We start from the raw sequence: 111,817 nt of genomic DNA, 5'->3' as shown, positions 1-111,817 counted from the left end.
AAGTGAAGGATGTTCTGGGCTGGGAAGCGCCGCGTACCCGGAGGCAACTTCAAAGCTTCTTGGGGTTTGCGAACTTCTACAGACAGTTTATCCCGAACTTCGCCCAAATCGCCCTTCCTCTAACAGACTTGCTAAAAACCAAGGGCACTGGAAAACCCCCCAAGCCCAGCATGACACTTGCATGGACTGCAGAATGCCAGGGGGCATTTGAGGAGCTAAAACGGTGGTTCACAGCGGAGCCGATCCTGCGCCATCCCGACCCAGATCGGCGGTTTATCATCCAAGTAGATGCGTCAGACGTGGCAACGGGGACGGTCCTGCTCCAGCCCAGTCCGGAGGGGGCCATCCACCCATGCGCCTACGCCTCCCGCAAATTCACAGAGACAGAGAGAAGGTGGATGGTGTGGGAGAAAGAGGCGTACGCCGTCAAGTGGGCGCTAGCCACGTGGAGGCATCTATTGGAGGGGGCAGCTGAACCATTCGAGGTGTGGACGGACCACAAGAACCTCGAGGCCCTGAAGGCCCTGCGTAAGCTATCCCCCAAACAGGCGCGGTGGTCCCAATACTTCGGGAGGTTCAGGTTCACCCTAAAACACATCCCCGGGAAGCGTAACTTCCTAGCAGACGGGTTGTCTCGCATGCCCCAGCACGCCAGCCTACGAGAGGAGATCGTGGACTCCATCATCCCTGCCAGCAGGCTGGCTGCAAAGGCGGTGACCCGGAGCCAGACCAAGGGGGAGCGATGGGACGTGGCGCCTGAGGTAAAGCAAGGGTTCGCGGAGGCGGCGGAGCGGGACGCTTGGCTCAAGCAAAACCGAGAAGCGCTAACCAACCAAGAGGGTTTGTGGTGGCACGAAGGGAAGTTGTACGTGCCCGAGGGGTGCCGGCGGGAGGTCATGGAAAGAGCCCACGACAGCCGGAAAGTGGGGCATTACGGCTTCGTGAAGACGCTCCACTTAATTCGGCGGCAGTTCTGGTGGCCAACGCTCCGGAAGGACGTGGAGGCATACTCGGGGGGTTGCCCGGTGTGCGCGACGGCGAAAGGGGCCAAAGGCAAGCCTAGGGGGTTACTCCAGTTGATAGTGGAGCCCGACAGCCCATGGCAAGAGATCGCCATGGACTTCATAGTAGAGCTCCCGGAGAGTAAGGGGAAGACCGCCATTTGGGTGGTTACGGACTTATTCTCCAAACAAGCGCACTTTGTAGCGTGCCGGCGAGTCCCCACGGCAGAGAGGTTGGCGAGGCTGTTCGTGCAACATATTTACCGGCTGCACGGCACGCCCTGACGGGTCGTCAGCGATCGGGGTGGCAACTTCATCGCGCAGTTCTGGAGGGAGTTCCTGAAGCGGGTGGGGACGAAGCAAGCCCTTTCCTCCGCGGCGCATCCGCAGACGGACAGAGCCACGGAACGCCTGAACGGGGGGCTCGAACAGTACCTGCGCTGCTACGTGGGGCACCAACAGGACGATTGGGTGGAGCTACCGCCATTCGCGGAAGTAGCATACAATAACACCGTCCACAAGAGTACCGGCTTTTCTCCATTCAAAGTAGCCACCGGGAGAGACTTCGTCCCCATGCCGGAGTTGCCTCAGCCGGAATCCCAAATCAACTCCCTGGACGCCTGGTTCGCCCAAATCGACGCCACCCGGCGAGCGGCGCACGCGGCATTGCAAAGAGCCAAAGCCGATTACAAAAAACACACGGACTGCAAGAGACTCCCCGAGGGGCAGTGGAAAGTGGGGGACCAGGTGTATTTGTCAACCAAAAACCTAAAGACGCACCAGACATCGAAAAAACTCAGCCCGAGGTTTGTGGGGCCATTCCCCATTGCAGAGGTCATCAATCCAGTAACCGTCAGGCTGACGCTCCCGAAAAGCCTCGGGAAGATCCACCCGGTGTTCCATTGCAGGTTCGGTCAGCACGGGGCTTCGGGGAAGCTCGCAGCCAGACCACGCGAACTCCACCGGCAGTAGCTAGCGAGGAAAAGAGGAACTGAAAGCGCCGCTAATTAATAGGCCACCTGCGCCCAGCCAAACAGGAAAACCGCAGTGGAAGCTTTAACTATATACTGATAACGGCGCGAGCCAACAATGAACGGGGCCGCAGGCAGCGAAACAAGATCGCCGCGCAGCACAGAACCCTCGGGCTTGCACGTAACGGGGAGGGACCAACCCAAGCCGGAGGGGACTGCCAATCAAGGACAATGGACCCTGACCGAACCTGCCATCATGGACAATCAAGAGGGATTATTGGGGGGCCGATAATCCGCAGCGGTAACGCGATCGTGGGGCAGAAAAAAGCGCGGGAAGGGGGGAATATAACGAGTGATGCAATTGTACCAAGCCAGTCCTGGCTTTGCTTGTGACTGCTACGTTACGCATGAGTAAACCTCTTTTGTGAACCACACGTGTCACGGGAGTTTCTCTGTCGAACGGGGCAAACCTTACAACTTACATAGGCTAAAACCCAGGAATTCCTATCCTAGTATAGGCCACCTTATATTACATTAGGGAAGTATGATCTGATTCATCCACAGTATGTTTGTTCTATAAATAGTAATAGCGAAGAAGCTTTTGGAAAAATTAAAAGAAGACTGTTAGATGTGATACGATTTTTTTCTTCTCATCCTCTTAAAAATGGATTTTTTCTTTCCCTTCCTTTTTTAAGGGGATGCTCATTTTCCCCAAGTCAGATGGAGTTTTCCAGTAGGTCAGACTTACGCTGTACATGGCACAGAATGGAATCTGAAGTCACAGACCGAAATGTATTGTTTTACCTTACAAAGGACAGTTCAGGTTCTGAGTATCTCACAAACCTGCCTGAAAATAGAAAATAGAAAATAAATAACAGTATGATTAAGCACAGCTGTAACATTTCTTTGGCACAGTTGCTGTGCAGGAAAACCAAGTAAACCATCCTCCACTCTTGTGTGTGTTCCCAGACTATATTACTCAGATGATCACTTCCTCATTTGCCAATGTATGTAAGATCAGACTTCAGGCTGCTTATAAATAGAACCTGTCCTAGTTGCAGGGGTGTAAATTTCCCAGATATGATTTGTGATGGAAAATCATATCCGCTGTTAAATTCTAGAGACAGTGTGCAACTCGAAACTACTGGATTTCAGAGTACAAGTTCTTCCTTTTATTGTCTCCTACTGGGCAGTATTCCGTATTAAGTCCAGAGACAAAAGAGAATTGCTTCTGCGTTGTCCCTGCTGGAGACAGTAGGAATAGAGGCCCAGGCTCTCTCTGTGCTCTGGTTGTTTAACCTCCTCATGTGACTGCGGATCTGTGGAACCCAACATCAGTTTTTCTGAATTTTTCGGTGGCTGAAGATCCAGGCCTTTGGAGTCCTGATAAGGTCATGGAGGAGTTTGGGACAATCTACAGAAAGCAACATTTCTGTGGGCCAAGGGACATGCAAGCCTTTCTTGGCTCTGCTACCAATCTCTCTGTCTCTCTCCCATCCATCTGCATATGCGTGCACACACTCATTTTAGACACACAGCTGATATACAGGTGTTCAAGCTAGACGTATAGCACAACAATTATTGCATTTGTCCAATGTGCTGCCCACAGTCTCAGTTTAGTACTGAATGATGTTATGTCAGCTGTTCCAGAGGTGAGAAACTGAATTGGAGCGGTAGAATGCTTTTACAACTGCTCTGCAGAAAATGTTGAATGACAGCTTTTACTCTTCCTATGGACGGCATCTCGGCGCAAAATTATCCTGATGGCATTTTGTGTAACACAATGATCAATGCACCATCAGCTCTTGTGCCTGCTTGTTTCCACTTTAAGGATATCCACAGGTTGCTGGCAAGTACTTTTCCCGGGAAAGAGGGATAACAGAAGCTAGAGCCCTAAAACTGCAAGTGGAGAAGTCCCGATTGGTCTTTCTGAGTGTACTGCTCACAAAAATGTAGGATCTGTCAAGTGCTTTTCGAAACTTGCAGTCATCACAAATCCAAGCAAGCAAAGCTTCTCCAGACCTCTCTTAATAATTTGCAAAATGTTGGAAATCAGTACCGCATCTTGATGAACATGAAACTGAGCAAACTCCAGGAGGCAGTGAAGGACAGGAAGGCCTGGTGTGATATAGTTCATGGGGTCACAAAGAGTCAGACACAACTTAACAACTGAACAACAAAAACCACATCTTGTGTGGTAGTGCTGTGACAGTGGCCCATGTGGAGCTACATCTGAAGAATTTCAAGACCGATGTTTGCCACTGGCTAAAGATTTTTCATGATGATCTTTGTGAGGATCAAACTCAACATCTGCAGTAGAACCGTTCAGAGTAAATGTGTCATTTACAACACTGGGGATAGCAACATCTCAGATACAGCACAGTTTTGCAGGCCTGAATGAAGTAGTTTCTAAAGTAGTTTTATGCCTTGAAGCCATCAAGCCTGATGTCAGCAACTATTAGGAGTTGCTGCAGCTGGAGAACATCTGGTCAAGAAGTATGATAGTGGAGCACTTCCAGTGGGGGACTAATGGCAGCTTGACCGATTCCTTTGCTTGGGAATCGACGCCACAGCTGTGGGGGCTGCGGCAGGATTCCTGTAGCCCGAAGAATTCTCTGGATGTAAAGGAGAATCCATGAAATCAACCCAGATGTTCTCTGGACAGCTGTTTCTTGTGAGGAGACCCAGAAGCAGAAGACTTTGTGATCAACTTGCAGTGAACAGCTGGGGGATGGGGCTTTTCCATCCTGTTCGGGGCTGTGGAGTAACCAAAATTTAGGACACTAAAATTGACCTCCTCACTTCTAAAACACATTTTAAATGGTTTATTACTCTTTCAGATGAAGAGAGGCTTTTTTCGGCAATAGGTAAGTGTATCTTCTTGGTGCTTTTCATATTTTCAACGCTTACTTAAAAAAAAAAACCGATTTGGACTTTGAGTTCTATATATTGAGCAAAGAATGGAAGGGCTGAATTACTTGGTATTTTTATGAAAAAAGTGATTTTTTTTTTTTGGACTTTAAAAAGTTAATTTTGTTTAATCTGTACTTGTGAGGTTGGAGCTTGAGATTGCTGGTTAAAGATTTCTGTGGGAAAGCTGCTTTTTAAAATTTTGCTGCGATGCTGATTGGAGGAGCTTTGTAAACAAAAGTCCTCTGAGACCTTGCTTTTTACCCATTTTTTTTCCCTCTGTGCAAGACTTGTTATGGCTGCAGTTCAGCAAAGGGAATTTAAAGAGACACAAGTTTACTGTAAGATCTCACTACTAGAATTCTACAAGTGATAGAAACTAAATTTGAAGCCTTTGAGAAAAAAATAGATTTGATAGTGATATTGATTTGCAAACAAAATTGGATATTGAAAATAGGAATATTGACAATGTTATATGGTGTGAAGTAAAGTAGTCTTCAGAACAGGAAACTGGAATAAGAGATCTGGATTTGGATGGAGGGCTGGATGATTTAGCTTATCTTAAGCCTGGAGATAATGAGTTTTTTATAAAGCCCAAATTTACAACAGAATTTTTTTTTTTTTTTAAATATCCAGACCATAAAGCAGAAGAGTCTTTTGGAGATTTTTCTTTTTTTTGGATGCACAGGAAGGACTTATTAAACCTTTGAAGATGTCTTTGATAGTTAAAAAGGACAAAGTGACAAGAAATTACTACTTGAGATTTCACTTGAAGAAAGGATTAAATGTCAAGCTCCCTGAAAAGAAGAAAAAGGAATTTAAAGTAGGCTTATGGGACCAAGATTAAAATGTACACATTTTGGGATTTTTGCTTGTAACTGAAAGAAATGAAATTTTGACTTTGAGATTTGATATTTAGAATTGTTTTTGCTATAGAAATATTGTGTTTTATTGATATTACTAGAGGAAGAAGTTAATGTATTATCTCACTTATAACTGTACCGAAGAAAGTTGGAAGTTGTTCTTTTCTTCTTTTCTGTTTCTTTTTCCTCACCCCCTTTTTTTCTTTCCTTCCTCACATTTCTTTATCTATTTTTCTTTTCTACTTTTCTTTGATGTCTTTGTGTATTTTATTCTTGTTTGAAACTTAATAAAATTTTTATTAAAAAAAAAGGATGATAGTTATTCATCAGACACACTTCCTGGGCAAATGACAAAAATGACAAAGGAGCAAAAATTCTTATGATAGAAAATCAGCTTTGTCATCATACTTTACTGCAGTCATGAGCATTGCATGCCTACTTTTTTTTTTTTTTTACCATAGTTGTGATCATGGCAGCTACAGAGAAATCATGCTCTAAAACGTAAACGTTAAAAAAACCCGAAACTACCAGCGATGGAACATGCTATAGGAGCACCTAAATGGCCTCGACCGTGCATGAGCATGCCTCAGAAGTGGACATTCCAAAAGTAATCAGTATATCTTGAGATGAAAAGGCACAGAGAAGTACTCCCATGGCCCCACCTCTGAAAGATCAAAAGGATGATGTTGCTGGGCCCCTGACAGGGACTTGGCTGGGCATCTAGAACACACTTGCTTTCAGGCTGCAGAGTTCGTAGGAGCAGCAGAGAGAAGAAGAGGGAGAAAAGAGGGCTACTTCTTTGTGCCATCACCTATTGCTACTGCTGTTACTGCTCTTTTAATTTTTAGCATTTTGGTTTGGTTTGTTGACTTGATATGTTGCTCATAATTGTTGCATGCTCTTGGTCTCAGTCTTCATTGAAAAATACAAAAAACAACTGGCCTGGTATACTTAGGGTGTTTTTTTGCACTCCGTGCCTGCTCTTGATTCTCAGGCCATATGGTATGAGGGGTCCATTCCTTTCTAGTTACCACCTTAGTTTGACCAGAATAGGAGGCGCCATCATTTCTCATGAGCTGGATGTTCTACGTCTGCTGATGCAGTCTAGAATTGTAGTTGCATTTTAGACACTATACCGTAAGACTGATTCATATGTAATATGCTTAGGATCTTCTAACACTCTAGATCATTTTTCACATATATTACTATCAATTAAGACATCATAGGTATTTGCAATACCAGTCTGTCCTCTCATTTGGACATGGTCTGAACCAACATCTCAAGTTTCCATGATGGCAGTGTGGCATTCAAGGTGTCCTGATGGAAAGCTTCTTTCTGATGGCTGATGGGCTCTTATACCTCTTACTGCATTTGGGTGGTTGGGGTAGTTTACCTGGGACTATGTATAAAGAGTTGGGTAATTCATTCCCTGCAGGCCACCTGTAGCTCCTGGAGTCACCTAAGGACATGCCACTGAAATTCAGGAGCAGACAACATGCTGATTTGGGATGAGAAATGAATGGAAATAGAGTCACTAAACAGGCTTATAATTCCTATGAATGAGAAACACCCCTGAATAAATGGAAGAATAATAAAAATAAAATAAATAAAATAATATGATTTTCCCCATCCTCCTGTGGTACCAGGGTTTTCACTATCACACGCCCTGCAGCAATCAGCCAACAAAACAAAACAAAAACCCTCCACTGGTTAAATAGAAAAAAGTTGCCCATTCCTGCTGCATAGAGATATATGATCTTACAGTACTGATATTAAGCTAGTTAATGCTTTCAGTAGTCTGAAGAAAGTCTGTAGTGAAATGTGTTGGCTATTTTCAGATTTAGTCAGTGCTATTTTGAGACCGTTCCATTCCGTATACAAACCATACCTCGGATTTCACAGCAGAAAAGCCAGTCTTAATCAAAGAAAACGCTCTAGTAGAGTAACCAAGTATTCTCTTAAGAACACATGACATCATAATTGCGTAGAAACATTCCAAGCCTGATAATTTCCTCTGAACCTCTTGAAGCACTGAGGTGACCTGTCTAGTCAAGGCTGTCCCTAATAAATTAATCCTTCCTCACCAGTGAGGAAGAGGAGGATGACAGAGGAAAGAGAGTGGATAAAAAGAATTCAGGAAGAAAATGCACATCTCAAAAATCAAATTAGGGTTCTCAGGGAAAACTATGAATTACGCACATTATTGGATCAACAATGTGAGAACAACAGTCAGGCCCAGTTTTCAGCACCTCAGATTTCTCCTTCATATCCTGATACTGGTTCACTGGTAAAAACAGGTAAGGAGTATGCTAGGTTAGCTTGTTAAAAGCTTTGTTATGTAAACATATTGTAAATGTGTTTCATCATGTATTCAAATTTATACACACAATTCAGTAGGGCCTTAGTGAATTCATGTATGGGAAGAAGATTCTTTGTCCAAACTTATGTCAATATAGTTTCTAATAGAAACTATATATTGACATAAGTTTGCCCAAAGAATCTTCTTCCCATACATGAATTCACTAAGGTCCTACTGAATTGTGTGTATAAATTTGAATAGAAACTATATTGGACCCAACTAGGAAAGGCTGCACATGATTAAAATGGAAGGAGGACCGATTTCCTGATTTGCTCATTTATAAATGTGCACACATGCACATGCATATATCTATCTATCTATCTATCTATCTATCTATCTATCTATCTATCTATCTATCTATCTATCTATCTATCTATCTATCTATCTATCTTCAGGAGCTTTACAGTTTTGTATTCCTATGAGCTTTTACCTGCATCCCTGCATCCCTATCACAGTATTCCCCTTCAGGGTAGACAATCATTATGCAAAGCACCAAAATGAAAGGAAAAATTGTATGTCAAAGAAATTAAAGGCAGGAAATAAGAAAAAGGAAGGCAATATAGAGAAATTGTATTTATACTTCCCATATCTCTCTATACCTTTCTAATCTTGCAAATCATCCTTACTTCCACCAGATTCATAGATCGTTTCATACACTGCCTTTCTTTCTTTAGATTTTTCATCTCTCTCTTTTTGAGGACCTCATCAACTCCATCCAACCACAACTTTTTTGGTTTTCCCTTCCTCTCAAACCATTCATTCTTCCTTCATATTTTCCAAGTCAGTCCTCATTAATTCTCTCTAAATGGCCAAGCTATCTCAATAAACATGTTTAATACTCGTCCCTCACTTTTGTATTCAATCCACATTGATTTAGCATCGATTCATTTCTATGGTTGATGAACACAGACACCACCCATCATGTCATAGATCAATTGAGGCTTTCACATAGAACTTTTTGATAATATTGAGAAGGTATAGACCAGCCTTCATCCATGCCACATGAAGCATTTTCTGTGAACAATAACATTTTCTATCATAAACTCATAAAGTTGAAATGTACCTTAGAGTCCAGCCCCTGTTCATCATAGGATCTACTATGAAGCATAACTGACAAATGGCCATCCAGCTTCTGTTTGAAGGTCTCCAGTGATGAAAAACTCACCATTTTGTGGGACAGCCTGTTCCAAAAGTGAGATCTCATACAGTCTGGAAGTCTGACTGGTCAATAAGGACACCTGAATCCCTTTTACATGTACTACTGCCAAACCAGTTCATCTAATCTTATACTGGTGCCTTTCCTTTTATTCCCAGATGCGTTGCATTTCTTCCTGTTAAATTCCATATTACTCATTTCAACACACTGTTCAAGTCAATCTAGATCTGTTTGAATCGTCTCTCTTTCTTCCAAAGTCTTAGCCACCCTGCCCAATTTTGTGTCATCCACAAACTTGATAACTTTTTCTTTTGCCCTTAGTCTCTGACAGAAGCCCATCAAGCTCTTGTAGAAGCCTGATTCAACCCATATGTTACTGTTTTATTAAGGAATATCATCACGCACTCTTGTCACAGGCTTTGCTAAGGTCCAAGTACACTATGTTAATGGCATTGTCCTGCTAGTAATTCTAACAAAGGAGATAAGATTAGTCTGGCATAATTTGCCTATATCCAACCCATTGCCACTTTTGTTAATTGTAGCCTGGTTATCTAACTGCTCAACACGCATATTGCTAGACCTTGTTGAGTATAGACTTCACAATGACAGGCCTATAGTTTCTCAGATCCTCCTCCTTCCCATTCTTGAAGATGAGAATACATTTGTTCTCCTCCAATCTTCTGGGACTTCACCAGGCCAGGAATTCTTAAAGATTACTTAGAATTGGTTCTGTGATCACCTTTGCTTGTTTCTTCAGTACCTCTGTGAAAGGTAGTTGTTCCTGCTCTTTGGTATTCTTTTCACTTTTTTGTCTGTTCTGGAGAGCTTCAGCTGTTCTGTTCAGGACTTCCCTGATGCATTTCAGTAGACCAATTATCTCCTCAAATCCCTTCAGGCCTCCCACTTGACCACTCTTGCCAAACTCCTATTTGCTCTTCTGGTTTGTTTGCTCAGAGGGCTTAGGCCAAAATATCTTATTTTGAACAGTTAATAAACCAAGGATATATTCAGCAATTTCTCTCTCTCTCTCTCTCTCTCTCCTCTCTCTCTCTCTCTCTCTCCCTCTTTGCCTTTCCTTTCCATTCTACACAAAAATGTTAAAGTCCCAGACAAAATGACAACAGCAGCAACAACAATAATACTAATAATAATAATTGACTGTAGTCATGTCCTTGTTTCAATGTGGTGTTAAGTTGGGATACAAAACTGATGTTCAATACCAAAAAGAATTGGATGAAGACCTATTGATGTTCAAGAAACTATGTTTGGACTGTGAAGACAAAATGGTTTCTGCATACTTTCTGGGAGGATAGTTTGAAGCATTCCAATCAGTATTGACAGACCTGTTATCTCAGTCATTTTTCCAAGGACAAGATCCATAAACTGATACCACACTAGATGTGTTCACTGATAAAGTTTTCTAGAAATATCATGAGCTCTGATGATGTTATAAAATATCTGCCAAATCATGTCACAGTGTCTAGATGTGTACATGACATACATGATGGAAATGTAACTATTTTTATTGTTTGTTTTTGTTTGCAGCTCAATCTATCAGAAAAGATTATAATTATTCTCCCCATATCATTTCCAAGGAGACCGCAAAGTCATGTCCCAGTACCCAGGCACAGATTAAACTATTCCATACTGATCCTGTTGCTGTTCAATCTAGAAGTGGAGAAAAGAAATCCACACACATCTCAAATATATCATGTCCTATTGTGGTTGGAAAACAGCTTGAGGAACCCACAGACGTATCAATGTTAAGGAAATCTTGGCTTAAGGATGGTCCTTTCCCTGGTGGTGATAAGGTTCAAGCATTTCCATTTAGCATTGGTGAGAAATTATATTTGATGTCAATTCTCTATGTTTATGCCTTTATGTATATGTCTACAGAGATAATAGGGTAGAGTTTGTTCTAGAAGCATTTGAATGTTTTGCACTTTCAATCCATGAGAACAAACATTTACTATTAATAATTATCATGAGTAACTAAGTTATGTGTGGACAAATCTAAGTGACAGCTAGACAGCTCTTTATTTTAATTGCTCCTTTTCAGATCTTCAGTACCCAATTTTGAAGTGAAGTAACCAGGAATGTTAATATATTCCAATTATGGTTGCACCATAGAGCTGTGTAAGGAAATTAACACACTAAAAGTGTGATTTTCAGTTCCTTATCTAAAGCTCCTAAGCGTGGAATTGACCCTTACAGCAGATGGACACACCAAGTTGCTGTTTTCATCAAGGTATCTGTTATAACACCAAGGTATCTTTCCAGACCAACCTCTGCCAGTCAAGACACAACAGAATACTGTATATGTTTAGTTAGGAGCTTTGCCTCCATGAATCTTACTTTAAACTAGAGCCACATCTATAATGTTTTTTCCTTCACTTTCGAAGTAGCCTTTTGAAGGTCTTCTCTATCATTTCTAGCCAACATGGCCATTTAATTGCTCATTAATGGGCTATCTATTTTAGTAAACAAATACATTAAAAGCAATTTAGCAACTTTGTTTTAGGAACCTAACTATTTGCATCCCTTTATTATGAAAACTATCCATTCATTCATACACTCATCTTTTTAAAAATCATGTTAAGTTTGCACAAGAGGTTGGAATGCTTGCATCACCACCCAAATCTTTTGTCATAACCCCACAAGTTTTAGGCAGTCAACACTCCAAATATTTTTTTTTAAAAACCTCAACAAAAATGAAAAAACCTGCAAGACAGTTCATTGCTGTCAAATGAAAAAACACAAAGAAATCTATTTCATTTAAGACATCTTGTGAAGAAGCTGAAGAAATCACAGCCATGGTGATTTGTCCATTAGATTGATTGATTGATTATGTCCCACCAAGTTGTTTTTGACTCCTAGCGACCTTATAGATAGATTTTCTCCATCAAGTTTTCTCTATGATATTACCTCCATTAGATTGGGAGGTATTGTGGTGCATGAAACTGCACACTGCACTAACCACCACCACCAACAAGGTGGGCTATTTCTCTCTCTCTCTTTCTCTCTCTTTCTTTCTCTATCTCTGTAGAACATTGCATTGTGGTTCAAAGAGGCAAGCAGGACACAGCCTTCTATCAAATTCCAGCCACTTTCGTCCTAGCTATTCACACAGGATGGGAAGAACTGTGGGAGGAAAACACTCATTTGGGTGGATGTGTTCAGTCAAAGAGGAGTCTCTATAAGCCACTTGCTGTTCTATTGTCCTGTAGCATAACCTGGTGCTAAATCTGCTTAACTGCAGCTCATTACAAAGCAGGAAGACTCCTGAATTCAAAAGAGATGCTCAGTTGCTCACCATCATGGCCTGAAGAATCACGTACCTTAAAGACACACAGAGAAGATGCCCAAGCACAGATCGCATTTTCGGATGATGTAAACATCCACAAAGGGGGGATTTCTGAGAGGCAGCCCTACTGTTTTGGAGGTAGCGCTCAGGACTTCAGCCTAGACAAAACACAGCCTGAATCGCAAAAGATGCCTCGGAAGAAGAGAGTCTGGTTCTCAGATTTGCCTGCCACAGACAAGTTAAGGAAGTTCCATACATTCTACCTGAATGGTAATAATGTGAGACTTTGTGGCTGCTTCATGTTGCAGATGTTGTGAGGTGAAACCCCCGCCCCCAAATCTTCTGTGATGAGGCACCTCTTAAAAGAGGAGTCTTGATCCCTTCTCACAGTCCCTGGACCCTGTGAAAAAACTGAGTGCAATTTATCCTTTCCTATAAAAAGATGACTTAGATATATAAAGTTTTTAGAATTTTCAAAATCTGTGTGTGGTATGTGTGTGTTTGTGTGAAGAGAAAGAAAGGTTTGAGAAGAATTCAAATATGTATAAATACTTTTAGTATTCATTAGAGATATTTATTTATTTATTAAACTAATGTATATAACAACCCATTTCCCAAAAGGAACTCTGGGTGGTGAACAAACTAAGAACCCAATACAGTAAAAGCAACTATTTAAAACAATAAACTACACTGAGGCCCCAATAAAAACTCACATCTATTCCCCAACTACCCCATGCCAGATATAAAGTTATTTTTGTTGCTTTTAAAAATGTATTATATATAACTTAGCTACATATAAAATGCCCCATCCAGAAGTAAATAGGAAATCACACAGCTTTACTCAACACTTTTATTTATATTGTCCTTAATACAATATACAAAAGATCCCTCCTATCTTTAGTATATTGCAATGTTACTATGGTACCCTCAAGCACATTTCATTTCCGTAAAACAAAAACAAAATCTGAAAAAGGGTGATTAAAACCCTTTTAGACTAGACTATCCTGCAGAGCTCTTGTGCAATGCTCCTCTCCCTACCATTTTTATTGGTATACAGGTAGTCCTCAACTTACGACCATTTGTTTAACGACCATTTGAAGTTACAATGGCACTGAAAAAAGTTACTTATGACTGGTCCTTGCACTTACAACTGTCACAGTATCCCTGTGGTCATGTGATCATGATTTCGGTGCTTGGCAATTGTCGTGCATTTATGACCTGCTTTGCAACCTTCCCAGTTGGCTTTGAACAAGCAAAGTCAATGGGGAAGCCAGCAGGGAAGGTCGCAAGTCATAGTCACATGATGTCTCGCTTAACTACTGTGGCAAAAAAGGTTGTAAAATTGGTCGCAGTCATGTGATGCCTCATTTAATGACCGTACCACTAAACAATGAATTTTCCGGTCCCTATTGTGGTCGTAAGTCAAGGACTACTGTATCAGTTTACAAGGACTACCTGTATCAGGTTACCTCGCAGAGCCACCCTAACATAGTCTCTCAGACCATCCTGCTTTTTGCAATATTCATATAACAATGCTGCATTTTATCTGCATGCTTTGGTGGGGTATTTAAAAACAAAAAGCAAACATATTGTTTAAAGAATACTATCCAATTCTGAAATTTTGCAGTCTCCTGCCTCTTTTCTCTTCTTACTGCATAGTCATAGCCATCTCATTTCTATTTAATTTTTTTTCTATTTTTTAAAAAAAGTTTTGTTTTAAAAAAACAGAATTAATTATATTTGCAGACATTCATTGTCTCTTTTATTGGGAATCATTCTTCAAAATTACAAATAAGTGCAGGGAATTTAATGTGTGATCAAGAGTTTTAATTTGGGGATGGTCCCTAAAATATTCCACTGTAGGTAGACCTGCCAGTTAGTTGACTTAATTCCCCTCTCTCCCCTCTTCCCATCCTAGTATTTACAATCAAACATCAATAAATAAATAAATTGTTACATAAATGTAAATAGATGGCAAATATACCACCTGTTTTCTGCAGCTCTAAGAAATGCTGAATTCTTTGCAAGCTCCTGGTAGTCCCAATTTTATTTGGGTCACATCAAAGAGAACTTCCCCTTCTGGAAAGGGCAATGCTATGATGGCGAAGCAGTAATTTTTTGTCTGGTATCAGTTGTATTTTATACCCAAGCAAGCAAGATCTGGCCATGATTATTTCTCTGGATATGGTGAAAGCTTTTGATGCAATAAACTGGGTGGCAGGATTATTATGTGTTTTGATCAAATATGGCCTTTTTTTTTGCATTTTGCATAATTGGGTAAATATATATTTATTCATTTATTCATTTATTCATTTATTCCTACGTCTGTCATAATTGATTATAAACAATGTATTATCTTCCTTATGTTGAGATACATGTCAAAAAAAGTATCTAATCTCCTTTCTTCTTAAATATAATTTCAGAGCTGCTTCCTTGTACCATTAATAATATAATATTAATGAGAGCCAGTTTGGTGTAGTGGTGAAGGTGCTGGGCTGGAAACCAGGAGACTGTGAGTTCTAGTCCCACCTTAGGCATGATAGCCGGCTGGAAGACTTTGGGCCAGTCACTCTCTCTCACACAGTTGTTGTTGTGGGGAAAATAGGAGGAGGAAGGCGTATTAGGTATGTACGCTGCCTTGAGTTCACAAAAAATAAAGACAGGATAAATCAAATGAATGAATGAATGAATAAATAAAAAGTATTACATTCAGTGAGATTAAATATAAAATAGTTTTGCATGAAGATAATAGATCAGAAATTATCATTCCAGTTTTTTTTGTTGAATACAAATTTGAGTTTTATTCAGCTATATAAACCGAAGTAAATCAATTCTGATGTCATTGGGCTCTAGTAAGACTACTGAGGTGCTCAGGGCTTGTGGTTTAAGTGATTTCCACCCCACCCCCCCTTCAGTATTAAGATGTGATGACGAGTGAAAGGGTTTTTTTTAATCTAAGCGACTGAGGAAGAATGTCCATTATAGACAGGCTTAATTTCATAGAACTGTTTTGGCCTCTCCTAGCTAATATCAAGTCTATCTCCATTTTTTTACTTCCTCTAGATTTAGAAATTGCTCAAAACAACAAGAAAAATGGACGCATCGTGGGAGAGATTGCCTTCCAGTTAGACAGGCGTATCCTTGCACATGTGTTCCCTGGAATAACACGGCTCTATGGATTCACAGTATCCAATATCCCTGAGAAAATAAAGCAAGTAAGTGATTCTATCCCAATACTTAGAGATAAATGGACTCTTTTGTCAAGATTGTAGGCCAGGGTTTCTCAACCTTGGCCACTTTAAGATGCGTGGACTTCAACTCCCAGAATTCTGGGAAGGCTGGCTAGGGAATTCTGGCAATTGAAGTCTACACATCTTAAAGTGGCCAAGGTTGAGAAACACTGTTACAAACCCTTAATAAGACTCAGAGATTCAACTTTTGTGCCAGCTGGCAGCATTACTAGGCAGAGAAAGGCAGCCTCTTTGAGTTGCAGCTTCTGGGAAGTGACCACAAGGTATCAAAGAAGAGAACTCTGGCCATAAGGAATGTAGCCCTCCTTGTGTTCCTTAGGAAAGCACAGTTTAAACGGTGAGAGAGAACACATTTTTTTCAGTACAGGATTTAAAAAATTGGAATGATAATTTCTTGCCAACAGAATTATCACAAAAATCCACAGAATTATTTTTGTTACATTCCAAACTTGATACATTCAAAGTTCTTCATAAACTGATAAATTCCAGGTTTTCATTTTATAGGTCACATTAACACCATCAAACTTTATTTCTCTTCTAAGCCAGACAATTTTCCAAACTGTTGTATGCACCTGCAGATTTAGGCAAAAAGCATTCATAATTACCAATAAGAGCTAAAATATCTTGTACGTATTGTGGCAACTGGCATTTTAGCCAGTTTCATTCTCAAAATATCCCTTGATTGTCTAATAAAACAGGTCAATGGTCTCAAAGTAAAGTTAAATATGTGCAGAGTTAAAAGCCATCCTTGATTAGTTCCAGAGGACATCTTAATAAGAAATAATTGCATATGTTACAACTCTAGCTGAGGGATTTAGATACCACATTTTAACTCATTTGCTAAAAAAGGGAGGGAATCTAATTTTCATTGAAATATGTTCTAAAAATGTAACCTGCCTCATATCAAAACCTTTTTCTACTTCCATGGAAGCCACCACTGCCAACTCAATGTGAGTTTCTAAAATAATAGTTAACAGTGTGATATTCAATTCAATTCTTCACATTTTTATTTTGGTAGCTGACCAGCATGAAATATTTGCATAAAAGGAACAGGGTTTTTTTTCCTTCAAATTTGGTAATTAGAGAAATAGAAAGTATTTCTTTATACTGATTTTTTTTTTTTTACAAATATACCAAATGATACACAGTAAATATACAGAAGGCTCATAATTCATTGCTGTTACATTAGATCTTTGAGGTCCAGCTACGACTCTGTATCTGAATCTTCTCAGCCTTGTTTCTTCCAAGGTGCAGTGTGTTTTTATGAATACAAACTCATTCATATACATATACATAGTAACTGTAATGATGTTTCGGTAGAGGACTCTCTGTGGTGTGTGTGTGTGCAGGGATATGGACAGGATGATCATTTTTGCATTCAAAAGATAATTTTTCCAGGACTATCAAAACTGAAGGTTTGGATCAGGCGTGCCTGAGAAAACTTACAGTAATAGTACAAACATCCACAGAATTGCAAGGCTTCAGAAGTTGTATCAGGAGATTATCCAGCCCAAATTGACAATATTAACAGTACTAGAAGGTCCACTTCACAAATAAAATAAATAAATAAATCTGTGCAAATTGTTCATTTTTTTCTTTTCTGGTCCTATTAATGCTATACAAAATTCAGGATGATTTACACTCCATAAAATATTAACCATAAGTTTATATCTGACCATACTTAGGTCTCCATGAAATCTTTAGATGGTTCTCTAGACGAGAAAAAGTATCGAGCCATGACCCAGCGTTACCGTGACCTGATTGCCCGCTTGGAGAAAATGGGCTACTGCACAGAAGTCCATCCAGTATTTAGTGAATTTCTCATCAACACCTATGGCATCCTGAAGCAAAGGCCTGACCTGGGCTCCAGCCCCATGAACAACAGTCCTAATGATCTCAGGAAGATGGTGATAGACATTGTCCCAGCTAAGTTCCTCGGAGATACCTTACTGCTCTTGAACTGTTTGTGTGAACTTTCTAAAGAAGACAATAAGGCCCTTTTTGCCTGGTAGTGCCTCTGCAACTCTTGATTCCCCATTTTTAATAGAAAGAGCACCTAAGCACAGCATATATGTAATAAAGAATAGCTGCTAAAAGAGGGTGTGGGATAATATGTGTATGATTTTTTTAATCAAGCTGTTGCTGTCAAAATCACTGGTTCATGCTGTGTCTAATTCAATTTGGTTCTAATAAGGTGTGTATTTCATGACATTTTTGAAAAACTGCTATTGTATTGATATGTTTCAGTTGGTAACTGGTGTATCAGCTATATTTTGGTGGGAGATAACTTTTAGCATCAATAAAATAAAGTAGAAGTGGTTGTTGCAACAGTTCACACATTCCCAAGTAAACGCTGCATTATTTCTGCATGAGGAAGGAGGTGCCTGTCAGATTATAATTTTTATTTTGCTTGGTCCACAAAGGTACAGCTGCAGGTGTGATATGACTTGCTTTAGGGCTTGAATGCTCTTCAAGAAACACACATCTTTCTCACGCCTATTTTGGGACATTTTGCTTCAGTGGGAATAACATGTATATACTGTAGCTTCCTTTGGATTGAAACAGCATTGCATGTATAATATCACCAGTTTCCTGCATCAGTGTTTCAAAACATTTCCAGTACTTCCAAACTCTTGGATTCTGGAATCCTGTCACAGTACTGCTTAGTATGATAAATGTGCATTCATATGTCTGTCTGAAAGTAATGGAGCCTCCTAACTGATATTATGATGACCAAGGGAGGGGTCAACTTTTTCCCTAGGTTGTAGTTCCAATAAGAAGTCTTTGCATTTTTTCGCAATGAACACAACTGCAACTTGAAAAGCTGTTGCAAAGCTTCATTTAGCGGTGTGGTTGATGGTTATTAGCATTCTGCTTTATGCCCGTAACTGATGATCGGGCACCCTGTTGGCCCTGTATGTCACTAAAGGAATGGGGTATCTATGGCTCCCCCGATGCTGTTAAACTAGATTTCCCCACTAGCCCCAGCCAGCAGGGCAAATGATAGGCAATGGTGGAAGCCGTAGTTCAGCAACCCCTCAAAAACCATGGGTTCTCTAGGCCTTTCATCAAATTTATCTTCAAAAATGCTAGGCAGTTCCCAGGATCATCAGTCTTGTTTTCTTTTTCTTTCTTCAAAGAGTTCTTCTCTCTCCTTATATACTGTTTAGGTGCCATTTGTCTATTTAGTGAAGCATGTCTTCTGTCCCATTTTGGAAAGGATGCATTACTGTTGAGTTTAATAAACTGTTTGTAGTCAAATGATACTGAAATGCTAACACATCTTTTCTCCTTTATAGGGTTGGTTTGGTAAGGGAGACCCAGGTTCAAGGCTATGCTCAGCCACGGAAACTCATTAGGTGACTTTTGGCCACTCCCTCTCTCTCAGCCCATTTTACCTCCCAGGGTTGTTGTGGAGGGAGTATTATGGACACCACCTTGAGGTCTGAGAGGACAGGCAGGATGTAAATGTAACAAATAAATAAGAAAGTGAGTTGAGTGTGTTCAGGGGAGCAAAATCTCACTTTGGTAAAGACAAGTGCAGCATTTCTTTGGAACACTAAAAGAAAGAATTATTATGGGAAATACCTAGTAGGCAAAGCTTAGCTCCAAGCAAACTACATCCTTCCAGGCAGAGAGTCAGAGAACAAGTGAATGTCAGAAGATGTAGGAATCTGCAGGGAGCAAGTGACAAAGTGTATGTTGGGATATAAACTCTGCCCCTTGCATTGTTGTGTGCAATATCATGATACAAAAGGGTAGAGCTTTCTCCTGTCCTGATGTCACAATTCTTATTTTGATACATTGGCATCATCCTGGTGAAGAATGGAGGCCTGTGAAAGGGAGGCAGGAAGTATCCTGCGATTAGCAATCTCACAAAGAGCAGGCAGAGAGAGGGATAAAGATCTGTGACCCTGTTTCATATGTTGCATATTTTTCTAAAGCAGGTTGCTAATATTTCTACTGTTACTTGTTTGACTTGTGTTTTTTCTCTTTTGTTGCTGTTTTTAATTTACAAGTGTGTTATTGTGTGCACTGTCTAGAGTTGCTAAGGTAACAGAGGCAACCTATAAGTTGATTAAATAAATAAACAAATGAAGAGGGCAGACAGAAGAAATCCCTGCTTCTTTATTTACAATTTGAAGCACCTTGCGGTCAGGAAATTGTGAGGTGCTAAAGAGTCAGTGCAACTGAGTCACATTTTCAATAAAAACACAGGAAGATTCTAAATGGATGGAAGACTGTCATTTTTAAAGCACGTTCTCATAGGTATCTTGAGAGAGGCTGAATTAAACGAGGCCTAATCGGACAATGCTGTAGGGCAACGCCTCTCAGATTAGTACAACTTTCCTGTTAATCAGTGCATGGAAGAAAACCCTTCTGGCTTTTAAGAGGAAGAGATATATTTTAGCATAACTTTTGTGGGATAGAGCTCATTTTGTCAATCAGAGCAATGAAGAATTCTATTTCATCTCCATTCAGTTCTTCACAGAGCAGTATGAACGCATATTTGGAGCAATACTCTACTTTTAAATGCAGCTGCAGCTGCTGAACCCCAACACTGATGAACAGGGCCAGAGCTAAGTTTTAGAAAAAGAGAGAAAGGTTAGTCCAAAGTGCCAGCAAACGTCTTTGTAGCTGGTGTGCCTAGGGTAGTTAATGAGAAACCATGAGGATTGAGAAATGCCATCAGATGCAAGCCATAAAGACTCTGATTCTACCTTACTTTCACTTTAAAGCAAAAGAGCAGAAGGAAAAAAATACCCAGGATTCTCACAAGCCTAAGACAAGGACAAGCTTCCAACTAGAATAATGTCAAAATTAGTGGAGTGTGTTCCCAATTTTTCAGAAGGAAACAATAAAAAGGTACGTTGTACATTATTTTCTTTCTAAGGAGACCTATAGTATGGCTGTATAAAGTACTGGACAATTATGAAACCCACTTTTTCTAAGTGAGTTTTACAATCCTGAGCTATAGAGACTAAGAAAGATGACCTTAACAGAGATATGCAGGAGTTGTCACCTAGGCATTTTTAAAGTCCAAAACAACCAGGTAACATTTGGAAGTGACTCAGGCAGACGTCTCCCTAATTCATTGAACTCTAAGAAGGAGGAGGAGGCACAGCATAATCAGACTTGCAAGATTTTGTTATCTCGGTCAATCTCAATAAAGTGTAGTTCTGGTCTTCCTATGGAGTTGATTTCCTGGCCTGGTTCATCTAGTGGAACTGACATAAACATACCTATCATCTCTATATGATCAAATAAGTTTGGAAATGTTTTACAAGTCACTGAAAAGAAGTCTTTCTATATTTATGGACCTTGATATCTATGCAGTAAGATTTTAAATTAGCATGCACTAATAAAAATTACATATACCATCAGTGAGGGCTAAATTGCTGGTAACTAACTAGAAAACAGATTTTGGGAGGTGTGATGAACAACTCAGCACAGGGCACACTTCATCTCCCTACAAAATAGCTATGAAAAAGATCACAAGGAGAACTTTTTAATTTTTATGTGACATAAGCATTTATTTATACATTTTTCACTTAAAAAATAAAAAACTAACATTCACTTTAAAACTATCCATGGGAGATAGGTTATGATGATACCAGAACTAGGCAATCAGTGCTGTGCACAAGAACAGTTTCATTCAATAGATTAGGAATTGTTCATCTATCTTTATTTACAACTGTGAATTTGATTCATTCACCCTTGAAGTGAGTCTTAATCAAAGGATTCTGCAGTAATAGTTTGAAGTGATAGGGGAAAGTTCATTCTTTAGTTTTTCAAGGTAAAATGAATTAAGACTAATCATAAGAGCATGGAAGTCTAGTTCCCAGTTAAGCCAAGTGATTGGAGTTTACTGATATATATCAAGTGCTTCTTTTCCAAGCTCTCTAACTGGTTCTTTTCTGTCACAGGTGATAGATGAGATTGGCAAGGCCATCTCTCAGACAAAGGGCTGCCTCCTCCTGGATGTGGATGCGGGCCCTTCCACTAATCGGACAGTTTACACCTTTGTTGGAAGTCCTGAGGATGTTGTTGTGGGTGCGCTGAATGCAGCTAAAACTGCTTTTCAGCTCATTGACATGGCAAAACATAAAGGTAATCAGAGAAGAGGAAACACATCGTTTGTGAGAGCCAATATGGGAGTGAAAAGGTCTGGTATTTAGGGCTGCAGCCTGGTGTTTTGTGATGCAACAACTCTGACCATCCCTCTAGATCAGTGTTTCTCAACCTCAACAACTTTAAGATGTGTGGACTTCAACTCCCAGCATTCCCCAGCCAGCGCTGCTGGCTGGGGAATGCTGGGAGTTGAAGTCCACACATCTTAAAGTTGTTGAGGTTGAGAAACACTGCTCTAGATGGTTCAGTATGAAAGCCCTCTGAGCCCTCATCTTTTAGATGATGCAGTGTGGGGACCAGAGATGGGACTTTTGGAACCTAAGCCTAAATCACCGCTCAGCCAGGGATCTTGGATAGCCTTGATTAATCTCATGAAACTGTTGTAAAGATAAAGTGCAACAATACACAGACTACTGCCTGGAGGCTTTGTAATAAGATAAATATAAGGTCATCCAAGCAGTTTCCATATTCTTTATATAATGTGAGTCTTTATATTTTTGGGAAGATTGTAATGTGCCACCCTTACAAATATTGACCAAAAGATGGATTGAAGGGGGGAAGGCATGGGACTGATCACCTTTGTTTGGCATGTGAATGCGATGGACATCAAAACAGAAATGCAGAAATTCATATCATCTCCAGTTTGGCCAAAAGTCTTGTCTCAGAAGAGGACTTCTGACTTCATCACATTTCACATTTCAGAAGAAAGATACGTATGCTTTGCTTCCTACTGTTATTTTTAGGCATGGTCCTGAATTTGTGGCATGCCACTTGTTGCCTGGAACTAACGATTCTGAAAGCAAATATACTGAGATTAATCAGTTACTTTCTCCAGACCTGACAGTGACCCTGACTGTTAGCTTAGTCCTCTAGTATAGTTTATTCAATATATTCCAACATGTGAAAACAAAACATACTCTACATTTTATCTTTTCCTTGATTACTTATTTATTATTCCTGACCCCCCTTTCTGATTTTATTGCACATTTTAACACCATACTTTCATAAATAGGTGAACACCCCCGGATGGGAGCTCTGGATGTTTGTCCATTCATCCCAGTGAAGAATGTTACTATGAAAGAGTGTGTTTATTCTGCTAATCTCTTTGGAAAATGTTTAGCAGATGAATTGCATGTGCCTGGTGAGTTTGACATGGAAAAATAAGGAAGCTGGATCTGAAAGACTGCAGTGACTAATCAATTTCAGTTTAAAATTCTCTTGGGCCATTCACAGAAAGGAGCCTTTGTTCTAGTCCCAAGGAAGGTCTGTGCTCTTTTATTGCTGTGATGAGGTTCTGAACAGAGTGTCAAACCTTATGAAGGTTTTCTTGTTCCTATATGAGCAACAGTTAATAAGGTTATTTCCTGTGTGCTCAGTTTGATTCTGAAGCCATAATGTTGCCACTATTCCAGTGCTGGAGAAGAACAAGTGTGAGGCCAGGAGATGCCACTAGAGGTCTCCTATTGCATCCATCATATGTAAGCACTGGACAATCAGCCAAGGAAGGGCATTCCAATTCATGGCTTTTTCTATTTCAGTCAACCAGTTCCATTTCAGTGAAGTAATCCTGTTTTTCCCCAGGTAAAATTATTTCAATTTTCAATCCCTAAATCTTCTCCAAACAAGAACAATGACAGGAACTAGGAGGAGGAGCCCCAACTTTTGTTCGTTTTGCTGTACCTTCTAGGTTATGATATGGGTTGTGGATAGAAGTCCAGGGCAAGCAAATGGCAGTTATAAGAACGATAAAGAAGAAATGGGGCTCCTGGAGGAAGGGAAGTCCCTCAACATCTCATCCATGGGACCATCAAAGCCGGAAGCTAACATGGATTATGCAGCATAGGATTATACCGCTACTAGACCTCCTGTCCATCCTTTTGATGTGCCATCAATTTTTCTGTAAGCTGGGTTCTTTAGATTTCAAGATGGCAACTCTTGGTGAATCTCGCCTTTATTTGCAGTATACCTATATGGTGAAGCAGCCCTGAAGGAGAGCAGAAGAGCTTTGCCTGCTATCCGAGCAGGAGAATATGAAGCCCTGCCTGAAAAAGTAAGATAACAATACTATTTGTAACATTAGCTTTGAGAACAAGAATCTCTGCTCAGGGATTAGGGTTCTTAGATGTTTTCAGAAAGGAAGCACAGATTTTGGTTTGGGTGTTTTCTGGCTAGTCTAAGAAAAATGAAGCTGCCACAGCTGCATCTTCAAACTGCTATTGACCATTTTATCAGTAACTAAGCCCTGGTAAGTTCTTCTAGGTGGTTGAGGGAAGATACCCTTTTTTTTTTACACATGAATCTTTCCTGTAGTCTTCTTATGGATATTGTACTCATGTATGCGTTTTATGTATATTTCTCTATGCATAGTCTTCTGTGAAGATTCTATAAGTCATATTTGATTTGACTTATTTCTTTTTCAATAATAATATATATTCACTGTTAAAACAAATTCGAACCCAGTAAACGTATATGAAAAAAACATGCAAAATCTATGAATGTTTTTTAAAGATTACAGCTCAAATTTATCACTTACGTACATAAGTGATAAAGGTACATAGCTAGATCTTATTCTGAAATACTTCATTTCAAGAGTTTGGAATATTAGCTTTGTATATATTTAATTTTGTCTGAGTTCTGTTGTGGTCTAATAAAATTAGTTACTTCTATAAGCAAAGCTCATTCCTATATTTTCCTTTGCCAAATCCATATGTTTAAGTATCTCCATTGCTTTGCACTGCCATGAGATATTTATTTTACCTTTTGTTTGCAAAATTAATGTAAGCTCCACTCCCAACTTCTTTTAAATAGCACATGAGATTCATAGATAACAAGTAGATTGCCATCAGTTGAATATTATACAACATATCATTACAGAATAAGTAGAAAATCTGCTTTAAGTATTTGATACCAATCCTGCTCCTATAATAAAGCCTTTACATTTCTTTTTAATAGAACTATATCAATATTCCCAAATACCTCTGTAACTAACTGAATATTTCAGCCTATAAACGAACTCCAGCTTTTAAAGAATTATTGCAAATATCAGTTGTGTGGTCTTCATCTCTGAATCCATCTGAAATGCAGAAGTCATAATAACAATTATTCCAAATGACTTCGTAAATGACAGAAGTTGAGAATCATGATGGTTTCCTCTTCATTGTCCATGCCAAGTTCAACAGACTATTGAAAGTATACTAAAGTCTTTTAAATATATTTCTGATGGAGAATGGAAGCATAGCAACCCTAGAACACATTCTGTCTAGCCTGCTAACATCCAGGACTTGATACAATATATTGTCATCATCCCATAGAATAACGATTTTCTGATATTTTGAAATGATTTCAGTGTCACATTATTTCCACAGGATGATATTGTTTAGCAAATTTTTAAATGTGGCACAGACAGCATGTTCATATTATTAGAGTAAAAGCACTCTTCTTTCTCTCTCTTCAAGCTAAAAGAGGCAGAATGGACTCCTGATTTTGGCCCTGCAACCTTCATTCCAAGATGGGGAGCAACTGTAACAGGAGCACGAAAATTCCTCATAGCATACAACATCAACTTGCTATGCACAAAGGAACTGGCACACCGGATAGCACTTAATATTCGAGAGCAGGGCCGCAGTAAGGACCAGGTACTCCAGGGAACATTTGGCTTGTGGATCTTCCCTAACTTGCACCCCAATAAATTCTCCAAACCAAGGCTAAACAGACATCAGACTTATGAGCCCTGTCCTTTTTTAAAGAACATTAGACCAACAAATTGGAATCTAGTACAAAAGGCAGGACTTGTCCTTCCCTATGTGTGTGCTTTTCAAAGAGTCTGCTCTGTTTCTTACTTACAGCCTGGGCGGTTGAAACAGGTGCAAGGCATGGGATGGTATTTGGATGAGGAAAACATTGCTCAAGTCTCTACAAATCTGTTGGACTTTGAAACTACTCCTCTTCACGTGGTCTATGAAGAAGTCTGCAAGGATGCCAAGGTAGGTGGCACAAGGGTGCTCAACTACATGAACCTGGGCTTGGGGTGAAGTGGAGCAAAATGTGCTGGGCTTCGGAGGTCCTGTCTGAAATTCCCCCTGAAGCCTTTTAATTCATTTCTACATAGCTGTCAACCCTTCAAGGTAGCCCAGACCAGGAAACCAAAATCATAAATACTAATACTACCTTTATTGTGAGGTTACAGTAACAGAATTTGGCTAGTCTGAAAGCGCTTTCCCTCAGATTTCGTTTAACAGACCGTTGTCTAAGCTGTGGCTCTTCCTCCTGTCTCTCAAGGTTATTCTCACAGCCCATTACAATAGCTGTTCTCCATTTTTACCACTGTAGTAGAATTAAATGCAGGGCAGGATGTGAAGAGAAGGACAGCAACTGCTTTATCCAAGGCCCGGGTGGGGAGTGCCTCACTTCACCTAAGCAGGATCCCTTGGCATCTCCTGCTCCGCAGGTAACCTGTCAGATTCCTGTGCATTCAGGTCAGTGTTCCCTGCCTATCATTTCTATAAAATGGAAGAATCATGAACCAGAATAAAAAGACCTGTGTGATTAAACAAAATAGAGAGTAACGTATAAAACGTAAGTGATACTTATAGTTATGGCCTCTGGGCATCATGTACAGTATATGAGCTTCCCCTGAACTCCATCAAAGGGCGAAATAGCTGGGAACGTGGCCTATTTTATTCTGATGCATGTGGACTCTTCAAGAAACTTTCACCTTTATAGACTTTTAAAACAAATTGGGCTATGTTTCACTGCTTTACAGATTCAGCCCAAGTTGTAGCTATTTCTTGCCGAGTTCATTTAATCTTAGAATGTCTTTTATCACTTAGAAAGGAAAGGCATTTCCTTGATCTCTCTGAAAATTATTGGGCTGCAAAAACCTGCTTTTAACTACCATTTACCACTCCCCATCTAGAAGGTCTGGGCTGGACTCTGTCATCGTGAATACCACCATTGTATCCCCAGTATTCCACAACATTTATCTCACTCCTCTAACACAGATTACCATGTTATTTGTTTTCTGGTACTTTTCATGACAGCATTTCCAAGGATTGAAAAGTTTAGCATGTAGCAGCCAAGCAAGAATTTTCTTACTTAATGTCCTTTAATATGTCAAGAAAAGTTTTTTATCTTGGTTTAACAAGTAAGACCTCATTGCTAGAAATCCACATGCTTGACTTTATCTCTTATTATCTGTGATATGGCAAAACAAGTGAGAGACACACACTATAAATGTAGGCCTGTACTGGTATGTCAGTCTTGTGTCTAAGTCATACATATACATCACACCAGTCTTTTTCTAAGGAGCGTTGTGCAATGGTAACAAAGAAGTAAGAAACTGTAACCCCCGCCCCCCATTAAAGGCATGGAAAAAAAAAAAAAGGAAATTTACCTAAATCTGTTTTAATCTTTCAGGTGCCATGGGCCCATATAAATCTGCTGCCAATCATGGCTTTATTTAATTGAAGCTTTCACATAACACTTTCTAGTAAGACAGAGGTGGTATAAGCTAGGCTACTGATATTAGTTATACATAGACCTCATGCAGCATTTACTGAATAGTAAAATCATAATGCCAGACAATTCTGACACCTTTTGTCTGATATGGCCCTAGTGCAACCATAGATTAATTTTACTTCAATCATACAGAGTCATTGGGAGTCAGACGGCATACCCATGATGGTGATGATGATGATGATGCTACTCTATGCAAACTAGGATCTCTAATCTAGAGACCACCTTCCATGGTAGCATAGTTGCCTGTGTCTAACTCTCTTGGAGGTACATGCTGCACACTGACTGGCACATACACTGCTTGCCTATGTAAATCAATGTTAGTATAGGTCCCAGAGACAAAGAGATTGGGGGATACCATCTCTGAAATTATATTATCAAGCAGCTCATTTGGGACATATGATTCCATGTATATACAGAGCAAAACAATGAGTTCAGATTGAAGACATACAAGAGTTAGATACATGAGTCAAATGTTCTTTTTTCCAAAGGTTCTTATAAAAGTAAGCAATGTAAAGAACATATTTACTAAAGCTGTCTCAGATTTGGAGGAAGAGAAGCCCAGAATTGATAAAGGGCATCTTCCCATTGATCCCCTTCATAGTGCATCCTGATTTTTATGATACATCTGGGACAATTCTATTCAAGCTATGGAGACAATGCAGATTATATAGAATAAGAAATTTTTATAACAACAATTTGTTATGCAGCAAGGAAGAGATAGAATCTAAAGTAGGCCATCAGGTATCCTGGTTAACATGGCTTCAGCTTAAATATTTTTTGAATGATAAAGTAACCAGGGAAACAGAAATTCATCCTTTGGCTAATTTTGAGAAATTAATAACTAATTATCACTCATAACCAAAAGGAATGATTTCCAGAATACACAAGATTCCATTGGAGATAGAGATAGGCAATCCTCCTACTGCATTGCAGGAGGTGTAGGATATAGATCTGGATAAAGATGAACCAGTGAAAGATTAGGAATGGCAGAATCTGTAGAAATCTATTTGCCTCCATGCAAAAATTGTAGCTGAAGGTAATACATAGATGGCATTTAACCACAGTACGAATAATGTGTATATATAGCAATTATTCAATGAAATGTTAGAAGGGATATAAACGGAAGGGTACATTTGTTTATATGTGGCATACCTGTGAAAAAATTGTGTCATTCTGGCAGAAAAACTTCCAGGAATAAGATCGATAATTAAACAAAAAGTAGAATATGTTCCTGAGTTGGGGTTATTATGTATATTTGAGGAGTTAATACAAAGCTGATTAATAAATAAGTTATTATATTCTAAGTTTTAGCTGCCAAACCTATAATAAGTCAACAACGGAAACTTTTAGACAATAGTTGAAAAATGGCATTCAAAGGTATGGTCTATAGCTATGGTTGAAAACAATCACAGATAAAGTTTAAGTACATGGAGGGCTGAATCACAATTCTGTTGAATGCCTATATAGCCATATGTGGTAGTCATGAAATATTCCAAATGTTGTGAACTAGTCATGTTACTGGAATAATGAACACAGCAGCTAAAGAAGTGAGAAACAGCTCTGGGCAGATCTGCTAGGAGGGGTGTGCTGAGGTGGCTGCACCATCTTACTTTCTGGGTCGTACTGCAGGGTTTTCCTGGTCCTGATCTACTGCTTCAGTCTCTGTGGAAATGGTTCCGGTGGGCTTCTTGGGCTGTAGGCTGACTAGCTCTCAAATGGCCGTTTTTGCTTCTAGGATCTCAATCTGCCAGTGGTAGGATCTCAGCTAGTGGGTCTGATTCCTAAAAAGGCTGTGTTGGATGCAGCAGAGTTTTATATCAAGAAAGAAAATATCTTCATCCTTGAAGAGGAGCATAAAATTAGATTGGTAAGTTTTTGATATCCATTTATATCTTGGTTTTATATAGCAGAAGAATAAGAGAAACTCAAGTGTCCTATAAAATGTATTAATATGGTTAATTAAATTCTGATTATTTTTCCAAAAATAACTCAAATCGCAGATAGAGGTTTTGCTTTCGTTCCTCATGATGACAGAGATACTTTTTAAGCCCTTAGTTTGAAGATAGTCTACATTCCTTTGTTATTACCTACCAACCAAAGCCTTTGTAATAACACACCTTTTTAGAGAATGGGATCACACAATGTGCTAAATCATAATGTGGGCTTTAGCCTATTGTCTTGTGTAACCAATAGAAACGAATACGTGTAGCTCAGGGTTGAACTGTGGAGTCCTTGGGGTTCTCTGAGCTTGGTTCTTTTCTTGCAAACGTTTCATTACCCGGCCAGGTAACATCTTCAGTGCTAAAATGGGATGGGGTTTGCTCTCTGTTTATATACTGTGGCCTGCCTTGCCAGTGCTGGTGGTGGTGGGGGTGGGGGTTTTGTTTTGCTCCTCTGGTAGTTCCTCGATTAGCATATGTTTGCTGCTAGATTGTGTGCCTGGTGGAAACCTTTGCTTATCTGGGTGATGATTGCTGGTGAGGCGATCTTCTGATCTTTTGTCTCTTTTGAATAGTATGTAGATGCTGTTTATCTCTATGTGTCTGTTGATTGCTGCCTTGTCTGAATACCAGGCTTCCAAGAATTCTCTTGGATTTTTGGATTTAGCTTGGTCTAAAATGCTGACAGTTTCCCAGTTAAAACTATGGTTGAATTTGTCCATGTGTTGTGAGATTAAGGAGTTTTCCTCATGTCTTCTGACTGCTAGCTGGTGCTCATGGATGCGCTCTGCTAGTCTTCTGCCTGTTGTTACACACGCTGCTCCCAGGTTCGGCTTATGGTCACGCACTCACACACTCACAGCCTGTTGAGGCACGCGGATCTTGTCAGCCCCCTTTGCCTTCTACCTGGGTTTTCCAGATAGGTGCGGCTGGAGCAGACAGACACACAGCCCCGGTCAACAGCCGGGAAATAATTGGGGATACACACAAATCACTTCCAACCGAACACTGAGGCATAAAAGGTTCTTTGTAATACACGGAGACCCAGTGAATTTAAAGTAACAGCAAAACTTTACTGGTTGCAAGGTACATTTGCTCTTTCTCCTACACACACACACACACACTCTTCCACACTTACCCACGTCCTTCCCAACTAGGCTGCCAGGCACTAGCTAGAGGGACGGAAGCCGCCAAGTCTGGATCCAAAGGTGACTCAGATGACTCAGCTCAGACTACTCAGACGACTCAGAGTGGGCGGGCTTTGGGACTCCTTTTATCCCCAAAAGTCCTTGCTTTGTTGATTCACAAGTCTGGCAGTTGTTGATGGGATTGGGGTTTCCATATGCTCAGGCCCAACTTTTTTTCTGGTTTAGGTCCTTTGTTTTTTTCCTTAAGACTTGCTTCCTTCTTATCTACCTCCCCGAAGGGATCCCATAGATAAGTTTCCTGGCTTTTGTCCTCTCTGCTTACGTGCCTGCTTCATCTTTAGGTTATGGCAGCTTCAGCCTAGTCTCACACTGTCTGTCCTACGTAGTGTTTGTTACAGTCCTTACACTGTATGTTGTAGATGACTCCTGTTTTTTCTTCTTGTGCTACTGGGTCTTTTGGTTTACTTAAGATATTTTGGAGTGATTTTGTTGGTTTGTGTGCTACAGAGATGCCATGTGGTTGTAATAATCTGTTGGTGGTTTCTGAGACATTTCTGATGTATGGCAGCTATCAAAAGATCACACTCTATTCAAAAGAGACAAAAGACCAGAAGATCGCCTCACCAGCAATCATCACCCAGATAAGCAAAGGTTACCACCAGGCACACAATCAAGCAGCAAACATATGCTAATCGAGGAACTATCAGAGGAGCAAAACAAAACCCCCACCCCCACCAGCACTGGCAAGGCAGGCCACAGTATATAAATATAGAGCAAACCCCATCCCATTTTAGCACTGAAGATGTTACCTAGCTGGGTAATGAAACGTTTGCAAGAAAAGAACCAAGCTCAGAGAACCCCAAGGACTCTACTGTCTTGTGTAAATCTAGCCAACTGTGGCTTATCCAGTAAATCATTATTTGTGGCTTAGTGTCTTGAGTGAACCACATCACTGTTCTAGAATATCACCTTTTGAAATTTTCTGCATAAGAATTTAAACCTGCTAAAGCACATTTTTGTAGTAAGACTACAAGATCCATGTGTGCTTTCCATGACCCTGTTCCCAGAATGCTATACCCAGATACTTGAAGCTCCTCACCTGCTCAACCTCCTGCCCATCTATAATTCAGGTCAATTTCTTAGGTTTTTGGCAAAGAGGATTATTTTCTTTTTCTGAAAACTGATTACTAGATGGTTTTCTCTGAAAAGCTGCATCAAGCTTATCTGAGACCAGGTGGAGATCTTCACTGTAACAAGAGCAGAACTGGGATGTTCAAAGTAGTTATTTTTGGAGGGTAGAAATTTGGGCCATTGAGTTTCTTTCCAACCGAATTCTTATAATTTGAACAGGGGATGTAAACTGTTTGACTCTCTTGAGTATAAAGGTTTGATTTGAGACTAAGTGATGTGAATTACATCTTAGTCTAATTCTAATGCAGTTTTTGAATGAGCTGAAGAAGACATCAAACAATTTCAGTGTCCCTGAGTATTTCCCACAGTCTAATGCTGATTTAAAATCAGCAAAGGGTACATACAAGGTAGATTTAGATTAGCTGGTTTATTTCTTAGTCAAATTATGAGGAAGAACTAAAATATGATCTGTGGTGGAGAGCCCAGATCTGAAACTTGTCTGTTCCTGGCCTCAAATACCTTTCTTTCCTACGGATCCATTCTGAGAATTTCCTTTCTAGACACTGAGCATAAAGCTTGCTAACTATGCTTAAGTGGGCAATAGTTATCAGGGTCAATACATTGTGAGCTTACAAGTATGGGCTGCTTGCTTGTCACATGGTTTCATGAAGAAATAGAACAGTTTGTGCTGGATTGATTCAGAAGAATAAAATCTGTAGTTACAGACCTGCAACATCCAGGCTACCGTTCCAGTATCTGTCCTGATGGTGCCTTGGTCAGTATAATTTGAATTGAAAAATAAGGATCAGAAGACCATCACCTGTTTCAAATGTCAATTTCTGTTTAATGAAATAATCATCTATGAATTTGCATTTTTGAATCTCAGGTAATTAACCGATTGGGCTTGGATTCTTTGTCTCCATTCAGTCCTAAGGAGCGCATAATTGAGTATGGATATTTTCATTTTCTCCTAGTTGGCTCTATGGTGATAGTATATGTCTAAGGACTTCGGCTGGGGGGGTGGTTGTCTATGGATTTGTCATATAATGAAGTCCCTAGCATGCCTTTTATCCATCTGCATTGGTTGTAGCAGCAAGGGAAGTCTTGACTTATGGGGCCAGAGTGCAATTTGGAAAAATAAACATTGGCTGCTATTCTTAACTTTTTCAGAAAGTGGGCAATTTCCAGAAAGTGTATTTTATATATCAGACATAGATTAAAAGATGCAAATTATTTCATTTCCAGTTTATAATTATGCAAATATGTGTTGCACATATTTAAGATTTAATTAAGTATTATTTAATTCATGTGATGCGATGGTCCCAAGGGGCCTGCTTTTGCTTGAGAAACTCACAGCCATATTCTAAAATGAGCCAGAACAATTTACAGCACAGAGGTCTCTACTTATTGGAGAGGGAACATTCTCCTGGTCTTGAATAACATGTCAACTTTGGATCATTACATGGTCCAAAGCAGCTGTATTCCTATACCTGGCAAAGAGATGTTTGGGCACACTCCTTTCTTGACTTTACTTTGTTCTAGTCAGCAGCATTTTGTAGTTCATGGAAGTGATTTTTTTAAATGCTTTTTGCTTTTGGAAGGGATATGGTGGAGGATGACAGAGAAAAAGGCAGCCTGGTGTCTTTGTCTCTTCACACCTTTGTGCAGAAGGTTGGTGCAAGATCAGCTGCTCCTGGAGGAGGATCAGTATCAGCAGCAATATCGTCTTTGGTGTGTAGTTACTTCAACACTCCATTTTAAAGCTACTGCCCTAAAAAGTCCTTAAAGCTATGTTTCCTTATCTTGTTTGAAGAACCTCACATTAATGAGAAAATACAAATATTTGATTTCCCAATGTAACCTAAACCAAAAACCAGGATATCTTAGGAAAAGATCCTTTCTTCTTTCTCACATTCCTCCATTGTGGGGATAGTTCTCTTGGCCTCTGAACTGGGTGGAGAGACAAGGGGCTTCACATCTCCAAGAATAAGTGTGAACAGAAGGTGCTTCAGGAAGATTATTGCATAGCTGCAGTAATCAGACATTCTGTGAAAGGGAGCTGAAGGATAGGAAAATGGAAAGGAAGAGAGGAAGGAGCATCTGTCATCATCCAGTGTGTCTACTGCTGCTGAAGTGTTTCTCCTGAGCAGTTAGCTGGATGCAGTTTCAAACAGTGGTTCCACCCAGGGCTTTCTCCATAACAGGGTTATAATGCTGAGCTCCACTGGCAAGATCCAAGTTTACTAAACATGGAAGTTTGGAAATAAATTGCTCTCAGCCTATATTGAGTGCAAGCTTTTCCTGTATTTGATAATCCCTGAAATTACTCTGTATTTTTTGTTGAGTGTAGCTAAAAGGTTCTGCGTGCCAAATGACATTGAAATTGGCACTCTGAGGAATTTTTTCTGCAGGTGATTTTACTCATTTGCTTAAAACATATGTATGTTGTCATTTCATTTCATTCAGCTTGGATATGAAACTAATAAAAGAATGTAATAAAAATAATAAAAGACAATGAGTGAAATGGTCACAACAGAGGGAAGAGCCATAGCTACGCAAACACCAGAAATTAATTTATTTTTGTTGTCTAGCCATCTATTTCCATGTAATAGATATGTACAGGTAGTCCTTGTTTAGTGACCACAATTGGGACCAGCAACTCAGTCATTAAGCAAAGCAGTCGTTAAGTGAAACTGCAACTGTGCTTATGATCTTTCTTTAGCTTTCCTTTGCTTTACAGACCTGCAAAGGTGGTAAATGCGAGGATTGGTTGCAAAGTTACTTTTTCATCACCATTGTAACTGGGAATGGTTGTTAAATGAGGCAGTTGCTAAATGAGGACAACCTGTAGTTCAAAATAATATGGATATCCAAAAATATTAAATGTCTCCAAATCAAATTATTACGTGCAATTACTTCTTCCCAGAATATCACTACATCACAATTTTAGAACATCACTAAAATATGTTTTCATGAAGTGTTATTCTCCAACAGTACATTATTTCCTTTTTTATACAAAACCATGGGGTTCAGTGAGTCCAAAATATACTTTTTTTGGTTGAATAAGCTGTAATCTAAAATCTATTGAAATGTATCAAATCGTGCCAATTCCAATTCCAGTTATAAAACAATGGCAAGAAATTTGTATGGAGTGGAAAAAACCTAGAGTCAAAAATTTTACAAGGCTCAAAAGACAGAGGTGGCCTTGCTGTTCCAAACTTCAAACTGTATTACAGAGCAAGCTGTTTGACAGCAGAATGTCAGTATTGGAAGGAGCCGGCCTAGCTCCATAGATACCTGTGGTACAGGGACACAAAAGAGGACAAAAACCTAAAATGACGCATTATAAGACAAAGCTTGATTAAAAAAAATGGAACTCCACAAGGAAGACAACTACAGTAAGGAAATTTCAATTACACGTGCAGACAAGGCCAGAACATACCATTTCTGATGTACAAATTTCAGGAAGAATAAAAACTGATCTCAAAAATGAGGGAGATAAGAAAAATGACAAAATTTGAAATGTTTATAGAGAATCAAGAATACCTATTAGGCCATATATATATAAACTTCTATTTAGTTATGATATGGAGACAGAACAAATAAAACACATATGATAAATTGGATGCAAAACTTCAAAGAAACTGTCCCAGTTTAACAGTGGGAAGAACTGTGGAATGAGTCTATAAAAGTTACCCCAACCAGTGATTTGAGAGAAAGCTGGTACAGATAGTCCTTGACTTATGACCACGATTGGGACTGGAACTTCTGCCACTAAGCAATGCAGTCATTAAGTGAGTAGCGCCTGATTTTATGACCTTTTTTGCCATGGTCATTAAATGAAGCATCATGGTTGTTAAGCAAATCACACATTCGTTAAGTGAATCCAGCTTCCCCCATTGACTATGCTTATTGGAAGCCCCCTGGAAAGGTTGCAAATGATGATCACATGACCCTGGGACGCCACAACTGTCGTAAATACATGCTGGTTGCCAAGTGCCTGAATTCTGATCACGTGACTGTAGGGATGCTGCAATGGTCTAAGTGTGAGGACCAGTCGTAAGTCACTTTTTTTGGTGCTGTTATAATTTCAAATGGTCATTAAATGAATGGTCGTAAGTCAAAGACTATCTGTGTAAAATGTTTTACAGATGATATACAACTCTGTCAATAATGGCCAAATACCTGACCATTAGTGACAGACAAATCATATGGTAATCAATGCTGGAAATGCCACAAGACAGAAGGAACATTCTGCCATATGTGGTGGACATGCAAAAAACTTGCAAAAGTATTGGAAAGACATACACAGCACCATTCAGAGAATATTAGAAATCAAATTTGAAATGAAACCACATTTTTTAAGTTAAGTATAATTCCAGAACATATCAATAAAAAGTATCATGATTTATTAAGATACATGCTTCATAAAGCAAGAATGGCTTCCATATAAGTTTCTCTCTCTCTCCGTCTCTGTGTCTCTCCCTCCCTCCTTCAAGCACTTTTCCTCCTTCAGGGTCCTACCAGATGTTTCACCATTTCCCCAGTATTTTGATGTAAGCATATTAATATAACATAAAAGGTTGAGTCCTTGGCTCCTGGTGGTCAAATTTTCCTAAAATTAGGAAAGCGTAGGCATCTTGCCTTTCCTCCTCCTGTGTGGCAAAGGTGTTTCAGATCATGACATGTCTCCTTCTAGGGAGCAGCGCTTGGCTGCATGGCGGGATTGATGACATACGGAAAGCGTCAGTTTGAGGAGCTGGACCCCGTTATGAGGCAGCTCATACCTCCATTTCATCAGGCCATGAATGAGCTAATTGCCGTAGTGGACAAGGACTCCTTGGCTTTCAGCAGCTACATGGTGAGTGAAGGGTGCATACTTTTGGCAAATGTACATTTCTGTGCATCTGGTATCTTTGAACAGGAAAAATGTGAGATGGAGTTGGGGAGGTTTTTGCTTTTTGTTTGAGGAAGCCTGTATTTCTGGGAGAAGGGTAGAATGCATATGAAGATAGGTAAGGTGAAGATAAGTTCCGGGAATCTATCCTATAGCCTCCCTGCCCCCCATGGCTATCCAATGTCCCATAGAATAATAGCCTAAATACATGTTTGTCTTCTCTACAGGATGCTATGAAACTTCCTAAGCAGACCCCTGAGGAGAAAGAGAGGTATGCCACAAGAAATTGCTGGGCCTTTTGTACTCATGAAACTACTCAATTTTATACCAATTTTATATCAAGCTTCCTCAAAGAGTTCCAAGATGTATATTTTGATGAGATTCCAGGGTTTCTTGTTAAAGGTTCTTAGTGCATCTCATAAATCATAGCTGATTCGTGAACAAGTGAATCTGAGTTCATCTCATAAATCCAGCCCTTTGTAAGGCTGTTTAAAAAACCTGTTTAAGGTGCAGTAGGGCAGGAAGTGCAACATTTGGCTGGTGAGCTGCCTGCAATAACCAAGCGTGCTGGCTTCCCTTTGTAGATGTCAATAGAAATGGGCTTCATTCCCTGGGATTGGTGAGAAGAAGCAGGAAGCCTTGAGCTTCCTCCTTCCTGCCAGTGATTCTAGTCCAGGCTGCTGATTTAGGAAATGATGCCAGTAAGCCAATGTTTCTCAACCTTAGCAACTTTAAGATATGTAGACTTCAACTCCCAGAATTCCCCAGCCAGCATGGGAGTTGAAGTCCACATATCTTATAGTTCCCAAGGTTGAGAAACACCGTAGTAAACAAATGATTATCTTGGAGTGGAAGAAGCTCCATGCAGTGCCCAGTACTGAATATACAGTAGTAACCAACTAGACAACCAGTGACACATTGGGTCATTGTCTCAGAGTATTTCCTTACCTAAACAGCGAAACAGAATGATCAATGGCTAAAAAGAATTGGGAGCCTGAGCGACTTGCAACTTGCTGCTGGCTTCCCCATTGACTTTGCTAGTGAGAAGCTGGCAGAAGTCTCCCTCCCTCCCTCTTCCTCCCTCCCTCCCTTTCTCCCTCCCTATCACTTCCTCCCTCCCTCCCTCCCTCCCTCCCTTTTTCTTCCTTCCTTCTTCCCTCCCTGCCTCTTCCTTTTTAAATGAAGCTGGAGGAACGTCTATGGGTGCACTCGCAATGGGCTGGGAGGGGGAAGAAGATGAAGTCATCCATACTTGCATCGAGGAAGTGGTGGGTGGCCTGTCCTGGCAGCAGCGAAGCAGAAAATGTGGATCTGCCCAGTTATAACTTGGGAGCAGGAGGAGAGGTGTCGGTAGAGCTGAGACAGTGACTGAACGTCTGTGGCTGATACAGTGAGCCTGGGCCAGCTCTAGTACCTGAGTTACTACACTACACTGGCTTTCCTCGGAGGGTGGGCATTCTCTTTCTGTCTTCGTATTGAATACATATGCATATTTACTTTTAAAAAAGGAGTAAAAGAACATGGCAAAATTAGTCTGATAGTTCTTAATTTGTTTTTATGGCAAGATAGATGCTCTTCGAGCTGAATCTTTTGGGCTTTCCTGGGTTGGAATTGTCCGGCCAGATTGATTGCATTGTTTTCTTTGCTTATTCCCTGTCTGCAGGCGTACAGCAGCCATGCAGCTAGGCCTGAAAAATGCTGTTGATGTCCCTTTCTCCTTGGCAGAAAAAGTCAACTCTTTATGGCTTTTTTTGAAAGAAATGGCACAGCATGGAAACATAGCCTGCAAATCAGATATCCAGGTATTTATGATGCCCAGTCTGAGGACAGAACTGATCTTCAGTTGTGTAACTAATTATTTTGTTGAGCTGAACTCTTGCAGCAACTTAGACTCAGTTGACTGCATGGGGCTGGTAGGTTCCATCTCTTCTCCTGTTTCTGATTTTAGGTGGCAGCTAAAGCCTTAGAAGCAGGTGTGTTTGGGGCCTATTTCAATGTCATCACCAACCTGAAAGATATCACAGATGAAGGCTTTACCCAACAGGTAGGAATTGTTCGCATTTGCACAGTTCAGTACTAATTTGTACTGTATTCTTTAAAAAGGCTGAAATAGCTTTGCAGCTGTGTTAAGACTGGCAGTTTTTTCAAAACTAGGGCTTTAACTACGTTATATTTTGTAATACTCTTGACTGTTAGTCACCTGAAATGCCACATAGACAGGACACGTACTGAAATAGGAAATATATGAAAAATGTTGCCTAGTTAAGTGCATCCAAAGTCTCCCTCAAAAGATGCTTGAACCCGTTGCAAGGATTCCTCACCAGTCCTCTTTCTTGTGCCTCTTGTTCGTGCCTGGTAATATTTGAATGGTTCTGGGTGGTGTGAGTTGGACTGGAAGGCCGGTGGGTCCTTTGTCAGACTCTGGTCTTTTACCCTTTTCTCCAAGGCAAGGGAGAGTTGACTGCAGATGTTTCCCAGGTGACTTAGCAAATGGAGTTCTTTCAGTCAAGGGTTTCAGCCACAGTTTCACAGATAAGGAACTTCTAAGAGAAAATATATGATACAGTTTTTGGACAGAAGCCCCCAGGTCTGGGAATCACATTGCCCCCTCTCTCAGGCTTAGTTTGAAATCATGCCCTGGAGCTCATTTTTAGCTACGCCTTACTTAGTTCAGGTATGGCAAAACTAAGGCTGCGGGGGCGGGGGGGGGGAGTGGGAGTGAATACTTCACCACAATGACTCAAGAGACTCACTAATCTTCTCTCACTCATGAGGAAGACCTCACTTCCCTTAGGGCTACTTATCAGGGATTTGCCAGTTTTAGCTGGTCTTTTGAGTCAAGGTGAAACATTTTAAAAGGCAAACCTCCCACCTCACCCTTTGGTATTCTGTCATGCCCCCTCCCTTAGCCTCCCCTATTTTTCTGTGCCTGTCTGAGCAGAGGAGTTTGTTATACTTGCTTTTTTGATTCAGGCTAATGGGCTATTCTTGAGATCTACTTGCTTTTAGTGTTTAAGTTACATTTTGTGCAAGATGGTGGCTGTGGCAGCTGACCTACATTCCATTCTGAGATCTGATCTTCCTTTGTTTACTTTGCTGTACTTATGTATTAGTATATTTATGCTACCCTTTTTGCGAAATTTCATCCTACAGTATTGCACAGTATGAAAACAATCCAGGAAAAAATCCTTTCCATACTGTGTCTGAAACTGAGTTGCAGTGTCCTCAGAAGGTCTGTCCTGCAAATTTTAATATCTAGAAAAATTTAATATCTGGAAAAGTATCTGTTCTTTGATAGCTAACCCCCTCAGCTTTGAGTACCTGAAATTAAAAATAACTTCCAGCCAATGGGGACAGTTCAACAGTGAGGTGCCACAGGCTTGAAAGCATGCACTGGTTAGCAAATGAGCTACCATATTTTGCACCAGAGGCTTGGCAAGTGTAGCTCGTTATAGAGTGCATAACTATGTTCTAGACATAACATAAATAGACTGGAAACACCTTATAGGCTTTTTTCATGAAACAGAAAAAAATGAATTTATGATTTATCTTTTTGATGATTAGAAAAAATAGATAAGAGAAAAAAGAGCTTTTCTTTTTGCAACCATAGAGAAAGAGGTAATTTTGCAACTATACTTATATTTGCTGCACAGAAAATTGGAACCTACTTCTTTCTATTTCTTTTCATCTTTTCTTTTTGCACTTTAGTCTTTCTCTTTTTTCTCTCTTCTTTTCTTTCCTTTCTTTCCTTTATATTGGTTCTTGTTAGTTTTTATCTACTTTTTAAAACTTTCAATAAAATATGTAAACAAATAAGCAGAACATAAACAGAACATGGATAGTTGTTGCCAAATCAAACTTGTTTAGTGAAGATAGCAGCTGACACACTAAATGTAATTGTGCAAATGCACTCATTGCCATTTGAAAATCCACAGTGTGGGGTCATCTGCTGAAAATTATATTTCATCACTTTCTTCTGTTATCCATTGCTTACACGATGTTGCAAGTGATGTGAAGCATTTGGAAATCCTTATCCCCAAAGAAACAATAAACATGAATACCTGTCATATGGGGTGCTTTTATATGGTGCTCTCTTGAGGTCCCTCTGAGTTCTCCAAGACTCAGTGAGTCAACCCTCTTGCTTTTAAAGGCACAGGTAATTCAAAGATGGGTATCGGTGGTGTAGTCCATGCATAGAAGATGTAATGCTGTGACAAGTAACTCCCGGTGCACTGATGCTATTCTTTCCTTGGACATTACAAAACTGATTGATTGATTTGTGTCATCAAGTCAATATTCACTGTTAGCGACCACATAGATAGATTTTCTCCATGATGATCTGTCCCTAACCTGCTCTTTCAGCTCTTCCAACACTCATTGCTACTATAACTGAGTCCATCCACCTTGCTGCTGGTCATTCTCTTCTTCTCTTTCCTTCCACCTTTCCCAGCATTAGAGCCTTCTCCAGAGAGTTACATCTTTGCATAATGTATCTGAAATAGGATAATTTGAGCCTGACTTTACAAATATCACTCTTTCATTTGTAGTTCAGGACTAAAATAAGTAATTTTAACTCTGTCTCTCCCCCCCCCATCTTTTTTGCAGATGCACAGGAAAGTTTCCTACTTCTTGGAGGAGGCCCAAAAAAATTCAGCATTTATCCTAGAGCAGCTGGAGAAGCGAGCAGTATGAAATATTTTACGTACAACTGATTGGTTAGGCATATAAAATTCCCATTTCTAATAGTGTTAAGCTGCATTCAGACAGACGTGACCCTTTTGAGAAGATGAAAGAACTTTAGCTTATCTTCTATCTTATACATGCAAGAATTTTGTTCCAAATCTGTTTTACTATGCTGTATCCCTGGTACCAAAAAATGTTTCTGCTGTGGCTACAAGGGATCTCTTTTTGTTGCCCACTACATGTTTTCCCATCTTAATCATCATGATAGAAGTATGAAACAAGTTTTTAGTGACTCACCAATGTTCAAAATAGTCTTCTGTAGAAAACTTTAAATCTACCACAAAAAATGAGCTATAGCTTAGTCAGTTTCAGCCATTATACCACAATTGTTAAATTAAGCAAACTTACTTGCGGGAAAGTACTGACACCTCCAGCACAATCCTCTGGTAGATTATTTGAATGGTACCTTGAATGGAATTTTGTAAAGTGGAAATAAATCATTGTCATCAATAAACACTAGCTATGAGGGTTTTTTTCTGTGCCCTAATATACGCTTAGCTATATAGTATTGGAATATACTGTATTTAGTCTCATCCTGATTAAATGATCTCTTCACAATGCTTTTGCTTTCAAAGGTGTATTATTTGGTAGTGCTACAAAGGACTGCTTGTGTAGCAATATTTCAGTTAACTAATGTTACCTGAGATTCTTTGGAGCCCTTTGCTTTCCGAAAGTGGGAACTGACAGTCCAAGCCTCTGTACTTAGACAAAACAAGCTCCTTGCTCTTCCATGGAAAACCTGCGGGAAGAGACTCTTCATCAGCCAGCATGGGACATCCATCTCCAGTGGGAGAGACCAGGAGGGCGTGGGCTGCTTCTGAGGGCATTGGAGGACAGCGCCTCCTCTGCCACCATGGCATGGAGATGAGCATGCATGGTTCTTGTTTTTCGTCTTAGGCAGCAAAATATTTTGGGCCTGCTCTGGAGAGGCAGCTTCAGCTGTCTCTCTTCATCTCCCATAGCAACTGTTTTTATTTCTTTTCCGTCTTGATACAGAAATTAATGTACACTGCATTTATCAAGCACTTGTGATCAAACCTTTTTTTTTTCTTTGTTACCCAGTTCTTGTTAATGAGTAACCCTTTGTACAAGGCTCAATTATTTATTCTCCTGAATAAATAAATTGGCATGCTGTACCACCTGAATAATCCAACAATGAATAATATCCATATCATTGATTGCTGAGTCTTTATCCTACTTACTAAAGTCAGTGTATTTATCTTAAAGGTTTGAATGGTGCAATCATTCCCTCTGGCCTGCATGGTATTGTGGTGGAAGCTAAAACCAATTCCGGCCTGAAGATACTATACTTTGATTTCTGTTCCAGATTCTACACCAAGGGAACGTTATACAAGAACAGGCAAAATGTGCAACTGGAGTACAATTCAACAGATCTCCTATGAGCTGAAAATTCTGGGGAAGTCCTTGCATTTCACTGAATGGAATCTTAGCTTGGCCTCTGTGAATGGGAGGGCTTGCCAACAGAGACTCTCGCCAACAGAAGTGGCGAGGCAATTTTCCCCAGTGTCTCCTTTCCCCTGCAGGACTCCCTCCGAGCTATGGTTATTCTTTTACAGGACAGAGTAAGCAGTAGTAGTGTGATGAGAGAATGTATAGCTGCAAAGAAAATACTTTCTCCATCTGCAGCTTTCATAGCCTCCAGATTATGCCTCCAGTTGCTCTTCTCTTCATCGGATTCCATATATGTGTTTGCCTTTTAACCTGAATTTTTCAGGAGAGATTGGGAGAAAATCTGGAATGCAGAAGCTTTAGTCGGATTTTAAAAATACTCATTGGCATGTGTTGATACTATTATAGGCATTGTATGCTTTTTAAATATTTTTTACTAAATTAGTGAAACAAAATTTTGATTTAGTGAAACAAAAGCAAGTTTATCAATTGGAAAAATACATTTTCCTTAGCAGAAACAAACAAATTCTGCCATCTCAAGAAAGATTCTCATCAAAATTTGGAATTGGTGCATCCACTTGAGCACCCCTGTCAAGCAGACAAGAGTGGCTGACCACACAACTTAGTGATGTAATTACTTGCCTGAATTTTCCCTTCCAGTAGACAGAAAATATAGCTCACCTTGGAACAATGATTTTCCTTTATTGCCACTCCTCAGTTTGGTTTGTATTATCACTGTGTACCTGATTTCCAATACAATCAGGTGATCTTGTGCTTGGGTGTGGATATGCAGTCTTCCCTTTAAAAGAATGTATGCAAACTGGAAATCATGGAAGGAAAAATGCTAAGTCAATAAAAAGGGTTTAAATTACTGGTGGATTAGTCTGCCCACAGTTACACTGGCTGGACCTGCTCTCTGATTGGCAGGAAAATTTGTAAGTGTACAGGGTGAGTTATATAATTGGAAATTTAGTAAGAAAAAAAGGCAAGCCGTAAACCCGACGTGCTACGGAGAAGTCTTGAATCTAGGTAAGTTTCAGCTTCATGAACAACTTTGTGCTTATGGAAGACAGAGGTAAACTGAAGCAAGGAATTGGGGCAAAAATGCTATACTAAAAGACTGAATATATCTGTATTTGTGACTGTATTAGAAAATATGACTTTACAGACTAAGTAAACTGGAGGATGAAGGTTCACTGTGCAATCTGATTCTCCATCTGCCCTGTGGGACAGATCTTGCCAGTTTTGCTGGCTTTCAATACCCCCCTGCTTAGAAGAAATCTGATAGCGATAGCTATATTTCTTATCCAGCTTATGATGGATGATATGGAAATACTCCTGGGGTGGTCTACAAATATTGTCAAAGAAAGAAATCCTAAAAACATAGATGTGGATTCAAGCAATGGCTTAGTTCTTTTGAGCACCAATAATTTCTGGGACATAGATTGCAACTCGCTTATGTGAAAATATGCACTTGACTCTAATCCCTGAAGGGGAACTTAGGAACATAATTCTCTGGGGGGTCCATGTACTGCTGTTCCTTTTGGATTCAAAACAGCTGTAGTTGAGTGAGGGGGCTCACTGGTGGATGATACAGAGTTTATAACATATTGCTCCTATTTAAAAAAACAACAGCAACAAAACAAAAACAGGACTAGACTTTCCCTAATTCTGTCTAATGCTGTTCTTTGGGCTAGTTTATATGTGACATTTAGCCCACATGTATGTGAAATATGGAACATGTGAGCCTAGTCAGGGGAGTTTAGCGACAGTTGTTGTGAATAATTAAGGAAGGTCTGAAATAGAAATTTTAATGAGAACCTCTCTACCATCATTTTGAATGTATACCTTTAAATTCCAAACTCTACAGCCAAATAAAGTAATACTCTATTGTTAAAAAAAAGCATTATATTAATTTAATAATTATTCCTTTGTTCAAAGGAATTCTGGCTCACTGAAACTCAGTATAACATGTTACCAGGGTTAGGTAGCTAACAGTAATAGCAATTAAGTAAAATCTTTATAAAAATTATGCCTAAAGTGCCTTGCCAATTCCTCCTCCTCCTCCCCCTCCTCTTTGTTGTTATTATTATTATTAATTACATACATGTGCCACCCAACTCCCAGCAACTCTATGTGGTTTACGCAGAAATGACAAAAGTGAATGGGATCATATTAAAAAAGGGGCTTCATATTCCAAAGGCTTGGGTGAAGAGCCAGGTCTTCAAGGGCCTTCAGAACATCAGCAAGGTGGGGGCCATCCAGATCTCAGAGGGAAACTTCATTCCAGAAGGCAGGCATTTCCGGGGTCCCAAGAAATGACATTGTTTAACTGAAGGAACCTGGAGTGTGCCGGCTTTGCAGATCAGACCGGCCAGGGAGATATCACAGGAGACAGGTGGTCCCTCAAGTTACTAGGCCCTATGCCATTTAGATTTGCGCTGACTTGAATCAGTGAAACTTGATATTGTGTAGAATTAACCATATCGTTTGCTTTTAATTCTGCACATACATTGAGTGAAAGCTGTACCAAAGTCTCTTACAAGAGTTATGCATAAATGCACTCTGAATGAATGAAATATATGCACACACATTCCCCTCACACATCATGTCTGTGTAGTTGGTTGAAGTGGTGAGAGCAAAGACAAGAGGCACTGTAGGCAATTATTTTAAGCCTGGAAGTCCTGCAGGAAGAGGAGGCACTTGGAATGCTGTGGGGAATGTGGGGATGACATTTCTAACTAGCAGTATCACTTGATTGCAGGTTGGGCCTTTTTCTCCTCTTCTGACATGTGGAATCCAAATGCAGGTAATACTTGGAAAGCTCTTGCTCCAGGGAAAAGAAATCATGTTTAAATCAATCTGTACATTTAGCAAAAAACAGAACAAAACAAAATGAAAAAAACCCAAACCCTCAAAGTCTGCATGAAACCTGATCAACAATTTTGTGTGCATTTCTCCCAATAGGGATATTTTTGTATGCCCTTTTCATGGTGTGCAGTTTTTGCTAGTGACTTTTCTTTCCTATATTCCAGTGTTTCTTAAAGTGTGGTCCTAGGGCCCCTGGGGGCCCCCCAAGCCCCTCTAAGAAGTCCTCAAAATCAAAATTATTTGCCAGCCTATTTTGAAAAATAATACAATTAAAATCTCATCAAACAATCATGAGAACCAGCAGAGGCAGCAAATGCATCAAGTTTAACTTTTAATACAGTAAATATCGATAAATATAACCCATACAACAAAAACTCTGTTGGAGTTCTCCATAATTTTTAAAAGTGGGAAGGAGTCCTGAAAGAAAAAAGAGTTTAAGAAACTCTGCTATATTCCATTATATTCTCCATTTTTATGCACGCTTCTCCCAAGGCCAGTTCTGTGGTCACTTTGGAGGTTTTTCACTCCAAACTTTAGAATATGAGAATTCAACATGCAAATTAATGCATGCAGTTGTACATGAACTCACACTATTTTGAAGAGAAGGAGAGGCTCCCTGTTCCCATTCCTGGTTTCTGTGCCCTCATTTGTAAGCGAAAGCTTATCTTTTTAACTCTTCCTCTATATGTTGTCTTACGTGTACTTTAGTTTTATTACTCAAGTATTATATTGTTTTATAAAACTTGACATTCTTCAAGATCTAGTTTTCCAGTAAAATAATTTTTATTTCTGCATCTAGGAACTATAGTTGGTTAAAGGCCTTATTTTCACAAAAGCTTTAGAGAGTACTGAACATAAAGATATTCTGAAGGGTGGGTCAAGGTTTCCTGATTGAAGAGATAATCTGCTTCTGTAGCTAATGTGTTTAAACTGGGTGGAACCCCTTTTAGAGGAGGTCAATAGCTAAACAAGGGCCCAGTATCTATATGTTTATGTTGCTGGCAGGAATGCCAGATGGGATGCCACCATCACAGCCTTTTCCTTCTGCTTCTGGACCACAAGTGGGACTTGGTCCTGGACCACAAGTGGGACTTGGTCCTGGACCACAAGTGGGACTTGCTCCTGGACCACAAATGGGTCCTGCTCCTGGACCACAAATGGGATCAGGAATGCCACTGTGTCCAGGTCCTGGTTACCCTGGCCAGCTTCCTCCTCTGTGTGGATTTCCCGGGCCAGTGGGGGGCCCTCTGGACAGACCACATCATCATGGACATCATCATGGATCTCAGCCACCATCTGGTCCATTTGGAATGCTCCCTGGCGGGCCTGGATGGCATCCTCCTGCACCACCGCCAGGTTGCCATCTTCCTGGGAGTCATCATGGACATCACAAAAAGCATAAGCATCATAAGCATGGCCATGCCCATCATGGCCACAAGGTAATTTGGTTATGTACTTTTCTGCATTTATTACAGTATTGTATATAATGTTCACAATGGAAACCATAGGAACAAACAAGTAGAAATGCAATTGTTAACAATACAGAAGTTAAATAAAGAAGGAAAAATACATGTGAAACATCAACATTTGTAATAGGCTTTAATCATTTTTCTTTCAGCATAGTGGCAGTTCCAGCAGCAGCTCAGATTCAGACTGAAGACCTCCCTCCCCAGCATGAATACAGCTCTTCAAACACTCCCCACATCAGTCAGAAATATTTTAAAATTCTTCCATTCCTTTGTATGTTCTTATGCATATAAACCATAAAACATGTACATTAGTTTATCCCAATTTGTGAGCTCTAAATGTGTTGAACTTCAGTGTAAGGTCCCCATCCAGCAGAACTTTTGAATTAAAGGCCAACATCTGGAAGGCACTATGGTGGAGAAGCTGATGTGATGTATTGTTAAAGTCATAACAATTTCTGCAATAAATACTAATGAAAAAATACCCATTTTGTATCAGCTATTCAGCTTAAAAGAGCTATGTTGATTACTTCATCTGTAAATACACACAAAACGAATGACACTATTATTAAGATATTGTGAAAAAAGAGTTTATTTATCAGGAGTGCAATTTTGGCTCAAGTAAGGATGTTATTCCAGAAACAGTATATCAAGAATACATTGACAGTGGGTATTCATTGCTCATCAATTAGTATGGCTTTGCACAGTGGCAGATTGGATAGTTCACACTGTATTTCAGAGAATGGTTAATCTGTGATTTATGAAAGAACAAGATTATTAGCAATTAGAAATAAGATGGAAGACATATTTTTGCTAGAAAGTTGGAAGTGTAAGAAAGGCAGTGTGGTGTAGAATAAGAAAAAACTAAAAGGAAAAAAATTACTTGGAGCTAGGAGTGTGCAAATCAGTAAAATATTAACAGGGCAGAATTCTGAATTACAAACATATGTTTTTAAAACCATGTTTTTGGTTTCATATGTTCATAATGTATGGAATCTTTATATCCATCTTCTTTGTTACGTAACATTTCAATTGCTTCCTCCCCCGTTTTCTTTTTAAAAATGCAGTCATGCTTTTTTCCATTCTTTTGCATGTAAATTTGCAGGCTTTTAAAACTTGGTTTGTAAGCAATTTCTTTGATTGGGGAAGCAATTAATTTGACTGAATTATTTATTCTACTGCAAAGCCTAATAGGAGTATACTGTTCAAATAAACTCCCAGTGGCCTCTTTTACATCTCTACGTGTACAGTAGTACACTTCAAACTGGGATCAGTTCAACAGTGCTTATCATCATTATTGTGGAAAAAAGAAAAATAGTCTGCCAAGGCAACCAGGGAATTTCCAGATTTATGCATGCAACAGTGAAAGCTGATGGCACTAGGCTTCAATTAAGTGTAGCAAGAAATCCAGAAGGTAATCCAGCAGAATCTCTTTCACATTATAATGGAGTCCATTTTCAGTGAAAGACTTCTTCCTTGGGAGCAGAACAGTGCAGGTACAGGGGGACTGAATGCCATATCTTGTCAGTATAGGAACAAAACTCCTTTTCTTAGATCTTTCTAAGATGAAGTAGCTATAGATATCTATGTGAAGTCCATTTATTACATGCATCATAATACATGGGAAACCATCCAATGTTTCAACCCTGAAGCAAGTACATGAAAAGCAAGCAAGGAAGACTAGATATTTACTAATGGAGTAGACCAAGTGCAAGACTCAGTACTGGTAAAAATATTTCCTGTTATTGTTTCAACTGCAAAGTATCTCCTTGAAAAGGGAGGAGTTGTTAGCATCACAATCAAGGCAAAATGGAATTACCCGTCTACCAGTAAATGGATGAGTGGGAAATAATGGGAGAGGAGGGAGGGTTAAGTTGGATCCTTGAGGCAGCTGGAAGTGATAATTTTTTATGCTTTATGTTGAATGCACTGTTCCTCTATTCAGCACCAAAAGGATTACAATATAAACATTTTAAACAATGTTTTAAAGCATGACAAATGATACTGTGTTGTTCTGTATCCTCCTATGATCTTGTTTTTAATTAGCACCATAAACATTATTTGAAATGAGCCTACCAATTTTGAATATAAAAATAAATTCCCTTGAAAATTTGTGCCAGCTACCCTCTGGCAGCATATGTTTGCTAAAAAACCATGTAACAATATAGGAGCACAAAAGCTTTGGTGTCTTCCTCACAACTAACAGATCCACCTAATGAATCTATCGAAGAAGTCAGGCTGGGAGAGACTTGTGTAGTCCTTCTCCCGGAATATGGCTGACCGGTCTCCTAGGCTGATCTTCAGCAGGACATCCATGTCCACATCACTGCCTAGGGCCACCACTGTGGACATAACATTCTGCTTCTTCATGGAATCAATTGCCTCATCCAAGTTTTTGTTGCTTGTAATACCATCTGTGATGAAGACAAATGACAGCTCCGCATTACGCCGAGCTGCCTTCTGCCTGTCTTGTATGTTGATGACAAGGTTGTTGATAGCATAGATGATGGCAGACCCAATGTTGGAAGAGGAGTCCAAATATTGGATCCCGGCTAAACGATCTGAGATGTTAGTAAGATTGTATGTCAGTGGGAAAACTACCACATGTTCATCCTCATTTCCATATTGCAGCAGGGCAATGCGTGCATTCATGTTGTCATTGTCACTTCTGGCCAGTGTGAGATGCTCAGCCACTTCTTCTATAAAACCATGGGCCCTGCGAAAGTTCAGGCTGCCAGTTCTTTCAGAACCATCCAGGAGGAAGACAATGTCAACTGGACGCTGTGTGCACTGGGCAACAGAAAGCTCTGAGTAGGGGAAGGAAAAAGAAACAGACAATCAGGACTCTACCATATATAACTCAAAAAGCTGGGGAATGGATTTCATTCCACTTTGAGATTTTCTAAGCCTGGAAATCAAGCAAGGGAATGTTTATTCTTTTCTCATCTTCTTCCCCATCTACCATAAAATATTTCTGTTATTCCAGAGGGACACTGAGAGTTTAAACTCTGAGAATGGCAGAGTTTAAGAACCATGTGCTGTTTGGAATGGAAGTAAAACTTCACACATGCAACTAGAAAGAAAAGTACAAGTAGAAAAAAGATGATGTATATCTAAAAAATGGAATTTCTTTGGGCTGGCAATCCATGTGCCCTCAGTCTCTTAGTAGTCAGGGGTTTTCACTGAAGAACATTTTTGACCAGTATATTTGTGCTAAGAGTTGGTATTATGATGGCATGGAATATATAAAACAATTCATGTGATAAAAATACTTAATTTTGATTAATTTTGTGGGGTACAACATTTAGTTTAAAAAGCATTTAAAATAGAGGAAGCAGGAAGACATACACAAACACCACCAAAACCATTATCTTCTTCACCAAAAAATGTGAACTCCCCTGAGTTTAAAGACTAAAACCTAGGGAAGAGGCATTTCTTTAATTGGGTGGTGACCATATTTTCCAAATGTTTCTTTGCTGCAAAGAATTTGAGAAATTTTGCTCCAGGACCTAAAATGAGAAAGGGATGTCCTGGGAGAGGATTACAGGTAGTCCTTGTTTAGCAATCATTCACAATTACGATGTGATGAAAAAGTAACTTTACAACCAATCCTCACATTTATGACTTTCATAGGTCTGTAAAGTGGAAAAAAAAAACTGAAGGAAGATTATAAGCACAGTCACAGTTTCACTTAGTTACCACTTCACTTAATGACTGAGTTGCCAGTCCCAATTGTGGTTGCTAGACGAGAACTACCTGTACTTAGGACAAGTCCTAGGCCTAACTAGATTTTTGTTTGAAAAGATATATTAAAGCTGCAATAAATATTACTCCATTAGCCAAGGTTTACAGTTTATTGAGATTTCATCTCTTTCTCTCTTTCACCTAATGAAAGCACATTATTTTATTTATTTATTTATTTATTTATTTTTATTTATTTATTTATTTGATTTATCTCCGCCCATCTCCCCCTGCTGGGGGACTCTGGGCAGCTCACATAACCCATTAAAACAATAAATATATATAAAATTATCTAAAACATAGAAACTGTGCAAAACATTACTAGAAGAAACGAAAAAGTCCCAGAGGCCGATGGTTTCCAGAGCTGCAGACGACAGGCCTCTACTGTAAGGGGCTAGCCATCCCCATGCTTGATGTATTCCCTCCCCACCCCAGGCCAAGTGGCAGAGTCAGGTCTTCAAAGCCCTCTGGAAGGCCAGGTGTGAGGGGGCCAATCTCACCTCTGGGGGCAGAATATTCCAGAGAGCGGGGGCTACAGCAGAGAAGGCACACCTTCTGGACCCTTATAATTGGAGCTCTTTTACCAAGGGGTCCGAAGCATGCCCTCTCTGTGTGATCAGGTAGGACAGGTTGAAGTCATGGGGAAGAGGTGGTCCCTTAAGTAACCTGGTCCCATGCCATGTAGGGCTTTGAAGGTGATAACCAACACCTTGAATTGGACCCAGAAGCAAACTGGTACCCAATTATTGACATGATTAGCAAAAATGACAACAAAAACAGAAAATGTATTCATAAAACATTTTATGGAAAATAAGCTTTTACTGGCTTAATAAATTAATTGCAAACTTTTACCCAAAAAAGCATTTTTGTACATTAATGTCTCCTTGGGAAGAGCACTGTAGAAAGTCTCCAAATCTTTCACTTGTTTTCTTTTACATCACAAATAAAACAGATTTACACAGGAGATAGGAAACTTCGCTGAGGTTCCTTACCACTGCACAATGAATTGCCAAAAATTAAATAACAAGAAATCATTTCCATTTACTCGGTACCAAATTATTTGTAAGTTCACGCAAAGAATTTGTGTCGGTGTGATTGAACCCTAAGTTAGTGGAAGAAAACAGAACAAAACTGATACAAAACTGATGCATACTGTACACAGAGTATGACAGACTTGGAAGAACAAAACAATTCAAAATTGATTCAAAACTTTGGCATAGCTGTTGATTGGAAACCAAATGTTGGGTTTTGTAGTTAATTATATAGCCAGACAAGTTCCTGAGCATGAACATCAGTTTCTGAGTGCAATTTTCCTTGGATTGAGCCAGTTTATAAGGAGTGTGTCAACATTTAACTAATAGATGCAAACGATGGACAAACATTATTTACAAATTAACCAGATTATATACTTCCCTCTATACATTTTTCCAGTTATTACTATTTCTATGGGTGCCAGGAAACATCATTAGTAGGTCATAGTTTGTATCAACAAAATTTGTGCCGAAAGACGTCTTTCTGCTGTTTTAGTGCATTTTGCTATTCAACTGCCTGGATGACACTGTGCCAAGTCTTTAAAGTGACCTTTGGCCGGCCTGCCTGCCCACTGCCCCCTGGCATATTGCACATGCTGATTTGCAGCTTTTTTGTTGTGACCTGCTGGCTGAGCCAGGGATTCTTTGAAAAATGCAGGACCAGAGGCAAAGAATAAACATCTCCAGGGTTTCCCCCAAAATGAGTGTTAATTCAGATCCTTTTTTCCCTTTGTTTGGATCCACACACGCTTTTAAAGTGCAGCCAGTGACTTCTTAGAAGTTGCCACCTGTTTTTCTAAGGATTCATAAAAACAGAAGAGTTGGCAATTTTATCCTCAGCAGCATTTGTCCTTATTCCTATCAACTACATAGCCCCTGCCCTCCATAAAGAAATATGGAGAAAGTGTAACATTTCTTTTCAAGTCACCTCTCTCCCAGCAAGCAACGACTGGCAAGTCAAGCAGGCAATGAGACATGTCATTAGCATGATATGAAATGTTGAAAGAGCAGAAATAATTGGGAGAAAATAAGAAAGTGAGCAAATAGAAAAACAGAGAAAAGATTGTACTAATGTAGATTTCTTTTTAGCTTCACCATCCTACAATTCATGCCTTGACACTTGAATCCAATCCATTTCAATTATCTTTGTTATGGTCTTTGATAACTCCAGACTACAAACCAGGTCATTATGTACCTTACACAATTGCTGAGAGTTGCAAGAGCATTCTGAATACAGTAACAGCTTTTCATGCCATATGGGAGGGCTCTCTTGAAGTGAGAGAGAAAACTCCAGAGCCAGAGGTTTAACTTAATGTATCTCTGAGTCTTTGGAAAAATCCACAACATATGACAGGAGTCAGCAGCCATATGGACTGCCTCTAAGCATGCTATTTGGGCCCCTATGTTTCTGGAATTTGTTAGAAAACCTTTAGTGGCATCAGGTTTGGTGTGAAAATGCCAAAATAAAACTGGAAACGGGCACATGGTTTCTGTGAGGCCAAATATACCCATTATCACTCTTTCAACCCCCTCTCCCTGCCCAAACCCTGGGAAACATGCAGAAATCATGCTGGTGGAATTGAGCAGCAAGATTTTCAGGTAAAAAAATGGGCTTTTGCAGGGACACAATCCTTTAATTCCCACTTCATCCCTCCAAATTTATAAAAGAACGGGCTGGCCACTTACATTCTGCTCTATCCTGTGATGTGACTTCCCCTCTGGAAGCCCTTCTGTGTTTCCCCAGTGGATTTAGGGAGTGACTTGCAGTCCCTGGCTGGGCTGAATATTGTTGCACATCCCTCACTAAGGGAGCATTTGTATGAAGAAGGTGTGAGGAGGAAATGTCATAAAGGAATTCATGTATGAATTTAGAGCTTACTCACCCATGCAGGAATAAATGTTTGGAAAGTTCCACTGTTTTGGTAACTTTGCTGCTGAGTAATTTGGATGAGAGCCTTGCATAGACCTAATTGTAGCATGCCCACAGACTATTGAAGAAGGAGTTCTCAACAGCCAAATACTTACCTAATGCTGCTTCAGGACACCATCTAGGTTGCCATTCTAGAGATCTGGCCATCTGATGTAGTACAGAGTCAGCTGTCTGCGAGGACCAGGCCAACTTCACTAGGCCTCATACAACCTAAACTCATCCTGGCTTTACCCAGTCACCTTTTACTGTATCATGGATCGTATTAGCCAGCGCCCAGCCCTTGTAGTTGCTGTTTTCAAAACTTGACTTACTTAGTCCAGACATAATGACTACTTCTAGTCTCATGGTAAACTAACTTGAAACTGGGAAATAATACAACTCCCAAATGATCTTAATACTATTATAACTTAATCTTAATTATATTTTAACCTTAACTCTGGGGCCCCAGTCTTATTTATTCTTAGCATGAACTTTGTAAGCATGCTTAGAATAAGTATGTTAATATTTTGTTTGATCTTTGTGGTCCACATTCAAGGCTATGTTTACAATACTGGGAATGGCAGTCATATTTTTACCTTGGCAAAGTAAGATATGTATTTTTCCAGGTACCCCCGTTTGTTTTTCATTTTGTATTCCCCTTTGCATAATATTTTGCATCATGACCAGTGATATCAATAGAAACTCTACAAGGTGTTCATACGTCCTTCCTTCTAGGAAGGGCAGGGTCTATCTCAAACATGGATCTAGACACGGATATCATCCATTACTTTCAAAAGGATGCAGTCTATTCTTAATTCACCCCTACCCCCACTAGCTTGGACAAGTAGTATACTTGCTACTTTTAATTAAGGAATGTTTAGGATAATTTTTACACCCATGCAATTGCACCAAGAGTTGGAAACTTTTTCAGACCCCATGCACTATTCCACAGAATTTCACACTCCCACCCAATTGCCCCACAAATCCTGATTGCCAAAACATTGTAAAATTGGGCATTCTACAAGATCCCAACACACACACACACACACACAAACGTTTTTCCTTTCATTTTGAGGATTCAGAGTTTTACAGTCTGACCACCTTCCTGACCTCTATGCATGCTGTGATTCTGGCCACTGAATTCCATTAGCCTTGCCAGAAAGTGAACTTGCCAGATTATGTTGGTATCTCTAACCAATATGTCCAAAGCTACTGTTGAGACACAATTCTTCATTGCTGCTGCTACAGGACTGGAGTTGTGAGGAAGACACCAGCATGGACCAGGCATGTTTGTGTCTTCACATCACAATTTTAATCTGAATACTGTTTTCTCTCATGTACCTTATGATATGGCAACCTGTAGGAAATACTGTCACTCTTATCTTTTATGAGTCTGCAAAATTCTATATAATCTATAACAGATTGTATAGAATACAGATACTGGCTGGGGAATTCTGGGAGTTGAAGTCCACATGTCTTAAACTGCCAAGGTTGAGAAACACTGATCTATAAAATCTACAACATCATCTTAAGTATTAAAATTGCCTCTTGCAAGCGATCTTAGGGCATAGTCACACAACCATTTCTCCCAGGAGTGACAGGGGAATTCTCTTCCCCCTCCTGATTTTAGTGGTAAATGGATTTGATCATTCTAATCTTTTGAGTGTAAAGATAAATTTCAGAAATAATGTATACAGAATTTCTGTTGGCTTTACACATAAAACATGCAAAGTTCATATGAATATGCAGCTTGAAATAAGTTCAAAAAATTAGTATGTGTGGTACATTTTGTGTAAACTTTTTGCCTTTATGGAAAATTCTACATTTACCTCATATAATTGGAATAGTGGAAGAAAGAGTTGCACTAAGTTAGTTATATGTTGTTAGCATAGAAACATTACCAATTATGGTAAGATTCAGCTAGTATAGAATTTAGTAGTGGCAAAGTAAACTGAGGTTGCTTGATGAAGCCCAACAGGTAATGGAAACCACTGTATGGGATCTGTGTTCCTTGAATTACCTACCAAAGCCCTTGGAAATAAAAAGAAACAGACAGAGAGACATTTACAGACAATCAGTTGGTGGAAGAATGGACACAAGATATTTACCAGCTCTTAAAAAGCAGTTAGGATTAGACATATGGTGGTCATGCCATGGCTTCAGTAGAGATAAAGACAATCACTGAACACTTAGAAACATTCCATGTGGCAACTTAATTGCAAAACCATGTGGTTTCTTCACCCTTATTTTATTCTATCTGGGAAGTCAAAGAACAGAATGTTGTCACCCTTCTTACTTTGGATTCTTCAGAGCAAGGATGTTAAACGTTTTCCAGGGAGGGAGCCACCCTTGGGCTGAACTCCAAATATAGCAGGTTGTGCCAGGTCAAAAACTAAATTGCTGTTCATTTCATATACCATTAATTAAAATACAGGTAGTCCTCGGTTAGCGACGGTACTTGGGACTGGCACCTCCATCGCTAAGCGATGTGGTCATAAAGCGTGATGTCTTGTGACCATGCTGACTTATGATGGCAGTTGCGGCAGTCCCAGTTGCCATCGTTAGGTGAATCCCACGTGGTCGCAGCATCGTGTGGTCATGTGATCGCCATTTGCAATCTCCTGCTGGCTTCCCCATTGACTTTGCTTGTTGGAAGCCAGCAGTGAAGGTTGCAAATGGCAATCATATGACCGCGGGTTGCTGAGACATCGTAATTGCAAGCCAGTTGCCAAGCGCCTGAATTGCGATCATGTGATTGTGGGAATGCTGCAACAGCCGCAACTACGAGGACCTGTCGTAAATCCTCCTTGTTCAGGGCCATCATAACTTTGAACAGTTGCTGAATGAGTGGTCGTTCAATGAGGACTACCTCTAAAAACAATTAACATCCTTACTCTCCAGCCATCCCTTTAATGTTTTCCCTCTTCTAACCAGTTGGTAACAATCTCTTGGGGCCCAGAGCAAGATTCTTGCAAGGGTGTGTGTGTGTACCACAACCTAGGTCTCTGCTTTAGTAAATATGCCAATATCTCAGCCCAGATAGGTTTTAAGGTAAGGAACTAAAGGAGTGCAGTGCAGTGGCTGCAAATATTTCTTTGCCAGGGCCAGGGTGCTGGTTGCTAAGCAAAGCTGCAAGTAAGCTTTAGCCACACCTGAGCAGACTTTTGAGAACGTTCCTATTCTATAAGCTTCTTTGTTATAATCTGGAATTAATGAAAAGTCCAGGAAGAATTATTCAGCTAAAAGGGCTGTCCTTTTAAAAATCTTTATGTTCTGTAGGCTGAACCACAAATTTGTTTTTCTCTTAGAGGCAGAATCATCATTTCAGCAAAGCCCTATTACAGTATCTGGATCCCCCACAATCTCTTTGTGCACCATTTTAAAAGTATCAATGAACAAGTCCATCCACTCCTGCCGCTCATGTCCAGTGGCAAACTTGGCTTTTTCGGCGGTATAGGCCAAGGTGGCCACCAGCTGGGTATACATGCTGGGGTCCTGGATCTCCCTCGTGGAGTTCAGGAACTGGGCGATCTTAGGTTTGGTGCTGGGCAAAGTTATCTCGACCTCCACAGGGCGGAAAGTAACTGGGTACCTCCCATCTGCAAGTGAGTGTCAAAAGAATATTTTCAGGGCTGTGCTCTGATTTCAGATCCTACTGGTTTTATACATCGATGCTGGTGCTGAATTGCAGGCTTGAATGAATTTAAATATGGTAGTTCCTGGACAATACCTTCCCCGGGGTCCCTATGTTGTAGTCTTGTCAGGAGCAGAAAAAGGCCCTTTTATATCTTCCAACCCATTTTAAAATATCTTTAGTGCTTTTAAAACTTCATAATGTTTGTTCTGCTGCTAGCTTTAATGTGATCTTATGTGCTGCATTCATTATTGCTGTCATTTTTGCCTGCTGTTGCTTTGTTACTCCTTCCTTCCTTCCTTCCTTCCTTCCTTCCTTCCTTCCTTCCTTCCTTCCTTCCTTCCTTCCTTCCTTCCTTCCTTCCTTCCTTCCTTCCTTCCTTCCTTCCTTCCTTCCTTCCTTCCCAAGATACTGCAGTTATTGGGCCATTTAGAAGTCAACAAGCAAAAATAAACATTTTAAAGGCATTACTCTAACTGAAATTGGTTCTACTTATTAAACATACAGATACCTAGTCAGAAATCAAATCAAAATCATTGTGTGTTACAGCACACACAATGAAGGATACTGTGGTTCCTATTGGTGCTAGGCTGCCTGCAACCTATTGCACTATTGGTGCTAGGCTGCCTGCAACACCCTTTAAGGTGCCAGTAGATCCAGGTTTGGTTCAGTTTGGTTTGATTTCTACCATAGATGTGTTAATATTGATTGCCTTAATTGTTCTTGCATGTTTTCTTAGTTACTGTACACCACAGAGAGTCTGCATGATTGTGACAAATATAAATAAGGTAAGTGAACAAGGCTGAAAATGTGGTTGTTTTTAGGAAAAAAAGAAATCTCGCCCAATGCAAAGTCCAACTGGAAACATAGCACTTTTTTCTTAGTACCAACTGAAAAGCATTAATTCACTTAACATCCTTCTCTCCCCTTTTCATTTAGGCAAGGTTTTAATCAGGCTAATGTATTTCTCCTGTGCCCAGGCTGCTTTCTAGTGAGCCCACACTTGTTTCAACTGCACAGTGCTGAATCCTTTGATCCAGATGTGGAGATCAGCACCACATCCTTCCCGACTGATGCCCCAACAATCTTTTCTAGGCAACTTAGAGGCATTGCAAAGAGCTGGAAACCTGCACATTTATATTCCTCAAAAGATGCACATTTATATTAATCAAAAGGTAAATGAAGGAATAATATCTAAGAAGTAGAGATCCAATACTTTAGGACTAAACTGACTACAATATGTATAAGTTTTATTGTTCCTTTAAATGAAGACATGAAGGAAATAGTTTTGTGCCCTCTTACAGTCTTTGAAACAATTATTCTTGAAGTAAAGGAGAATAGCAAAGGAGCAATATCAAGGATTTAAGGTGTATTATTAAAGGTTTCTGGAAAGCAAACTCCAACTTTGAATATCTATGGGAATAGGAACTTGGAAAATGTACAGCAGATAAAAGATGGAACATTTTTCAGAGGCAGCAATGGTAAAATCTGTCTCTGGGAGGATTAGGCCAAATTCATTGAAATTAAGATAATAACGATATCATATCCCATTTTTTAAACCAAAAATTTCAAGAACTATAACCAGGCATTTCTGAAGAGATATGACAAAATTGGAAGATACTGGCACCTTTGGTGGCATTGCTCAAGAATCCAAGAGCTTTGGAAATTTATTTTAGGGAGATAAATAAGATCTGTATACCATCTTTCTAGCAATACCAGAATTATGTATTTTATCATTGTTTGGAGGAGAAACAAAGTCATGATCAGTTTATGCTGGTGGCAGTAAAAATACCCAGAATGGAATACAAGTAGGAGATCTGTATTCCAGCTTTAAATTTTTGCTACTGAAAATTATTAGAAATAGTTTTAATGGAAAAGTTTATGGCCATAGTACACAAACTGCAGGGTAGTAGGTATAATAACTCTTTTAAACTAATTTTGAAAAAAAAATCATTCAGTTTGTTAAACACTGAGAAGCAATTCAAAGACATTTGTTCTAAACAGTGATATGCATTTTGTGAGTGAAGCTGAATGATCATTTTGAAGGGAAGATTTAAAGAGGGGGTTGCGAGTCAGCCCAGTATTAATATTCTTTTTATTTAATTATTCAAAGTCCTGATTATTTTTATTAATCAATGGGGAAGTTGCTATCTTTTAGTTTTTATCTATTGATTTCAGGGAAGCTATGCAATTCTTAAATCAATATTTAGAGGTTTGTACCTCATCAATGCTGTTGTCTAGTGAAAGGATGCCATTGTAGCAGAGACTCCTGTGGTGTTACCCAGCAGTGCAAGGGAGAACATAATCATGGCCTCCTGCTGGGCAGATCCCAGAGGGCATCAGTTAATGGCATCGGGAGGCAATTTTTGGATGGATGGATGGATGGATGGATGGATGGATGGATGGATGGATGAAGATAAGCAAGCTAAAACTGAATTCACACTAGAAATGCTGCAAATAAAGAAATCAACCAGAACTCTTCCTATGTATGGTTGTATTCTCTCTAACACACAAGATTTACAGATTGGGAGCCGTTATGAACTGGGGAAGGTAGGTGGCAGCTTTTTACCAACAGGGACTAGTGTGTCAACTGTCTGGAGAGGATGGACTTAAGTCACCCATGCGCTAGTGATAAGCAAGTCAGAATCCTCTAGCTAGCCCAAGATGCAGTCATACAGTTATTGCTGGGAACTGAATGTTTCCTCATATGATACATAAATTGCACCAGTTGCAAGAGTCAGGAATGGGTCTCTGAATATAAACTAGAATGCATTTTTAACTTAGAAGCAATGAATGCTTGAGGCCACGTTATCGGGCCAGCATTACATCTGTATCATTTTACCACCTGCAGTAGAGCTACTTCTGTCTCTGAGGGCAATTTCTAGATCTAGAACATAATACCAACTGAAATTATTAAGCCCCTTCATTACAAACCTTTCAGAAAACTCTGAAAGACTAGCTCATTTTATGTCTTCCTTAGGAGTTGCATTTTATGGAAAGCAAGGATTGAGTTGGAATGATATTTTACTATTGTGAATTACTTTTATTGATTGTAATATTTAATGGTTGTATGTTTTATCTTATGAGCCATTTTGGACTTTCTACCTTGGAAGATGATATGTTTATGTAAACTAGTTTAGCTAATAATGTAGTAAGACACAAGAGGATGAGATATTTCATGTTGGTCCAACAAGAGAGGAATGAAGAACATGGTGTAAAAGTGAATGAGGAAATTCTTGAAATATCAGATAATTTGTTCTAAACTTTAGAGCCAGAACTACTTCACATGCATTGATCCAGAGTTCAATTTCTGCATTATGGCTTACTGATTAGAACTGGCAGCATCAGGATCTAACCAATTTCAAATGCACCATAATATAAACCAACATTTGATCAATGACAGATAAACTGTTTTGTCTCTATATCTGTAGAAACATGGCAAATTTCCCAAATGCTTGATAGAAGCACCCTTACTTTTTATGCTTGGTCTCTGGCCTAAAGATTAGGTTGTTATTCTCAAAAGGGACAGATTAGAAGAAGTTTCTATGCTTTGAGAAATTACTGTTTCAGAAAAGATCTGGAATATTTACAACATGTCCATAAAGGAGAATAGCTGTAATACAAAAACGTATCTACCTGTAAAAATAAACATTAGGAGGGAAAATCATTTAAAAATAACATAAGGATATGAGCTAGAAAATCCATTCTTTGCTTAAGTCAGATTTCTTTTGCATGCTATAGTAAATTGGAATGGAAGGGGAAAGAGGATCATAGTTCAAATTATTTTTGTTTTACCTGTTTGGCAGGGTAGTTCAGGGCAGACAATCTGAGGATCTGAAAAAAAGCATAAAAAATAATTGATGAAATCACTCAGATCACATTAAATTTGCAGCTACTAAGCTATGTATACATACAAAAAATTAGGCAGGATATTGAAGATATTAAGTTTTAAACTGTAAAGAGTTTGAAGAGAGGCTACTTAATTCTGTCTCCTAGGCCAGTTATGAGCCAAACTGACTGACCATGCAGGGACAACGATGCATTGGCCTAGGAACTTTCCCCCCTCTTTCATGAAAGCGAAGCAAAGCTGCTAACAAAGGGACAAAGAGAATGTTTGCTCCATCATTATCAACAAATCAATTAAATGCCATTTTGATTTAGGATGACAGCCTTAATCAAGAGTCAGAATGTGGAACTGGCATTCAGACTCATTCTAGGATTGGCAACCACTACATTGGTCAGACTTCGACATCTGTGCTTCAGACTCTTCTAGTGGGTACAAAATACGGTGAGGCTATGCTTTTAGCTATATAGGCCTCCCTGATTAAAGTGCATTAGCAAACACTGTTTTCTTCATAGTGAATTATAAATCCAGTAGGGTATGATGTGGATCTAGACTGTGAATTTTTTATCTTACTGAAATGATGCTGTTTTCTCCCAGTCAATGTTGCACATAGCCTATTTTTAAAAATGTCAGTCAATATTGTGAAATATTGTAAAAGAAAGACTCGCTACTGGATCAGAACATTCCATACTGCCCTTTCCTTCCAACTCTGAATAGCACTAGACCTTGGCAGTTGCTACTTTTTAAAATGGAGATGCCATGAACATAACACTTAGCCCCAAATGCATGAAAACTCTGACATGTCATATTACTTTTTTGCAATTAGCCTTAACAAAGGTGGTACTGACAGACCTGGACAGAGTTCAAGCTCTATTTTGTCAAGGAACTCTTCAGCCACCAAATCAGTGAACACATTCATTCTTTGGACTCTTGCTTCATTGTTACAAGCAATTGATTTCAGAGACTCCGATTCTTCATCTACATGGAACATGTCTCCAATCCCAATGGCATTGACAACAACATTTCCATCACAGAGGGCTTGCAGGTTGGAGTCTTTATCTCGCGGGTCATGACGTCCATCAGTCACCACCACAGCAAACACCCGGGCCTTTTCTCTCCGGCTTTCTTTGATGAGTGTTTCATAGGCAAACTGAAGTGCAGAGGGAGTCCATGTGCCCCCTGCAATCCACTCCAACTTCTTCACTGCCTCTTTGAAACTGGAGAGGGAGTCAATGCGCTTGTCATTGAGCTGGATGGCTTCAAAGGTCCCCTTATGACTGTACTGTACCACTCCAACACGGGCACCTGCCAGGAAAATAAATTCAGTAACAATTCCTGGACTTTGATATTTTAAGTCCCCTTTCATCACACTGATCTGTAACCCCCAGCCTGCTGGAATGCAGATTCACATATGTACTAGGCCAATGATTTCAAATCATTTTCAGAGACCAGTAATACAGTTATTGTAAGAAAAATGCTCAGAGAAAGTACAGATGTTCAAGAAATGTGGGTATAAATCTCTTCAAGCCATATCATTTCAGAGAAAGGGCTGGTCGATTCCCAAGTCAAGTAACAATTGACACAGACATAATTGCACATCACAAGTGGCAGCCACAAAGACATCAGCTGCCACTGACTATTGTCTTCTGGGACAGGCCCAACAGGACACCTTGGGATCTCCTTTGCACTGATGGATGACACCACTGGAGTCTCTACTACTACATCATCTTTTCTCTTAACAACAGCACTAATGAAGTAGACAACTAACTACTTCAATGAAGCTCCCAGTGCACATAGAAGTTGATGAGAGAGAGCTGTGGGTATGTTAGAGAAAGCTGGGTCCAAATGAAGATTTTTCTATATATCTTTAAAAAAAAATTAGACCAATGTGGAACACTGATGGGTCAAGACGGCAACTATTTGCAGAAGTGACATAGATCAGATATTGCTTCCTACGGTAGCAATAGATTAATGGCTGAAAAAATGTATGTCATCATATAAATATCAGAGACCATTAAAGCTAGGAAGAATATTCAACTGTAAACAAAAATCATCAGTCACTGACCTGTCTCAGATTTTGGATCTTTGGCAATGGAGCCTAGCCTGCTCACTACATTGATGACAAAATTCTTCTCCAGGGAGAAATTGGTATAGCCAATACTCTCTGAACTGTCTATGACGAAGACAATGTCCAGTGGACCACACCGCTTTTCACAGTCTATGCAAAAGAGACATCAAATAGTCAGAAGCCTTGCCATGAAATTAGCCCAGAACCTCAACAACCATGTACTGCAAAGAACTGAGAAGTGTTTTCAAATTATGGAGCCTCCTGAAGCCTATTCGATCACTGCATATATGAACAAAGTAGGAGCTAACATTTTGAATTGTTTTACACACATTATGCTAAACTAAATCTGGAGTTCTCTAGGTATGTTGGACTATTACCCCCATTATCCCCAGCCAACATGGCCAATCACAAGGGTGAGAGATAGTGATGTGAGTATCTAGAAGGCATCAGAGCGGGGAAAATCAAGCCATCCCATAGATAACCCAGGCCCTGAGGACCCAGGCAGCGCTGTGCTTCCAAGCTGTCCCTTCCTACATGGTCAGGAGCTTGGCATTTGGAAACTTAAGCTTCTGGTTTGGCTGAACCGTGGTTGGCCAAATGCTGGCTAATATTAATTAATGTTAATTCAGAGTTAATTTTAATGACGTCACTCCAGAAAAAAATTAGTAAAGCTTAACTCTGGTTTCACTTCCAAATGCATCTCTCCTAAGCTAAGTGAGAGGGAAATGGTGAGCTGACAAGAGTTCCCTGGAGTTGGGTGGCCAATAAATAAATACATAAAAACAGACAAATAAGTATCTTCTTCTGGGTTATTTCCCACAGTGGGCACACATCCATGGTATGCTGTGACTACTTCTGCCTATTTGCAATGCACTAAAAACAAATCTACTTTTTACAGACATCTACAGTTGTGCAAATCCATTTGATGAAAGGACTATTCATTGGTCCTACCGCAAACTGTCCAGAACTAGCCTAGCCACCCAATAACTGAAGAACACCACAACATGATGGCAACTTTTTCCTATCAAGACTGGGCATAAATTTCCCCATCTCAGAGAATCCTTCTGCTCTAAATGAAGATCATGCAAAGAAGACTCTGAACAAACCACAGCAGCCACAGGTCTCTCTGATGTAGGTCATCACATCGCAGTCCTATCAACAATAACAGCAACGACAATTATGTTATGCAAGGGACACATGGACACCAGTAGAGTATTATAAATATTATACAGTAATGTGTATTGCAATGTTGTATTATTGTAATACTACAAGCCCCCAAATAACTGCCTATCTTCCACAAAATGTGATCAGAGGGTACATACATGAAGATATAGAAGAACATGAAAAAAAATCTGCTTCTGATTATAATTTCTATTATGCCAGGTAGTGTGAAGCAGCACTTGCTATCCCTTTTCATAGTTCACAGCAAATTACAACTGATATCAGAAAGGCAGCTAGATTAACCAAGTGAATCTGTAGTATGAGAAATTTCTTGACTTACGGTTAAACCAGGATCTCCAGGAGGACCAGGATCACCCTAGAAAAGGAGGCATTTATTCAAACCCACCCTTTTGAGATTTCAGGATGTAAGAAAAGTAATATATTCACTTGCAGTATATTTTGAATATTCACGAGGTTTTGGAAATATAAGTGTTGCGTTAAATCAGAGAGTCTGGTAACGTATTTTCAGAGTAGCACTTTTATTTTAAGGCATAGACATTTGTGAGTTGCAGCTCACTTCATCAGAGGCATGACTAATGTGGGATTTAAACACATTGGGATAGTGATAGGAGAGGGAAGGCAGATGGGGGTCCTTGGGAGACAGATTATCAGTACCTATCAAATAACAATTGTCATGTATTAAAAACTCATTGAGTTTGTTAAGACCTTCTGAGATAGCTGAAAACACACACACACACACACACATACATACACGCAAACCTGGCTGTCTCCCATTCAACTGTGTTGGCAAAATTTCTTTCTTCTGAAACTGCTACTTTTGGATCTGTGATGGAATTCCTGGGAGTTTGCACAAAAGAATTAATGGGCACAGGTTTGACATCAAGACTCAAACTCCCAGGAATTGCATCACAGATCATACCAATCTTTGCACAAAAGAATTAATGGACACAGGTTTGACATCAAGACTGAAAGATTGGTCTGTTTGTCCTACAGAGAATCCACAGAGAGATTGCTGGCATATCATATTAGAGGAAGAGCATATGAAGGCACCTTTAACTTTGTGTGTGAAACTGTTGGGTCATGTGATAGTAAAGCTGGTACTACTTTTGGCTCACTGAGGCTGCCAGAAGCAGCTGTCTAGGGAGGAAGAGAAGTGGCCACTGGTGTAGAGAGCATAGGGCCTTGAAGGACAGGAGGCAGAGCCGCTACCAAGGCAACGTTCAGATAAAAGGGGCTTGAGCCAGGCTAAGAAACTAATTTCAGAAAACATCTCAGACGGGCCTAGTTCACACAAAGATAAAGTGAGGGAGGGGGAATTCAGACTTGCAAGATTCTGTTACTATAGCTGCTAAATAAAAGTAGTCTGAACTTTACGGCTTTGGTTTCTCACTTTGGGTAACCTTGTAGGGTTGACAACTGGCTATGAGCAAAATGCCACTGCTATGATTGCCTCTTGAAGTAACCACTTATTCTAAGTTCATCAGCACTTTTATTATGATTTTTCAATCTTTTTAAAATGCTTTCATTCATGAATGTAAGTTGCCTGGAAGCCTTGGAAGCTGAGATACAGTGTTTATTATTTATTTCAGCCTTTTTGATCTCACTCTTTAGCCTGGAAGGTTCCTAGAATGATTTACATAGTACAGGTAGTACAATACAGTAAGGTACAATTGGACTGGCAAGTTGGTTGTTAAGTGAAGCAGTCGCTAAGTGAAACTGTGACTGCGCTTATGATCTTACTTCAGCTTTCCTTTGCTTTACAGACCTGCAAAGGTCATAAATGAGGGAACTGGTCGCAAAGTTAGTTTTTCATCGATCATAACTGCAAATGGTCACTAAATGAGCAGTTGGTAAATAAGGACCACCAAACAGACAGTCCTGCCCCCCTTCCCTGGCTCACATTCTGGAAAGATACAATACTGAAAGAGAAGGGAATAGTGATGGCAAAAAAAGAGAGAGAGAGAGAGGAGAGAGAGAGAGAGAGAGAGAGAGAGAAGAGAGAGAGAGAGAGAGGGAGAATGAGAGAGAGAGAGAGAGAGAGAGAGAATGAGAGAGAACAAAAGCATTGGTTCTTAACATCTAGTTCTGGGCCAAACTGCTCCCTTTAACTTGTCATGTCCATAAAGGTGAGGAGTGGAGGACCCAATCAAATGTGGCAAATAGAGATGGGGAATGAAGGTGAGAAGTCTTTGACAGTAAACAAAGAGGCCAAAAGAAGTCATTGTATTTGGGAGGAGGCAAGGGGGTTCTCCTTTTTCCTCCTTACCTTTAAATAAGTTCCTGTGCACTTACTCTCTCAAAATAGCAATATGTCTTGCAGAGTATTTCTACAAATGATCAAATGGCCCAATTATGGTGAGATGCCCATGCAACCTGCATATCAAGTGATATTTTTGAAGGAAGAAACTGCAAGATGGAAATAATTGTGTTCCTGGTGGGTGGATGGCAAGAGTGGTCTGATCTCACTGGTTATGATCTCCCCTTGCTCTATAAGTTTTTACTCCCTGCCTCTTTGGCAGGGAATAAAAAATTGCAGAAAAACCCAAGGGAAAAATTATTCTGTTAGGTCACGTGAGTGGATAAGTAGAATCAAGGCAGAAAATATGTCAAGGCCATTTCGAGACTTAAGAAGGATTGTGAATGGTGGTGACAGTTTGCTTATTAATTGCTTAGGAAAAGGTTTATTTGTTTTGAATTTGTGGCTTAAGCATAAATCTATTCCTGTGTATATGTGGCAAAGAAATAGATCTAAAAGTCTAATTGATTTGATTATTTATCATAAAAAGCTGAATTAGTAAAAGGTATAAGAGTGATGAGTAGTTCTGATTGTGAGACTGAAAGGGTTTTGGTAGAGTCAAAAGTGGTTCTTGGGAAAAATGGACATGGGAAAAAAAGAAAGAAGTGAAAGAAACTAGAGTGAAGTTAGAACAACTGGAGGAACAGCAGGCACAGAAGAGTCCTGTACGAAGGAATATAAGAAGAATGAATAGAAAGGAAGAATGGGAGAATGAACAGACAGTGGATGTAAAGAAAATATACAAATTGGAACAGAGTGAAAAAATTATGTCACAGAGTGCTTCTAATGCAACCATTGTGTTCAAAGGACAAGGAACGGACGGGGGGGTCACCACAGGATTTGCTCTCCTTGAAATCCCCCTACTTTTCCTTCTCCCTTTAAACTTAGTGTTCCTGAGGCAAGCACTAAATTAAAGGGAAAAGGACCTCCCCCTCAACTTGGCCTGGTTTTTTTTAGCCTACTAGGACCAATTGCTACACAGAACGTAATGGATGTTACTTGCGGTGCTGGCAACATTACCAACCTCTGTGCAGTGGTGAGGTAAATGGACTGCTGTCAGGGCAGTGGCTTAGAAAGTGACATACTTTCTTCCCATCTTAGGGACAAAAGCACATTGCTGGGGGTGTCAAGGTATTCACTTCATCTTTTGCCTTCTGTTTCTCTGGTTTGGACTTAAGAGGTTGCTCAAGCACATCAACCCGAGGGAAGGGAGCAATTGAACAATGTCCAACCAGATGCACAACTATAGTACCTCAGGTCCAGGTTCACCATCTGGTCCTCTGGGTCCAGGCTGACCTGGAAGGCCGATACCTCCCTAGAAAGACAGAGGAATGCAGTTAAGGCAGTGCATGCAGGTGGTTTTACTGTACCATACAGAAACTGAATGACAGACCTTTGGAGAGAGATCACAATTGTTTCAGAGAAGGTTTAAAGGGCGGGGAGCGGTTTACAGTTCCCTGGGCATAGAGGTATTCCCCCCCCCCCACTCTCTCTCTCACACACATGCTGTATTTGCAGGGTTCTGCATCTTTTTAAAAAAACCCTGTAAGATCATTTCAGCCAGAAGTAGAAATGGAACCAAGAGCTCTCAAAAAGCAGGACAGGATCCAGCCAGTACAACCATTTAAATCAAGTTTTGAGGTTCTGCCTGTGAATTACTAACTTACAGAATATTGAGAAAATTCAGCAGGCTTCAGATACTATCATCATTGCAGGAAACATCCGTGATACCCAAGAGTCTCGTATAGCAAACTTTGCATGTGAATTTTAACCACAGGTCTGGGAAACCTGGAACCATATGCTCCCTGGTGTTTAAATCTGTTTGTTCATAAGTATATGACATCCACATTATCTCTTCATACTCTACCAATACAATAATTATAACTGTATATATACAGTTATATAAGAGATGAAGAGATGTCCTAATTCTTACGATTACGTGGGGTGGCAGCATAATTGAAAACCCATGAGAGAAGCTATAAGCGTATAAAAGATATGAGTTTACTATTCTATTATAAAAGATAGGGCTTATCATTAGTCAAATCCATGATAAACCGAAGAGTAGTGCAAAAGCACACAGGAAATGCTTTTCAAATCAGAATGGTAAATAAGCCTTTGAATTGTCAAAGTCCCTAAACAGATCAGAGAATGAAAGATCAAGAGTGTACTTACAATTTCACCTGGTTCTCCTTTTTTCCCTTTAACTCCTTTTGGTCCAAGGTCACCTCTTGAACCCTGTTTCAAAAATGGTATAAAGAAGAGATTGTTTTGTATTTTTCTCTACAGCTTGCTTTTTCTTTCCCAATACCCCATTGTCTGTTATTATTCTTTCAGGAGGAGGTCTCTGCCTGGCTCAGTTAAGGGCTTCATGCTAAACTGAAATAAAAAGAAGTTCATGAGAAGAATATCTCAGCAGGAGGTGATTTCACACAGAACAGCAAAAGGCCTGGTGATTTCACACAGAACAGAAAAAATCCAAGTCTGGCCCTGCATACCACAATGGCCCCAGGAATTCCTGTACTTATCCCCTTGAGTTCATCAGGCCATGATCAGTATTAATCTTGTGGCTCACTTACACGTTGGCATACCACTGGCGCCTTAAGGGTCCCCATAACAGCTCCAATATGGACACCACCTACACATTTTTCCTGCCAGTTCTCACAGCCACTTCCAGGGTCAGTTCCTCAGCAATTGGAGGAAAAGACCAGGACGCCACCTAATACCCAATTTGTTAGCAAAAGCAAGTATGTAAGTGTACTATACCTCTGGTCCTGGATGCCCCTTTTCACCTTTGTCACCCTAGAAAGAGAGAAAAGTATCCCAGTTTTCATTTTGCCTTGCCATGGATTTGTTCAACCACAAAGTGGTATATAAAGTTTCATATAGTGATCTATAGACTAGACTAGACTAGACTAGACTAGACTAGATTGACAGACAGACAAACAGAATTACGTGGGGGGGGGCAAGAGAATCTTCATAGGTATTCAAGCAACTTCCCTTGGCTTCAATAAAGAATGAGAATAGTAAAATGCCTGATGAACAACATTCCAGAACAAGGGATAGCACCTGAATCCATCATAACACATTAAACCATAGTTAATAACTACTGAATAAACCACAATTGGCTTGGTTCACATAATATACAATGTACATGTTATGGCTAAGCATGATCTGTGCACCTTGTCAGTGTCTTCTCTAAGTGTCAATGGACACTGGGTTGAACCCATATGGTTTGCCCATTAAAAATATATATATATATATTCTTTTCCTCAAGATAATGGTTTAAAGCTACAATATCCTAATTGTATATAAAATGTATTTTCTTAATTGCTCTTCCACAGAAGTATTGAAATTTTCACAATTTTTTTTGAATGGAAAAAGCTTTGGAATGAAAACTGCATTTGAAATAATCTGTTGCAAAGATAATTCCTTCACCTATTTGTAATGGGAAGTCATTGTAAAATTGCTCAGTTAGAAAAAAACATTATATTCTGCTGTACGTTTTTAATCAATACTTTGCTGAATTTTTCACCTCATTTTTTTTACCTGTCCATGAAGTGAGCAAAAGAGCTGGGAAGAGGAGATTCTTTTCTTTAGAAAATATTGGGAGGAACAGTGGGGAAGACTGTGTTTATTTTAGTAAACATTAAGAGATGGATAAGGGCTCTCGTGTTCTTTCCTCTTTCACATTAAAATGCTTTGCACAGACATTGTTTTTACAACTTTAAATTTGGCAGCATATCCTGGAATTGTCAGATCACCACCCTATGCTGCATGGTTGCAGGATCATTCCAAGAAGTTCAACAGAGAAGGATAGTTAGGTGTGAACGACCCTGCCTTCCCAGAAAAAGAGTCTTTTAGTTTCTAAGCCACTCAGGAAACCCCTGTTCTTGGGTGGATTAAAAATATAAGTAGGTGAATAAAAGACACAGAGAAGAGGCTTTCTCATGGATTGTTCTGCAAATGAGCTTTTTTACTGGCTCTCCTGCTTTGTTCTAGGAAGTCTTTCTATATGAAACATTTAATATAAATATGCCACATCATAAAAACATACCCGGGATCCTCTGGGACCAGGAGAGCTTAAGCCAGGTCTCCCCCTGTCACCCTATGATTAAAAAAAGAAAAAAACAAACACACATTTCAAACATTTCAGATGAGACTCCAGAATTCTGCTTCTTACTAATCTGTATGATAATTGAACTTAGCTCTTATTATTTATATATTACAATTATTTGTATACCACTTATTCTAATGACTCTGGACAGCTTACATTAATCACATGGATCTAATTACATCACAACATCCATAAAATCACCAATTCCATAAAATTTACTCCAAGGTTTCTTTTATAATCTAAAAAAAATTGGTACCAAATGTTTTACAGATAGTACAGAACTCCATCAATAATCTCCAAGATAAAGAATTCATACAGTAACAAATGTTGGAAATGCCATGAAACAGAAGGAACATTTTACCACGTGTGGTATACATGTCAAAAGTACTGGAAAGATATGCAGAGTACAATGCAGAAAATTTTGGAAATTAAATACAGAATGAAATCACAACCTCCCCCCCCAACAAAATCCATAAAAATCAATACAACTTAAAAGTCTGCTCATGACCTCCATTAAAAATAATTGCTTGGCCTTTTATTTGTGTGTGTTCAAGTTAGTGTTGACTCCTGGCAACTGCCTGGACAAGTCCCTCCAGTTTTCTTGGCAAGGTTTTTCAGAAGTGGTTTGCCATTGCCTATTTCCTGGGACTGAGAGAGAGGGACTGGCCCAAGGTCACCCAGCTGGCTTTGTGCCTGAAGCGGGACTAGGACTCATGGTCTCCCGGTTTCTAGCCTGAGGCCTTAACCACTGCACCAAACTGGTTTTCCTTTTAAGTTTAATAGGCCTTTATCATTAAGTAGTAGTACAGTAGAACCCAATTCAGTTGGCAAGAAACACTGACTGAAGGATAATAAACAACTTATTAAAAATGCTATGAATCTGAAGTTTCAAATGCTTAACAATGAAAAGGACACCTCCTCTTTCTGGACCATAGGCAGTCTTAAAACAAGGCTGTCTTGGCTGATTAAATCAAGTCAATAGTACAAAATAAACGAGGGCAAACTGAAGTCTGTTTCTGGTAGTGACAAGTCTTACCTTGGGTCCTTTAGGTCCCATGTCACCCCTTTCACCTTCTCTCCCAGGATCTCCAGCTGAGCCCTGCAAAGAGGATGTGGGTAGGTGGGAACAAAGAGATGAGTCACATAGAGGTGATCAGTCACAGCATTTGGAATCCCATGATCAACATCCTTTCCTCCATTTACAATGGGTTCTATATATTAACTTTATTCTCTTGTGGCATTATAGGCAATTCTAATAAAAGAAGAGTAATAGATTTTGGATCGTCCCAGAGATGTTGTGAACATTAGTTACATTGAGTTGGACAAACAGGGAGAACTGGACAACTGAAATCTATAGCAAGAAGCAAAGAATAGGAGTTTTAAACTAGAGTGAAAGTTACAATTTGCTTGGGATAATAAAATATATTATTTCCTTATTTTTCAGCTCCTTGGAGAGCAACAACATAGGGAGTAAGTTAATGGTTGTGTCCTGTAAAAGTGCTCAGCTGAACTTACAGGGTTGCCTGTTTCTCCCGCATCACCTGGTGAACCGCGCTGGCCAGGTGGTCCTTGATCTCCCTGTGAAACAGAACGTGAGATGAACAGTCAGATCTATCCCTCTCTTCAGATACTATAGACATATAGAGGCTTACCTAGAGGGTAAGACCATCCTAAGTCATAACATGTGAAAATGATCATATTGATTATATCATGATAATGTATCACACATATTAGAATACTCACACAAACATTTTGCTTATATGTTATCAACCTTGTTTTAGCCATAACTGATTTCACAGATTCATTCCTATCAAGCCTGAACCCCATTCGCCCATATGTTGACGAGCAACTGAAGGTCAACCCTTATAAAATTAATGTAATAATTATTGCAAAACAGGGACACAGAGACATTTGTTGTTCATTAGAATTCAATGCTCCTGCTGTATTACACTTATTCAAATGTTGGGTTGCTCCAGAGTCCTAGAATCACATGTTGCAGAAATGGCCAAAATTAGGTTTCAATATAACAACAAATAAGGAGGAGCAATTTCTATTAGACACCTTTGCAGTCTTAAGGCTATATTCCCTTAAAACACATTATGAAAGATGTCTTAACAGCTATCAAAGACTATCAGCACACTTCTTGATTCTGAGGTTCCTTAATCATGTGGAATATGTGCATCACTTCTTTGGTATGTGTGGTTTCTTTTTAATTCTCTTTAATTGTAAGCCACCCAGAGTTGTGGAGCCTCAAAATTGAAATATTAAATATTACTAATATTAACAGAATTGGAAAGGAGAATGGTCCCAGTCTCAGAAAGTTGTATGTACAAGAAGGCAAGACTTTGGGGGTGAAACACAAACAAAGTAAAGAACATGGACAGTGCATGATCCAGAGTAACCCCCAGAGTTCAGTTTCCTTTCAACTCTATTAACTAATATTAACTAATATAGTTAATAGTGGATAGCTGGGACTGGACTTCTTGTCCACCTTCTCCTACCCCTCTTTCTTTTCTTCTGTCAGGAATGGAGCACCAAAGTTGCCTAAGTTTAACATACTAAAGTGCTGGTTTGCCAGGATATTTTAGCAGTCTCACAAATTCTAGTAGTACACATGAATCAATAATTTGTAAATATCAATAATAGGTAAACATTTTTCAATGTGCTTTGAAAGTAGTGGCTAGAGAAGTCTAAATGGAAGGCATTTACTGGGACTATCATTCTTTCATACATTTCTTCCTTTCTCTCCAACTTCTCCTGGTAGACCCCTTTGTCCCTCAGAACCAGGATCTCCCTATGAATAAAGAAATAATGCATATTAGTCATTGCCTTCAACCCTACTCTAGCTTACTACACTTGATAATTGGAAGTATGAAGAACTTTCCAGTAAGACATACATCCTAATATTTAAACCATGATTTAAGATAAACTTTGGGGACCCGGATTAATACCCTACCACTTACTTATTTCTAAATCTGTTTATTGTCCCAAAAGCAACAGGTAAACATAACTAAACATAAATTCAAAGGCAAAAAAAGGGCCTCCAGACTTTTGAGTCAATGGATATACTTAAACCTTTCAGAACTATAATGGGCCTTGTCACAAATGGATGCCATGGTGGGCATGGCCAAGTATAAACACTGCTTTACCAGAAGGCAGCTGGAGAGAATGCTTCCTCTCTCCCCTGTCCCCTGCAGGCTTCTCCTTATCTGTCCTTCTCAGCTTGCCTTGCCAGCCAGCTAGGTGCAACCGTGCCCCATTTTACCTTTCCAAGAATGCTCATGGAGCCCCTGTGGGGCCCTGAGGCATAAAGATGGTTCAGAAGGTTGGCACTTTGCTTTGCAGAATGTCACTTTCCCATTTTTTTTTCATTTTTATCTTTTTAAACTTTAAAAGCCAAGACAGACTGGCAACTGCCAAGAAATACATTGGTGAGCTCACTGAAATCTATAAGCACCATGTTAAGAATTCCAGCAATGAAATAAAAAAGCCACCAACATGTCCTGGAAAATTATTGTGAAAAAAATTTATGAGGGCAAAAAACAAACAAACAAAAAACCCCTAATAAGTAACAGCTCCCTTTATCTTCCTGGAGTCCCAGCAATATCACTACATGTAGCTTCAGGAAGCAAGACAAAACTTTTCCCAGGTATCCTTTGGATCCGCAGGCATCGTTCTCTTTCCCAATAGTTTTTGTAAGTGCCAGAGTCAAAGGAGCTCCTTCTCTTTGTTTTGGATACTTGGTGAACTTACTTTGTCCCCCTTGGATCCTGGATTTCCAAGAGAACCTAAGTCTCCGGGATCACCACGACGACCCTTGGCAAAACAAAAGAAAACCAGGTTACTTCATTGGAATGCCAAACAACTGCACCAAGAGAACTTATTCTTTTTTAAAGATATGTAGATACTACCAGGAAAGGACGGCCAAATAAAAGGGTTCGATTATCAACTCATCAGAGCAAAATGCAGAGCAGAGCAACCTTTCAAGATTATAAAGAATTCTTTTTCTTAACAAAAGTCTCAGAAAATTCTTCTTAAGTCTGAACAGATTTATTTTGACTAAGAAGTCAACATTTACTAAGCACTCTGCATTTCAAAAATAGTTAATTCTGAACTTTTTAATTTACTGAACTGAGTTTTTCATTTGAATGTCTGTAATGTCCCCATAACTTATGAAAACATTTTCATCCAAAAACAGTGTCCTCATCTGCACTTAATATAGCTTCTGACAGATCACTTCTCACAGAGGAAGAATACAATGTATTTATTTTAACCTTAAAATAATTCTTGTCTGTTTCTTCCATGTATTTGGCCCACCAATATGTGCTAAGGGGAGATATTTTATTAAATATTTAAATATTAAAGCAGAAAATTAAGGATCAGAAACTGACATGTGGTTTTATATAATGACATTTTTTTTTAATTTTTTATTTTTTACAACAAACACAAACAAACAAGAGCGTAAAAAACATAAAAACCATCTTCCATCTTAAACCGTGTGTCAGCCAGTTACCAATCATTTGTGCCATCCTTTCATAGTCTTCACTCACCATTTATGTAGAGTCTCATATTATCTATCCAACATATATTTATGTGGTTTTATATAATGACATTTGAATGTCATAAAAAGAGAGAAACTGGAGCCTCCAAATATAGCGATCGATACGGTGAATTGTTTCACAAGCTGTCATACAGAAGGAAATATACCAATGATGCCTGGCAACTGCATCTAGATCCTGCATACAGCTCTGAAGAACTAACCATCTGGGTATATTTTAAGACTTGTAAGGCAACCTGCTTTTGAAAAGAATTAAAAAATGCAAAGCTAGAAACCGCTGATGAACTTACAGGTTCTCCTTTTGGCCCTTCAAGTCCTTTGGCGCCTGGACTTCCCTTAAGACCAGGAAGACCAGGTTCTCCTTTGTACCCTTTTGGTCCCTTTGAAAATAAAAGAAAAATGATAGAAATAAAACCTGTGAGAAGGGGCTTCGTGGACAACAAAAGGTGTTCCAGAGGATTATCTGATCTATGAACCACACTTCCTAATGTTAGGCTTTTGCACTGTGACAAATTTGTTTCCTTTCTCTTCTAATCCAAATCAGTAATTAGTTATCATCAGGATGGAGGGGCCAAATTAGAAGGGTCTACATGGGCTTCCTTGACCACTTTTTTTTTTTTGTAGCCCTGCTAAATATAACTTTGAAAATAGTAGGTTAGAAGAAAAAGTCTCTCCAGACAGGCTCAAGCTGGGAAAGGCTTACCTTCAGATAATCTGCTCACAGATTGTTGTGTTTCAAGCACAACATTAGAGAGTTCAATCAATAGCCTGTGAAATTTGTACTGGAGGAAGGGAGTTATTCCCAACAAATGTTGCAGGAGATCTTCGATTTTGCAGATTGAAAGCACATGCCCTAAGTCTTAGGTACTTATTTCAGTCTTATTTGTATTGAGTGGTTGTCCCCAAATAGAAATACAAAAGAATGCTCCCCTTAACATTTGGGGCTTTTACTAGAGGGGTTTAGTCTAAGTTTAGTCCAGGCTAACCGAGATTCCTATTTTCCTAACTTCTTACAACTGCAACAAAAGGAACATAGCCAGATATATTATACCCACAGTTTGAAATCATGCTACTGATGCCATACAGTTAGAGTATGGCTCTGAAGATCAAGGGATGCAATTATTTCAGCAAACTAAAGCCATAGGGTTACATACAGGGCTTCCTTTATCTCCACCGGAACCAGGTGGTCCATCTCTGCCAGGCCGGCCAGGATCTCCCTGAAAGAGATGTAGTAAGCAGTGGCTGTAAGAGATAGGTAGGTAGGTAGGTAGGTAGGTAGGTAGATAGATAGATAGATAGATAGATAGATAGATAGATAGATAGATAGATAGATATTGCATATTTCAGAATAAGCAGACTGGAATCAGAATGAAATTAGTTCCCATCAATCTATGTTATGAACACACCCAGATGGAAGCTGAGAAGAGGATTGAAGGTGTGGACGGAAGGGAAGTTGAGCCAGAAAGAAGATGGAAGTGGAAAGAAACAAATCAGTGAGCAGAAGGGATTGGCATGGGACAGACCAGATCCAGAGGTCCATGTGCAGGCAAAGGAGCACCAACTGAGAGGAGATGGTAAGGAAAGGTGCAACTGGCAAGGAACAAAAGAACTGGAATCTGGACCAGCAGCCAGTGAAACCCAGCAGCAAAAGAGAGGCTCCAGCAAGTCTTGGCTAGAAGGAAGTGAAGATATAATAAGTGAATCCCTACCTAAAGCTGACAGGGTGAGGGCTGATCTATCTAGCCTACTCTAGAGAAGGTGGATGGGACAGTGGTGCACTTTGAAGGGGGCAAAAACTGTCTCTAAAGACTAGACTGAAAGGGAAGGAGCTGTGACTTGATCGTCTCAAGCAGACAAGGACTGTAAAAGTTAGCAGAACTATATTCCCCAAAGAGGTAGGGAGGTGCAGCAAAGGCAGTGTTATTCTTGAATAGGTATGTTTCCCAGGAGAAGGCCTCCCAAGCACACCTGTTTATCCCAGAAGACAGAGATTGGGGGTGGGGGTGGAAGCCTTTTAACTTTCCCCTTAGCTCCACAAAAGAAAGAAAGAAAAGAAGAAGAGTATGCAATTAATCAGGGTGAATTTGGTTTACAGAGAGCCCAAACTTTACCAGTTGATGCAATTTTTCTCCAGGTCACAATCTACAGCCTGGGGCATACATCGGAAAATTAGCAACAGAGAAACATAGAGACAGAAGATAGAACATAAGAAAAAATAGAGGCAGAATTAGGATTCAGATTAGGATAATAGAAATATACATAAGTATAGGGACAAAATAGGTAATAAGATTCCCCTTCCGTATCCAGATCCTGGAAAATGTAATTTTGTACAATAAAACATCCCCTGCTGGGGAAAAAAATCAACCAATCCTTGTGTCTTGGTCCAAACCACCCCCAAGGAACTCATCATAAATGCTTAGTGGAGACCTGTTTTATTTCTGATGCCCATTTCTTAAGGCCTTCCAGAGTTACTAAGAAGCTTCTAAGGCAGCTTTTCCCAACTTCCAGACATGTAGACTTTAGGCTAGGCTCTCCTAAAACATGCCCTATTCCATTCTGATAGTCATGGAAAAGCTATCAATAAGTGTCTCATTGTAAATGAAATTTAATAGCAGTGATGTGTATTTGATAGGAGAAATTCATGAAAGGACCAGTGTGCTTTTCTCCCATTAAATCGTCCCCCACTTTTCCCAATGAACAGCTCGCCCATGGAAAAAAATAGTAACTGGAAATGGAAAGTGACATGGGAGGAAAAGGTTTTATATTTGGCTTTTAGCTTTCTTCCTACAGTCAGAAGCATTTTCCTTACCTTAATTTTCAGAATTGCCAGCTCCCTTTACAAATCACAACTCCTTGTAAGATGTCTTTCATTATAAAGGTAAAACCAGTTGGACAGAGAAAACATGCAGTTACTTTGCAATGCTGCAGAGAAGCTGCATCTGTTCCCACCAGGCTGCCAGGCTTGCCTTCTGCAGCTGCCCTGCAGTCCCAGGAAAGGGTGGGGCTCCTTTAAGGCATTCCCACACTTTCTGAAGCCCCCTTTGGAGGTCCATCCCAAAGCTCAGCACAGCCCTAGGATTCCTTTCCTTTTGATTTTCCTGCCAGAGTTCTAAAAAAATCCCACGTGCCTTTTTTTCCCCTTCAAATCTCTACTATGCCTGTTCCCTTTTACTATCCTTTTTTGAAACTAAATATCTTGAAAAACTTTATGACACTTCAACAATGAGCCATAAATGTTCTGCCTTTGTTCGAATTTACTCTTCCTGACTATGTCAGGCTGTCTTTAGTCTCTGCCAGTAAGGAATGGTACAGACCTTTATCCCTTCCTCTCCTGGTAGCCCTGAATCTCCAGGAATTCCAGGGTAGCCATCAGAACCCTAAAAAGAGAGAGAGGGAAACTTAGTCACAAGCCATATTGTTTAGAAAAGTAAAATGTAAATAATAGGAAAGTGCTCTATGATTGCAGATATTATAATGGTGAAAACATATGTTTAAGGTGCAAGTTATCCATCCTGATGCTTATTTCTTTCCATGTCTTGAACAGAAGGCAGTCAGTTTCTGAAATGCATCTGGGAGAGTTCAGACAAGATCTAAATGGGATTATTTGGTGCTGGTGTACTAGGAAGGGATGCAAAAAGACTCTGCACAGATATTTAAAGGTCGATTTTACCCTTCTCAGAACTTTATATGGTGCAAATCTGAATATTGAGGATGGAATCCAGTAGTAACCATGGTGGCTTTGTTCACAAATGAGTTCTGCCAAGAGCCAAAACTATGTCAAACTTTTCACTTCTCAAAGTAAAGCTAGTTCCCTTGCCTTCCGTACAAAAGATCTGTGAAAGTTTAACAAGTTTTATGAACTTCTATACAATTCAGTTTCTACTCAGCTATAATGATGTAAACCACATTCTGAATTCAAAAAGAATGCTGGGAACAGGGCACACTAATAATCGATCATTACTCCAGAGTAGAAATGGGAAAGATGTCAATATTTGTGAATGTGGAGCAGGGCGGACTTAAGATCCACCAATTGCTGATACTGCCTACCATTCCAGTGTTAGGTCACATACTAGAGGTGTTGGTGTATGATGCTTACTGTTGTTATTTCTACCATGTTCATACTCTGCCTTCTTCTAAAACATGTCCCAGTCAGCTAATACTAAACGTACAATTAAATAATACTTAACGTACAATTAAAAAAAGGTAAAAAACATGATCAAACCATGTAAAAACCGAGTTAGTGTACATACTGCCTGTAAAAAGAGAAGACAGGTTGTATTCACCCCATGGATCAAATGCTGAGCTTGCACTGCCATAGTATAAGCAATTTGGCTAATGACAGCAAGTGTGGTGTCTGGAGGTGTGGTTGCTGGTGGGTGGAACAGTCTACTGAACGATTACAGGCAGCTGGAAAGAAGTCTAAGCTGACTATGCAACCATGGCATATTAATCATTAATTGAATCCTTTTTCCTAAATGATTCCTATTGGTCAGTCTTTTTTCCTCTTTCCACTATTAATTCATTGACTAATTTGCTTGCACCCTTCACATTGCTCTTTCAAAACATTCAGTATTACTGTATTTAATTATTCACCTTGAGGAGCTGCACAGAATTTGTAAATAAAAGTCACCTTCTTGTTTCAGGTTTTCATTTCTTTTATTGATAAAAAAACCCCAATGAAATCCATTTAATTTATTTTCAAGGTATGTTTTCATCAAAGAAACCTGCATCTTCCATAAAATTCCCCCAAACATTCTGGGTATATTGTAATTACTCTTATTTGCAATAATTTCACAAGAAATATGAAGGAAGAGCTGTCATATTAGAAAGCACTCCTACCCTGTCACCTGGGTCACCCTTACAGCCAGGAGGTCCAATCCGCCCCATCTTGCCCTGAAAAGATTAGATTAGATTAGATTAAAGAAAGGAATTAAAAAATAGTCTTTTGTAAGAGCTCTTTACAGCGGTTGCTGCCTTGGCACTATCTTGGCTAGAATTGAAAACATTAGATATAAATGGAGAGATGGTGAACATCACCAAAGGGTGGGTGGGGTGCGTGAAGCTTAAAGATCCAGCTCTCTCCACCAACTCCTCAGGGCCTCTTTAGAGAATGATCTGGGAAGAGAGAGGCTTTGAGGCAGGAGGGATGAGCAACATTTCTATTTTTTTCATCTTCATCAAGCCTTAACTCATTTTTAAGAATGAAAAAAATGTAACTGTAGTAGAATTTGTCATTTTGCCACTGAATGTTGATGATGTTATCCTGGTGAGCTTGAAAAAGTAAGGCTGGGGAGTTGCCTGCAGCCTGCTACCTATGAGTTGCCCTACCTTGATCTAAAGTAGCAGCCAATGATTGCAGGCCAAATGCCAAGAGAAGAGCAGTAACACTTTAAGTCCAAGAAAGTTGTGGGTGATGCAGCTCAGAGGGGCTCCACTAATTTTGGATACATCTCAACTATTCAGGATCAATATGCAGCATGGTACTGACAGATCTTCAGACAGGTCAGATGACTTTTTCTGTAAACTAAATAGTTATTTTCCTCCAATTAAATTAAATGAAAGGAGGTTGTGGGTATTAGAGCACTTCAGGAGTGAAACAAAAGAATATAGAACTTACCAACAAACAATGAACATTTTTTAATAAAAGAAAACGGAAAAATAATTATTTGTCTGGGCCACCCTTTTTTATATTGCTAGTTAAAGCTTAAATTTAGGGTGCTCATTCCCCTTTAAAAAGGCATCTTATCAATGTAAGCAAGAGGTTGGCAATATAGTGCTGAAAACAACCTTACCTTCTGTCCATCAGTGCCATTTCTTCCGGCAAAACCACTAGCTCCCTGAAATCAAAGACCGAAAGCATTAGAAACAGCTTTCTCCATAAGACCAATGCTGAAATAGTGTGTTGTGTTCCTCTGTCAAACCTTACCTTTCGTCCATCTGCTCCAAACTCTCCCTACAAAGGATATAAGAAATAAGATGAGTCAAGCCCTGGTTCCTTTAAAAACAGCCACAACAGTATGGCAGCTAGTTAAGAAATTGTTTGGGACAGAGTGAAAGAATTCTGTGTCTCTAAACAAAATTAAAATTACATGGAAGGTCTTTCCCACTCCTATACCTACCATGAGACTTTAGCTGTAATATATAGAACAAACTGTTAAGCCCAGCCCCTCAGAAGCCACCCCAGCCAATTGGGAGTGTGTGTGGGAAAAAGGCACATTTAGGGATAGAGGTTTTATCAAGGTGGCTTATGATAAGAAAGTCTCAAATGTAATTTGAGTAAGTAACATCCCAGCAACATAAGTAACATCCCAGCAATCAGCTAGATATTATTAAAATCAAAACACAACTGCAGTTTAACTAAGGACAGTTCGGTAGTGATTAGGGCTGGACGGTGCTTCAGATTTGAAGGCCAAAGGTGCTTCCAGCATGTGGGGACACCCACAGAACACCTCTCTGCAAATCCTTCAGTAGCTATATCTTTTCCTGGGATCTCTGTAGTGCAACCCAGCCGTAACACAACCCAGGGATAGCTGCTTTGGGTTGAAGGAGATGCGCTCCAGAATATATTTTTGCCTTCCAATCCAAGGCCTTGGCAGGGGCTCTCCAGGGTTCCAGGAGCTTGTTTCAGCCCAACCTGAGGGTTCCAGGGATTGCATATCCCGCATGCGGGTGAAGGCCCTTTGCCTCCAGCTCCAGGAAAGGTCACAGGGAACACATTGTTCAGGGCTTTCCTAGAGATGCAGAATTATACTAAATAAAACATTCCAATCACACAGCACACCTCCCAAGGTTTTCTAAAATGTGGTAAGTACCTTACCTTTTCTCCTTTTAGACCAGGAGTACCCTGGCAAAGAAACAAAAAGTACTATCAGTTAGTGTCTGTGGATATGTATGATACCAATGTAGAGTTCAGTCTTGCTTCTGGTATGCTCTTCTGACTAGAGTGAACTGACTTAGATTAAGATTGTTAATTAATAGATTCAAACAAATACATTTAAGTAAACAATTACTTTGAAATTCATTCTCTCCCAGCTTGCCTGAACCTGTCTTCTCCCATGTCCTGTCTTCCTGCTTGGTCCCTGGCTTAGATGTATACTTAAGACTGCTTCTGCAGGCCATCAGTTATGGTGGAAGAGTCACGCTTCGCAAGGAATTTCCATGACTTCCACCCAGGTTTTCTCCCTTCCATTTCCATTTTCTGTTTCAGTGCTCAGAAAATCTCTTTTGAATTTCCCTAATGAATTCAAACTACTTTTCATCTTCTTTCCATCATCCAATATTTTTCTCATCTGGGTGCTTTTTAGAACATGGCTCATGTCTTTCATCAAAGTTGCTGGTGGGGGTCCTCATCTGTTGCTTTTCCTCTCACTCTGTAAAGCCTAAGACAGAAGAGGCTCCTACGTCAGGTATTTTTAGATATGGAACAGGATAAAGGGATGGATACCTCATCAGCTCAACAACCATTCAGTTATCAGAATATGGCATCTGCCTATTTTTTCTTGAGTAGCATATCCTTCCTAATTTGAGAGTCACTAGTTAAAATCAATTTGCTCTCTGCAGCTTTATTGATTACTGGTTAGTACCAAGATGAATATGAATATATATAAGGAATTCTCTTACTTGATCAAGTTCTAAGCACAAGAACAAACACTTAAAAATGAGACCTGAAATTATTTACCTTAGGACCAGGGTGTCCAATTGGACCTTCAATTCCTGGGTCACCCTATATTTAAAAAGAAAAATGCCATTATTAGTTTAAATAGTCTGCATAATGTGTTCATTTACACTAGGCAGGCAGTCTTATATATTACTTATATTAATTTGCACAATGTATTATTATTAATTGCACCAGTTATATTAATCTGCACTATGGTTGCAATCCTATATACATTTACTTGTGAACTCAATATGACTAACCTATGGCAGCCATGTTTAGAACCTCTCTGTAGGTCAGGGGTTCTCAAAGTATGGCCCGCAAGCCGGATACAGCCCGCCAGGGTCATTTATCCAGCCCGCCCACCTGATTGGCCACCGCTGCTGTCTGTCAGAAGCGGAAGTGTCGGGGCTATGTTGGGAGCTGCAGGCAATGCACGAGGAGGTTGATCGCAGAGCCGGACTATTCTACATGACAGGTATGTCGGGTCCAGCGGCTCTCCTCTCCTCATACTCCATGGGAGGGATCCTCTGTGTGCATAGGAATTCGTTCATGTTTTTTTCAAACTACAGTCTGGCCCCCCAACATTCTGAGGGACCGTGAACTGGCCCTCTGTTTAAAAAGTTTGAGGACCCCTGCTGTAGGTGATTTACAATCACAGATTATTGGCAATAGTAATACATTAGTGATTGTTTCTATTCTACATTGAGTAAACAGAAATTATGAGAATACAACAAATATTTTAAGAGAGTTGAAAGAACCTTATTATAGTTTATAAGGAGTGATGAATGCATTTTTTTGTCCTATCACTGTATCTGGTTACATCAAATATTTTTATTAGAGGCCAGTGTAGAATGAACGCAAACAACACGAACAATTATCCCTCTGCCAAACTGCTTTCACGCACTCCAAAAAAGATACAGGCTTGGTTCTGGTATATTGTTAAGCTGTGTTGATATAGATGAGCAAGTTAGAGACTCAAATGTACACTTTCCCCTCACCTTCTGTTTCCATGCGTAAGTTCTGACTGCCAGAATTATCAACCAATGTAGGATAAAGTGTGTGAGACTGAGGCTTATGCACTGAATGTCAAACCAAGGTATAGCATGACATCTGGATCAATTCTGTTCCCCATTCCGATCTTAACAGAAGATAATTATGTATGCAAAGCTAAGTGAATGAGTGGACTATGCACACATTGCCCTATATAGGACAGGCATATTTTTGCATTGAATGAAAATGCTCGGTTTGACTGCACAGACCATAGGCTGACATCAGTATAATGCCATGCCTTCAAAAACAATGATATGAATAATTTTTAAAGTGTATATTTCAGCTGTGGGGAATCCTAATCTGGAATGTGCCCCCCACCCAGTATGGGTAAAATGGGCTTTAATTCTTTGCTCCCTAATGAGGTCCTAATGTGCAGTAGAAAGCTGATGCCTTCCATTTAAACTTACTATTATTAAAGAAAAAAAAAGAGAGAGAATCTGTATTATGGTCTAAAAGAAAAAATAAATGGAAGCTTTTGATCTCCTTTATGAATTAGGGGGTTTAGAGCAGCCTGATAAAAGAATCTACACAGATTATATAAATAAATTCTCATTAAAGCAAGTTGAAAATCCTATGACAAAAATAAGTAGACTTATACTGACTGAGCATCCTCAAAGGGATTCAGACACTGCTGAGTATCACAGTCTAATTTTAGAGTTAAATGCCATCCTAAAAACTGGCCTGCGGATAAGAATCTGATTCATTATGATCTTGTATATTCCATGTTCAAAAGAGCAGCCATTGTATCGCAATTAATACACTTATTAGAATCCTCCCCTTTTTCAAGTTACTTACCTGTCGTCCTTTTTGCCCAGGAAAGCCTGGAATCCCCATGTTCCCTTTCGCACCCTAAAAGTAAAATAAAGAAAATAATTAGTTCAGAATTCAGATTTCCCATAACACAAAAAGTTGAACCAACAATATGCAGACTCCTACACTCACACATCACTTCGTGTAGTTTGTTGGCTTGGACTTTTCATATTATACCTTCAGAGTCTATCCAATAAGCCATTCTCATTGTCCAACCTGCAAATCTGGAAGAAATCCTACCAACAACCCAGAGGCTAAGATACTGATACCAATGATTGTTGCTCATTCAGAGATCCACCCTGAGAATAGAAGTATGCAACTGAAGATTATTGACCTGAGTATTGCTATCAAGGTACCACTCATTGCTAAGATTCCACATGCCCATTGTTCTTTTCTGAGCAAGCCAGAAGTTTTCTGGTCATTTCCTAAGCTTCTTGAAACATCTTGGTAGACTGATCCCTCAAGAGCGTTTCTAATTGCTTTCATAAAATGCCAAAGAACATCGATAAGACAAGATGTGAGCGTTTGGAAGCAAAGTTCAAGGTCACTTGTTCCAGAAAAGGGGATACAGGATTGTAGGCTAGGGTTGTGAGACTTCCAAACTACTTTTGCTTCTTCAAATACTGCTCTTTGCAAATACATGAGAAGTTGAATTGCCCATGAATTGCTCACATTCTAAATTCAGCAAGCGTGACCTCAAATAATAAAGAACTATATAGCCGCAGAGTAGGCAGATTTTTTTGGGAATAGACTGCGATTCTCAGCTATTCAACTGTCTAAATTATGGATGTAAAAATCTGGTACAGTTATTTTTAAGAGGAAAAGATGATTCATCAACCCAGACTCCATTGTGGCATGAGTCTGTTTGTATCTACTGTACTTGGCTCAAGAATTTCATATCAAACTTGTGGAATGGCATATATTAAAGAAAGTTGTATATTAGAAGAATGATTATTATATAAACTTGTCTACTAACCCTCCTTCCCCACAAATCAAAAAAGCAAAAATTAATATCAGAAGTAGTGGTATTAAATGAAATATAATCAGGAAGTGTTGTATATAGAGTCATACTTGTTTATGTTACATACCAGATTCATAAAAAGGCTGATGTTAAGGGAATTATATAAAAAACAAAACAAATGTATTTTCCCTTGCAATTTTTAGAAGACAGAATTTGGGCTAATCTGTACACACATAGTCTAAAGAGACAGTGACTATGCTGAATTATTAATAAATTGTGCTTATTTTACAGAATGAGGCATTACACCAAGTGCCTCTTCCTCACTTCATTTCCCCAAAGCTACAATCTATGTTTTTCATGGCTACATGATAGTCACACTCTTGAAATTATATTCTTGGTATTTTTAAGCCATGAATGTGATTTTTCTGTTGAAGTCTTTGGGAGGTGTAATACACAATCTATTATTTCCTTTTATATATTTATTGTCCCTTTTGCTCTTACATCTTTACCTTTTGTCCTCGAAATCCCTTTGGGCCAAGAGGACCTTGAATTTCAAGACAGCTCATTTTGTAGCACTAAAAAAAATGAAAAGAAAATGTAGGTAATAATTAGTAATATGATGGTTTCTGTTCCTCTTCTACAAAGAAGATATTGGAGCTGTGGGGCAGAGTTATTTTTTAAAGGAAGACCACCATGTTTAATTAGCCTCATTAAATAATCCCACTAAATGACTCTGAGCTTTCTGCTCCCCTTTTATAATATTTCTTGAAGGAAAGCTGTCTAATCATGCACTTGAGGGTCTCTTTCTAGATATGTGAATTGTGCATCCTTCTCTTAAGATTTTACAATAGGAAAAATAATACCAGCTCTGTATATTTTGTATCCCCTTCTCACTATCTCTGAAGACAAATCCATAAAAGAATGAAGCTGGTCTGGATAGATTTGGACAACACTGCGGCTCAGTCCAGAATTTGTTTTCTGAGAAAGGAGTCTCACTGAATCGGAAGGGGGTTTTTCCTGAGCAAAATGCATAGGTTGCAGGGATTCGAAACCTGCAGCTGCATATCACTTCCCAAAATTCCTACTCATAATACTGTTCTATGGAAACAACTTGTATAGGTACTTACCTTTTCAAAGGCATCATGTTTCTGTTGGGGAATGAACAAAAAGAAAGTTAATACAAAAACTGAAGAAATAAACCAGCACAACTCTTTCTTTTGAATCTGTCTGGTTAAGCATGTTCCACCAAAGTACTCCATGCAAACATGGATCCCCCACCTCCCACCCCTGCTTTAAACTAGATTGCCAGACTTTATGGCTGTGAAAATTCTCTGATGAATTATCAAGAGCAATGGGATGAAGTATGGCTATTTTAGTAATAATGACTGGTGTTCCGCTTAACTTTGCCTTTCTGCTTGGAATCCCCACTGATCCTACTTGCCATCAAGCCTCGGGCTTCGGGTTCTTCATTTTGCCCTTGACACGGAAATCCTAATGCTTCCAAAACTGCATTTTAGAAGCAGACAAAATGATACAAAATAAAAAGAAGACATAATGTAGTGGAAGAAGTCCTAGATTTGATCCTGGACTTTCCTTCTGGGGCAGACTAGGGCTTTCAAAAGCTGGTAAGGAGGAAAGTTTTATAATACCTTGAAGAACAGGCAGATATACACCAAGGTGACTAATTCACAGAGATACAATCTCTTAGCCTCCTCCAGGTATTTCAACAGTATAATTTTTATCCATAAGCAGGATAAAAGGTGGTCATCTAGCTGCTAACAGCAATTGGATTAGTATGTGGAAAAGGACTGAAGCTCCTTTGTGTCTTTAGTCTTGAGGATGGTCCCATGAACTACCAACTTCACTGGAATAATTTGTAAACTCCTAGGGTATTTTGGGAAATGAACAAAAGGTCACTACAAGCAGGAGAGGAGTTGGACTTGGTCTCATCAGCAGCCTGAGATGTGACTCATTGGGATAATTTGCATACTCCTTAACATATCAAGTAGCCTCCTCCTTTTTTCTATTTTTCCAGCCAAAAAATAGACAATGGAATTTACAAAGGAAGGAGCTGTCTGGAGTTGTGCAATCTTTGAGAGACTCATAGACATGGACAAGGAGGCAAATACTGCAAAGTATGTGCCATGTTTGTGTTCTTGTCTGAGAAGGATTCCAGCTACACTTGCAACAAGTGGAAACTCATTGTATTGGTGGAAGAAAAAGATGAAAGGTCTGGAGGCATAACTGGCCACACCGAGACTCATCAAGGAAGATGAGAAGTTTCTGGACAAGGCAGAAAGATGTCTACAGATTGAACAAAGGAAGGAAGAGACTACTACTACTATAATAAATAAATAAATAAATAAATAAATAAATAAATAAGGACCCACCCACCCCCAGAGGAGGAGGTCTGGAAGCATGTAACTCAGAGGACCAAGAGAACCAAGAAATAATTTCTGGTGCTGGTGCTGAGCAATCAATTTCAGGTCTTGCTCTTGGAGGGTGACTCACAAACGTCTGAAGAATGGTTTTTGTTCCAAGGACAGGAAGGAGAGAAGCTCAGGCTTCCTCAGAGGTGAGGAATCCAACAGCCATCCCAAAGAGGAAAAGGAGTGTGGTGGTCATGGGTGACTCTCTGCCGACAGGAACAGAGTCAGACATGATCAGACATGATATCAAGGGAAGTGTGTTGTCTTCCAGAAGTGAAGATCCAGGGTGTGATGGAGAGGCTGACCCAACTAATCAAATCTACTGCCCACTATCCATTTCTTCTCTTTCATGGTGGAACAAATGACACTGCCAAAAACAGCCTCAAAAGAATACTGAAACACTACAAGGAGCTAGGCAAAAAAGCAAAGAGTTTGGAGCACAGGTGGTGTTTTCATACATACTTCCAATAAAAGGTCATGGCTCAATGAAGGAACAGAGGATTCTTGAGATGAACCGCTGGCTCAATGGATGGTGCCACTGAGAAAACTTTGAATCCTTGGACTACGGTCTACACTATCTATAGGAATGGCTTTGGGCGAGAGATGGGCTGTTCCTCACAAAGTCAGGGAAGAATATATTCAGAAGACAGCTTGCTCAGGTCTTTAAAATAAATCTGGAGGGGGAGGGAGACCAGTACCCAAAGTAACATTCAAAGCATATGCCTGATGATAGTAAACTTTACAACAAGGAAGGAAATAGTAAGAAGAGGCACTCAGGAATTTATCAGGAAATGTAGGGCAATACTAAAGGGCTCAGATGCCTGTACATCAATATGCAGAGTATGGGGAACAAATAGGGAGAATTTGGAGTCCTAATATGGGGCAGGGGGGCAAATATAACATTGCTGGTATTAGTGAAACATGGTGGGATGGAACTCGTGAATGGAATATAGAACTGAAAGGATATAATTTGTTCAAAAGAAGCAGACCCAACAAAAGGGGACTGGGAAGTCACATTATACATAAAGAATTATTATATTGGTATGGACATTCATGACACCAAGGTTAAAAACCCCTGCTGAAAGCATATGAATGAATACTAAGGGGAAAAGAAACGATGATAATGTGACAGGCCAACCCACCAAACAGAAGATACAGATTAAATCTTTGCAAAGCAGATGGCCAAGATGTCCAGGAAACACACCACTGTGGTAATTGGGGATTTCAACTACTCCAATATCAGCTGGGAATCAAATTCTAAAGCAAGTGGGAGATCCAACAGGTTCTTGATATCTCTTGCAGACAACTTCATCATTCAAAAGGTAGAGGAGGGAACTAAGGGATCAGTTATACTGCACTTAATACTTACTAACAGGGAAGAAATGGTTGAAGAGGTGGAAGTTGTAGGAACCTTGGGAGAGAGGGACCATGTGATCCTAGATTCACCATATTGTAGAGAAAACTGAAGGCAGTCAGATTAGTGTTTCGGATTATAACAGAGCTGACTTCAATAAACTATCAGAAAAAGTAAGAAAGATTCCATGGATGGAAATCCTGAAAGGAGAAACAGTTCAGGAAGGTTAGGAAATTCTGAAAAAAAAAAAATAGTTAAGGTTGAAATACAAACAGTACCAGAGAGAAAGAAAAATAGGAGACAGCTGATGAAACTGGCATGGTTGTATATAGAGCTCTCTGATACACTGAGAAACAAAAAGAGTAAGTTTACAAAATTGGAAAGACGGGCATATAACAAAAGAATATCAGGAAATAGCCTGAATCTGTAAGGTGGGGTCAGGAAGGCTAAGCTCAGAATAAGCTGAGGCCAACAACTAACACTAAAAATAACAACAACAAAAAAAGTTTCTTTGGCTACGTGCAGAACAAGAAAAAAGTCAAGAAGCAGTTGGTCTGCTGGTTGGAGAACATGGCATGATGGTGACAGAAAACAGGGAGAAGGCTGAACTACTTTAATTCCTACTTTGCATCTCCCTTTTTGCAAAAGAAAAAAATGGCCCATCCTGTCAGAAGCTGCAAAAGGGGGAACATAAGAAAAATGAAAGTCAAAATAGGCAAGGAAGTTATGAGAACTGCTGAGCTGCTGCTTTGGATGAATTCAAGTCACTGAGGCCAGATGGTTTATACCCCAGGATGCTAAAGGAACTGGCAGATAACATCTCAGAACTGGCCACAATCTTTGAGAACTCCTGGAGTATAGAGGAAGTACCAGAAGACTTGGAAAATTGCTAATATGGTTCCCATCTTTAAAAAGAGAGAAAAAGGGACCCAGGAAACTACAGACCAATCAGTTTATCATTAATCCTTTGGAAAATCCTAGAAAAGATAATCAAGCAGTGGGTTTGCAAGCACTTAGAAAGGAACAAAGTGGTTACTAGAAGCCAGCATAGGTTTGTTAAAAATGGTTTGCATTTAGGCAAGGAAAATCAGATGCACTGGTACAAGATAGGTGGTATGTGGCCCAATAATAGTACTTGTGAGCAGGATGTGGGTGTACAGGTAGATTTAAACATGAGCCAACAATATGCTGCAGCTATCCAAAAGAGCCTATGCAATCTTGGCCTGCACCAACAGAGACAGAATGTCAAAAGCATGGGAAGTGACAATTCTGCTCTACCCTGCACTGGTCAGACCACATCTGGAGCACTGTGTCCAGTTTTGGTCACCATAATGCCAGAAGGATGCTAAGGATGTGGAAAGAGTGCAGAGAACAGCAAGAAAGATGGTGAGAGACTTGGAGGCTAAATTTATGAAGAAGTTAAAAGAACTGGGTTTATTTTAGCCTAAATAAGAGAAGGCCAAGGGCAGGCATAATAACAGTGTTCTAAAACCTGAAAGGCTGTCACAGAAAGAAGAGGTGGACATATTCTCTGTAGTGTCCGAGGGTAGGACAAGAACCAGTGGGTGGAAGCCTTACAGAGGGAGATCCAAACTTGAAATAAGGAGTGGAACAGCCTGCCTTTTGGAGTTGCGGATATGCCATCATTGGAAGTTTTCAGACAAGGGTTGGACAGCCAATCTTCTGGGATGGTTTGAGGATTCTTGCCCTGGGTAGGGCATTGGACTAGAAGACCTTCAAAGACCCTTCCAACCTTATGAGCCTATAATTAAATTCTAGCAGGTGCTTTTGCTATATCTGTATTGCTCCCAGTGATAGACTGGGCTGATTAGTGGTATCAAATTAAGGATGTTCATAATGCTATACATTGTGTTACGTATAAACTGATTACATTATTTTTATTATTTTAACTTCGAACATGTTTATAGTAAGATCTAGTATGATTTTGTTACATTGGTTTATTTAAAAAAGAATAATGTAGATATTTAGATCTCTATGAAGCTAACTAGCTTGCTGTTAGCTCTCTCTCTGCTCTAGTGCTAGTGCTATGAAGACAAGTCAGGAAAATGGGTATCTTTCCCAGAATCTGCGGATATCAGAAAGCTGCATCACATCCAGCTATAAAAATATAAAAAAGATGAATACTTAGGAATATATGGTTAGCTTCTGTTCTGTAATTTTTTTAAAAATTGGAATACTAGATTCCAAGAAATGTGATTTCAGTGCAGAAAAATGCTTTGAACTCTTTCCAGTCTATTTAGATGTTCTGGTTCTAGTTCTGATTGAGCTGGCCAGTTTGTATCTGAGTTGGATCATCTTCAATGGGAAGTGAGGTCTCACTTCATGAAATGCTTTCACACTCAAATTATTCCATAATACAGAAAATGATCCTAACAGAAAAAGGGCCAACCCTCCTTTTTACTCCATTCGGCATGACTTAGTTCTCATATGAGAACAAAACTGGTGGTCTTAGAATGCTTTTAAGTATGACTGTTCTGAAGATAGGTTGCTTGGTCAAGCAAGGCCTTTTCTATTAGTGTTGGAGGCAGGAAGTTTATGGGGAAGAAAAGAGACAATTATATCAATAAACATGGCAGCAGTATAAATCTGTATGATGCTTTCAAGATGAATTAAAAATCCACTGTAATCTATTGGATAGAAGTAAAGCAACCAAGTGTTCTCTTCATCTTATTTGCTTATATAGTGTATGTATGAAGATTGCTGGAAATAATTCACAACAATCAGGCAATAATCTTTATTTTGGTCAAAGACCTGCATAAGATTCTGCCTGTTGGTTGCAATTATTTGTAAACAGCCCACGAACAACAACCACTATTGGTAGAATCACAGACCTGGGAAGAGCCAGGATGAACATGTTGAAAGCATTATAGCCACTGGCTTTCATCTGACAATTATGAAGATGCTTGAAATACCATTTCCTCTACTTCTGAGAAGCAGGAAATGCTAGTTGCTCATATTCCTCAAGGAGCTTATAGCCAGAGGTCAGAAAAACAAAAGGAACTTTGGGCAGAGTTTATCCACAAAATCTGGGTCGGCTACTCCATCTTCTTGTATTAGCTAAGAACAAAGTCTAGCGTCATCTTAAATTCTGGAGTGGGACCATAGCAGTCAGACCACTTGTGGAATCCTGCATAGGAAATGCCTCCTTAAAGGGCTTTTCAGGTAACTGGAACAGGAGTTGCCCCCCCCCCCCATTCATTTCATTTGTTCCTGTTCATTTCTTCCCTAAAACATTCTGTTTCGAATGGTGGCCTGAAACATTTCAGTGCACATTAAGCCAATTAGGGTTGGGTTTTAGAAAAACATATCTCACAGCTTCTGCTTTGTAATCTACCCCAAACAGTCTGCTTAATGATCTAGTAAAAGTTCTAACTCAATTCTTAGGGATCAATTCTTACCATAACTTGGATGATCTTATCCATAGTTTCAGTATCCTCATCAACACTGCCTTTCTTTAGGGTAGCATAGTTGTTCCGGAAAAGCTCATGTGGAAGGTTGGCAATTTCCTGGAGACCTTGCTCATAGATTTTCATGCTGGGGGCCACCGCAAAGAGCTTGATCCCTGCTTCTCGTGCTCGGTCAGCTTGCTGCTTCATCCCTCCACAGGGATGCCCAGTCACGTGGCCATCAGTGATCACCACAGCATAATTCATCCCTGGGGAACTGAGAGGCATCTGAGCCGTCATGTTGGAGAGGGCACAGTCTGTGAAGGTGCCCCGACCAATGTAACGGATTTTTTCCAATTTCTCATTGAATATCGCCTTGTTTGAGGTCAAAGGACTAAAGATAATCACTATATCTGAAAAGTGAAGTCCACCAATTTGCCAGTTTATGGCTATTTGGTTCTGGTAGACCTCATTGGCTAACTTATTGACGAACTGAGTGACAAACTTCTTGCTGTGGTTCACTAGACTCTCAATAGGCTCAGTCTGAAGGGCAATGCTCTCAGATGTGTCAATGACAAAGTACACCGTGATAGGACACTCAGTTTTATCTGTATAAAGAGAAAGGGAGAAAGAACATGGTAAGGAGACTAGATACACTCACATCAAGAGGCTTTCCAGGTGTTCCTGGGGCACTGAGACCCTTGGGGTTTGTGTTGCTTTATTCCCATGGTACAGTAGCTGAGTTAAGGATCAGCTCCTGAATTGACCCTCACAGCTTCGTAAAGACATGAGGTCGCTCCCTCCCTTTTCCCCAAGCCACATTCCCCAAGCAGAGATGATCCTTCTGACCTCCATTACAGGGTTAGCATCAATATGTGATATACAGAATACTGCACAAGCCTTATTTATTTCCATTTGGAACCCGTGTCCCTTAAACCAATGAAGCTAGTCTGGGTTTACAGAGAGCTGGTACCATAAATGGGAGCTTTGGTCAAAACAATTTCTCAGCTTAAGTAATCACATGAATAAACCTTAAGAATTAACACATCAGAAACATAGTCACACTTAAGCAAATATTTATTTATTAAGCCAATAACATTCCTAAATGGGCTACTGGCATTTCTCTTTTCCACCCCTGGTACATCTTCCATATCCCTTCAATGCCAAGTTCCTAGATGTGGTGTCCCACTTCCTAACAGCTGGGATTCACAGGTGTGTGAAGCAAGCCAAGACTGCATCAATATGACACATGTGCAATGACATCAAGATGCAAATCCCGCACATCCAACGTGTGATGCAAATACGGAAGTCAAGTGTTTCATCATGACACATGTTTCATTACTCCCCCAACCCCACGGATATCCATACAGGGACATTTAGAGGCAAAGGCAGACTGTGTTGCTTTCAGTAACAACTCCTTGTTTCATCTTTGGAGGACAAGTTTCAGATATGACTAGAGTTCAAGCTATAAAGATATTGACTCCATAGCGCTAATCATCATCTTTACAGTCTTTAATTTGAGAGGAAGCAACTATATAAAGTACTTTGCATGCACAGACATACTTAGAAGTGGTTACCCTCACATAACTGCCTGCCCATATTAACAGCAGTATTGCCTGCAGCTCACTAGTTGTCAAGATCTTGTTGCCAAAATGGCTTTCATGAATTTGTAAAAGTAAGAAATGAATACTCTCTGCATTTATCTCATGTTTCCTCCTGAATGATGGAATTCAGTGCAGCATGCATAACGTCTCAAGGTGGTTCCCACTGGACACAAGAACATTTTCCAGGTCGCTGTCCCAAGTCTCTTTGGGCCATGCCTGAGCAGCCACCCAACTCTTTCTTCCCTCTTTATCTGTTCTGCTAATAGTAACAGGAATCCAAAGGTATGTTGACTCTCAGCTTGGAAAGTCTGTTTAGGAAATACTGGTAGCTTATCCCCCCATGACTTTTTATAAACCCACCAAACCAATTGCTGCCAATCCATTCACCGAATGGTCTTCAGGTCTAGTACTGGGAGGGAGGTAGAAAAAAAATATTGCTAGCTTTTTTCAGTAATGCATACTTTTATAAATCTTTTTTCCCAAATTCAGAAAAAACTTTCTGCGTAGGGAAATTATCCAATGACTTGATAGTTTTAGTTGTTCATTTCTGCATCTTTCCCACTTTTTAAAGATGAGTCAGATAATACAAATATATGAGCTCCAGCTAAATGAAGCAACTCTGTGTGTGTGTGTGTGTGTGTACTCCTTTCACTGGGGTTGTGTGGCTGCTGCAGGTGATGGCCACTTGATCCTAGGAAAAATGCAGCTGCTTTAAAGAGTTAGAGATATGTGAGCGCGCTGTACGATTGGGAACACCTTTTTGCCTTCAAATCCAAAGTATTGCAGAAACCTAGATATTGAAATATATGGTTTTGGACATGGATTGTCATACAGCACACCAGTAATCTTCACTGTAAGATTTTATTCTTCTTCTATTAAACTATTACAGCTTTAGTTATTTTCAGAAGGCATGACAGAAATTAAAAGCGTAAAGAAAGAATTGAAGTAAATTGAGAAACTATGTATGTTTTTACCTGCACAGGAAGAAGTTCCTTCATCATTTTGAGCCTGGAGGGGGACCACAGTTGTGTAGAGCAGAACAACTAAAAAGGCTTGTAAGAACATCTCAACAATTCTGCCGTAAGCTTCACGAGCTGCTAGGATAGAGCCAGCATAAGAGTTAAAACATTTTGAGTTGATTAAGACATAGGAGCATCAGATGATGGGAAGTGCTTTATAGAGAGCGAGAGTTTTAGTCCACCAGGAGAGTTTACAGGAACTGGCAGCAAAGGCTATCCAGAGTTTCAGGCAGAAGATTTTCCATCACTCCCTGGAGATGTCAGGGATTGAAATAAGGAGCTTTTGCATGGAAAGCAGGTCCTCTATTTCTGAGCCACAACTTTTACAAGGCATGCCTAATTGTAAATAGCAACAAGCATTTTTTTCCAGCATACTCTTTGGAATGATATGGAGGAACAGTTTTAGGTTGTAACTTTTAGCCTTGATAAAAAGGGTGTGGCATTTTAAATATCCCACCATACAGATTTGTCTCCTTCCCCCATTCTTGACTGAGCTTGTCCCATAAAGTCACCAGACTTTTCCAGGGAAAGGTAATTAAATTGGAAAGAACAAGGCAAGTGAATGAATATGGAAGAAGGGGATGGAAATATCTCATTATTAATCTGGAATCCAAACCAGGGTGGTTATTTCATCAGTCTTGGGAATACCATGAATTTTTAGTGGAAGTTATCTTGCAAAAATCCAGTATGAACGTGGCCTGGTGGAGGGACTATTTCATTTATTTACTTATTTATTTACCAAACATATATCAGCCAGGGAACACTGGGTGGCAAACAGAAATAAAAACATTAACCAAACTATACAAATCCATTAAAAGGAAGTGGGCCAAGGTCCTAAAAATCCCATTATCACCACATCTAATAAAACTCTATCTGTACCAGAGTTCCATCAACACCCCAGCCCCAGTGACTAGGGGAAAAGCCAGGTCTTCACAACTTTCTGGAATATCTGACTTTATCCTAAGTTAAACTAAGCAGATCTCTAGTTGTTAAGCAGGGCTATCATATCTGAGCTTCAAAAGTCCAGTGGAACACCAGATAGCAACAGAAAGATACAGAAAACTGTAACCTTTTGCTGCCATCTACTGGTGAATGTGACTTTTAGAGCTCTGATGTGGTTGCCCTACAAGAAGATACAGTGTTAACCTGGTCAGATTGCAAAATAATGTATATTATGTATAAATAGGCCATGAGCCAGTATAGCATTAACTAGACTTTGGTGAATTCTTTGTATGCCTCCTCTCTAGCAACTTCCTTGCCCATCTGTGAAAGTTCTAAGAAAGCAGAATTAGGCAGATGTTTCTAGCATGAGCTTCTGCTGGGGACACAATTAGGGGACAAATGCTTCTCCAAAGAGAGCAGGTTTGCAGCCTGGAGGTCCTCCAAGACTCATGGATCCTTTTTCACTGAGTTGGTGTGCCAGCAAAGGCTTAACTTGGAACAGGTCACCTATGCCTTTATGATCTCTCAGTTAGATTACTGTAATTTGTTTACAGGGGACTGCCCTTGGGGGCCATTTGAAAAGTTCAGCTGGTTCAAAATGCAGCTGCCAACATATCCACTGGTCAGTCTTGGTCCTGCAACATTATACCAGTGCTGAAGGACTTTCACTGGTTACCAGTGTCTTTCCAACTGTAATTCACTATCTTTAAGGCCCTGTATGGCTTGGGGTCTGGGTATCTAATGGATCACAAGTCCCAGACAGATTTTGCCTGCCCAGTCTGGACAGTGAGGGAGCACCTCCTAAGGGTCCCCATCTACTGAGAGGTGCAGCAGGAGAGAATCCAATGGCGGGCTTCTCTGTGGGGCTCCCCTTATGGTACAGACTGCTTCAGAAGGTGACAGCAGTCTCCCAGAAGCTAGTCCTTATTGACTGGTGTCATCAGCACTGATATTAAATTTTACTTAATATTTTAAAGTAAAATTTTCATCTAATGCCATTTTGTACTTATTTTTATTGTTTTATTTTATGTTATTATCTCTAAATAATCTAGAGTCTATAAAGGATTCAGGCAGGGATAAGTTTCATAAATAAAATAAGTAAATACAATGAGGGCTGCATCATACAAAATATACTTTGCATGAGCCATTGGGATGGATATACATAATGGCAGAATTCATGTGATGACATCACTGTGCACATGTCATCATTCTGGTGTCCCTGTGGTTTGTTAGAGATGCCAGGGAAAATAGTATAATTATTGTAGAGTAGTGTTACCTCTCTCAATAGCAGTTGGATGGAAAGGAAGCTTTCTATGATACAGCAGTAATGGACAATTGGGCAAAGTATCCAAATTCCTATATTAAGTGGCTGCTTCTGTACCTTTTCTGAGTGATACCTCAGCAAAAGTTCAAGAACCTGCATTTGTAGGACTCTCTAAATCTATTACAGTATTTTTTATCTCAGCTGTAGTATTTTCAGTGTACAAACAATACTCCTCTCATTTTACCTCCACAAAAGTTCTACATGGCAGGTTAAGTGAGAGAGTCTGGCCTGATTCACTGACATTGTAATTTACTCACCAGCATTGTTTCTGGGGGTGTACCATCTCAGAATGCAATGCTTATTTTCATGATTATTAAATACAGTCCCTCCATACAGAAAGCAGGGTTCTTTATATGTCAATGGAAGGGATGGCACTTGTTTGGAAGCGCATTCAGTCATGCAAGCAAACTCTCTGAACACACTGAAACACAGTCAGGAATTTCCCCACCTCCCCTACGTCCTTAGCCTCATCAGGAATCAGCCCAGTGACTTGCCACAGGCCATCAATGAACTCTAGAGGTGAGCAGAACCTCCCAACTGAACAAACACTAGAACATCATCCATACCACATCCTCTTCACATCAACTGGCTTCCAAGGTTGTTCTAAAACAGGAGAGAACACCCATGATAGAGCAGCTGGAATCGCATATTTTCCAGGAGGCCTAAAAGTGCAGCTTTGAGCAAGGTCTTACTGATTTCATCAGATTTTAGGAGCTACACATTTTTTTTTGGCTTTCACAGAGTCTGTTATGTTTAAGAAAAAAATAACTTTAAAAGCTGTATACAGATTTTAAAAAACACCAGATGTTGCTGACGTATTTTAGTTAAGAAAAATAATGTGGTCGTTAATGAGTGCTTATCTGTTAGAAAGCTCTGATTTGGTTAATATATACACACAAATAAATGCATTCATCTACAGTTCAATAATCAAGAGTGTTTTTTAGAGACAATATTTCAAAAGACAGGAGAATAAGAATCAAGGTTGCAAATAAAAGTTCTTTCCCAAACCCGATATGAGAAAAGGCAATGGACAAACACTGAAGCCTTTTTCAAAAAGAAATGAATACTGAGCTGTGGCTTCTCCCCATAACTTGAGTCTCATAAACCCCAGAATTGAGGAATAACAGCTGTTGGTGAAAGTAACATGTTGCCCCTAAAAATCTGATTTGACCTGCAGCCATTTTAATAAAGTTACTGCACTCCCAGTTCTTAGGTTTAAAGTGCTTAAGCTTAAGTTTAAACAAATCAGGCATTTTCAGGCCTGCATATTAAGGAATTCCAGCTCCAGTTTGGATCTCTAGATTGCATTGTGCCTCTACTTCGTAAACAGATTGTATAGGACAGTTAGCTCTGGGTTAAGTTGCTCCTTTATGTTTAATAGTGAGGCCAACAAGATTTCAGAAATATGTGGATTTTAAAACAACTTCTCCCATATACGCTATGGCAGACTGCATTTTTCTGCAGAGCAAAAAACCATAGTAATTATATAATAACAAGTTGTAAAATGTGCCTAGAGTGGCATTCTTCTTCTTAAGCTTTCATACCAATAGCTGGTCTTGATTTTTTTTTCTTAACAAAAGGAGGCTTTGAATGGATTCTCTAACATTGACCATTATGACTGCTTTGCTTGCATTTGCTCACTGTACTTCATGTTGCTTTTTGTACTGATGTTCTCTTGAAGAATATGGCATTCAGCCTTAACTAAAACCTGGATATAACTTTCCATATGGCTTCCAGATCACTCAGCTGGGTGGCCTTGTGCAGAAGAAGAGTATGTTCTGCTGCAGATCTAGACATTTTCTGGATCCAAGACATTTATCAGATCAAAGAGTCCTTTCTAAAGAACCACATGAGTCTGTGGGCCTCTCCCTGCACTATGGCTGCCTGTGGCAGTATCTTTGTGGAAGAAGCTGTTTTTGGACAGTAACATGTCCTCAGCTAGGAGCTGAAGAGAGAACTGCTCAGACGGCTCTTCCCCCCTGCAGTGAGGACGTTCTGCTTCACATGCACGTCTGTCCACAAGGCAGAACAGTGGGCTGACTTCTGTAAGGTTAGAGACCAATGTCTGCAATCTTAAGCAGCAAAAAGCAAGAACCAAGCATGTTATTTGCTACAGGAGACACTACTACTTTTGTGTCAAATTATACAATGCGGGAGGACAAGCTGTGCTGATGAGTAAATTACTGTTGTATTAAGTTCTAGACACACACACACACACACACACATACACACAGAAATTCCAATCTGTCAGTCAAAGTCACTAGTGAGTACAACTCAGAAATCCAGAATTAAGACAGCAATTTAAAATAGCCAGTGAATCTTGCACTTTCCTTTGTGACACAGTGAAAGCAATACATCTAGAATGGCAGTATTAAAGGGGAGAAAACTAGCCAGCTTTTAAAAACTAAAATCACTGCAGCATCTAACTGTATTCCTAGGATGAAAATCCTCACTAATAGGAGTACAGCTGGTGGGCCAATAGTATTGTTCTATAGTTTCTTAAGCAGAGATAAACTAGAGGGATGTTTTAAAAAATCCAGAATGTATTAAGAATAATCCAATTATCATTGTATGACCACACAAACAATACATGTTGCAATTAATTACACCCCCCCCCCCCATGTTACCATCCCAGCTTTGGCATCTAAAAAAAAAGTACAACTTTCTTCTGAAGTTATTTTCCTGCAGGCATAAGAACTTCTGCTGAGAAAAAGCCTTTGTGAAAGGAAAGAGGCTGCACAGGAGGATTAGCTTTGCCGCTTTGAAACTGAACATCCAAGAAAAGCACAGCAAAACTTCACATCTGTTTGTGCTGGATCATAGTTTGCTTACCTTTGGGTGTGATAAACACCAAGGACGAAGTGTGTCTAAACTTGATAATTATTAAGATAAAATCACCAAAAGGGCAGGAATACAAAGTTGTCGTCAGCTTACCTGCAAAACACTGAGATCATCAATACTCTTTTAGGGTGAAAAGGGTAAAATAAAGAAGGTCTTGTTATCCTTTGGTTTCAAGAGGGGGTCTGCATCCTCAAGGAGAAAGGGTCACTTTCCGTTTCTCAGTTTTTGAGTGAAGGGAAGGAGCCAATCGGGTGTGGCGGCACTTTCTTCAGCTCCAGACTGTAACTTCTCTGATGGAAAGTAACTGCCTACTTCGTAATTCTCCTCCTTCGGGTCTTTCCTTGCAAGAAGGCTCCGAGCAGCGTAGTCACCTCCACCGGTCTCCACCAGGTGGCGCTGTGGATCTACCAATCCCACCTCGGGACAGGGCGGGGCGCGCAGTTCCTCGGGTCTCCTCTCTCAAGAGGAGGAGTTGGTGGGCCGCCAAGGAAGGCGGTGGAGGGTGGAGGAAGGCTGAATTTTTGGATGGGCTGCAAAACCACGACAGGAGGAGTGAACTCTTTCGGATGAGAGAGGCTTGTGAAAGAGTGAGTTGTGTGGCTCTCATTAACCTGCTTGCTTCCTGCTCTGTCTGTACAATATTCCAGTTCCCCCCCCCCCCCCGAATTTACTGGGGAAATAAGAGATTCTGTAAAACTATTCAAAAAGGAAGCCTCAGACTTCAACGGCAACCCAGCTGGGCCATTTTCAGGACACTTCTTGTTCTTTCTGGTTCCAGAATTTAACTGGGGTGAAAGGGGGCAGGAGACAAGCAAAATAAAAGCTACATGAACAACAATAAAGAAGGATAGGGTGCAGGAAAAGATGAACGTTTCTTTACATGCACAACCTTAGGCAATGAGTCCAGTCTGGCTAAGACTGAAACCAGGCTTCTGTGTCTAATTAGGGAAAAAGTTGGCTGATGATCTTTCTGTAGTCTGCCTGCCTACCTCTGGCCTCTCCATTTCCAGATGATTCCCCCCCCCATAAATTCTGTGGTGCAATTGTTGTTTCCCAAATGAACCTTCGCACCCTTTGTTTCAAGCCCACTCTTTGATATGATATCTCTAAAATACATCTTCCAGCCTCTCCTCACTTCACTTTCAACCAAAACAATTTCATCAGTTTTATTTTTAATTCCATTCATTTTGCTGGAGCCTCTTCAACCACTTTCAAAACAATTTTATAGTTTTATCAAAAGCACTCTGCATTTTCCCTGCCTTTTAAAATTTTAACCATTCCTGTCGCTGTTTGACCACATTCTTTGCCGCTATCTTTTTCTCGCTGAGTATGTCACACAGTTTCTTTGTTTCAGACTCATTCTTTGCAGCAGTCATTCTCTCCTATCCGTTTTTTCCTCATCCATAGCCTTTTCTACTTCACCATTCCACTTCCTGATCAGCCCGATTCCACCCATGCCTGAGGCCCTCATAACCTAACTGTTTTCACACAGCTTCCACGTCCTCTTTCCTTAAGCTCATTTTCTGTTCTTTCAATGGGGAGACTTGACTTCCAATACTTTTTCATATAGGATGGGCACTTTCTCTTCCTGCAGTTGTTCTACTTTCACTCTCATTTCTTTCAGTTCTTTCTTCATTTGGTCCCTTGACACACACACACACACACACCCGTTCACAGGGATGGGACCCAAAAGCCAAGATGATGGGGACATCTGTGTGATCGAAGGTCTTCCCCTTTGTAGGTCTGTCAAATCACAACAGTCATACCTTCTATCTTGGATTTTTGCCTGCTCCCTGTGGATGCCCTTGGTACACAGGTGCAATGGTAACATTAAGTAACACCAAGCTATTGAAACTAATAGCAATAAAACTGGGTGTCTTGAGAAGCTTGCTCAGAGATAGCAGCCTCTCTGTACCAAACAGCTGCAAAAGGGTCCATTAGGGGACAGTACATGTCAAAAGCACTGTACATTTTTACCCCAACCAACACTCTCCTGGCCCTTAGTAAAATCGCTCAAAGCCATTGCATCTAAGAACTTCCATTTTCTTTTATAAAAGCCAGAAAAAGTCCTTAGGAAAAGAATATAACTCCCCCAAATAACATCATTATTAATATGAGCTGTTTGAGTGCTTTTTTAGATTAAAAGACTTTCAGTAAACAGGCATTAAAGCTCATAAATTTCTCCAAGTAACAATTAAGGAAATAATGGGAATGCCATGTAGAAGTGGTTGACAAAGGTTTTACTCCAGAGCAATAGAACAAACAAGTGGTAGCTTGGGATGGAGGTACCCTAACTATGAATTAGGTCAGAGACAGCTTGTTTGCATTTTGGCACCTTACCGCATTTTAGCACGTCTAAGACATGGAATCTTTCTAAATATTATTGAGGGACTAAATTGTATAAATTATATTCAGTTGACAGGCAAGGGATTAAGAAGTTGATTATGTTTCCCTGCAACATATATTTTAAAAATAGTCTTTATCCTAAGATGATTCCACTGAGATGCAAAAGCAGCTGAATCCTTTGGGGTGATCTACCAAATGGACTACTGGAAAACCAAACAATATAAAAGTCAGGGGATGTATTTGAGTGGGGAAGTTTTGAAGTACCTTGCTTGCAAATTTATATTTTTAAGTATGAAATATGAAAGCCTTGAATAGACTTAGTTTAGCAACTAAAATAAGCAAACAGGTCCTGCACAGACGATACTGGATACATTTGAATATTTCCAATATTTATATGAACATAAGACACTTTACATCTATATGTACTTTTCATTCAGACTTCTCTCATTTTGTAGAATTCTTTATTGTTTGTAACCCCATTTAGATTTAATTCTTTAATTTTTCAGGGCTCGGGTAAAAATCTGACTTTTTCTCCAGGCTTATTTAAGCAGTTAGGTCATTGGTGCTTCCCCTACTTATTGATATTCATTGGTCCTTCCTCTACTTATTGATATCTATCTATCTATCTATCTATCTATCTATCTATCTATCTATCTATCTATCTATCTTTTAACCATAAGACTAGTTAAGTATATACATGGCAGAGGGCTTAATATAAAACCATATTTGATTTTATTATTTATGATGAAAGATTGAGAGAATAGTCAAGACCACAAGGGTGATGAGGGGATCTGAATGTGGGACAAGCCATTGTTTGGTTATGTGAAGAGTGGATATTGGGGGGAAATGGACCTGGAAGGAAAGGAAGGGAAAGTGGATGTAATGAAAGATGATGAGATAACTGCCTGAGCAGAATGAAGAGAACTATGTTACAGAATGCCACAGAAATGTGTGAAGTTACACTGATAGTATGTATGAAAAAGGAGTGGAATGATGAAGTGAAAATGGCTGTGGATGAGACTTAATTATTGCAGAAAATGAGAAAAGAAAGGTATTATATAATGTGTCTATTATACGTAGCTGCAAGGAATATGATCAAAGATAGGAAGAAAACAGTTAAGAATAAAAGAGATAAAGAAAATGAAAAACTATTTTGATGGATTTTTTTAATGGAATCGTGATACCTGCCACTGTGCCAATGGATGACCTCACCCAGCAGCTTCATGTAGATGTTAATCAGGAGGGGTGAGAGTGTCAAGCCTTGTGGCATCCTGCAGGTCAAGGACTTTGGACTTAATTTCTCCTCTTCCATCAACACCGACTGGAACTGGCCAGGAAGAATGGAGAAGAACCACCACAGTGCTGTACACCTACTCCCACTCACCTTAGTCAGACCATGACAATGGTATTGAAGGCCACTAAGAGTTCAAGAATTGCCAAGACAGTTGCAGCTCCCCCATCATGGCTCCACTGGAGATTGTCAACAAATGAGAACCATGCTGTCTTAGGGCTATATTCTGGCCTGAAACCCAACTGAAAAGGGGTTTTTCAAATAATTGATTTCCTCCAAGGCCCTCTGAAGCTGAAGCCCAACCACTTTCTCAATAACTTTTCCCAGAAAGAGGAAGTTGGAAACTGTATGAAAGTTATCCAGGACTCATGGGAGCAGTGATGTTCTCTTGAAGAGGAGATACACCACTGCCTCCTTCAAGGCAGGTAGAACCATCACCTCCCTCAGGTGAAGTCACATAAACCCAACTACATGTCAACTCTTGGGAGGCCTTCACTAACCAGGCGAGACAAGATTAAAACAAACACATGACCAGGTTAGCAATCCCAAGGAACAAGACTGTGCCTCAGTTACCTCAACTAGACCTGCCCAGTCAGAATCTGACTGAGCAGATCTGAGTCGTTTCATCTGTCAGATGCCTAGAATATTCTTCACTGTGGCTCTGTAGATATTCTTGTGGCTATTCCTCCCAGTGGAGAATGGGTCATCTTACAAAGGACAGCTCATCATCTACCTGTGGACACAATAAGAATAGCAAAATAGATTAGATTTTGCCACCCTTGTCACCATGATGTAATTCTTACTATAGACTCTTACTGATGCTTGGTCAGATTTACTCTAATGGTGCTCTAGGTGTCTCTTCTATCATTTCATCTCCTGGAGCTCCTAGGAAAACCAGGTAGCCCCCTGGGAGCTAGCCAACATTAAACCAGCATGCCCACATTCAGATGTGGTAGACAATATCTTCCAAGAATGAAGTGTTAGAGGACCCTGAGTTCACTTCTTGTTTCATAAACCATGACTGTGGAGACAGAAAGGACCTCTTGAACAGAACATAGACAGGGGTGTTACCTAGTTGGTTTGTTCCAGCTTGGTATTGCTTTTTTCTAGGAGAGGGTGCTGGCTGCTCAGACTTTACTAGGAAGCAATGGATGGTGCATTTAGCAGAGCAAAGGGGCAGCAACATCTGAAGGGCTCTGATGATGACAATCTAGAAGTACCAGGGATTAAAAATGAAGTGGGATGCCCCAGAATCAGTTGCTGCTTAATTTAAATTATGTTCCTGGGCTTAAAACTGAGTTTTGGTCGAAAGAAAGCTTTGGGAAGCTTTTATCTTGAGAGGATCCATTTGAATTATCGGGCAGAATTGATTATTGATCCGGTCCTCAGAACAAGATAAGAAGGCTGATTATCCTTCAAGAATGGACAACCCTTTTTTCTTCTTGTTTTTAAAACTTTAAATAAAATTATATTAAAAAAAAAAAATAGAATGGACAACCTGGATGCCCTTTCTGCCTTTTCCATTGCCATGCAGTAGAAAAAGAATAGAGAAAACTAACACTAGCTATATGTTTAATATATTCTTGTGCTTTTCCACATGATATTAGTGAGGCTTGTGGGATGTGGTCAGGAGTCAGGACTGGAAAATCCAACTGTATTTGCTTATTGTTTTCTAGTCACCAGAGTAACCAGAAGAAGAAATATTGGAATTAATCTCCCAAGCAATCCAGCTGGATGTTAACAGCAAACATGGATTTCTCCTTGTGCCTTTTTCAAAGATGCCTTGACCCAGGGACATTTCCCTTAATAGTCTCTTACTTTAAGCAACTCTGACATGGTGCATCGCCCTCTCAGAATAAACTTTTGCACATTTTGCATATTTTTCCCTTCATGCTAGCCCTCTTACTTTGTTCTGCATGACTCAATTGCTATCCCCTGGAGAAAACTTCCTGGCAGTGGCTTCAGAGAAAAGACAGTTATTTCTTCTGTTAAACTTTATTGGTTGAATGAGTAATGTTACTTCAGTACACAGTAGTCTCTGGTGTGCACACACACACACACACACACACACACGCATGCATACATATATACATACACATGCTTGGCAATTGGCTCATGCTTAGGGCCAGTTGCAGTGCACGTGATCAACATTTGTGACCTTCCCTGCCGGCTGCCCCAGAAAGTCAGTGGGGAAGTCAGCAGGGAAGGTTGCAAGTCACTGGGGTAAGTCTCCCCTACCTGTGCACCGCCCCCAGCCCCTTTGCGCTTGCGCCACGCTGGCTACTCATGGACCCTCCCAGACCATCCCTGACCCTCCTTACGCCTCCCTCGCACTCTCAAGCACCCCCTGTCACCCCTGCACTCCCTCCCTGACCCTCACCATGCCTCCCTTTCACCCTCACACACCCCCTCGCACCCCTGTGCACCCTCCCTGACCCACACTGCACCCTTGCACACTACCTCTCACCCTTGCACACCCTCTCTGACCTGCACCATGCCTCTCATGCACCCCTTCACACCCTCACTCACCCTCCCCAACCCATGTTGCACCTCCCTCACACCCTCGTGCATTCCCTTGCATCCCAGTGCACCCTCCCTAACCCACGCCATGCTGTTGTGCATCGCCTCTAACCCTTGCACACACTTCCTGACCTGCACCACGCCTCTTGTGCACCCCCTTGCATTCTTGTACACTCTCCCTGACCCACACCTCACCTTTCACACACCCCATCACACGCTCATGTACCCTTCCTGAACTGCACCTCTTGCGCACCCTCCCCACTCCTTGCACCCTCCTCAACCCCCTTGCACCCTTACACACCCTCCCTGACCTTCTCCTGCACCCCCCGTGCCCCCCCCCACCTGACAGCAACTACTTACCTGCCTGCTGGCCTGGGACTTGCAACTTCCTGCCAGCTTCCCCACTGATTTTGGTTGTGGGAAGCTGGCAGGAAGTTGCCTTGCCTAACAACCATGGGAGTCGCTTAACAATGACAACTGGGACTTCAGGGATTGCCATCACTAAGTGATACAGTCACCCTTTATGACCACATCAATTAGCAATGAAAATTCCAGTCCCAATTGCCATCATAAGTCAAAGACTATCTGTAGTGCAAAATAGTGGTGTCTTGCATATATGTGTGTGTGTGCACAAGAGACAACCATTTTGGAAGTTTGCAATCAATAGAATGTACAGTATGTATGTATGTATGTATGTATAGGGAGTATATATATGTACTTGCACATGTGTGCATGTATGTGTGTGGTAATTACTGAAGTAAGCTGGCAATAAGAAGGCTGCATTCTATGGAAATACAGTAGTACCTCAGGATACGAACACCTCTACTAACGAACTTTTCGGGTTACAACCAGCTCCGGCTGGAAAAAATTACCTCGATGTGCGAACTCTGCCTCGGGGTCATTTTTCCGCGCTGACATGTGGTCCGCGGCCATTTTTCCGCCCCTGACACGTGGTCCACGGCCGTTTTCCCGCTGTGCCGCGCCGCGCCCGGCCGTTCTCCCGCCACGCCGCGCTGCGCCCGGCCGTTCTCACGCCACGCCGCGCTGCGCCCGGCCGTTCTCCCACCACGCCGCGCCCGGCCGTTCTCCTGCCGCGCCGTGCCTGGCCGTTCTCCCACCGCGCCGTGTGGCGCCCGGCCATTCTCCCGCCCCTGATGCGTGGTCCGCGGACGCCAGAACGGATTAACGGTAATTACATTGAACCTTATGGGAAAATTTGCTTCGGGGTGCGACCAAATTCGGAGGGCAGAATGGATTAACCAGATTTACATTGAACCCTATGGGGAAATTTGCATTGGGTTACGACCAACTCGGGATATGCCCAGAGTCACGGAACGCATTAAGTTCGTATCCCGAGGTACCACTGTACTATTCTGAATACATAGCCATAAGCTTTTAAACACAGTGGTTGAAAAGAACTCTTTTTTATTGCACATCATAATGTTCCTCCCTTCGCTAGGATGTCCATGAGATTGCAAGGAGTTCTGGTAAAACAGTAGGTCACTTTTGTGTATATAGTTATATGAAGCCTATGTTAAACGTTGCTCATCTTAGTTTTTTCACTTACATTGGCAAAATACATGTACATGTTTATTTATTTAATCAGATTGTCCCTCTCAATTGACTTGGGGCAGCTTACAGTACAAATAACCCATAAAAATCCTCAGTAAGATGTCAAGACCTCATAAAAGCAATAAAAATCCGAACAGTGCAAGGCCTGATGAAACAAAACAGCCCAAGAAAACCACTTCTCCTCCCAGGTCTTTTCTTCAAGGCTTGTTTAAAGGATGGAAAGATTGGGGCAAGATGAACCTCAGAGGGGATCTCATTCCGGAGGGTTGGTGCCTGGGCAGGGAAGGCACAAATTGTTGTACAAATATTGCATGAAAAATGGATCTTAATGTGCTGCTCTTCCTTGAGGCAGGGGAGCAGGCGAGGCAAGATTCAAGACATTTCCCTTGCAGAGCCCTCCCCTCGAGAATCCCTCCCACCTTCTAGAGCAGATTTTCTTCAGCCTCAGAGGGTGTGGGGCAAAAGGGGGAAGGAGGGAAAGTTACATCCACAGCCCCATCCTTCCAAGGACAACTGTACAGTAAGTGTGTTTGTATTCTGCTGCGAAGAAGTTGTCACAAGTAGGAGTCAAGTCAATAGGAAGGATGTTGCAATTGCAAACATGTCTATTTTTTCATGAAACATTAAGGGCAAAGTTGTACTTGTTCATGACAACCTGACTGGACCAAAGAATTGTACCGTCCAAGAAGGAAAGGGAATTTCAGCCCACGTTCTGATGACTAAGCCACTGTGTGACTTTTCCACACATTGGCAGAAACTTTCCATCATCTCACATGGAAAAAAACTGCCTCTGAAATCTTGACTCTCATCTTAGCAGGCTGTCTTGCCCTTCTGAATTAAGGTTCTTCTTAGTGAACAGAATTTGGGAGGTGGCAAGGGAGATCCTACTTGGCAGGCTCTCTCTCATTTCCCTAGAGACAGACCAGTCAACAGTCCAGCAGGGAGTGTGCACACCAGAGAAAAACTGTGGTACAAAAATAGAGCCATGAGTCAAGGTCTCCATCACAGGGAATGAAAAGTGTTGTGAGGTCTTACAACTCTTCACATAGCACAGGAAGATGACTCCCCCCACCTGAAATAATTATGTGTTAATGGGAGAGCAGTCAAGAGGGAGGAGAACATATACATGCACTGGTTCTGGTGGCTTTCTCTATGTGTAGGCAGTTTGTGTGTGTGTGTGAGCAGAAAATAATGGCTGATAGCTGCAGATGGAGATGGAGATTCGTTTGTCAGTGGGGCACCTTAGTTTACAGGCAATTAATCAGTAGTTATTTAATTATATTTTTGGCCTGGCCCAGGAATGTGAGTTTTGGCATGTATACATACAGCACATGCGTATATGCACCAAATTCACCAGTGTGTCACACTTACACATTTATAGGAGAAAGAATATCCTACCACTCAACTTTCTCACAATACATCTGAGCATGTCCTGTGATGTTACTTTGGAAATGCTCTTTAAATTTAATTCATATGGTCAAGAAATAATATATTTGAATAATATAATAATAATAATATAATATAAAATAAAATAATATCATTTGAAATAATAATATACAAGCATAGTCCCTTTAAGTATATGAAAAATTCTCTTTTTCTTTATTCAATTGAAGACATTATGTATCTTGGGGTTTTTTTTCTGGCAAATGAAAATGTAATCTCTCTCTCTCTCTCTCTGTAGTTGACTGGAATTTAAAAATAAATAGCTACTTTTGTGACAGCCTTTTCTCCTATTAAAGATACAACTGTTAGAGCATTATCAAACTTGCTGACAAACTAAGGAGTCTATTCCATGGTTTCTGATGTGATTTGCACAAATTGGGAACTATATGCATAGGAATGTGTGTGTGTGTGTATGTACACAGATTACTGTTATTTTTGATAGAAACACAGTTGATGTCACCATCATTCATAGACTGTGAATAGGCCAAGTGGTCACTTACACTTACCCCTCTGCTTGTTTCTTTACTTGGCCAAGTGTAAAGCAGGAAAGGTTAGTAGACTCCCAATGCAGCTAGAGATTCCGTAGTGGTGGTGGTGGGGCAACTTGGAGGGGAACCAGGAAAGACAGGTGTAGACTAGTCTATGCTGTAATCTCCTGTGTACATATTTAGTTCCTGTAGATTTCACCAACAGAAATACTACACATGCCTATGTATATTTGAATTTGAATTCTCCACAGTTGTCTTCAGGCTGTGTAGGGGGCACCATATATCTTCAAGTGAGATAAAAATCTGTTCCTGGCCCAAGGGAGTTCCTCTTAAGAGGAAGAAATGGAGGTGCTAGATATAATGGATTGTAGGTCAAATTTACGTAGTGTCATGCTGTGTGAAAAATAGCTCATTTTGCAGATAAGCAACCTTCCCCAGGCTCTTACCACGACTCATAGTGCTTCTGCTCTCTTGTTCTGAACAACTGCATGTAAGTATTTGAGGTGAATAAAGGTAGGAAGAAGGAAAGAGTAGATCAGTCTGCCAACAGAAGCAGCTGCTTATTATTACTGCCCCTTGCCCTGGTGGTAATGGTGAGGAGTAGTGAGGGAACTAGCCATGGAGCCATGGGAGAAATATCATGCCAAAAATTTTATCTTGTGTTAGCTCTGTGGAGAACAACTAGAGGGCTAGAGTTTTCCCTATGTTACTTTTCAGATGGGATTTACTTCAGAGTTGTCTCACTGCAATTTTGAGGACACCCTACAAATGTCTGTGAGAGATCAGTTGTGGTCTCAGAGACAAAGGAATTCAGAAGTGCCTCCTGAAGTCAGCCAGCCTTATCTTTGAGAAGACTGAACACAGCTATTTTTATGGAAGCTGCTGTCCTCAAATCACAGCAATTGCAAGGAACAGGCTGAGTGAAACTACCTACAACTTATATTAGTCTTCAATCTACAGCTAAAAAACAGCAGCCAAAGGAAACTATATTATGGCAGGGGAGGAAATGGATACATGGGCTGCTTGTTCAAATATATGGATTACTGGTACTGTGGACAAAGAGGATGCCTACAAGCCTCCTGTAGGTCAGCCATGTGTACAGTGCAAAAGGTTCCAAGCCTGTACTACCAGGCAGTAGAAACAGAAGGAGACATCTGTGTAGAGGACTGAGCTACACTGAATATTACATGCATGAGAGAGTCTTCCAACTGAATAACATCACTGGTAGAAGTAAAAATGCTGATGATGGAACTAGATACATATTTCACTGTTAACTCTCATCAAGAATTGTGCAAGAAATCCTCTTAAGATG

General features: G+C 40.0%; 4 protein-coding genes across 6 annotated transcripts; 3 read left to right on the top strand and 1 right to left on the bottom strand.

The window, feature by feature from the left end:
* Nucleotides 1-7,146: 7,146 nt before the first annotated feature.
* Nucleotides 7,147-18,237, top strand: SPATC1L (spermatogenesis and centriole associated 1 like). The gene is made up of 5 exons (XM_088149919.1): nucleotides 7,147-7,162; nucleotides 10,806-11,096; nucleotides 12,520-12,834; nucleotides 15,628-15,779; nucleotides 17,501-18,237. The coding sequence occupies exons 1-5, from the start codon at nucleotides 7,147-7,149 to the stop codon at nucleotides 17,825-17,827; spliced, it is 1,101 nt and encodes a 366-aa protein (XP_088006045.1). The 3' UTR covers nucleotides 17,828-18,237.
* A 2,300-nt stretch (nucleotides 18,238-20,537) lies between these two features.
* Nucleotides 20,538-41,777, top strand: FTCD (formimidoyltransferase cyclodeaminase). Its single transcript, XM_007440483.3, has 14 exons — nucleotides 20,538-20,681; nucleotides 21,743-21,926; nucleotides 22,960-23,088; nucleotides 23,909-23,997; nucleotides 25,403-25,582; nucleotides 25,793-25,930; nucleotides 29,200-29,331; nucleotides 32,570-32,631; nucleotides 33,285-33,414; nucleotides 36,383-36,544; nucleotides 36,808-36,851; nucleotides 38,244-38,382; nucleotides 38,529-38,624; nucleotides 41,186-41,777. Exons 1-14 carry the CDS (start codon nucleotides 20,628-20,630, stop codon nucleotides 41,270-41,272), a joined length of 1,626 nt encoding a protein of 541 aa, XP_007440545.1. The 5' UTR covers nucleotides 20,538-20,627; the 3' UTR covers nucleotides 41,273-41,777.
* A 1,852-nt stretch (nucleotides 41,778-43,629) lies between these two features.
* LOC148216960 (uncharacterized) lies at nucleotides 43,630-48,183 on the top strand. The gene is made up of 5 exons (XM_088149913.1): nucleotides 43,630-43,762; nucleotides 45,498-45,542; nucleotides 46,610-47,043; nucleotides 47,223-47,344; nucleotides 48,176-48,183. Exons 2-5 carry the CDS (start codon nucleotides 45,537-45,539, stop codon nucleotides 48,181-48,183), a joined length of 570 nt encoding a protein of 189 aa, XP_088006039.1. The 5' UTR covers nucleotides 43,630-43,762; nucleotides 45,498-45,536.
* COL6A2 (collagen type VI alpha 2 chain) lies at nucleotides 47,636-101,156 on the bottom strand. Of its 3 annotated transcripts, none has more exons than XM_088133069.1 (28): nucleotides 100,939-101,153; nucleotides 95,694-95,816; nucleotides 93,128-93,723; nucleotides 87,053-87,073; nucleotides 86,435-86,500; nucleotides 84,950-85,003; nucleotides 83,126-83,170; nucleotides 82,265-82,291; nucleotides 81,374-81,400; nucleotides 81,240-81,284; nucleotides 80,287-80,340; nucleotides 78,762-78,824; nucleotides 76,602-76,664; nucleotides 75,738-75,827; nucleotides 74,643-74,705; nucleotides 73,621-73,683; nucleotides 72,405-72,467; nucleotides 71,926-71,988; nucleotides 70,830-70,880; nucleotides 69,539-69,574; nucleotides 68,948-69,010; nucleotides 68,028-68,090; nucleotides 64,799-64,834; nucleotides 64,404-64,449; nucleotides 63,295-63,447; nucleotides 62,082-62,534; nucleotides 61,181-61,219; nucleotides 47,636-49,877 (listed from the first exon to the last, which is right to left on the bottom strand). In XM_088133069.1, the coding sequence occupies exons 2-28, from the start codon at nucleotides 95,782-95,784 to the stop codon at nucleotides 49,270-49,272; spliced, it is 3,042 nt and encodes a 1,013-aa protein (XP_087989195.1). In that variant the 5' UTR covers nucleotides 95,785-95,816; nucleotides 100,939-101,153; the 3' UTR covers nucleotides 47,636-49,269. The 3 variants fall into 3 exon arrangements, with proteins under 3 accessions (XP_087989195.1, XP_087989199.1, XP_087989203.1); XM_088133073.1 differs by having other exon boundaries at nucleotides 95,694-95,813; XM_088133077.1 differs by lacking the exon at nucleotides 47,636-49,877 and adding an exon at nucleotides 49,891-57,350 and having other exon boundaries at nucleotides 100,939-101,156.
* Between the last annotated feature and the right edge of the window lie 10,661 nt (nucleotides 101,157-111,817).

Source organism: Python bivittatus, unplaced genomic scaffold, assembly GCF_059951505.1.
Source record: "Python bivittatus isolate LINGU-HERP-01145 unplaced genomic scaffold, Pbiv_v1 ctg000020_np1212, whole genome shotgun sequence".
Classification (NCBI taxonomy): Eukaryota; Metazoa; Chordata; class Lepidosauria; order Squamata; family Pythonidae; genus Python; species Python bivittatus.
Note: the sequence above shows the minus strand (reverse complement) of the source record. Positions and strands in the feature narration are given on the sequence as shown.

What these genes read in the sequence shown, in the direction of transcription:
- SPATC1L (XM_088149919.1), top strand. An exon ending in AGCATTTCCATTTAGCATTG is followed by an intron (nt 11,097 to 12,519) that starts GTGAGAAATTAT and finishes GCTTAACTGCAG; the next exon opens with CTCATTACAAAGCAGGAAGA. An exon ending in CCATACATTCTACCTGAATG is followed by an intron (nt 12,835 to 15,627) that starts GTAATAATGTGA and finishes TACTTCCTCTAG; the next exon opens with ATTTAGAAATTGCTCAAAAC.
- LOC148216960 (XM_088149913.1), top strand. An exon ending in ATGCCCATCATGGCCACAAG is followed by an intron (nt 47,044 to 47,222) that starts GTAATTTGGTTA and finishes TTTTTCTTTCAG; the next exon opens with CATAGTGGCAGTTCCAGCAG.
- COL6A2 (XM_088133069.1), bottom strand. Translation starts at nt 95,784, where the DNA reads ATGTTCTTACAAGCCTTTTTAGTTGTTCTGCTCTACACAACTGTGGTC. An exon ending in AGAGCTTGAACTCTGTCCAG is followed by an intron (nt 61,220 to 62,081) that starts GTCTGTCAGTAC and finishes GCTTTTTTTCAG; the next exon opens with ATCCTCAGATTGTCTGCCCT. An exon ending in TGAACTACCCTGCCAAACAG is followed by an intron (nt 49,878 to 61,180) that starts GTAAAACAAAAA and finishes TCCCCTACTCAG; the next exon opens with AGCTTTCTGTTGCCCAGTGC.
- FTCD (XM_007440483.3), top strand. Translation starts at nt 20,628, where the DNA reads ATGTCAAAATTAGTGGAGTGTGTTCCCAATTTTTCAGAAGGAAACAAT. An exon ending in CAGAAGGAAACAATAAAAAG is followed by an intron (nt 20,682 to 21,742) that starts GTACGTTGTACA and finishes TTTCTGTCACAG; the next exon opens with GTGATAGATGAGATTGGCAA. An exon ending in ACCCCTGAGGAGAAAGAGAG is followed by an intron (nt 36,852 to 38,243) that starts GTATGCCACAAG and finishes CCCTGTCTGCAG; the next exon opens with GCGTACAGCAGCCATGCAGC.